At 47.3% G+C, this 121896-nt stretch overlaps 3 protein-coding genes and 1 pseudogene across 5 annotated transcripts; 1 reads left to right on the forward strand and 3 right to left on the reverse strand.

Moving 5' to 3' along the window:
• Positions 1–13281: 13281 nt before the first annotated feature.
• LOC135898247 (uncharacterized) lies at positions 13282–14319 on the reverse strand (annotated as a pseudogene).
• Positions 14320–27946: 13627 nt separating this feature from the next.
• Positions 27947–41171, reverse strand: RpS9 (ribosomal protein S9). 2 transcript variants are annotated; one of them, XM_065427106.2, is made up of 4 exons: positions 41023–41171; positions 39903–40127; positions 36658–36844; positions 27947–28179 (listed from the first exon to the last, which is right to left on the reverse strand). In XM_065427106.2, exons 2-4 carry the CDS (start codon positions 40117–40119, stop codon positions 28005–28007), a joined length of 579 nt encoding a protein of 192 aa, XP_065283178.1. In that variant the 5' UTR covers positions 40120–40127; positions 41023–41171; the 3' UTR covers positions 27947–28004. The 2 variants fall into 2 exon arrangements, with proteins under 2 accessions (XP_065283178.1, XP_065283179.1); XM_065427107.2 differs by lacking the exon at positions 41023–41171 and adding an exon at positions 40811–41007.
• A 137-nt stretch (positions 41172–41308) lies between these two features.
• LOC135898259 (p21-activated protein kinase-interacting protein 1-like) lies at positions 41309–42844 on the forward strand. Its single transcript, XM_065427105.2, has one exon. It carries the CDS (start codon positions 41345–41347, stop codon positions 42812–42814), a length of 1470 nt encoding a protein of 489 aa, XP_065283177.2. The 5' UTR covers positions 41309–41344; the 3' UTR covers positions 42815–42844.
• A 3132-nt stretch (positions 42845–45976) lies between these two features.
• LOC135898258 (pentatricopeptide repeat-containing protein 1, mitochondrial) lies at positions 45977–121344 on the reverse strand. 2 transcript variants are annotated; one of them, XM_065427104.2, is made up of 10 exons: positions 120381–121344; positions 117456–117593; positions 105649–105858; positions 102935–103045; positions 79354–79606; positions 73311–73497; positions 72639–72867; positions 52704–52824; positions 46728–46912; positions 45977–46364 (listed from the first exon to the last, which is right to left on the reverse strand). In XM_065427104.2, exons 1-10 carry the CDS (start codon positions 120819–120821, stop codon positions 46161–46163), a joined length of 2079 nt encoding a protein of 692 aa, XP_065283176.2. In that variant the 5' UTR covers positions 120822–121344; the 3' UTR covers positions 45977–46160. The 2 variants fall into 2 exon arrangements, with proteins under 2 accessions (XP_065283176.2, XP_070380571.1); XM_070524470.1 differs by having other exon boundaries at positions 46728–46916; positions 52708–52824; positions 120381–121335.
• Between the last annotated feature and the right edge of the window lie 552 nt (positions 121345–121896).

The raw sequence follows: 121896 nt of genomic DNA on the forward strand, positions 1-121896 counted from the left end.
GGAGCGTATTTAACTGATCGCCAACAAGCAGTCCGAGTGGCAGATACTATTTCAGGAAATCGTCAGGTGTATTCGGGCGTGCCGCAGGGTTCCGTACTAGGGCCACTACTTTTTCTGCTATACATTGATGACATCTCAGCGGTTGTCCAATCACCTGTAAGAATTAAGCTTTTCGCAGATGATTGCCTAATTTATTGTCCGGTAACATGCAGGGAAGATCAATTTAAACTCAACCAGTGCCTTCAAAACTTAAGCTCGTGGTGTCAAAAATGGGGTATGGAAATTAATTTAACAAAAACCACTTACACACACATAACAAAAAGAAAGGAAGTGTTCTCGTTCACGTATAATATTGCTGATAATGTACTGGTAAAAGTATGTAGCTTCAAATATTTGGGTATAACCATAACAGACAAATTGAACTGGCGTCCTCATGTTGAAAATATTTGTCAATCAACATTCAGGAAGTTGTGCTACTTGCAAAGAAAATTACGCCATGCGACGAAAGAAGTCAAGTTGATTGCTTACAAGACATATATCCGACCGAGCCTAGAATACGCTGGTGCTGTGTGGAGCCCACATCAAAAGGTTTTGAAACATAAACTAGAACGAATTCAAAGAATGTCAGCTCGCTTTATCTGCTCTAAATATCGACGACGTGACTCGGTAACTGAAATGTTAAAAATATGTAACTTGGAACCACTGGAATTAAGAAGGCAGAAGCAGCGATTGAAATTGCTTTTTCAAATACTACACGCAGATGTGAAAATAAACAAGGATGATTATCTGACGATCTTTCACAAAAGGCTACCACGAACAACACGCAGTACATTCGTGCAACCAATATCAGCTCGAACAGACTTATTCCGCTTTTCTTTCTTTCCTGACGCTATTAAAATGTGGAATGAATTACCGAATGATGTGGTACAAAAAAATGCTATGAGTGATTTTGAGGTTGGCCTTGACAAGTATTTCGCTCACACTGTATAGCTTATATTTGTTCCTTGCATGTAGCTGTGTGTTCTTTTTCTACAAATGTTCTATGTATTACAAATGTTCTACTACAAATGATCTTCAATATTTGTTCTATGTATTACTGACCCTCCCTGTAACGACCCTCAAGTGAGGGTTAACAGTATGACTAAAATAAATAAATAAATAAATAAATAAGCTCAGAATAATTTTCTCGGAAAATAAAAAAATGGTAAGTCTATAGCCCATGGAAATTATTGTTTCGGGCTGGTCCGATAAACTGCTTTTAAAGTGCTGGTTCTTCGCGTGGATCACTCCGCACACACCTGCACACGCCGATTTGCACGATAAAACGGTGAATATGGTCAGAATAATTTTCTCGGAAAATAAAAAAATGGTAAGTCTAGCCCATGGAAATTACTGTTTCGGCCTGGTCCAATAAACTGCCTTTGAAGTGCTGGTTCTTCGCGTGGATCACTCTGCACACGCCTCCTGATGCGCATTTGTGCGAGAAAACGGTGAATAAGCTCAGAATAATTTTATCGGAAAATAAAAAAATGGTAAGTCTATAGCCCATGGAAATTATTGTTTCGGGCTGGTCCGATAAACTGCTTTTAAAGTGCTGGTTCTTCGCGTGGATCACTCCGCACACACCTGCAGACGCCGATTTGCACGATAAAACGGTGAATAAGCTCCGAATAATTTTCTCGGAAAATAAAAAAATGGTAAGTCTATAGCCCATGGAAATTACTGTTTCGGGCTGGTCCAATAAACTGCTTTTAAAGTGCTGGTTCTTCGCGTGGATCACTCCGCACACGCCTCCTGATGCCGATTTGTTCGATAAGACGGTGAATAGGCTCAGAATAATTTTCTCGGAAAATAAAAAAATGGAAATTACTGTTTCGGGCTGGTCCAATAAACTGCCTTTACAGTGCTGCTTCTACGCGCGGATCACTCCGCATACACCTGCAGACGCCGATTTGTGCGAGAAAACAGTGAATAAGCTCAGAATAATTTTCATGGAAAATAAAAAAATGGTAAGTCTATAGCCCATGGAAATTATTGTTTCGGACTGGTCCAATAAACTGCTTTTAAAGTGCTGGTTCTTCGCGTGGATCACTCTGCACACACCTGCAGACGCCCATTTGCACGATAAAACGGTGAATAATCTCAGAATAATTTTCTCGGAAAATAAAAAAAAATGGTAAGTCTATAGCCCATGGAAATTACTGTTTCGGGCTGGTCCAATAAACTGCTTTTGAAGTGCTGGTTCTTCGCGTGGATCACTCCGCACACACCTGCAGACGCCGATTTGCACGATAAAGCAGTGAATAAGCTCAGAATAATTTTCTCGGAAAATAAAAAAATTGTAAGTCTATAGCCCATGGAAATTACTGTTTCGGGTTGGTCCAATCTATTGCTTTTAAAGTGCTGGTTCTTCGCGTGGATCACTCCGCATACACCTGCAGACGCCCATTTGCACGATAAAACGGTGAATAAGCTCAGAATAATTTTCTCGGAAAATAAAAAAATGGTAAGTCTATAGCCCATGGAAATTACTGTTTCGGGCTGGTCCAATAAACTGCTTTTGAAGTGCTGGTCCTTCGCGTGGATCACTCCGCACACACCTGCAGACGCCGATTTGCACGATAAAACAGTGAATAAGCTCAGAATAATTTTCTCGGAAAATAAAAAAATGGTAATTTGAAAAGTTAGATGATGAAATCGAAAAGGTGGTGATTTTTACCAAAACGGTCGATCATGTCGAAAGCGCTGATAATTAGATCTCCGAGAGTGCAAAAGCACGAACCCTGTCAAACATTCCTCAGACATTGTTGAACACAGGCAGTGGTGACTGGGAGTATTATATTTTAATGAGCCTGTAAAGATTGGTATAGAATTTTTCGTCACAGTGTGGACCTGTGACCTGATCCTGTGCTTGGGCGCATGTTTGGCTCTGTTTTCTCCCATTTGGACCACCAGAGTTTTAGTTCTCCTGTTGCTGCCCTCTCAGCCACATTCTGACTAAAGGCTTGGATGAGCTTTCTCGCACTCTCCTCCATGATATCTTAATATCACTGATGTCATTAAAGCTTTCAATCATTGTCCTGTGGCGTACAAAGTGTTCGTAAGCTGCGCTAATATAAAATCAATGAAAGTTATAAACGCACTTCTTTGGTAATAATCTTCAGAGCTGATGGCTGGCATGTTTGCTTTGTGTAGTTGGCGAGTACCAATCCGTGGACTGGACATTACTACATCAAGTTTGGTGGCCAAATCTACCTCTTTGGGAAAAATGTTAGCAAAGGACTCATCAGCCTCTCCGTGTTTTTTTTTTTTTGTTGTTGTTGATGTTGTTGTTTCCTAAACTATGTCGACGTTGTACATTGCCACGCTGATGTCTGTGTCCTTTGCCTGCAGCTTTCTGGACAGTGGCATTGTCATTGCTAGTAGCTAGGTACTCAGCGATGTGTAGACTAACAAGAAACGATGGTGATAGCAATGCATGTAATAAGTTGTTTGCTTGAGCTGACATTCCCAAATTTCCTTTTATTTAAGTTTCTTCCAGTGTAGCAATCACCACTTCAAACAAATCCACAAAAGAAAGGAGAGCATCGTGCATTTTTACCCAGCAATTTCACACAAAAATTGAGGAGCTGCTTCCTCTGCGACTGCTTGAAAGGAACAAAGCAAAATAACAAGTGCAGCGACAACGATGTCATCAATTTGCAACCACATAAACGAGATGATATTTGATGGTTCACAAATTTATCGTCGGCTCCTGTCTCACCCACTTGCAAGCAGTTCTGTTGCGAGGCATGATCTGGCTCTGCATTAGCTCCAAGTGCAAGACCTGATCCTGTAAGAAATTTCTTGCTGCATGAAAGCAGTGCTTTTCGACAATAAGAGAAAATAAATCGTACAGGGGCATCGTTCCAATGTACCAATTCAAATGTTTACCTGGATTGAGGGACTCAATTCCTTTAAGAGCATGCTTTGGCATTGGAGTGAAGAATGAGCCGATAGTTTTCTGTGACATGGTTTAAGGTAAACCCGGCTCAAACCCGAAACAATAGCTGAGGCACGCTTAAGTTCCCTCCTGCAACACCAGCACTGATTGCTCCCACGGGCAAATTCGAATGTCGTCGAGTCGAGGGTCTCCTCTCTCCCTGTCGGAGTGAAGGCGCACCAGTTTGCCTTGCCTCACGTTTGAGGGGTGGTTACGTCTCCTAGCATGGGAATCGACCCTCTTGACAGAAGGCGGAAAGAAAACGTGCTGAAACTAATACATGCAATTTAAAGTAACTGAACTCGTATGGACAAATTTAAATAAATCAAGCCTCTCAACTACCTCTCAAGCCGTAGAGATCACAGCTGTAAAATTAGAGAAACTAAATGTTGTACAAATTACATTAAATTCTCTTTATTCGCAAAAACAATACCTGAATGGAACACTTTATCAGCAGAGGTGGTCACACCTGATGGTGTTCACTTTGCTCAACTTATCAATAATTTGTAATTAATAGAGTTATTCTTGCACTGTGCTGTTCTCATGGCTTAATTGTATAGCACATTCTGAATTTGCAAATGCCTCATTTTTCATAGTCAACTGTTTCATCTCCAACTGTTTGCTTATTTGGATTGTTTTTATTATTTGTACTCGCTCTCCTGCTGTAATGCTTTGGCGCTGCACGATATTTTCTAAATAAATAAAACAATTGAAGAATCGACATTTGGGCAAGTTGATACTGGTTTGACATCTTGAAGGGGCAGCGCAAAACGACGAAGACAAAAAGCAGGAAAGGTACGGAACAGAGCTGTCCCATGTCTTTCCTCCTTTTTATCTTATGTTGTTTTGCGCAGCCCCTTCAAGATAAATAAACAATCCTTAGTTAAAGTTACATTCAAATTTATTATTAACACTCTAGGTGGATTTCGGCGTCATCAGCCTCAAAGTAGCCGTAAGTTTCTTCATAATGTTCAAGTGCACTAAGATCGCAGGAAGTTTACTGTGGGTGTGAAAGAAAGTGTGCACATGTGAGCCAGGATAGTAGCTTGCCCTGTATGATGTATTATGTATTCCCGCATGTCGAATGCTTGAGTTCGTGTATTCAAACGGAATAGATTGTGGGAAGGGGGACAGAGGTAAGCCTGCGATAACCTGACTTTAGGAGGATGTTCTCCTGTTCAAGCCCAGCCGTGGCTCTCCGCACAGCTGAGCACACACACACAGCCCACAGTCTCGTCTTGCAGGTAATCCGTGGCAGAGGTTGGGGTTCCTGGGTAAGCCAAGATCACTGCTTGCTTCACGTGCGCTGTCCTTCCGCACACCTGGAGTATTGGAGGTGGCGTAATCTCAAGTGTCAGACATGCATAGAAGCGAGAAGCGACCTGTTGTAGAGTTAATTACCCAAGGCATGCATTCTTCATCACGCCAGCCTTGTGACAGCAAGTGTTTGCAGTCATTGAGTGAAATATGCTTTTCTTTTCTTGTGCGTGCATGACACCGTGCTAATTAATAAATGAGTAAGCAAACTTTTACTGCAATTAGTAATACGAGGGATGTTCTGAAAGCAAGTTTCGTCATTTTTTTTTAAATTGAAAATGATGCACCAGGTGAAACAAACAGTCACCATAAGAATCCACGGCCATTGCTGGTTCAATGACTGAAGAAGCGCCAGCAGAGGAGGAATGACGCGTGCATAGAGCACCTAAGAAGAGACAGTAGCAGCAGACCAGTGTGCACAAGGTTATCCAAGTACAATTGACGATGGCAGACAGATGTGTGTTGACAACGTGGTCGCCAATGAAGTGCATGCTGTTATCTAGCAGCTGGTATAAATGGGCACATGGTACTAATGTGTCCGTCATCCATGAATGCCTACAGATCATGTATGGTGAAGAGGTCATGTCTCAGGCCTTGCATTGCAAAGCACAGTTATACTAGAGTGGTTTCTTCAAACTGATTGCACGCTGTAACAAATGCCTCACTGTCAGTAGAGGCTATGTGGAAAAATAATGCAAGGTGTATAGCTCATGATGCCATGGTGCACTTTCTTTTTTGACAATGAAGTTTTCATGTGAAAATAAATGACAAAAATTACTTTCAGAACGTCTCTTGTACTACAAACATGCTACTAGAAGAACACGCTATTGGGTGAGTTGGTACATCTCGAAAAAATAATTAGAGCACAATTCGGCACACTCACATACACGCACACAACCACATATGCAAACTGAGTGCATAGTTATCAATAATTTGCTATCACTACCAATGCTTCGCTTTTTGTGCGAAACTGTGAATTTTTTATTCTCCTATTTCTCCACAGACTGTAAAATGCAGAACAAGGTCCGGGAGTCGTAGACTGAAATAGGACTTCCTCTGCATAGCAAATGATACAGTATTTAACGTAACTATTAGCAGAAATTAGAGAATGACGAGTTAGTACATATAGAAACATGTACAGAAGTTGACAATACAGAATAGTGAACCTAAACGTAAAAACAAGAAGGGAGTACAAAGAAATAAAACCTTGTGTAACTAATACACACAAGCAGGAGCTTAAATACATTAATGCAAATTCACAAAAACACAGCTTAAACGCATCTTGAAATTGAAATTATACTTACTACAAAAGAAATGTGATAAAACAAATTATTATGCAAAATAGAAGTGAGGCGTGCAGACAGGACACAAGAGTAGAGAAGAGGACTACTCTTGTGTCCTGTCTGCACGCCTCACTTCTATTTTGCATAATGAATCCTTACCAACTAGCTCAGCTATGTGTCGTTCTAAACAAATTATCATTTTTATTTGGATGCACATAAGCAAGAATGGTTTAGTTTATTTGTTAAATTTTAGTAATACATAGCGGGTAGTTGCTTCGTCGTACCGCACACTTGGTACAAAAAATTTCGGCAGACGGGGGAGGGTGGCACGTGCCCTATGTGCCCCCCTCCCCCTCCCTGGCTACGCCCCTGCAAGCGACTGATCTAAGTTTTGTGACATCTCTGTCACTGTGTTTGTAAAAATTGACAACTATGCAAGCAGTTCGTCACAACACAACAGTTGCTGTTCCCTTTGAAGCGTCCCCTTTGGAACGGGGTGGTGGGTGGCGCCACCAAGCTCTTGCTATTATACTGCCTAATGTCCTACCTAGATTTACAAAAAAAAAAAAAGAAACGCGAGGAATTCCCAGAACCAAATTTTCTGATCCCCTATTGCGAACTTTGCTTTTGTACGTCTCTGTGTTTTGTTGTTCCCCTACTTTTCTTCCACCAATCTTCCAATCGCCTCTTACTAATCTCTATTCTGGACATGTTTACTTTCCCCCTGCTCTCACTGAACCCCAAGGGCTTCAAGAAGGCCAGTGGCGCCTAAAATCGACTGCTGGGCAGATATCTTCACATTCAAATAAAACATGCTCCATCGTTTTCCTAGCTTTGCCACAGCAAGCACATGCTTCTTTCCTTTAGTATCTAGCTTTATAAGTGTGTGTTCTAAGGCATCCTGATCTTGCTTCGAAAAGTAAGGAGCTTCCCTTTGAGTTATCATAAACTGTTTCTTTCCTGATTTCATTTTTTCCTCTTAAGTAGTTACTCATAGCAGGTTTCCTTTTCATTGCCGCCACCCATGAGATTATCTCAGCCTCTCTGATTTTCCACTTGACGTTCTTTGTTGCCATGTTACTTACTATACCGATCATGTACTTGCTGGTAAGCTTCCTAGTTCTTTTCCTCCACTGTGAATCATTGTTTTTTCTGTACAAAAACCTGAACACTCTCCCAGCCCATTTACTTTCTTCCATATTCCTCAGTCGTTCTTCATAATCAATTTTACTGTGAGTTTCCGTCACTTCAAAACTAGTCCAGCCCATATCACCATGCACAACTTCATTTGTAGTCTTCCTGTGAGCGCCCAGTGCGAAGGGTCCCACTGACCTTTGGTTGCCATCAAGTCCTGATTGTACCCCTGATTTCAAGCAAACAACCGCATTTCCAAATGTAAGTCCTGGAATCATTACACCTTTCCACATACCCCGAAGCACCTCGTACCTATTATATCCCCATAGCTCTCCGTGTTTCATTATGGCCATATTTCTCTTCCCCTTTACTGTTATTGTTTTTTCCTGTGTTTCCATATATCTATTGCCTTCGTTTATCCGTATACCAAGGTATCTATATTGTCGCTGGTCACAAAGCACAGGGGCTTTATTGCGGCAAGTAGCAGTATCGCGTTGTACTTGAAAAAGACGTGCACGATGCCAGCCAGCACAAAATAACGTGTTTGTATTTTCTTTATCGTGCTCGTACTCTTGCATGGCCTTGTCTCTGTTTTTGTCGTCGCCAGTGTGTAGTTGGCACAAATAGTGACGTGGCATTACCCTCCCTCCAGAGCGAGCATCGTCTTAATGCTCATCAAATGGTAGTCGTTAGACTCTATAAACTGCTTGTCGGTGTCCACATCATTCAGAAAGATACGGCTTCATGCGCACCACGTGCACTACCGCAGTCAGCTGTTGACGGCACTTGGAGCAGCATGAACCGTCGCCTACAACCTCGTAGTTCACGTCGCAGAACCTTGTATGGTCCGAAGTATTGGCGTAGAAGTTTCTCCGAGAGACCTCGGTGTCATACCGGATACCAAACCCAGACCCTTTCCCTGGGTGTATAAGCGACGAATGGCTGGCAAAGATTGTATCGCCGGGCATCATGTTCTCGCTGTGTAGTTATTCTGACGTGCGCGAGCTGTTGTGCTTCCTCGGCGCACTCAGTGAATTCTGCAGCGCCTGTGTCTGAATCATTGCAGTCACGAGGCAGCAGCAAAAATATAACGAAATCACTAATGATAGGAGCTACGCATGAGCCAATGGATACCCCCGAATTTGTATATACAGACCCCCTTTCCCTGAAACAAAGGTAGATTTCAAGTAATATTTTTTATTTCAAGTTATATTTTTTACCAGTGACATTCATGCCAAAGGTGTTGATGAAATTTTAACATTATTCAGGCAGCACGGCATGGGCCTTGATTTTACTTTCAAAGTTCCTAAGGACCATCCACTGCAGTTTCTTGACCTGGGAATAATTTTTGGTAAAAATCATGTGTGCTGGAAATATGGTCCCAAATCGGTTAAGCCCATTTTGAACTATAAATCTGGTCATTCTATAGTAGTGAAGCGGGCTATAGCGAAGACTATCCTAAATGCTGCATTAAAAAAGTCGTGTTTTCATATGACGAAGGCTGCTTTTTCTGATCAGGTAAATCGTTTACTGGACACTGGTTACCCCAAAGCGATCATTTCATCTGTGAGTGAAAGTATGGTTTGCGGCGTCAAGAGCATAAATGACCAAGGTATTCAAACTAAATTAGAAGAAAAAAGAAAAAAACGCAGTTGTACCGTATGTACACAAGCTAGCGCATGGGCTTAAGAACGTTGGTTCAAGATACAACAATGATGTTCATTTTTCTGCGAAACATAAGATAGGTCGCATATGCCCGTTACTTGATAATTTGCTGAAGGAAAAGCAAATGAAGGGAAAATGCACTGTCAAACATGTGAACAGGTACATCACTTGTGCTGAGCAGGTTGTGCATGCCATTCCATTATCTTGTGGTCGAGAGTATGTGGGACAAACGAAGCGATGTGTGAATGTTCGACTTCGGGAGCATGAGTTATCTCTTCAAGGGGTTGCGCCACTTCATCTCCCGGAGCATTGCAAGTTGTGCGGTTGTCGCCCTGAATTAAAAAAAAAACTAGTGTCATTTTTAAACACGTAAGCCAATTGACAAAAGAAATCGCCGAAGCTCAGCATACTATAAAGATTAAGCACAAAGCATGGTTCAGTGAACCTTCTATCACTCTTCATGACAAGGAACTGCATTACCTATGTCAATTTTGATTATGCGTCGGTTTGTCACAGTTGCCTCGATGCATCTCTGTATCTTGTGCATGTCATGGTTATCAAATGGCACCTATATATATGCTAGACATATCTTCAATAAAATATCAGTTGAGAGTCGGCGCCGCATCGTCGTTTTATACTTCCTGTTGTCCGTGTCTTGGGTGCGCTGTTACAAGCCTTACCATGAATCCCAACCAACTGGCCCAACTTGCCGTTCTGGTGTAAGCCCATTCGTTTGTGGGTGATAGGCTGTCGTCTTACTATGCGCTGTGCCACTAAGCGTGACCACAATGCACAACAGCTCAGCTGTGAATGCAGTTCCTTTGTCGGTTATGACACCCGCCGGAGCACCGTGTCTCAGGACAATGTTCTCAATAAAGAATCGAGCCGCTTCAGCTGCAGTGCCGCTCAGAATCGCCTTGGTTTCTGTGTATCGGGTGAGATAGTCCGTCGCAACTATGACCCATCTGTTGTCACTGTCAGATATTGGAGTTCCTTACTGCCTCTAAACCCCTCTACCCTTACTGCCTCTACCCTTACTGCCTCTAAATTTACCTGTTTTTTCTTGACCGATTTTACTCTTTCTCTGTTCAAATTGAGGTGAACCCTAGACCTCACTAACCTATGTATGATCACTGTGCTTTACCCTACCTATAACTTCTACATCTTGCACTATGCTGGCATCAGCAGAAAGTATGACGTCGATTTCATTCCTTGTTTGACCATTACGGCTTTTCCAGGTCCAGTTTCTGTTGCTACGTTTCCTGAAAAAGGTGTTCATTATTCTCAGGTTATTGCTTCCTCAGCTTATTGCTGCGAATTCTACCAGCATCTCTCCTCTAGCGTTTCTAGAATCGATGCCGTAGCTGCCAATTGCCTGTTCACCCACCTGCTTTTCCCCACTTTTGCATTGAAGTCACCCATTACTACTGTATGCTGAGTTTGCACTTTTCTCATCGCTAATTCAACATCTTCATAAAACTGATCTACTTCCTCATCGTCGTGACTGGATGTTGGAGCGTAGGCTTGTACTACCTTTAATCTATACCTCTTATTAAGTTTGATTACGACTACCGCTACCCTCTCGTTAATGCTGTAGAATTCATCAATGTTGCCCGCTATGTTCTTATGGATTAGGAATCCTACCCCGTATTGCTTCTTATCAGGGAGACCTCTATAGCAGAGGACATGGCCATTATTCAGCGATGTGTAAGCCTCACCAGTTCTTCTAATCTCACTAAGGCCGATAACATCCCAAACAATGTCTGATAGTTCCTCAAGGAGTCCTGCTAAGGTAGCCTCACTTGAGAGGGTTAGGCTGCTAAACGTTGCAATGGTCAGTTTCCATTGGCGGCCTGTCCGGATCCAGAGATTCTTAGCACCCTCTGCTGCGTTACAGGTCTGACCACTGCCTTGGTCAGGCGCTCCGCAGCTGCTGGGGACTGAGGGCCATTGGTTGGACTGAGGGCCATTGGTTAATTGAAGATATCATCAGGGAAGTTGTGGCCGAATACTGCACCAGGGAGGCCAATTCCTGTTCTGGTGAGGGAGTGTCTTTGTTCAGCTTAGCGGGCCTTCCTAATTTAGTTGTACGTGGATTAGTATAGCCCCACTCACTCTCAGCATCTTTCGCTGGTGTCAGGCATCACTCCAAGCCTGCAGATGTAGTGCAATGGAACTGTTTGTTTTAGGGTGCTTAAACAGCATGGTAAATATATATTGCTACTCTTCATAAAATTGATGTCTGTCTAACTACAATGCATGTCAACAGCTTATAAGTATTATTAAGATCACAAATGAGAACATTTGTGTGCTCATTTATACACTAGGAGAGATCACACTGCTGGTTTCACAAGCAAATGCATGAAAGACATGAAGCTATTAGATATGATGCATTCTTTTTCTGCATGAATGTGATGCACCGCTTCACTATTGCAAAAATAAATTTCCTCAGGTAAATCAAACTGAACAGCAAGAACATTTGCAACCAACAGGCACGAAATATGGGTGAATTATTATGCGTGCAACTGATAAATACATTAAATTCAGTACTTCAGCTTCAGTTTATCAAAGGGGTATTCGGTTTTGTGGACAAAACAAGTTGCCGGTGGACTCGAAAAAAATATATATATATTGATAAGGCTACTCAGTCACCCACGGCTACGGCTACAACGAGATGCAAAATATGACACGCATTCCGATATCACTTTCTCTTTTGTGAATGTGCATATATTGATGGCCTCGCAATTGAAAGCCTATTTTGGAAACAGCAACAGAGGGTCCTGACTGCCCATGTGTAATGCAGCATCTAGTTCGTTAACTTGTCTCCGCTTGTAAGTTAACGAGATGAATATATTACATAGCGATTGAAGCAGCGATGTTAAACGACTCACCGGTATTGCCGTCCCCAGTTGCAGCAGGATCCGGCTCCCATTTCGATGTAGACATATTCCACATGGCTCACTACTGAAACTTATCTTTCGGGCTTCCACCCCAAGTTAAATAAAGCGAGGTATCGAAGTGCAATAAACTTGTATTAGCACAAAATAAGCAACCGATGTACGAACCAAAGACTCCGTACCTGCCGTGCAAGCGAACATACCGGTCAAAACTTTAAATCCATGCCAGAGGTCACGTGGGAGGTCGATGATGGACAGCTACGGACAGTGCTCTGTCCTGTGCTCTTTACTCGCTCGTCCTAAAGCCCCTTAAACTTCGTAAAGTAGTGCTACGCTTTGAAGAATGCCGCCTCCTCCTCGCACGCTCTGGTCGAGGCCAACGCCGCGTCGCTATTGGCCTAATAGTATCACGTTGGCTATTGCACCTTGCTTCATCGCCATTTTTGCTCGAGAAGCGTCTACGGAGTGGCAAGGAGCGCATGTTGCCGCCATTGCTACGCTCGAGCAGTGTAGGTGGCGCTGCGATCGAGGAGGGAGCATGAGAGGAGGAACTGGGAGGAGTGAAGGTGGAGAAGGAGAGTGTTGCTACTTTACGAAGCTTAAAGGGCTTTAGCTCGTCCTGTGTTACGCTGCTCCTGTTTTTATTCTAAAGATGAACCAACCAGCCCCATTGAACACATTGCTAACGCTATTTTGCATATATAATAGCAAAAAACGACAAAGTTGGTAATAAAGAGTACAATGTAAAATTAGGAATAATAATTTTGTACTCTTTGTCATGTAATAAAAACGCTTCGTTTATTGTTGAAGAAAGTCTGTAGGTTAAAATTGCGCTTACGGCACCTCTAGCAGGAGATGATGCGCTTACGGGGAAACCTTTTCAATTGGTGTACTATGGATGGATGGATAGATGGAGGCTCAACCCTTTGAATCGGGCGGCGGTGGCGCGTGCTGCCTAGCCTTGAATGATACTATATGCATGCATATCTATGTATTTACGCCTTTACTTTTGCGTTGATATTATCCACCAATGAGATAGCCTCCGTTTAGTTATTTCTACCTGTTCAAAGTCGATTTTACCTTCACTGTCCTTAAAACCCAAAGCTTTGAATAGTTCACCGTTACATTCAACTGCAGGGTGAAATCGTTTACTAGAAAGTATCAAGTGTTCAGCAGTTTCCTCCTTCTCTCCACACTCCCCACACTACAAGTCTACCTCTTGGTATCTGCCTTGGTACGTTTTAGTCCGCAGTACACCTGTCCTGGCCTCAAACAACAATGAACTTCCCTTAGAGTTATTGTAAATATTTTCTTTGGCTAGTTCTTGCTTAAATGCCCTGCATGTCTCTAATGCTGATTTGGTTTGCATCTCCGTTTTCCACATACCCCTCTCTGTCTCCTTAACCTTTTTTTTGACAGATGATTCCTTACCTGTCCCCCCACTGCTGCACAAGTATTTGCTTGACAATTTTCTAGTTTGCTTCCTCCACATTGTGTCAACATTCCTCGTGTATAAGTAACTGAAAACCTTCCTAGCCCACCGCATTTCCCCCATTTTTCTCAATTGCTCGTCAGATGCTATCTTGCTACTAGCCTTTCTGCCCTCAAAAGAAGACCATCCCACAACCCCCTGCACCCCAAGATTTGGTGTCTTGCCATGTGCTCCCAGAGTGAGCCTACCCACACCACGTCGCCTAGTTTCCAACTGTGCCCGGGTCTCTGCTCTCATACATAAAACTGCATTGGCAAAAGTCAGGCCCGGAACCATTACCCCCTTCCATATCCCTCGTACTACCTCGTACTTATTGTAATTCCACAGTGCCCTACTCTTGATAATTGCTGCACTTCTGTTACCTTTAGTCGTTACATATTTTTCGTACTCTGTCAGATACTCAATTCTACTATTTATCCACACCCCAAGATACTTGTACTTATCGACTATTTCAAGCGGGGCCTCCTGTATCCTATGCTCACCGCAAATGTTATCATTAAAAATCATGACTGCTGATTTTTCTTTGCTAAATTTCAAGCCTAATCTGTCTCCTTCTGTACCACTTATGTCCATCAATCCCTGCAGATCTTCTGTATTTTCAGCCATTAATACTATATCATCTGCATACATAAGTCCTGGCAATGACTGTTCAATCAATTTTCCTTGTTTGAAAAATTATAGGTTGAAGCAGAGTCCGCTTTGCTGTATTTTGGCCTCTAATCCTTGTAGGTACAGCATAAACGACAGAGGTGACAGTTGACACCCCTGCCTAAGCCCTCGCCGAATCATTACAGGCTCCGAAACCTGCTTTTACCATTGTATAATCACCTGGTTACATTTATAGCTATCCTTTAAGAAATTGGTTATTCCATCCTGCACTCCTAAAGTTTCCAGAATACTCCACAAGCCCTGTTGAAATAGTCATAGGCTCCCTTGATGTCCAAAAAAAGCCAACCATAGGGGTCTGTGTTACTTTTTAGCTATTTCAATGTACTGTGTCAGTGCGAACAGATTGTATTCTAGCCTCCTGTGCTTCCGGAACCCATTTCGTAGCTCTCCAAGCACTCCTTCGTTCCTTACCCACGCCTGCAGTTTGTCCTTTATAATCTGCATAACCACCTTGTAAACCACAGGCATCACTGTTATAGGCCGGTAGTTATTTATGTCAGCTTTGCCCCCCTTTCCCTTATATATCATTCTCATCCTACTTAGCCTCTATTCATCAGGTACTTTACCATGCATTAACATTTTGTTCACCACCTTACTCAATGCTTTCTTAGATTTCGGGCCCAATTTCTTTATTAACATAATTGGAATACCATCCGGGCCTGCCGATGTGCTACTTGGTACCCTCTTCTCGGCCCTTTCCCGCTCTCTTTGTCCAAGCGAAAGCAGTGGATTGACTGGGCTATCCCTCTCCGACATATACTGCATGTAACAGTTCTCTGTTCTGTAAATTTTTCCCTCATCATGGTTCCTATATGCTCCATTGCCTCCTCTCCTTCTAACCGAGTACATTGAGCTGTTACTATATACCTCTGCTCTAGGCTTCTCCTATTACCCAAGGAGTTCAGATGTTGGCAGAAATTCCCAACTACCTGTTTATCTTTTTTATTGCTTACTTCTGACAGCCATTGGGACCCTTTTGTCTTAATTTTCTCGTTGATCAAATAGGATGCTTCCCTTCTCCATTTTTCCATAGTTTCCCTGTAGTTTTCCCATAATCTCTCTACCTGTGCTTCAGGTTCTCCCTTACTTTAGGAATACCTGTGTTCCCTAAAGGCTTTCTGATGTTTCTTTATGGCCTTCTTAACCTCTTCATCCCACCAGCTCTTGAGTTTTCATATCCCTTGCCCTGTTCACCTGACTCGCACCTTACCTAGCTCAAGCTCAAATAGACTCGTTGACTTTGGGTAAGTCGAATCAGTTTCAGTACCCTTTGATATTTCCTCCTCAATTTGTTTCGCTGCTATTTACACTTGCTCTTCTGAGTAAAAAATCCCATCTGGCTGTTCCTCATGCCTCGTTCCTGCTTTAGTTTCCCTCTTAAAACTCAACTTGATACGTTTGTGGTCGCTACCTATACTTCTGGAGCTCTGTTCATCTATATTCATGGCTCCTAATCTACTGTACATCCTATGTGGCATTAACGCATAATCTATTGTCGAGTGTCGACTCCCTACCTCCCATGTTATGATCCCGTCACACTTCTCGGTAGAGTTGCAGACAACTAAGTTATGCCTCTCACACATATCCAGCAGCATGATGTTACCTGCGACGTCTGTGTACCCATCCATATCTTCAACATGCGCATTCATGTCTCCTAAAACAATTATCTCACATCCTTTTCCTAGCTCATTGATGTCCGCTGCTATACAGTTTAACATTTTTTTGCTTTCCTCTTTAGCATTTGATCCTGTCCAAAGGTATACAAAGCCTAGAAGTATTTCCTCCCCTCCTACTTTTCCTTTTAGCCATAAATACTCCTTGCATTCCTATTTGACCCTTTGCCAATTTGTATTTTTATGAATGAGTGCTCCGATTCCCCCGCCCTTTCTGCTACCCTGTACTTTGTTGCAGTATTCGCATGCATAATCAGGGTTATAGAGCGGTTGTTCTATGTCCCTAAGATGTGTCTCTACAAACCCATAAACCATTAAGTTCTCCTGCCTTAGTTGCTCTTCGATTTCCTCCCATTTTAGCCTATTTCTGCCACTTTGCATGTTAAGAAACCTTATGTCTGACTTAATTTGGCTCTGGTGCTTACTTCTGTTGCCTCTCCTACAGTACCGATGCTTGCTTGTTTGTAGCTCCTGCCTCAAATCGTCCACGCCTACACTGGTTCCTTCAGGGCTCTGGGCCCCCCTAAAAAACCTGTTGCCTGGCAACCCATCCTGCCCCCTATCCTCTCGCCAATGGCACCACTGTAGTGAATGCCATCCTGTACAAAAGGCTGGGGGCACCCTACACGTCCCTGTTGACCTCCATCACGCTGTGCCCGAGTCGTCGGCTCAGGCTCCTAATGACCCGATTGGACTCAACCACCCTCCTTTCTATCTGGTCAGTCTGGCCCTGGACCTCTGGGATAGTGCATATGGTCATATGCACCCTCCCAGAGGCCTCTAAGCTTAAAGAGCCCAGTCTCAATGTGCCTCTCAAGGTCCTGGCTTCTCCCCTTAAGCACGTCATTGAGCCAAGCTTTCGCCCTCCGTGCTGTCCCCTACCACTTCCCGCGCCTTGGTCATCGCTTCAGCCATGCCCTTCCCCGCTTGCGCCTCCACCTGCACTCGCCCGTCCGCCTTCACTCTCGCCATCACGCCTTCTTCAGCCCTCCCCAAGTTGGAGTCCCCTATCACCAGGACCCTTCTGCGTGCGAACCGTTCGCCGCCAGCATGTGTCCGCTGCCCCTCCTCGCGCCCGCTGGCGCCCCTGTCGCTGCAGCGCTATTGCCCGCGCGGCACCAGCGCCGAATGCTCCCCTAGCGGACCGATGGAAGTTTCGAGGGTCGTCGCTGCGCTGGCGCGCGCCCGTGTTCTGTACGGCGGGAGCGCTCGTGCGCGTGGTTTTCGCGATGCCGAGTGCGACCTCATCAGCCAGGAAAGGTAGCACGTAATACTGATGTGTTGTCGATTGCCACAGCAGCCTCGAAAACACGAAAGGCCCTACGCAGCCCGTGAAGTTCTACAGATTTCCTGGGAAGTGGTACGAGAAGGACAGACGACAAGCATGGATAACTGCAGTGCGCGGCCGAGTCAAGTAAGTCTCATACTTTCGCATTCGCGTGTAATATCTTGAAAGCGGCATAGTCATATGCCTGTTTTCAGTGCACGGCCGTTTGTTTAGTCGTGTCGCGTTGTTGAATTGTGGTGGCATCCGCCGTTTGTTAGCGGTAAATGCATGCGTGTTGCGCCACTAAGCTCTACGACGCGTGCTCGATTCCCAGCCACGGCGGCCACATTTCGAAAGGGGCAAAATGCAAGAACACCCTTGTTACCGCGTGCTTTGATTTTTGTGCACGTTAAAGAACCCCCAGAGGTTAAAATTATTCTCGAGACTCCCCATTACAGCGGGCCTCATAATGATTTCATGGTTTTGGCATGGTTTTGGCACTTAGAATCCCCGAATTTATTTGATTGCACTGTGGCTTCCCTCGCGATCGGCATGGACGAGCTCAAGAGAATTATTTCCCTTTTCCAAACGCTGCAACTTAAATTACTAGTTGTGCAGGTAACGAAAGGGGCCGCGCGCTACTTTTGTGTGGTAGCAGACCGTATTTAATGCAAGCCACGGTCGTCGCGTGCGTCGGGAAGCGGCAGATCGGAAATCAGCCGCTCGAGACGTGCGCGTTATGTTTGTTGTTTGCCCATGCTTTCTAAGCATCGAAGTGTGCAAGTATCATAACTTGTAGTGGTACCACTCTTGTAGAATAATATATGCACACAATCACAGGAACGTTACCTTTGCAAACATATTATTGGGAGTAATTTAATCCCCACAACAAATAGGCACACATACTGTTTCATTCATATGCGATGCAGGTGGAAGCGGCACCAAACAGACCAATGGCAATCACAAGTCTTCTCAGCACCACCGGGACATGTGATTTCGTACTGCAGTGACACAGCTCTTGAGCAGCAGCAAGACACGTGTGAAACAGACTCCAGAACATGCCTTTGTGAAGTGATGGAACCGTCAAGAAGCAGCCCAATGGATCTGCAGTCATCAAGTAGTATGACAACAGAAGTTCCTGCTGCCAGTGTGACTTATGTTGTAATTGAAATAAAAGTGGCTAAATTTCTGAACATGATGCGTACCTCTAACTCGACGTCGTCTACGATCTTGTCGGACACCTGTGACACGCACTTGGCTTTCACTCTCACATCACCGTCCACAATTTGTTCAACGCCGTACACGTTCGGAAGCAGACGCTCCCCTATCGCGAGGTTGCCGCCACGAAAAAAAAAATGGCTGTGGCTTAGGTAAGGTTAAGCCCAGGATGCGAAGCATACTAGCCTTTATTTTAGTTGTTGAACCACTGTTTAGCCTGGTGAACTGCTGTTGCTTGGCTATATTTGGTTCGGCTAGACGAAGAAACAACTCATGCATTACTTCTTCGCCTTCAAGAGTGGAACGCGACAGCGTTCCCGTCGACCCGCCAAGGGGTGTAAGACAATGGGCTACAGGGCAGCGACTACGCGCCCCGCATTGGACGCGGTGAGCGTCGAGCAAAGCAGCGTTCGGCGCGGCAACGAAATGTGCGCCTGAGCAAGAGACGCACGCCTTAGAAACAGCGCGTTTCTAAGGCAACACGGAGACCGCTAGGTGGCGTCGACTAGAGCGGTCAGCTCAGGATGGGCTCCCATCTCTTTTCGTTTTCTGAAAGTTATCTTGTGCTGTGACCTGAACTTCGAGGACTTCACGAGGTTCGGCAAGCTGTGAGGACACTGCGGACATCAAACTTTCCGGTGAGCACCTCGCCAAACCTTTGTGACGGGCCAAAACGTGTGTGAAGTGTGAACGCTAACGGCGACGGTGAAGCGGCGGCCGCTGGTACGCGGAACGCGTCGGCGACGCGGCCGCGACAGATGGCGACGCTTACGCCGACTCCAGCTACGGAAGCGCCGAGAACGCCGACGACAACGTTTAATGAGGCAGCAGGCCCCGAGCAAACACCCAACGCGCAACTCACCTCCTCGGACGTGGACCGGGATGAGATGGAATACCAAGAAACCGCTAATGAGGATTGCATGGTCCTCCGGAGTACCGAAGCAACTGGCGGACCCCATGGACGCCAAGACGACGACGGAGATTGGCAAACGGTTTTGACCGTGCGCCAAAAGAAGGCGCTCGCACGAGCGGGCAAAAAGGCCACATTTTCCGAGGGTGGCTACGAATCATCGGGCCCATCGTTCAAGCCCCCGGTACAACCGGCGAATAAAAAGAAATTCAAGACAAGGCGGCTTCCACCACTGCCTAAGGACGACATTAAAGTGATCGTGCGCCCTCACCAAGGTCTCCCTATCAGGGAACTTACGGCGCCACAGATCGCAGAAGCAGTTATAAACGCCTGCCAAGGAAAAGTGAATGGAAACCAGTTCCTGCTGAGATTGAAGCCAGGATCAAACATTTTTATTATCTCAACCCCTACAGAAGAGGTGGCGAATATTGCAAGAAGAATTACAGGCCTCACCTTAAATGGTCGACTGCACGCAGTGAGTGCGTACGCAGCAGTAGGCGAAGACACAAAGAAAGGAGTGATACATGGCATCGCTCCTCACACAAGCCCTGAAACCCTTCTAGCCAACCTGCGTATTCGTACGCAAGGCGTCGACATACTAAGAGCTAGGATGTTGGGTGAAACGAAAACAGCGGTAATTACCTTCTTTGGCCCCATCGTACCGCGATACGTCTACTATATGGGAGGGGAGCTTCCCTGCTTCCCATACAAGAATACCATACAATTCTGCAAGACTTGCAAGCAAACGGGTCACAGAACGGACGTCTGCCCGAATCCCCACCTGCCGGTATGTCACAACTGCGGCACTCGGGAGCCACAACCAGACCACGACTGCAACCCTGTTTGCGCTACCTGCGGAGAAAAGCATCTCACGGGATCCAAGGAGTGTAAACGTCGTTTCAAGCTACCACCACAGCGACCGCAGCCAAAATCACCAAACCGGATGGCCGTCAAAACGCCGGGCAAGGCGATCAAGTCATCGTCGCCGAAACGGAGATGGTCTGACACAGACGATACGGACGATGACGATTGGCCTCCACTGCGGACTCAAGGGGACATTCCAACGTCGCAACCCCAAATTCGAAAATCAAGATCACAAGAACGACAGAAGAATCCAGACCAAGGGCTATCTGACCACTCCGCCTCCAGACGCCACCGAATGTCCTCTAGATCCCCTACCCCATCCAGGACTTCAGTGGCAACGGGAGACTCGACCCAGCATAAGGTGAGCTGGGCGGGGATGGCACAAAAAGGGGCTCCAATAACCGCCAACCCTGAGTACCAAAGAATCGTTTCTGAAAATCGTCAGCTTAAAAAAACAGTAGAAGAACTTAAAATAGAGATGGCAACGCTGAAGGCACAATTTCAGAATACCAAAATTGGGCAAGCTAAACCAGCACAAGGGGATAAACCTGCCGCCCAACAGACAACAATTAGCAACATTGAAAGAATGATGAATCAGGTAGTAGAACAAATTCAGGCTCTGCAAACGTTTCAACAGCAGTTATTTGCTGAGGTGCAGAACCACAAAGTTTATGTAGACGAACAAATGTCTAAACTGCAGCAAACATCACGCAAAAGAGCCAGCAGTAACCCCGGAACACCGACGGCGAGAAAGGTAAAAAACGGGGCTGTTTCCGATTCGACGGATACCGAAATCGTACCTAACCATGGCCAGTAAAACAACCCGAACCACGGACACCGCTGAGATATGGCAATGGAACTGCCGCTCTTTTCAGAAAAGAGCGGCAGCGCTACAAGCTTATTTAGACGCCGCCATTATTCAACCGGACGTCATCTGTCTTCAGGAAGTTGGAAAGGGAGTAGTTAAGCTTAGAGACTACTACACCTTTCAAAATCCCATGTATCCTAGAGTGGCGACGCTGGTGCACAAGAATATCGCGGCCAGTGAACACTATTATCCCCAATGCTCAACGGAGCACCAATTGATCGAATTACACACTACAAAAAGGAGTAAAACCAAAACGTTTATTGGCAACGTGTACAGCCCACCGAAAGAACGGCAGACTGCGTTTCCCGAGATGCTTGAATGGGCGCTTGGACATCTGGAAAAAAAAGACAGGTTTATTTTAGTCGGGGATTTTAATGCTCCCCACACCAATTGGGGTTATAGGACAAATACAAAAAAGGGCAGAAACCTAGTAGAAGCAGTAGACAAATATAACATGCAACTAGAGACCTTACCCCTCGCCCCCACGAGACTTGGAAATAGCGTCTGCGGAGACACGTACCCAGACCTCACCTTTACATTTAACGTAAAAGAGGGACAGTGGAGGAACCTGGATGAAAATCTGGGAAGTGACCATTATATTATTAGTTACTCCACTACGACTCCCAAATTAAGAAAGCCTTTCAGAAACGCGAAACTTACAGACTGGACTGCATATCGACATTACCCGACCCCTCAGCATCCAATAGATTCAATAGAAGAATGGGTAGACGAAATGATGCAGGCATACCAAACTAACACAAAGCACGTCGCGCTAAGCGAAAAAACACCGGTAGTGGATCCCCACCTCGTCCATATGTGGGAAGGCAGGCGAAGTCTTACTAAACGATGGAAGAGACAGCGCTTAAACAGAAAGCTCAGAGCTAGAATAGAACAACTGACAGAACAAGCAAATGAGTATGCTAGGCAACTACAAGCGAACAACTGGATACAATTTTGTGACTCGTTACGGGGAACGCTCTCAACAACCAAAACATGGGCAATTTTACGGAGCATGCTTGATCCATACAATACAAAAACAGTCACTACTAGAGCATTACGCACATTGGTAGGAGAGTTTAAGGGGGATGACGCATCGTTGATCCAAACCCTGGCAGACAGATACATCGGGACAGGAGGAGATAACATCGATAAGAGAGAGTACAAAGGCATGGATAATCCCAAGCTTGATGCACCCATAACGAAACAAGAAGTATATGCCGCCGCTCTAGCATTAAAACGTAACTCAGCCCCAGGCGAGGACGGCATCACGAATGCTATGTTAAGAAATATGAGTGATCAGCAACTGGAACGCCTAACCCGGTACTTCAATGAGAAAATCTGGGAAACGGGAAAGCTTCCTAATCAATGGAAAGAAGCGACCATCATATTAATACCTAAACCGGGGAAAGCAAGAACATTTCAGAATCTCAGGCCAGTATCGCTAACCTCCTGCTTAGGCAAACTTTTCGAAAAGGTCCTTCATATCAGGCTTACCAGCTATATTGAAGGGCACGAACTTCTCTCGCACAACATGTACGGCTTCAGACAACATCTTTCTACACAAGACATATTCGTAAGGCTACGAGATGACGTGCTGCAAAATGTACCTACAGGGGGAGAGAACATCATAGCAGCGCTTGACTTAAAAAGCGCTTTTGATACGATCTCCCATACCCTCATACTTGAAGAGCTCGAAAGAATGGGCTGTGGAATTAGGATCCACAATTACATCCGCTCTTTCCTTACTGAACGTAAAGCCACAATAGGTATGGAAAATATTCGATCTTCCAAACTCCCAATGCCTAACAGAGGCACACCACAGGGTGCCATCCTCTCACCACTTCTATTTAATGTCGCAATGAACCGCTTGGCACGACAACTAGAGAAAATTAACGACCTCAACTTCGCGTTTTACGCAGACGACATCACGTTATGGGCCTGCAAAGGCTCGTTAGGGCAAAAAGAACAAACTATCCAGGAGGCTATCGACTCGGTGAAGGACTTCGCAGAACAAAACGGTATGCAATGCGCTCCGGAAAAATCTGAGTTTATCCGAATCCACGGGCGTAACTACAGACACAAACCGAACATCCACCTAACTATGGGTGACCAGACGTTACCAGAAAGAAATATGATCAGAATACTAGGACTATGGTTACAAAGCAACAAAAGAGCCACTCACACCATTGCGACTCTAAAATCAAGCACGAGGAGCATCGCTAGACTAATTAGCAGAATTACAAAGAAAGGTAAAGGGCTCCACGAAAACGAAACCATAACACTAGTCCAGGCTTTTATTCTTAGCAAAATAACATACGGACTACCATATCAAGAGCTAACCCCGTCGGAAATCAAAGAAATCGACCTACTAATACGTGGCGCGTATAAGGCAGCGCTTGGGCTTCCTAAGAATGCGGCAAACGAGAGGGTGCAAGCTCTAGGCATATACAACACATTTGAAGAGTTAAGAGCAGCCGTTCTCATGACACAAAGAGAACGACTATGCCTCACAAGCACAGGTAAAAACGTTCTGTCGCGTTTAGGTTACCCATTGCGACCGCAGTATTCCAGGGAACAAACGACCGCAATGCCGGATCCAATACGCGAGCGCATAGTGGTCTCCCCAATCCCACGCAACATGAACAAAACTTATCACACAGCGAGAAGACAAGCGAGAGCTAAACATCTTCAGAAAACCTTCGGCAGTAATCAAGATGTAATGTATACTGATGCAGCTAGATTTAGCAAAGGACATGTAATAGTGGCAGTTCAACCCACACGCCAGGGAACGCTTCACACATCAGCCTCGATACGTACTAGGTGCACTGCTACAGCGGAAGCAGCGGCGATTGCTCTCGCTATCGCATACAAGGAAAAGCAAAGCAGCTCAGCTTTAATAATGTCCGATTCACAAGTGGCATGCAGAATGTACCTACAAGGCAACATACCACAAGTCGCCCTTAAGATCATAGGCGACACATTGAAAGAAGATCATGCAATATTATGGTGTCCTGGCCACGAGGGTATCTCGGGAAACGAACAGGCACACACTCTAGCTCGAGGCCTTACTAACCGAGCTGGAGATACGCACAACGATGAAAAAGACGATCGTCTATTGGTCCGCGATATACTGGAGCACCAGCGAAGAACCCGGCAACAGTACGCCCCACCCCACAAACTACTCAATGTAGAGGAGGCGCAGAAATATAGAAGAATACAGACGGATACCTACCCACATTTGGGTAGATACCATAAAATAAACCCAACCTTGTACACTAACTCTTGCCCGTGGTGCGGGTCATGGCCTTCATTGCCTCACGTAACATGGGAGTGCGCCAAAAGACCTCATGCCATTAATTCACCTTTGGTACTCACCTTGCTAAGGGAGCCCTGGGAGGCCATCCTCGCTCTTGCTGACCTCGAGGCCCAGAAAGGCCTCTTGGACCAAGCTGGGCGGGTCGCGATGGCCACTGGAGTCTTGGAATAGGGACCCACCCTGCACCGCTCCCTTCCACCATTTTTTTTTTTGCCTCATCAATAAATGTTTATTCCTCCTCCTCCTCTAAGGCAACACCGCATTCACTAGAGGCGCTTTTGTACCGCTTTGAAGCGTTGTACTCGTGGCTCAGTGGTAGCGTCTCCGTCCCACACTCCGGAGACCCTGGTTCGATTCCCACCCAGCCCGTCTTGCAAGAGTTGAGCCAAAGCCACTTCTCCTCTGTCGTGACGTCACGGTGTCACGTGATTTCATGGTCACCGCCGCGCCTGAGGAGCTGGGTTGAGCCCTCGTAATATGCTTCGCATAAAAATGGCTGTGGCTTATTAGGTAAGGTTAAGCCCAGGATGCGAAGCATACTAGCCTTTATTTTAGTTGTTGAACCACTGTTTAGCCTGGTGAACTGCTGTTGCTTGGCTATATTTGGTTCGGCTAGACGAAGAAACAACTCATGCATTACTGCTTCGCCTTCAAGAGTGGAACGCGACAGCGTTCCCGTCGACCCGCCAAGGGGTGTAAGACAATGGGCTACAGGGCAGCGACTACGCGCCCCGCATTGGACGCGGTGAGCGTCGAGCAAAGCAGCGTTCGGCGCGGCAACGAAATGTGCGCCTGAGCAAGAGGCGCACGCCTTAGAAACAGCTCGTTTCTAAGGCAACACCGCATTCACTAGAGACGCTTTTGTACCGCTTTGAAGCATCGTACTCGTGGCTCAGTGGTAGCGTCTCCGTCCCACACTCCGGAGACCCTGGTTCGATTCCCACCCAGCTCGTCTTGCAAGAGTTGAGCCAAAGCCACTTCTCCTCTGTCGTGACGTCACGGTGTCACATGGTTTCATGGCGACACCGCCGCGCCTGAGGAGCTGGGTTGAGCTCTCGTAATATGCTTTGCATAAAAGCTGTCGGCGTCGGCGACCTTCTTGAAACCGCACGGCAATCATTGCATCGCTGTTGAGCAAGCAGGCGATCTGCCGCCGTCGAAAACGGAGAGCCGTGAGAACGAGCAGCGAAGAAAAGCGCGGACGGCACAACGTAAACGAAGCGGAGACTACGCCACGACGCGACCGCGCTGCTTGGCGTTTCCACATTGGGGCACTGTCAGGAGGCGGCGCAGTAGCGCCGCCTGGCCATGCTTTTCTCGTCTATACGCTTCGTTGCTGCTACTGCGTATGGTTGAGCTCCATGCCACCAGGTGGCTGCACCATGCAGACCGTTCACATTTGCCCTTCTGCTCATCTCGGCTCATCCCGCTACAGCACAGTCAAGTGGCCAGACCTTGTCACCTTGCGCTTACGTTTGCCCTAATACGGGACTCGCGAAACGCTGTTGCGTTAGTAATCTTCCGGTGTAAAGTGACGGCCACAAACGCACAAATCCTGGCGCCGATCGGATAGCTGCAGTCCGATGCGCAGCAGCCAGTTCGCTCGTACGCTGCCTTGCAGAGGGACACGATGTCGCAGCTTGACATATTGCCAGTCGCTACGTTTGCAGTCCACAAGGCAACAAAGTCGAATCATAGTGCTCGCGAAAAGACAGACCAACTCTGACCGCGGAGCTCTCGTCAAAATGGAGTACGTTGTAACACAAGCAGACGACACTTGCTGTGTGCCGGAAGTGCTTAAGTGTACTGAAAAATTGTTCTTGTGCATTCTCTTTATAAAAACAAATTAACATTCCAACTATTACGATCATTTGTTTACCATAAAGTTGGAAAAATTATCGATCACGCGCCCTGGTCAGCCAATCGGATAGCTCGCCCCACTGACGTCATATGGGTGATTTCGGTCATATGGGTAGGGGCGGCTTAAAATTCCGCCGAGCTGTGCGCTGCGATCGGCAGCGATGTGCATTTTTAAAACCTTATAAATTACACGCTTTATGCAGAGCACTTAGATGTGTCAATTAATGATCAGAAGGACCTACTCTAACGACTCAGTACGTTTGTAGAAAATCGTCAAAAGCATTTCAGGGTCCCTTTAAGAGGAAGCTTTAGCTCAGGCCGAACTCCGACTTGAGCTGCCGCTCTCAAAATTCTGAGGAATAACTTTTGTAAAGAATGAAAGACGAGGTATGAGCAACTGTGGTGGTAGAAGACTGGTTGGGTATGCATGGTTCGGAATTTGGTTCGAAATTCTTTTTTGCCGAGGCGACGCCCGACTTTCTGCGACACGGGGCCCTTAACGCCATCGAGTTAAAAACCACTCCTAAAGCAAGCTCACCACGCGTAGAACGCCTAAGTGAAAATGAGGGGAAAGAATGGTGAAACAAGATATACAATATAGACTGCTTGCAAAGGTTAACTTGCATGGTGTAACACTCAGTAACACAGCTTTGTTGTTTGCCCATCTTCACGGATTGAAAGGGGGCAACCTTTTATTAAAATTCCTCAAATGTAAGCCGACCCTAGAGCTTGGTATATTAAAAAAAAAATGGCTGTGGCTTAGGTAAGGTTAAGCCCAGGATGCGAAGCATACTAGCCTTTATTTTAGTTGTTGAACCACTGTTTAGCCTGGTGAACTGCTGTTGCTTGGCTATATTTGGTTCGGCTAGACGAAGAAACAACTCGTGCATTACTGCTTCGCCTTCAAGAGTGGAACGCGACAGCGTTCTCGTCGACCCGCCAAGGGGTGTAAGGCAATGGGCTACAGGGCAGCGACTACACGCCCCGCATTGGACGCGGTGAGCGTCGAGCAAAGCAGCGTTCGGCGCGGCAACGAAATGTGCGCCTGAGCAAGAGACGCACGCCTTAGAAACAGCGCGTTTCTAAGGCAACACCGCATTCACTAGAGGCGCTTTTGTACCGCTTTGAAGCGTTGTACTCGTGGCTCAGTGGTAGCGTCTCCGTCCCACACTCCGGAGACCCTGGTTCGATTCCCACCCAGCCCGTCTTGCAAGAGTTGAGCCAAAGCCACTTCTCCTCTGTCGTGACGTCACGGTGTCACGTGATTTCATGGTCACCGCCGCGCCTGAGGAGCTGGGTTGAGCTCTCGTAATATGCTTCGCATAAAAAAAAACGATTGGCCTAGATTTGAATAAATACAGTAGTCATCTTGTTATCACTGAGTGGCTCACGAAGTGGTTAGGCCTTCATCAATTGGCTTAGAATGCCAACATGGAATGACCCCAGGCATTTGAGCCATTAAGCTTCTGGCACTTCAAAAGGATTTAGCATGGTGGAAGGGTATGCAATAATACACCAAGCAGCACAGCAGTGCAAACAAGCAACAGTTGTTGTTTATTTGCATGTGGAGAGGAGTAAGGGCACACAGTCTAGTCATCGTCCTCTTCCTCCTGTGCGGTGCCTCCCTGTGCCTTGCGCATATTCTTCCTCTTGACACGTCCTGGGCGGCCACCGCCGAAGGGAGACTTGAGCGAGAAGTCAATGTGCTTCTCGGAGTCAAGGCGCACCACAAAGGAGGGCACATTCACCACTTGCTTGCGGACCCTGCAGCCAATGCAGAGGCAAGGTTAATCAACAATGGAGGCACTTGCAAGTTAGCAGGCTGGCTGATTGGGCAATTTGATGATCTATACTGAGTGTACAGCGTGGAGGTTTAAACGTAGGTGAGAAAATTGACAGATTTGGACATATGAGTGTTTGTTTAGAGGATGCGCGGTTTTCTCATAAAAACACCGATGCCAGTATTGAAACTGTTGGCAGCCGAACGAGACGGCTGTTTACACTGCTGTATCAAGGGGCCTCTGCTTGCTGCTCATTTAGGATACGAGGCAAACGGTTCACATCAAAAGCTAAATAATGAGCCAGCATAAAAATACATGAAACTATACCCATGTACACAGTCACATTTAATTTAGGGGAGTGCCGGTGACTGCAACTGGCCACTTTCAAGAATGGCAACTTACCAATGTTGATAGCATGCTGTGTCGTCGCTTCAAGCTTTTTTTGTGCGTTGCACACAATGAGAAATGGTTTATTTCAAATCTGTATAGTCAAAACTGAATTACAGAAGCAGTTTCTAATGGCTTAACCCTTTCCTTACTACGTCTATTCAGATTGATCACCGGTGATCGATGCTTTAGATTGCTGATTTCGACCTGTTGGAACAGTTTCTTATCTACGTAAGACCATCCAGTAGTTAGTACAGGCACTGCACTTTCAGAATCGGTTTAAATTTTCATGCTCCAGTGATGCGATTTTTGACGGACCTTTTTGCGAACTAATGTGCGTATGCTGTAACGAAAAGAGGCGTGACTATCACCTTCTGCCGCGCTCGAGAAAAAAAAAAAAAGCATGTCAGTCCCGATTACGCCGCCGCACTAGCATCAAGTTTTGTAATCAAATGACTCCAAGCAAGTCAAGAATTAAATTATATAACTGGCTTTGCCGTCCGACAGTGCTGAGCGGTGATAATTAACTGAAAATGACGCAATTTGTTCGGTAATGAGCTTTGGTTTAGAGTCCGAGTCCTTTTATTCCACCAAAGTGTTTTTTTGAAGGTCCACCGCATGTCCAACATGTGCACCTGGCATTTTTAACGAGTTGCCAAAAGTTTAGGTTTCGCTTCTCTCGCAAAATCCTGGCAAGGGGATTTTACAAGAGTAAGACTGATCTCACTGCACAGTTATCAAAGTCACTCCTATTGCGTCGTCCCACGCAGCTGCGACGCAAGAAAAGCGTCATGCTCGTAACTATGCTGCACCCACACTTCAATTTAGCGATGAGGACTTGAGTTATGTTCATTAAGATGACAGCAAAGCAGATTCAAGCTCTGACAGCGACAATGTTTTGGTTCGGCATTGGACATCCGCAGCTGTTCACAGGAGAGTTTCCTTCACGGCCTTGAGCGGCCACCTTCCTTCTGCGCGCTATCTGCCTACCTTTTTGAACTGCCTGAGAGCTCTACTGATTATCTTCAGTGTGCATACTTCACTTGGTTATGATGTGCAGCCATCGGCAGAAAAGAAACTTCCGTTCACGCCAAGAAAGCAGACTGTCTGCCCTGCACTACGTATCAGCGCAAGACAGCTTACAATAGTGTGGATTTCTTTAGACTTCTTCTGTGCAGAGATTATAAAGAAAATATGCAAAAATGCAAACAGATATGCTATCATGCATAATCTTGTAGTTGCCCAACTACACCGAGAGCAATTGGTTCTGGAAGAGGAGCTTGACTATAGACGAACTGGTGATGTACATTCCTTGGACTTCTCATCAGACCATCCACAGAAGATGCCGCAAAGGCAGAACTGCAAATGTGTTATGAGGACCGCAAGGTTGAACGAAAACCAGACATAGTATGGGAAAAGTGCCGAGTACACCTATGCCTCCCCAAATCCAGGAACTGCTTCACTGCATGCCACAAGCGATGAACTGGTCTTAGTTCCTTTTTTGTGTCCAAAGTACGGCGGCGCACTGAGCATTTAATTTTTCAGACACTATTCCTGGGTTACTTATCTTTGAAATGTATATTCTGAATTTCCTTTGATGCTAATGTTTTTGTAGATATGTATTTTTAGAGCGCAGATCTTTGTTCCCCGTTCCCGTGTCTCGCGTCACCGTCAGCCTCGCCGTAACCAAGGTCATCCTGCGCGTGGTCCTGCTGCCACCTCTAGCGTGCGGCGCGAGTCTTGCTCTCCCCTTGTCCTCCAAAGCGGGATCACGTGTTCTCGCCTATTCTCTCGCCCCCTTCCTACGCACAGCGCCATTGCGGTGACTCTCGCCGCTACCGTCCACTCCGCCCTCGCCATCCCTTCCCCCGCTGTCGCGGCAGCGGCGCTCCTTGCCATCCTGTGCATGATCTACGGCTCTCAGCTGTGTCTCTCACTTCCCCGTTTGCGGCGCGCGTTACTCAGTGGCATTTGCCGCCTCTGGCTGTCCTTCTCCCACCTCCACTCTTGCCCTATACCTCCCCTTATCTAGCGCAGTGCCATTGCGGTGACTCAAAAGGCAGTTATAGCATTTCATCCCCTTACTTGTACTTCCCACCCTAACCTCCTGCGGCCACACTGAGGCATGTCTGTGAGTGAACGAGTGTGTGACCTCTACTCAATACCCTTGTTCTCCACCCGTTTCCCCATCCCACCTCAGAAGAAGCATAAAGTAGCAGATGACAATGCGTGCTGCCCAATCCGAAACGCAGAACCGCCTCCGTTCGAAACTGCGTGTTCTGTTTGCGGTTGCCTGTTGTTGAAGTAAGGCAGCAGCTGCACTCAAAAATCGCATCACCAAGAAGCGTAATTGTCAGCCAATATTTTTTAAATTGTTTTTATTAACTGGCTGCAAAAATGGCACACTCACAAGTTTTTATGCTTTACCTAATAACCTCTTTTTTATTCTGTTTGGCAATGTATATTTTTGGAAAGAATACTTCATAATGCATAATACAGTTGAACCTCTATGTAGCGAATTCCTGGATTTTACGAAATTTTTCAATTCCCCAACACATCCCCCATTGAAGGCCATATATAGGCGACCTTCATGTAACGAATTCGCGGCGCAGATCATCGAGCTGTATCTTGTAATGTTTTGCCCAAAATTCGACCGCGCAGTGCGCAACTTTAATGAACATTGTTTAAGTAAGGTTTCATATCGAAAGGTAAAGTAGACCGCGAGCAGAACGCTTGCAATCGCAGCAAACAAGCAAATCTCGGTGATGATGATGTTGAGCACCTCTCCGTGGCAAGCGTAGCAACCTTTAAGCTTTCATTTTGTAGCTTGACCCTAGGTGGCACTACTATGACAAATTTTTTGTGGTGTTTTGCGGCGCACTTATGATAAGCCTTCTTCGTCAGCGTGTTGATGTGCGTGTGCAGGTGGGTGTTTACGGTGTCGGTTCGTTGCGATGAGTTCCGCTGTGAAGAAACGAAAAGTTTTGTCGCTTGAAGATAAGCTCTTGATTTTGAATGCGGTTACCGCCGGCGAAAAAAAAGAAGGATGTCACTGCCCGCTTCAATATACCAGCCAGCTCCCTGTCAACCATTCTTGCTGCAGAACAAAGCATCCACACTGCGATGGAGTCGGGCACAAGTGCCAAGAAGAAAAGAATGAAGACGTCGACCTATGCTGATGTGGACAACGAGCCGAGCCGCACATTGTCACTAAAGGGAGAAGACTGCCACGGTGGAAAGCAAAGTAAACTCCGCGTGACGGTTTTGCTTTGCGCCAACACTGATGGCAGCGACGAGCGAATCCCATTGGTTATTGGCCGCAATGGCCGGCCCAGATGTTTTAAAGGAACAAGGCGGATGCCAGTAAAATATGTGGCAAACTCCAAAGCGTGGATGTCGCGGGCAATGTTTTCCGACTGGCTGAAGGAGCTCAACCAAGATGTCAAACGACAAGGCCGCAGCACTTGTTTGCTGCTTGACAACTGCTCCGCGCACCCTGTGGAAGGCCTACAGCTTTTGAACGTCGAGCTGCAGTATTTGCCGCCTAACTGCACTTCTCTCATACAACCCTTAGACAAAGGGATTAATAACAGCTTTAAATGCTGCTACTGCCATCGATTGATACAAAAGATGCTCCTGGACATCCGCTTTGAACGGCCGACGAAAGTGGATCCAAGCAATCCATATGCTTGCTGCGTCGTGGCAAGGGGTCGGATCACAAGTGATCGCCAATTGCTTTGCCAAGGCTCAGGTAAATCAGGCCATTCAAGCTACAGTCCCTGAAGACGAACCTTCAAGCCCACCCGAGGTCGCAGAAGCGTGGGATGAACTACGCATGAACGGTGGGGTGCCCGATGGTGTCGAAAAGACGAACCTTCAAGCCCACCCGAGGTCGCAGACGCGTGGGATGAACTACGCATGAACGGTGGGGTGCCTGATGGTGTCGAACTGTGCGATTTTTTGTTCGTGGACAACGGCGCCGTGTCTACGGAAGAGATGACTGATGCGGCACTTGTGGAAACAGTTAAAGATAGCCTTGAAGGTGACGGTCCGTCAGAGCCTGACACGTCTTGTGCGGTGCCTACCGCGAGGGAACTGATGGACGCGGTGGATGTTTTGCGCCGTTTCGTCGGCTTGCAGGACGATGAAGCAGCCCTGGATGCTTTAGTTTTTTTGGAGCGCAGAGTAGTGGCTTCGATCGGGCAAAAACAAGCAAAAATTACGCAGTTTTTCTCCATTAAATAAATTCTTTGAATGGCGAGTTCACTTCAATTGATATCTGTTGCATTTCTATTTCGTTTTGGCATGATCCTTACCAGTCTTAACCCGAAACTGCATGTAACGAAAACCTGAATATAACGAAAAATTACGAACTTTTTTCAATTTCGTGATATTTAGGTTTGACTGTATGCTATGCTGCAATGTGTGCTGGGATATTATTTGTAGCAGTAAATAATTTTTTTCCCGGGACGTACAAGAACGACCATTTTCTTGTGGTAACGAAAGAGTTAATAAGCTTCAGGTCAGTTGCTCAGGTCTGCCAGCAGTGAACTCACAGCTCTGGCGACTGTGATAGGCTTAAGGTACGGACACACTAGCGGCAAGACGCGCGCGGCACACCGCCGGTGGCAAGAACGCCGCGCGGCAGAGAGGCCACATCAGTTGTGCGCGTGGCGGCCGCCGCGGAGTCACACGACAGCGCTGATCTCGCGGTTGTCGCGCGCTTTTTCCTTGCTCGGTTGGCAGACAGCGCGCTGATCGCGTTGATTCCTGCAATGGCAGATGCAGACGACGATGTTCTGACGACGATGAGCGTTTTGGTCATTGTGCGTTCTCTGCTGTTGCGACGGCGGCGCGCGCAAAAGGCACGCAGACGAAGCACTAGTGCTGTTTGTCGCGGCTGGCTCGGAGCGCTTGGTCATCGATCGTGGTTCCGCCGCCGCCGCTGGAAGTTAACTTCGGCAGTAGCCAAGAGGTGACGCTTCGGAGAAAGCCCGGACGTCTCTCATTGGTTCGCGGCAGGCGGCAAGCCGCCGAAAATGGCTCCTCGGCCCATCCTCTGCGCGGCAGACCAAACCGGTTCTGCGGCAGGTTGTGCGGCACGCCGCCGGCGGCGTGCCGCGCGCGTTTTGCCGCTAGTGTGTCCGTACCTTTAAAGGGACACTAAAGGCAAACACTAAGTCGATGTGGACTCTTTAAATACCATTCCAGAAACCTCGCAACGCTTGTTTCCCGCCAAGAAAATACTTTGTTTATGAGAAAATTAAACCTGATAGGTCCGAATGCCTTTTGCGAAATTCAAATCTCCCGTCACCCAGCCAGGGGAGTGGTGACATTGCATACGCCATCACCAACCTTTGCTGTCTGAGTAAAACGTCGCCTAACAGATGGTGCTACCGAGCCAAGAGAGAGTGGTGGATTCGTCGCCGCAGCTGCTTTTTGGTCAAGTGGCGCAGACCGTTCCAGCATCCCGCAACATCACATGGAAGTTGAATTCTCTGCTACTTGCAGTTTGTGAATGTTTCGCGAGCCAGCAAAACCAGCGCAACACTAAATGATAACAAAACTAGTGAAATATTGAGTGAAAACGAAACCTTTCGACCACCCATGTCGTCTTCACGGGTGATTTCAATCAGTTCCTTTTTCTCAAAGATGAAGCAGAACTGGACAAGTAGCATTCTATTTCGTCTTACAATACAAGGATGTTTTTTGCAACGAATGGTTGAGTACTAGTGACAGAATTTAACTGAGGACTGCTCTCATCATCAGCAAGTGCTTGAATGTCACGGGGGAGTCTCTAAACTTGTCCTGCATTTATCTCAATTTCTCGATTATTAAGCCTCTGTTCGCAATACTGACGCCTTAGATATTCTAGAGCACTATTCTGTCACTTCAGCTTGACTTCATATTTGCCTTCCGTGTCCCTTTAACAACGGCTGAACGTGATCGACATCGGCTCAAACTGTGTGTGCAGATGGTAAGGGATGAAGGTCGTGCAGCCAACAACGCATTTCTATGGGCCTGTGGGCCCAAAATTTCCTTAATTGATTATAAAATTGGCCCCTGCTGGATAATTTGATGCGTTGAACACGCATCTCTCGTCGAAAATGCTTATTTCCAACCCACCCTACGAAGATTTTCAATCGTAGCTCACAGTGTATGATTACGGTATTTACCCGATTCTAAACATGCTTTTGATTTTAAAAAAATTGGGCCGAAAATTGCCTGCACGGTGCATCTGGGCACGAAACCAATAATGCCTTAGCAACGGTTGCAGCTTTGCCACATAACACAGATGTTTTGCAGCGATGCTGACTTTAAAACCACATTGGGCACAGGGGAGCGTGCATTTGATTCAAGGGCGCATTAAAATCTGTCAAATTCTGCCAGAAGAATCAGTGGCGGGGTCATGGTGTTTTTCCTGTATACTGTTTAATTCGACTAGTTAAATAATTCTATCGATTTCGTCGGTCCCGCTAGGGTCGTTAATGCAATTCAACACTACTATGCTTCATATATTTGCACACACTTATAAAGAGTGTATAGCTGTGACTGATACGGGGGACAGGAAAAGTTAGCTTAAGGTGTTCGGTGAGCACCTACAGCACTTGGGTCACGAGAGGTGCTTATGACAAAAGCATTGGGGCAACGTTATGTAACAATTCCTTTTGTGTTTCCTCATTAGCTTCGACACTGCTCAGACAGCCTCGGAGCCAGAGGAAATGTGAAAAGAATTGTGAAAATAATCTTTACCTAACAGGACCACTAATTAACCCTTTATAATTTATTAAATTTTGGGGTTGTATGTTCTAAAACCACACCGTAGTGAGGGACTCCGGGTTAATTTGGTCACCTGGGGTTTTTGTAATGTGTACCTACTGCAGGTATACAGAAGAAAAATAAAAGCTGCTGGAACAAAACAGTAATTGCGTCAGCAACTCCATTTACACAATTCATGTAAATTTTGGCGCAGCGAGTCAATGGCTCTTCCTGAAATTACTTAACGCTGACACACTGCATGCTGAAGTACAGGCTATTCAAGAAGCCGATGTGGTCGAAATTCACATAATGCAGCTTCAGTACAAAAAGCCTCGTCAATTACTATTATGACAACAGCAAGCTCTATTGCAGGTCTCACTTTCAAGCAATAATTATTAGTGCCAGCTGAAACATGTCTTACTTTTCCAGTGCCTCGAAACAATAAAAGCAGAAACCACCAGAAAAGGCTGCAGATTTTTGTCACAAATTTCCCAGCACGATCAATTATTTTACATGCAATGCTCTTGAAACACACAGCCACTTCAGAAGTTCTCGCACAACATGGTTGCATACTGCATCCGTTTTAAAGCACGCAAATGTCTACCTGTCTGATATAACATGCACCCATTTTGCAGCACAGACCTAAACAGCAGTACCCCAACTTCTAAGGGGTATATACAACATAAAAATAATAATGAAGCGAAAGATGCAGAAAGGTTGTTAGTGGTCAGTTTGCTCAAGTTTTGCATTTGTAGTAACAAGGAACAATATAGGTATGATTAACCACTGAGTGGTGCATTTTGTCTAAATTAAGGTGATTGCAATAAGGTGTTCAGGTTTTGCTACATTACATTCTGGGGTTTTCTTTGCCCAAATCACAATACAATTATGGGGCACGCCACAATTAGGGACTCCACATAAATTCTGAACCTGGTGTTCAATGTGCACCCAATGTATGGCACACGGGTGTTATTGCATTTCACCATAGAACTGTCGCTGCCAAGGCCAGGATTTGGTATCATGCTGTCGGGTTTAGCAGCGCACCACCAAAGCCGCTAGGCCACCACAGTGGGTATGTTTTTTATTGTGTATGTCCTCCAGCAGAAATGCAAATGAGGCTTCGAAGCTATTTTTAGGAGCCCTGTTCCATGTAAGCTTTCTGCATCTGTACCTTTTACTTCATCACCACAGCAAGACGTCTGCAAGTGCGCTGCTTCTGGTTATGTGCCATTATCTTGGCCTGTGTCAACGCATTGCTCAAAGGGGCTCCCCGCACCTTCTCGCAGTGAATAAACAGCAGTGGAAAAACACCCACCGAATGTGCCTCTGCCGGATGAGCACACGGGCATGGTGGATGCTCTTGGCGAGGCCGTGTTTGAAGACCTGCGTCTGCAGGCGGCGCTCCAGGAAGTCCTCAATGCGCAAACCCAACACGTAATCGAGCTTCATCTTGCTCTCCTCCAGCACGCCCACACGTACTAGTCGACGAAGCAACGCATTGCCTGCACAGTGGGAAAACCGTCCCAAACAATGTGTCAAGCACAGACGATGATGGTAACCAGTGCATTGTTTTGCAATGTATCAGGTGCAGAGTACTAGTCAATACTTGCTGCCAGTATCCCCTTTCACCTTGATGCCGTCATATCCAAGCATGGATGTGTGCATGGCACTGCATATTAAGGCAATGCTGCAGTCAGCACTTGTGCTTTGCAAATGTCTTGGTGGTCTACAAAAAGCATTTAGCATGGGATTTGGACACCACCTATCGCCTGTCTATGGAAGTGTCACTCCACTGATGCATGTTTTTAGTCCAAAGAGATTGTTTGCTAGCAAACAAGTTGCGAGACATCTGCGAGTCACAAGTGTGGGCAGGCCCGACCAAAGTTGTTTTCCTTAACTTGTCTCACTTATTGACGAATTCCTTGTCATTTCCTGGTTTCCCTGGTCGCTAGACACCCTGACAAATAACAGCCTTGAATAGATCAACCCACATCTCACTTAAATTCAATTACTATTGTGAATACCTAGCATGGTGCGCGTGCTTGTTGCATGGTACACAGGCATTTTTTTTACTTCACCCCTATCGAAATGTGGCTGCCGCCACAGGGACAAACGAAATTTCATTTGATTTATTGACCTTAAAGACTCCACAAAGAAACACTAAAGATTGTGCCAGCAAGTACTAACGGCTTGTTAATGCGAAAGCATTATATGTCCCATTACGTGAAAATCCGCCGTTGTCAGCAGGGGCGTGACGAGTAAAAACATGTCAAAAATGCTCGGATGGACATTAAATTTGTTAGGCAGGTTTCCGTAAACAAAGTCAATTAATGGAATTGAAAATTTGGTACATTTAGGTCTGTGTGGGAATCGAACCCGGGTCTCCAGTGCGCGAGACAAGCAAGCGTCCCTGATGCCACAGATGGTTGACTAAAGCTGTGCCTAGTGCGTGCGTCATTGCACACGTCACTGCCTCCCATGTGTCACTTGCTCTTCGGATTTTATTAGTGCTGTGTCTACTGTCCACGGCGATGAACTCTCAACGTCAAATCACGTGTGTAAAATGAGGTGTGCCTAGGGTGTGCGTCCTTGCACATGTCAAGCCGCTGCCTCCCGCGCGTCACTTGCTCTTCGGATTTTATCGGTGCTGCATCCACTGGGACGCACTCTGAAGTGTCTGCCTTAGCAGCATCTGTGAAAGGTGGTCGCACACGACAGCATGCCGCAGAAGACAAAGCAAGGGAGCACAAAAAAGGAACGCCGTGCAAAGTTTACAATGTGCACGACGACATATGGATGAATAACTAAGCGAAAACATTTGCCTAAAGAATGCTCCCGCATTCCCACACGTAAGCAGTCTTAAGCATCTCTTCTTGGAGCGCAATAGATTAGAACAGTGAATACCAGGCATAAAAGTTCTGCGCTAAAAAGTAAAACCGGAAATATATTTAAAAATGCAGTACGACAAACATATGCAACGTCACGTATTACCTGTTATATCGATCGGCTGCCTCTCATAATTAATGTGCTGTTTATTTGCTAATAGTACTCGAAAACCAGATACAGCTGCTGAACGACTCTACAAATAACCGAATCTGACTTGGGCAGTGCGAAATGAAAGACGGAAGGAAAGAGCAGGCTATCAACTCAGGATTTGATGAAGAAACAGATTTGTATAGACGCACTGAAAAGCACATGTGGTCAAGCTACAGCTTTCTGGCTCCTACGTCACTTGGTGGTGGGCATTCAGGTAATCTAACTCAGCATCATGCAGCGCAATGGATGGCCTCACGACACACGTTTCACCCAATTTGCTTAGAAAAAATGCCTCTACTTCTCGTGCCACCTTGATTGATTCTCAAGAGCACCCTTGTTTCAGCAAACATAGGTGTGCAGCAGCATTCCTTAGATAAGTTTGAGCATGGCTATCCCCTCAAAGAAGCTCTGTAGTCCATTACTCAGTTATTTAGATGACCCAACTGCCAGACGTAACACTTCCCCCAACATAACAGAACATTATACACACCTTCACCGCACTCAACCAAACTTTCGCGGTGCTTGATCCTGCAACCACGAATACTTTGGCTTTCACCTTCTACCTTCTCGTCCACTGCCACGCATAGCTTCCCAAGCTTGTTCGCAGAAAAAACTGTTACACCTGTATTAAGCCCCCAGCTTTTTAGGCAATGGGACGCCCCATGAAGATATGGAATGCTGACAATCGGCTTCTTTTTATTCCTGTCTGGCTCCAAACTTCTCGGTTCTGCCTTTACCTCTTGTACAGCTGTCTTTTCATTAAATCCTCAGTTGATAGTCTACACTGTGTCTTCGTCTTCTTTCCCTCTGTCTATGTTAGTTCGCATTGCCTAAGTCAAGGATGCATTACGAACTTGCCCAGCAAACCACCCTTCTGAACTACTGCTGCAGCAGCGTTCCCACAGAGTACAACGTCAAACAGGGCACAGTTAGCTTGTTTTTGTGCCGCATTTAATGTCCCGTTCACGTAAGCTACAGCCACAATGTTGTGATTAATATGCTAATGATGCTCCACAATGAGCCTTCGTCGATGAAGTGCACACTGGTAATCCGAATAGGTGAGACAAACGGTTTGCCGATCTTGACGTGTATATCACACCACTGCTATTTAGACATGCATCCATCAGAAAGGAACAAAGATGTATTTCATCTTTTGTCAGTAGATTAGTGCACTGAAGCACGAAGCATATCTTGTTGCTTTTTTTTACATGGCATAGATACAAGGTGTCAACACGACAGCAATCTGCCTGTGCACATTCAGTCATACAGACACACCGTGTGGATAATCCTTGAATAATTTCTCTGAATGGCTGCTCCGCCGAGTGACTGCATCCATTGCATGTAAACGTTGGACAATGGATATATACAGTGACGCTTGTAAAAGATTCGCCTTTGCAGAAGACAACTCACTAACCGACATTATTAAACAACCAATAATTCCCATGCTGCACATATGAGTGCCCCATTCTAATATTAGCAATGCTCTGTGATTGCAAGTCGTAACAATGGACCCTGCACACCCACCTTCGAAGAGCCGCTTGGGGTCCTTGTCGTCGAGCGTGAGCAGCTCTCGGGCCGCTTTGCGGATCTTGGCGAGCGTGTACTTGACTCGCCACACCTCGCGCTTGTTCCGCAGCCCGTACTCGCCGATGAGCTTGAGCTCCTGGTCGAGACGCTCCTTCTCGAAAGGACGCCGGGGCGTGACATACGTTTTACTGTGCACCGTCGGGATGCGACCCATGGTTTAACCTGCGCACGGGGACTCGCCGTCAACGTCAGATCAAGCATGAAAGGCTCACGAACACTGCGACGGCGCTGCTGCACGCGCCGTCGGTATAACGTGAAACGCGAACGGAGTTCCCGTGCTCTCACGCGATTTCTACGCGCAAGATGCTGTCGAACATGACCGAGACTACATTTCAAGCTGTAGCACGGCAATATCCTACTAGCACGGCAATATCCTACACACCAACACGCTGTAAACGTCTTACCACGATCGATTATCCAACAGACCGATATCGATCAGTGACACAATCTAGTTTACTGAACAAAAGCGCTGAATTCTGACAGCCGTTCATTTAGTTAGTCGCTGGCCTGGTGACCCGATGTTCCCCGGTAACATTCCCCACAAAACGGCTAATTTATTACGCACAGAAAACAAATGTTTGTTAACACAGTCGCCCGCAAATCGTTAGGCAATGTTAGGTACTGATCGCTCGATAGGTACGAGTGCAAGACAATACGGTAACACGAACGTGTTTGCCCGCTCCGGCCACGACGCTCTGCAAACGAATGCCTACTATCCGTAAAACAACCTACTGTCTCAAGTTATAACTTATAACTGGGTGAGTACATGCTTTAGACAACAAAGAATGGTGTACGCGAAATGACAATGTTCATGCGCATGCATTTTTAGAGGAAATTGTTGCTACCTTTCTCCAACAGCGTGTCAAAGAAACCGGGATCAGGCGAACAGTCAGGCTTAAGCCACTGACGCAGTGTGCTCGCTACAACAGCGCAGAGAAATATTCTAGGCGTGCTAAAAGGGACAGCTACTTGACTTTCATACTTATGAACCATTCAAGAACAAGTATAGTGTTTGGGAACGTGCTAAAAGAAGCTAAAATCAGTGCATAACGCTTACCGATGTACCACCGCCACGTGTGGTAAGGAATGGCGGATACGAAAAGGAGGAGACCGCGAGAAGATTTTACCGCCCGTGGTGGCAACGCCGTAGAGTGCGCTAGTGACGGCTGCATACACTGTAGTTATCGCATTGAGTTATCCAAGCAACAGCTTTAACGTAAATCCTTTTGAAACAATAAATATATTGCTTCTAAAGATTTTAAAGCGCCAAGTAACATTAAAATTGATAGTAACTTGAGCACTACGACTATGTGTTTCGGCCGTGTTTTATTTACATTAAGTCAAAGCAATCCGTAGCCCATCCTACTCTCTTTTAAAACATGGCAGCGCCTGAAGAAGCTGAAAACGTGTTTGACGTGATACTCGGGACATATGAAGAGTTTCTTCTCGGATACGCCCTTCAGAAAGGCAAAGATGGACAATTCAGACTGCAGCAGTTCTTCACGAACCACTCGCATCTCGGATCAGTTCGTTGCGTGGCTGCAGGCGGCAAGTTCGTCGCGTCCGGCAGTGTCGACGAGACGATCCGACTGTTCAACATGCGAAGTCGCAGCGAAATGGGCTCGCTCATGCAGCACGAAGGTACGATAAATAGCCTGCAGTTCTACAAGTCGAGCCACTTGTTCAGCGCCAGCGACGACATGACCGTTTGCGTCTGGTGCACGGGAAGCTGGCAGTGCTTGAAGACATTGCGGGGTCACAAGGCCGAGGTGCTCTCACTTGCCGTCCACCCGAGTGGAAAGCTACTGCTTTCCGTCTCCAAGGACAAGACTCTGCGGACGTGGAACCTGGTGAAGGGACGCAACGCGTACATCACCAACATCAAGGCCGTCGCCGAATTCGTGCAGTGGTCGCCGGACGGCGCCTACTTCGTCGTCGGCGTTGGCAACGCACTCGACGTCTACAGCACGGAGAAAGCCGGCAAGGTGCACTCGATCGACTTCGGCAAGCGCGTTGGCACCGCTGCGTTCGTCTCAGACGACGTCGTCATGCTTTCTGGCGAAGGCGGAAATATAGAGGTGCACAACGTCAGGCGCAAGTGCGTCTACCAAATGTTCGCGGCACACGCGAATCGAGTCAAGGCGATGCAGATCGTGAAAGTGCCACCGGACGACGCCACGTTCTTGGTGACTGCTGGTAGCGATGGGTCGGTCAGGGTGTGGAACGTCGACCAGGACAACTTGGACGCCAATCCAAGCCTGCTGTGCGAGGTGCGGTGCGGGTGCAGGATCACGTGTATGGCGGTGCACTCCGTCCACGACGAGGACAGCCGGCCGCGAAAGGCGAAGCGAAGGAAGAAAAACAAGAATGAAGTTTGCGCGATGGGGGACAACGAACGAGTAGGTGAAGATGCTAGTTGCAACACTGAACAGGTAGTAAACAGCGAGGACTTTCAAAGTACCAAGCGCTTTGGTGAAAGCAGTCGTACGTCAGCTCAGCAGGCTAAAAATGTTTCTTTCTCTGAAGAAATCGAAATAGGACAACATGAAGCTGAAAGTGGCGCAGGGGATGACGACGTTAACTTGGACGCTAGCGGCAACTTTGAGAATGAAGCTGATGATAATGCTCGAGCAGCCGAGCAAACAACTCAACTTCACGATCACACAAAGCAGCCGATACGAAAACGCAAAAAGAAGGCTGCAAAGCAGGACGTCATGCATGCTACCAAGCAGATGAAAGTGTCTCCCAACAATGATTCCTCTCAAAAGGAGCAGGTTGTTGACACACCGCATTCTAAGAATGCACGCAAGAGGAAAAAGAAAGGCAGGAAATGTAATAAACAGGAATAAACTGCTGCTGTAGGTCTTTTTCATTTCGTATGCATCTTGTGCTTGTTGTGTGTGTCATAAGTTAGATTTAGCAGTGGCGACTGCTCGATAATGTTGTAAATTGATAACGTAAAACCGATGGAGTTTAATGACCCAAAGCAATGTAGCAAAGAGTCTCCCACAATATTTCAGCATGCACTAGAAACCTCGGTACAAAAGTTCTTTTGCATCCTGCCTTCTTTGGATGGTGGTCGCAAACAGGAATCAAGTGAGCTACCCTGCACCCGGTAACAGAACATTGTTGCCAATGGTGATGTATTTGCGAGTTGAACTTTCTTTTTGGGTATGTTCCATTGGACAGTTCAATTTAAATGTTTGACACATTATTCTAGAAAACCCTGCAAGCAGTGTCTTGCACAGTATTAATGACTATAGTTAGCTGCAAGTGTTATTGAATTAGGTTTCCCACACTACTCCTAGGCATATTTGTGTTCTAACCACGTTATCAATGCACACTGTGTCAGAAGAAGAGCCAGTATGGTTGTTTAAAAAAAAGGAGCCCTTAAAAGGTTTGTCATCATAAACCTATTTTTATGTATTCTGCAGGATGAAGGCCTCTCTCAGTGATCTAATGGAAATATGGTAATAGTGGCTAAATGTTTCCTTTGCCTCAATTGAGATAACAGATTCGTATATATGCTGCCTAAAAGTGGTACGCTTTTCTTGGACTGGGAATCATTGGGCAGAAGTTATCTGCCCCTTGCATTTGCAAAAGAAGTGGTGCCTTTGTGCAACAACTATGGCTCCCTTGCAGCAGATATTTCTTCAGTTGGGTTGCCATGTGGTATAACATTAAAATTTAATTGCATGTGTACATGGAGGCCTGTTTCATGCAGATAATGCAAGTCACTTATGAAATGTAGTGGCTGTGAGCCATCATTCATAGTCTTCAGGTTGGCCAGTGCAGAACTTCATATACCTAAGTACATTTTTGCAGCCCGTTTTTGTCCCACGACACGTCCAAAGTAGATGGCAGACATCCGCTGCAGAAGCAAAACACTTTTTGCTTAAAGTGCGGCCAGAAACTGAGCAAAGACATCATATGGATGCTGCATTTTCTGCTGCTTCCAATTAGTGTGTTTTGCGAGCCATAAAAACCAGTGAACCAGTATGCAATACCAAAACTAGCAAAACATGAGTGCGCGGACGGGATGGGGTCATGCGAAAATGAAAACTTTTGACCACCGGCATCATTGTCAAGGGTAAAGTCAATAAGTTATTCTTTCAAAGAATAGAATAGAAATGGACAAGTAGCATTTTCTTCCCTCTCATACGTATTGGAAGAAAAAAAACGTAAGAAAAGAACATTCTAACCAGCGCAATGTACAATTCGAAATCACTAAAAAATGTGGCAGACTCAACTGTAGATATCTACACAAAGAAGCTTTGGACAAAACCTTGCACCACGAGACGCCAAGCTGGTGGAGCAGCTCCTGACACCCGTTGTCGTTACTGCGGCCTTTCCAAGCTTGTGTTTTCAATCCTCGAATCCTATTCAGCAGCTTCTTTGAGAGGGGCATTTTGGTGGGACGTCCTGACATTCCCACTTGGCGAGAATCATTACGGCATACGATGCCGTAAGTGTATTAAGATGACAGTGAGAGACCAAAACAAAAATTTAGCTATGCCACACATGCTGTGAAACGATAGGTGAAGAGGCTTATCACAATAAGGTTAGTGGCGATACGCTGTGAATGCGATGTTCTACGACCCAGGAGACTTGCTGGTACTGGAAGAGAAAACCGAGTGCATGTCGATATTTTCACATGACATGAGCGAGCGAGTACTGTGAGGAAGCTGCAATTGTGGGTGCTTACTGCTCTCATTTGCGTGTGCCTTGTGCCTTTTCTTGTTCACATGGGATATAGCAGCCAGAAAACGTAGCATACGATAGCCATTTGGTGATGTACCAACCGTCGGTGCCAAAAGATCACGTTTTCCGGGGACATAGTTGGTAAAAGAAAACTGTAACTCTATTGGGTAATTTAACATGTTCTCGATCACGAATGCTGGCACCAGGTAAACAGTACAAAATGGGGTCTATCTGTGAGATTTTACTGTATTATAATGCATTACGACGTCATCAGGATAGTAATAATGTCCTGGTTGAGTCTCAAATGGTGTCCTACATTTACCTCCATTTCTCACTTACTATTATCAATAATATCGATGCCTTAGATCAAGGGTAGCCAAATTACGGCTCGCAATCTGCATGCAGCTTCTCGCAGGTCCAAGTGCAACTTGCGACTATCTGGCCATCTGTACTCCGTCCTTGAAATTTCTGCCAACCAGCTTCATTTGTCTTCTAGAAGAGACGCGCGCACAAGTAGCCAAACTTCAAGGTTCACGATTGAAGAAGCAGAATAAGCACTCGCTTCCCGAGTGGCATTCACCGTGACCACCAGCTATTTTGGACAAAATAAAATTCTGCCACAGTCCCCTTTTTTATTGTGGCTTGTGACTAAATTTTTTTATGGCTCTTTCAATATGCCTGTCTGGCCACCCCAGCCTTTGGATGTTTTCTAGCATTCATCTATCACTTTAGGTTTGTGTCATATTAGCACAGTATATTCATATAAGTATGCGTGTCAATATTTGATTTTAGCGTCCCTCCGAATAGTCCATTTTTAAGTTGAATAGCAAGGACTATTCGATTCATATAGGTGGTGTCCAAAACCCAAAATCTATGACATGTTCCTGGCTCCCAAAAATGCATCCGGTGCCTTCAACGAGCAAAAGCAAAGCTTTTAAGACCTGCATTTTAAATCCAGAGTGCGCAAGCCTATGAGGCGTGAAGTTGGATACCACCTATTAGAAATTTAAGAAATTTTGAATATTCACACACCCCTTGTGAAAAAGAGTGACTACGATTTCCAGGGATTTTATTTTTATTAGTAACCATGCAAACAAGCAACTGTCTTGCATAGAGCACAAGAACATGACAAATATTTCAGTTTCATTACCCAGCTCTATAATGCGAACAAAGTTGAAACATAGGTTCACTATAGTCACAACCCCCCTGAAGTTGCAAAGAGATTGAGTCACACTAGCCTTCTACACTTTGTTTGAAGAGCAGTGCAGCTTTGTGTTGTAGGCACAAAATGATGTAACCAGCAAAACGAGTACAGGAACTCCTTTTATTTTTCACTGAAGTCATTTGATGGCCAAGGACATATGTCCAACTGAAAAAGGGCTTCAGTGACAACACCAACAACTTCACGAGCCTCAATAATTGTTCACAGAACACCCACATCAACGCAATATGGAGCAAACGTAGCACTTGGCCCTAAATGTTGCATCGAACGTGTTATGTCTGCTCTGTTGCGAGGGCCAGTGCTGCAGCTTTTAGCTCGGTGGCCGACTTCCTAAGGTTTTCCGGCTCGTACTGCTCCCATGGATGTCGGGGCTGGTCCACCCGTACCTCCTTGAGCCACTCTTCGTACGTCAGGCAGAATTGCCGGAAGCCACTCTCCACGGCTGGATTCAAGAAGTTCACTTCCTTTCCCCTCTCCTGAAGAGAAAGAAAAGGCAACATTGCGTTATTATGGTAGCAGCAGTTGTAATGGAGAGTTCCACGAAACATCTGGTCAGGATGTTTTTACATCTGTCGGTGACCTGTTTTGCTAATCAGGTAGTAGTTAGTGTTTTTCACATGTTACTTGATGCACTTTATTGGGTTGCTTTCTACAGTGTTTTAAATGTTCTTAGTTTATTCATTCCTCTGGTTCTGTCTGCCACATGTGTTAACTATATTGTTTATTCAGATTATGCCTGCTCCATTTTGTAGTGCTATACTGGCATCCGGAAGACATCTAAATAAATAACTGAACAAATAAACAGATGACCTTTTCTCAACATAGCAGTAGCGACTGACCTTCCTGAGCAGTGCCCTCCTGGTCCTGCCACTGGCCTTGCTGATAGCCCGGAGGGCAGCTGCACTGACCAGGATGTCCTCACGCTTGGCGTAGCCCATCAGGTCCAGCAGAAACCAGAAGTTCCCCTTGAAGCAGGCATTGCACACCAGCGTGCCCCAGGTCTCCTCATTCACTGTCAAGCCAGCTTCCTATGTGGCCAAGAGGCATGCCACAAGAAAAAACAGAAAAAAGTGGCATGGGTAGATTAGGAATGGTAAAGATGTAAATGAAAGGCAGATGTAAGACACACACAGGCACTCCGTTATGTCTTTCTTATGTTAGTATCCTTTGCAGTGGTCTATCATTTCTAGTGTTAACCAACCAGTCCAAGCTTCCATCTTGGTCAAGTGCGGATTAGGTCCTATTTCATTTCTTTGTTTTGTGTTTTTTAGCACTCTATTTTGCAGTTGCCTGTGCTGTTAGCTTGAAGTACCAAGATAAACAGCATCACCCATTTTTCTGCATCGAGGAACACATATTATCACTATCCAGCTCAATAACAAGCACAATCATCAGAAACAAGCTTAATAAGTGAGCAGATGTGTCAACACACATTTATACAGTATAACCTCGTTGTACGTTCCCGTTACATAAGCTTTCCCAGCGCCAACATTCGCAATCGAGAACACGAAAAATGACCCAATAGAATTATGCTCATTCTTTACTGGTTCATACATTCCCGGAAAACACGATTTTTCGGCACCAATGTTCAGTACGTCACCAAACTGCAATCGTATTACACATATATTTTTTCTAGCCAATAGATCCCATGTAAACAAGAAAATACGCGAGGCACGCGCGATCGAGAACAGTATATAGCTGCCCGCCGCTCAAGCTTCACTGAAATACTCGCCCGCCTGTCACTGGCGTGCACTCCGTTTCTCATCTCGGTACCAGCAAATCTTCTCCGGGGTCATCGCACACGGCATTCACAGTTATCACCTCCAATCCTTTTGCGATAAGGATCTTTGCCTATCTGTTTCACAGCACATGCATGGTGCCATCGGAAGCGTAGTGCACGCTTTTAATAGGTGATAACTGAAATGCGCTGCCCTTCCCTGCTGCAGAATGCAATCGTACACGTTTTCTGGCCGCTAGAGTCCATGTGAACAAGGCACATGCGATCGAAAGTATATAGCAGTTTCACAGCAAATGATGGCGTGCAGTTGCTTATTCCGCTACCAGCAAATCTCCGCCCGGGTCGTCGCACGCCGCATTCATAGCTATCGCGGCCAAACCTATTGCGATAAGCTTCTTCACCTATCTATTTATAGCGCGTGGCACGTAGTTCCATTGGTAGCGTACTGCACGATTTTAGTAGGTGATAATCCAAATGAGCCGCCATTACCTGCTGCAGGCGGCGTGATGTGGGCCTCACATTGCGCTTCAGTGGCATCCGGTGTCACCTCAGTTTTTTCACTTCGGTTTCTCGTCGCCCTCTTAAAACACCACGCAATAGGAAAACAACAAAACGGGTCTCGGGCCGCCGGAGCACCACCAGCTCAATGCATGCCGGCATTTCATGCCGCAATGATCCGCACGCCGCTTTGCATTACATAGATCGCAACTATAGTAGAGTCTGTCAACGTTTACTAGTTATTCAGATTGTACGTTTTCCCGGTTAGTACGTTTTTCTTGCATTTTTTTTTTCAACACGTATGAACGAGGTTTTGCTGTATATACCACATTAATTATGATGTTGTGTGTAAACTCAGGTAAAAGTCTATTTACCATATGCATTTACACTGTTAGTGCAAATGCGACCAAGATAGTGGTTGACTAGCAAATGGCACCATTTTGTCCTCACAATACTCACTGCAGCAACACTGAGGCAGCCTTTATCTGTGGCTATGCTGTATCAATATAACAGACTCTGCATCTGCGACCCCTTGAAACGCAACACATTTGGACCCAGGAACATATATAGAAAGTTTTACTTTCCATCATATGCAACAAATTGTGACAGCTGTACTTCTTTTTTTTTAAGCTATAGACCCTTTTCGCAGACTAGTTTTCTCTAAATGAAAAAGATGTCCCTTTCTGGTGGCGTGCCACACATTGCCTCAAGTGAAAGTGCATGAATGCGAAACAATTACCGCTTCAACACTGCTACTGTGCAATCAGCCGTCATAAACGCAACTGGGTGATCGCTGACACACTGCTCAATTCATGCTGCGAAATGTGTAATGGTACAGGGAAAAAGAGTGCAATAGTTGACTGCAAAAGTAATCACTGGCATATTAAGGAATAGAACAAATTTGTTTTCATGGACCTCTGCTGCACATGGACTGCCTGCATCGACAGCCCTTCGCAATGCACGACTTTCCTCGACAATAAAAAATTCACTCATATGCCAGCATTGTATCGCTAGCCTCCAAAGAAAGGACTTCAATCCCAGAACGTCAGCAAGAGTGAGTACCACTCGTTACACAGCGACAACAGCAGAAGTGCCACTTCCTGACATAATAAGCACAACCTGCTGTACAAAACATAACGGAAAATAAACAGTATGAGAGCTGGGTTCAGGCTACGGACTTTTGCTGGTACAAAGCAAACATTTTCCAACTATTCACTTTTCTCCCTGCATCCTTCCTTCAAGTCAGGCCTCACACAATGCTTAGCTGCATTGCCTTCACTTTTCACTTGTTTAATAAAGAATATCTAAAAAAGTCACTTATTAACCCCATGCTTAAGAGAACTGTTCGTCCTGTACTATAGTCCTGTTGAATTGCTGTCAATGTTGCTCACATTTTTTTGTATACTTATCTAGTTATATTCGTCTGGGACCCTTAATCAATATTCTTGGGTCATAGAAGATGTTCACGTGTATGTTATATACACTGAAAATTGAAATAAACATAAAACTTAAACTTCTCCTTGGTGTCTATTTCTATGCTTTGCTTCTTTGATGCAAAAGCATTTTTCCTCATAGGTCTCCAGATGCTTCCCATCAAACGTTTGTAGACAATACAGCTGATATCAATAGCGTTATATACTTGAATCAGTGCAGCCTTGGTGCACTACAAGTTATTCAAACATGTCTGAAAAAAAGGCTCATCAGCCAGATTACACTCACATACTTTGATTCTGAAACAAGAGAAACTTTTCTGTTTGTCTTCCCTGTATGTACTGTCTTTACACTGAAACAAGGGAAGCAAAACAACAACAACAACAACAACAAAAAAAAAACGGGGCAGGAGCCATTGGAGGATGATAGTCAAAGTGACAGCTTCCCGTTAGACTTGCTGAAATACACCGTTGGAGTCACTTTTTGGTTAACTCTATCTGTTATGGCATGTGTGAGTGCTGTGACATCGCATTACCTCCAGGATCAGCCCATGTTTTGAACCACATAAGGTATTTTGCTAGAACACATATTGCAAACTGGTATCAGGATTGCCTTAAATGCCAAGACTCAGAGATTGCCCCAGTTAACTCAGCCATCCTCACAGAATGAGGGGAGGAGCCAAAAAAAAAAAAGCATCGCTTCGAAAATGTGTTCTTTCTACACATCACATCATTCTACTCTACCACATCGCACAAGTAATATATACCGTATTTACTTAAGTAAGGTCTGCACCCTCACCTCATAGCACGTAGAACACTTCTGAAAGGAAAAGTTACACTAAACATCATGTGCACATTCACATGCTGGTTAATTTTGTGCAAGCTGTTACTAGATGGAACTAGTTACTGTCCTGCTGAAAACGGTATCATCATTGTAACATTAGACGCCACCACTGAATAACGATCACACAACATAGATCCAGTGTGTTTCAGCCATACTGAGTGTTCTAAGGCAGGTTCTTAAGCTGCATCATGGAGAAAAAAACAAAATAGGAGAGGCCTCGATGTCATGTTACTCGTCATGCCCTTGATGCCACTCTATCGGCATCGCACTCCAGCATCTACACAATAGTAGCCGCATTGCATTCTCTTCTGTGACAAATCGAGCACGTGGTTCCGGCTGACAGCTTTTCTAGTGCTGTGTCAGAAAGGCTTTTGTTCATCTACTTTGACCCATCCTATGTAGAGACGTCCCAAATGTGTCGAAGATGATGCACCACCAGAAATGATCGCTGGACATAATGCCCCTGAATACAACTTGCCTTTCATTTTCATGTTCCATCGCAGCTTACAGCACTTATAGTCATTTCAAGAAAGCATTTGGCAAGCAGACAGATCTTGCATGGTTAAGTGACCGTGCTGGTGAAATGTAGCCTGTGCAGCTTTATCAAGTAAAGTTTACATGCTTTTTATGCATTGGCTGGCCAGCATCACACTTTCCTGATGCGTTGCAGTGCATGCTTATCCCCGAAAGCTGGGACAGGGAAAATGTGTTCTGCCTTGCTCTGCATGAAGCTGTGTATTGCACAGCCATAGCTTGTGTTCGAGCACGTGTTACCACCCGACGTCCATGCAACGCATCGACAATCTTGCAACAGGCAAATCACGTGCACAATGGGAAAGCACATCGAGAGAGACACCAATCAACTTGCAAATGTTGAGCGAGTGATGCGCCTAGGCACAACAGAGTGAACAGCAGTCATGCACGATTCTGGGACTTTCTCCATACTGGCATCACTACCGCTCACCGCCGGGTACACGTCTGCTTAGGCTTAGGCTATTTAAATGCTGTTTATAAGAAAATTGGATTATTTCCAGGGCTGCGACTTTGCCAAGATTACTTGCATAGTATATACTATGCATTTAAAGCCAATTTAGCACAAATGAAATTTTGTTGCAGTTGGCCTTCAAGAGGACACTGCTATGTACGTGCAGATTTTGAATGTGCAGTGCGACATTTCGTTCGAGACTGTCTTCAAAAGTGTCAAGGTGGTCCAAATCTCAAACAGTATTTGATGGCACAGAGGACGATCAGCTTTGGGAGAGCACTGATGAGGCAAACTCGTCAAACAACAATGATGACTGAATAAAAATTTTCATAGTTGCCCGCTAGTAGTTGTGTTATCGTGCATAACAGCCTCAATTCAGGTTGTGGGGAGCACCTGCCCCCATTTCCTCCCGCGTACTCGCATCGTCCCGGTGGCACGTAGCCGACGGGTTAAGCCGGCGTAGACAAGGGAGAGAGGCACTACGTGCCCTCCCTTTCTCCGTCGCTCTTGTGACGCACGTACCACCCTCCCCCCACGTGGCTCACGGGAAAGGGAAACTTATCCGGTGGGCGAGGAGGACTTCCCCTCGCAAAAAGGTAAAAAGGCATAAAGGCGCACCACCGGGGGAGACTCTCTCGCTTGGGATGCCGGACACCTGGACTGCCTGGACAAAAGCACCTGCCGCAACCCATGAGTGATCTTGTTTGTCTGACCCACCCAGGCAACGAGGCAAGCCTATTTACTACTATTACTGAGAGGGCGTCCCTATGCGAGTGTTCGTTATTGCTAATAGCAATAAACGTTATTACTGTTGATGCCGCTGGTTGCCTTATTCGTTCGAACCCGGCGTAGCTGCGATTCCCGCGCTACGGGTTGGGAGTACCACGAAGCAACTGCATGGGGCTAGATACGGAGCTCGCCTTCAGCCCTAGCCGCACGCAGAGTGGAAGCCCCGCAAGGTGGAGGTTTCAGTGAGTAGCCATATGCCTGCTTTGTCTAAGGCCTGCAGCCTGTAAAGTACTGGGAAACAATTCTAACAGAAACCATCTCAGGCCGGATGTTGACGATAATGCAATGAGCATTTAGGCAATGCAGTGACGCACCGTAATGCCACCACTGAAATGCATCATTTATAAGGCACGTTCTACACATATCCAGTGACCCAAGTTGGTGTCCAAGGTTCTTTGAAGAGCAGCACGTACTCAGTGACTCAAGTTGGCATGAAATGAAAGCGATTAGATACCAGCACAGATAGATGCTGGAAAGTGCGTGAAGTATCCTCAGAACGCTATTTGCATTAAGGAAGTGTGCAGTCAGAACTTGCCTGCATTGTCTTGAGGAACTCACTTCCCTCCTTCTTGGTATGCACAGTCAGTGCGAGGACGCCAAAAGTGACCACATCAGGGTAGAGACTGCGAGCTGTTATCATGGACAAGACGTCCTATAAAGGAAAAAGAGGGTCACAATAAGATTCCTCATCACTACCCACACACACCCCCTGAAATATTGTGCAAAGGAAAGTTGGCATTCACCTAAAAGTAGCATTTAGCGTTGCCTAAACACAACCTGCAGTTGGCAAGAGAAATTGTCGAGGCCCATGATAGTATTAAAAGATAGGCCAGTCTGAGTGTTAATGCTCCTTAATTGTGCTTTCATCACATAAAATTGTATTTCATTACTTCCTGCATTCTGATGTTTCTTTCTTTTTTGCTTTCTATAGTGTCTCCTTTTAAACAGTAAGCATATGTTCCTTGGACAGCAGCGCAGCTTTCCACTGTGTCCAAATGACACATTTGACCGTCTTGCTCCCTCATTTTTTTTTTTTTCAAAGCATGCATGCATTACATACGTGAACTGTAAGTCAGCAATACACAATGCTGGAAGTCAGTGCAGTGTCTGCACTTTTGTCTCCCGTGCCCTTGTCCTCTGCACTGCGGTCCTTTGTTCTTATATTTTACCCACTGCTGCGGTTCAGTGGCTATGGCGTGCTGCTTCTAAGTACAAGGTGGTGGGTTCAATTCTTGACCATCACCGCCGCACTCCACCATGAAAAAGCAAAATTGTTTCTTTGATCTAGGTGCACATTAAAAAACCCTAGGTGATGGCACCTTCTGCTTTGTTATAGCACAGGCAGAATGACAGGGACATGGAAAGGCACATAAGGCAAACACAAACTGCTAACTTTCAACAACAGATTTATTTCCAGTTCCCAAAGGGATACTTGCACACCTCAAAACTCCACAAGACATGTGCACATTGCTCAGTAAACATAAACAAAGCCAGGAAAATCACACGCAGGCACTTTTGTGGCCACATTGATTATTAGAAGGGTATTCATTCAGCGTAAATAAAGATAACCAAGCTCTTTTATTGATAAAGAAATTGATGGCTAACTGATGCATGTGTCGCCAAATGCTGCTTCGTTCCAAGCTCCATAATCATGCAAGTCTTTCTGCACTTGCTTCTACTAATGACGACAGTTTTTTTTGATCTGGGTTGGCAGTTGCATATTTGGCAATGGTGGGCAAGAAAAATGTCAGCTGGAACATTCCTTACTTCTTTTTTTTAATGTGCTCCTGTAATCTACCAACAAGAAACCACAGGAAAAAGGTTTGAAGTAGGTGGATGGTACAGGAACCACCATTAAAGAAAGAAATATTGCCGTCAGCCCCTACATACATAGTTTATTCCACAGATTAAAAAATATTCATGGAAGGAGTGACATAAAAGTCATTTTTTGGCATGTAATAAGTTCGTAAGCCTGTGCAGAAGCACAAGGTCAGAAAGAATCACTGGCACTGCATATAAAAAGAAAGCATAAAAGCTAATTCATTTAATGCACCACAAGTGTTCTATACCACTTTCGTCTCACTTGTGGAAAGTCCTACATTGGTCGATCCAGTAGATGTATAAATGATAGGTTATGGGCACATGTTAACAAACTAAAGAACATAGCAGCAGATGGCCTTCTTGCCCTCAATTGTTAAAGATGCAACTGCCAACCAATATCAAAAGAAACTGTTATCATGAGTAGAAGCAAGCGTGAAATGACATACTCGAGGCCATGCACAGCAGATGCAGCTAAGTGCAACTGCCGTCAGTAGACGAGCAGTGTAAAGATGAAATTATTTTTTTTCTGTCTTTTGAAATAGCAGACATATGTGTGTTTAAGTTATTTAACTCAAAATGATCAATTAAGTAATAATGAAAATGTTCTAGCGATCACAAAATCAGCCAATAGATGGTGAGTCCGGCTGCTTGCGATGGCACTGTATGACTACAGTGTGGAAGTGAGAGCAAGCAACTTTTATCTGTTTTCAACACGACATTGTCCATTCCCTGCTGCATGCAGTGCAATATTTGTCTCACATGTTCACAGAAGCTTCTTGTACAAATCGGCAACATTTTCTTACTATGTTCAGAAAGTGTTTCACTTCCCCTTTAAGGTCCATGACTTAATCAATCAGACTTAAGCTGCAAACTTTTCTTTCCAAGGAACCTGTATGAGTTTCCATTGTATCTTCACATGCTACTTTCAAGTGCCAGAAGTGACTCCAGCACTGGCAAATTGATCTGTCTGCCTTCTCATTAATCCATTAATGGTTTAATCGTAACTAATTTTTCTATTTGTAAATCCTCGGTTGCGGTGACATGAGCAACATCAGGCGCACATCGGCAGCAATGTACCGGCATGCATCGGTACAGCATTAGCACCGAGGCCTAGGCTACTGGCGTCGGTGTGGATTTCTGTAGTAGTGTTCTCGTCGAAGTGCGTAAGTACCAGTGTCGACTGCATGTGTGGTATGAGTTCTTGAAATGCGTTGGCCTGCGACATTACCTACTTGAACTCAACATCACATTTAGTTAGACAGGTTAGCAGCTCAGCAATGCGTGAAAAGGCCTTAACAAAGCACCTATAGTAGGCCCACATCCCAAGGAATCTACACACACCTTTCTTATCAATGGGCTGCTGGAACTTTGCGATGGCAGCTGTCTTATGTGGGTCAGGGTGGACTCCAGATTTGCTGATGACGTAGCCCAGGGACAGAAGCTCGTTGTAAGAGAAACGGCACTTTCCGGCTTCAGAGTGAGCCCTGATGACTTGATGGCATCTAGTACTGTCGCAAGCCACTGAAGGTGATTGTCGAAATTTCCAGAGAAGATGACAAAGACATCTAAGTAAACAAGACAGGTCTGCCACTTCAATCCTGCTAATACCGTGTCCATCACGTACTGGAACGTTGCAGGCGCTGATCACAGTTCGAATGGTATGACCTTGAAACTCGTAGAGGCCGCCTGGCGTGATGAAGGAGGTCTTTTTGCGATCCCTCTCGTCGACTTCTATTTGCTAGTAGCCAGTTTTGAGATCCATCGACGCGAAGTATTTGATGTTGCATAGCCGATCCAACGCGTTGTCTATACGAGGGAGGGGGTATACATCCTTCTTCGTGATTTTGTTCAGTCCACGATAATCAATGCACAAAATGTAGTGCTCCGTGCTTTTTCTTCACCAAGGCTGCAGGAGATGCCCAAGGGCTTTTTGACGGCGGGATGATGTTGTCACGCAGCATTTCGTCGACTTGCTGCCTTATAGCTTCACATTTTCGCGTCAAAACTCGGTAATGGCTCTGGCAGAGTGGTGGAGCACACTCTTTGGTTGTGCGATGGTTTGCAACTGGTGTTTGTCGAATCCTCGATAACGTCGAAAAGCAAACTTCGTATCATCAGAGAAGACTTCTGAGCTGTTGCTGCTTACTCATGGGGGAGACTCGAGAGACTCGAATTTATATCGAAGTCTGGTTTGGGAACTATGGTCATCGGGTAGATGCAGCAGAACCCGAAAGGACAAATGCATTGCTGGCTTCCACAATTTCCTCGATGACGTATGCAACTGTGCCCTCGTTGATGTGCTTCAACTCCTGGCTGAAGTTTGTCAGCATCTCTTTTGTCTTCCCTCCATGCAGTCGAGCAACCTCTCTTGCGATGCAAATTTCACGGTCAAGCAGTAGACGTTGGTCATCCTTGATGATACCTTCTATATGTGCTGGTGTTTTGGTGCTAACGAAAATGACAATGCTGGAGTGAGGCGGGACGCTGACTTGTTCCTCAAGTACACTCAAGGCATGGTGACTACAAGTGCTCTCCGGTGGTATCGGTTGATCTTCGCATAGCGTTATTATTGACTTTGACTTCAGGTCAATGATTGCACCGTGTCGGTTCAGGAAGTCCATGCCGAGAATGACATGGCATAAGCACTTGGTGGCTGGTGGGCCTTTCCAGGGTTTTTTCAATCGTTGATGCCTCTGTCGAAAACTCCGCTACGATCTTCGGCAAGTTGCCAATCAGTCCGGCGAAAAGTTCTCACTTGACACCCCACATCAGGAAGTGGACTTTTTTCTCCTCCGACATTTCTGGGTCGGCGTGCTGGAAAAGACAGGTCATCTCCTCTGTGAAGATCACGATGGTCTCATTGGGCAGCTGCACTCAGGCTTCTAGTAGAGCTTGGGCTCGCGCTTTGAGCATGACACTCATGAATGCCAGGAGGCCACTTCAGAACATGTCCCATGTCGTTAAGGTGGTTTCTCGATTCTCTAACCACGTCCTGGCATCTTCCAATACGAAAAATTTGGGCCAGCATCACAGACTTAACGTTGCGACGACTGATGAAACAGCAGAGCTGTTTGCCCTCCTTTCACCCACCTAAGCTTAAACTTAGCTTAAGCTCAGCTTAACCGCTATGCCCCCAATCCCAGACTGCCATGTGCCAGGCGGCTAATGTTCACGAAGGGCAGACATGGTGCAATCAAACGCTCTTCGATGTCGTTGAGCTTAGGCAGATGCGACGGTATCGGATGATAGCAGTAGCCATTCGTCTTGCTTAGCTGGGGAAACTTCCCGCCAAGCAAAGAGTCCTCGCAAGCCTTGCACACGGACATGTCAGCCACAGAAGGTTCCTCGAGAAACACCTTTCGCAGAATTTTGAGGGCACTGTCGCGCTGCTCTTCATTACGCACACTGCCTACCTTGCTTAAATTCACATTGAACCACAATCTAACACAAACCGCACAACTCTGTCCAAACTCAACGTTCAGAAAGTCTCGCCTGAATCATCTGTCTGCACCAGAAATACCCATCCTCTCTCTTCGCTTGAAGCTCTCCATGACGCGCAAGCAGGATCGGACGCCCTTCGCAGCCAAGCCGCTTGACGTCGTTCATCCCGATGTGTGGTGTCGTATTGCCCTTTTGCTTCTGCTTCCCTGGCCCACAACTCGGGATCGTCAGCCATTTTCCAGCGCCTAGATTCGGCAGCATTAGCCTCATACGGTCAAACCCACTTATAACGATAACAGTTTTAACAATATATCGGTTATAACAATGAAAAGCTGCTGCACCGTCAACTTTTGTAGGTTTTCTATAAGGAAATAACCCGCTTACCACAATGTTCCCATGCTGCATTATCGGTTATAACGATGAAGTCTGGTTGCTGGATGTCCGTGCCAAAAGGTAATGGAATGCGAAATCCTTGAGAAGAAAAAGGAAAAAGTGAAATGTGAGCCGCTGCACGATTGCCCGCCACCCCAACTGCCACCGCACGCTTCTCTCTATGAGAGATGCACGCCAGCCCCACATGCATCTCGCCCATTACCCTTCCACCTCTTAGAACATGTATGGGCTGCGCCCATAGCTCTGCACCATGCGAAACACGCATGGACTACGCCAACTGCACTGACAACACTGCCGGCACTGCTCCCAGGTTGCTTGCTGGGTCCTCACAGTTGGTTCTTTGTTCTACGGCCCTCATACTGGGCAATTCTGCTAGCAGATTAGGTTGCTCGTCCTTGTCTGTGTTCACTACGTCGAAGTCGTTCCCGGCCGTGTTGTTTCTCAGCCTCACTTGACTTGCCGCCGAAATGGAAGATGGCTGATCTGCCTGCTGCCCATCGGCAATGATCATCGGTAAAAAGAAAGTGCACTGCTATCAATTAGGAAACGAAGTGCTTCTAACCTACGAGGCCACATGTCGCAAACATGCTTGCATCGACGGTGACAGTGACAGCCACGATGGCAAAGCTGATACGGTAGGGCAGGCTGTCTCAACGTTGTCCCCGTGGGAGGTCCTATAGATGATTCAGTCCCTAATGGGCTTGTTTTCATGAGGGACCTTCCATTTCACTATGTGGAGCACCTGGATGCCTTGGAGAAGAATGTCGGCAAACTTCACGTAAAGCAAGCAAGTCTGACGGACATGCAGTTTTCTCGTGCAAGCCAGTGGGAAGTAGGTGGCTAGATGCTTGTGGCAGTCACGTCCGAGCGTTTCTTCTGGATTTCTCAAATAGAGATGCTGCTGTAGCAACCCTCCTGCATTTTTTAAAGGGTGCCTTTTGAGGCCACCAAAGCAATGCCTCAGTGGAGCTCGTATGTCAATTGCACTTGCTGCCCGTGACCCCTTTTTGCAGTTATGGCAGTGCCATTCTTGATCGCCAACAGTCATGGCTTGTTAACAACATGCGATTGGAGCGGGCAGGAAGCAAAGTTAAACAATTAAATGAGTCAACACAATCAGAAGCCGGATGGAGGATGGTGGTGGGGAGGAGAACTGGCCTTCCCGCCATTACAGTTTTCTCAGAACAGCTACGCCATCCCCCATTTTGATTTTTTTTTCATGCAACCTGGTTAGAAAAATTATTGGTTATAGCAACAGAACTTTCATGGCACTTGAACATTGTTATATAGTGGGTTTGACCATAAAAGATATTTCGGTTTTACTCCGAAGCAAAATAATAAATTATGCTTCGGTTACGTTATTGTTCTGGCCAAAAATATAATTTTTTATCGTTCCGTTCCGTTCCGACATACTGCTTCAACTCCAAACTCATTGACTTCAACAGCAGCAGGCTCTCACAAGGAGACACAGCCATTCTTCTAAGGACCACATTTATTGTGGATGCACGGAACAGTGTATATACATACACACACACAGATGCCACCAATTTTAGTGTAGGACTAGCACAGAAAACTCTCCCCAAATCTGCAAAGTTCAAAGGTAATGTAGTTAGCACATCCTACTGCCACAGGGGCAAATGGCCCCTGTGGCAGTGGCAAGTGAAGCTTTGTTTTTCCATTGAGGTTGAATCTGAGGATGAGAAGGTGGCCTGACGATGATGGCACAACAAAAGGGGTGCTACAAGAACGACAGACACACTAGTGGACACAGCAAAACTAACTTCAGAGCTCGAACTGCTGTCACAGTATATCACAGTAAAATGCTGCTTACACATCATATTCGAGCATTAAAAGCCAGCAGTAAACATGGAAGCACAATTAAACTTGTTGGCCCGAATGTACAGGTCACTATAGGGGTCATGCACATGACGTCATCCGCTAGGAGCACTAGTGGCGTCCGCCATAACTGCGGCCGCGAGTTCGCGCTGCCTACGCGAGCAGGCCTGCATTGCCAAGCATCTACCAGTACGCACAAACCGTCCAAGGTCCTTTTCAAAGTGTTTTTCTGACTTGGCAATTGAGCAGTACGTCGTACATCACTGATGTGCTTATTAAGTGTGTACGTGCATGGGTTGAGTGAACCAGAAAAATCATGCTATGAAAACAGACAGGGCATCTACCAAGTTGACATTTCCAAATTCCCTGAGTTTTCCAGGTTTTTCTTGAGTACCTTTGAAAATTACCTGAATGACACAGAACTTTGTTTTATGTCAAGACGGGCTGACACCATGTCGCCCGTTGCTGTCACTCTCTGTAATAAGCATGTTAAAAAATTAAAAATGACTTATTCCAGTTTGAATAGTAAAAATTAGTGTTTATTTTATTTAAAAAAAGAAAACAGAAGGGAGGGGTTAGTAAAATGCACAGCAAATAAATTATCTTAAAAAAAAATGGTAGAGCCCATTGCAAGTCGAGTCGAATAATTTCAAATATGAATAAAAAGGGATACACACAGAAGCAAACATTTTCTTATATGAGCTATTTAAAATGAGCTTGCTATCAACTGATAGCAAGCTCATTGGTATGAGGCCCGAACTTTCTCACAACTGAGTTTCTCTCTCACAAGTGAGCAGCTAGAAAGTCAACCTCAACTGTCCTGACATACGCTCAGCCTGCGCACAATGCCTCAGTGCTGCATTTCACTGCTCTAAAGAGTTTATTTTGGTTTGGATGAAGGACACCTGCATCTCAACGCCAGCCAACACTTTGTTTTTTGAGCTCAAGCTCTTGCAAGGAAGCGGCAGCACACTTCCTTTGCTGTTCATTCCTCAATGCGTCAGTCCTTTCTGTTCTTGTCCTCCTAGCTACCGCCATCCGATTTCTTGGACTCCCTAGGGGTAGCAAAAACGTCTGAAAAAATGAATGTTTGTCTGTTGCAGCCCTTAACTCTTTTCATACCGTGTCCAGTGGGCATCATTAGCTCACTAACTATTATTTGAAACACTGGTTTCAAGACTTTCCACACTGCTCACGGATACACTTCGCTATCAGACGTGAAAGAAGAGAACTATTCTTTTGTTTTCTAAGCAGTTTGCATCTTTCCTCCGGGCGGTGATTTTTTCATGCGCTACGAAGTTTTCACATTCGTCAGAGTAGAAAGCAAAAGTGGCTGCTCGCTATCGATGGTTTGAAACACCACTTTCGAGATCTTCCACGCCGCTCACGGACAGTCTGCGCCATGGGACGTGAAGGAGGAGAACTATATTTTTGTTTTCTAAGCAGTTCGCTTGTTCCCAACAAGGTGTTAATTTTTGAACGCATTTCAAAGTTTGGTGATTGCCAAAGCAGAAAGCAAGAATAGCCGCCTCCGGCTATTCAAAAGACCGCAGATCTTGCAATTCCGCTGTGTTTACAGCTGATTTCATCCATAATTCTAGCAGCAGTGAGTCTGAGGATGCTACCCTTTCATCGAACTTTGACTCTGAGGGCGACGACGAGGCAAGCCATCCCAGAATATCGGCGGCCGCTGCCTGGCAAGCCACAACTGTAGTGCTTCTGTAGTGGAATACCTGTTCAATTAAAAGTTTTGATTTTTTCGGAGATAGTGCCTATTAGACGGCAATACATTTTGTATGTCTTATAATTTTTGTTACATATTTTCCTTAGTATATACAGGCATGCCTTTACAATTTTGTTCAGTTTTATCCCACAATCTTGAGTTTGACAATTTATATCTTTTTTTATGACACACATCTCGTTAATAAAACTTTTATGCATGAAAAGTGCATTCATTCAACCTGTTGTTTATGTGTTACATGAAATATTGAGTGCAATAATTCCTTCAGAAAAAAAAAATATCTGGCGTAACCTGCAACAGTTACCTATTTTCCCCATGGTAGGGAAAGAGGTAAGGGCTCAAATCGCCACAGGCACCACTGAAAAAGCTCTGAAGGCCTGCCAGTACAATTATTAGGCATATTGGTGCTCGTACTGTGAGAGGAGATGACAGGTTCACGAGTGTATAATTAAGCAATAAGTAGAACCTTGTTGATGCGTTCTCGTTACATACGTTTTCGTTGCACCAACGCTCGCAATAGAGAACAGAAAAAATGACCCAATAGAGTCATGCTCATTTTCTTGCCGGCTCATACGTTCCTTGGAAACACGATTTTTGGGCACCAATGTTCAGCACGTCTCCAAACTGCGATCGTACGATACGTTTTCTGGCCACTAGATCCCATCTAAACAAGAAAATGCGCGAGGCGTGTGCGATCGAGAACAGTGTATACCTAGCTGCCCACTGCAGCAGCTTCACCGCAATACTCGCCTGCCCGTTACGTCAAAACGCCGGCGCCCAGTGGCGTAGCTAGGTCGTCTGGCACCCGGGGACCATAGGTCTTCTGTCACCCCCCACCGGCTGTAGTCGAGGAAGGCAAGGATATCAACAAGTTCCGGGTGTCTTCAGACGTATATGACCCCCCCCCCCTCCCCCCGCTGGCCCCATGCACCCGGGGCCCACGCCCACGGCCCCCCGGCCCCCCCTGTTGCTACGCCACTGCTGGCGCCAATTCAGTTTTTCATTTCGGTACCAGCAAATCTTCTCCGGGGTCATCACATGCAGCTGAGAAAAGGTTTATTGGCGGCTCCTAATGTAACGGCACAGCAACCGGGAATGGCGAAGCAGCCTGAAGCACTGTCCAAACGGACGCCAGCGATCAACAGCGCGAGCCGAGACGAGCCGCGCGTTGGCGACGCGGCTGTGCCGCGAGGCGCGTCTTCTTCTTCACAATCTCCCCCCGGACAAAAAGAGCCATCCTGGCGCCTTAAGAATCGGGAGGCAGAGGGTCGTGGTAGGGCTTGAGACGCGAGACGTGGACAATGTCGCGTCCACGCCGGCGCAAGTCTTCAGGTGGTGACAGGGGCTCAATGAGAAAATTCACCGGGGATGTTTGCTCCAAGACTCGGTAAGGCCCTTCGAATTTTGGGACGAGTTTCGAGGAAAGCCCCGGCGTTTGAAAAGGGACCGACAACCACACAAGAACGCCTGGAGCGTAGGTCGTGCTTGGATGCGTGTCGAGGCGGTTTTCTTTCTGGCGCTGCTGTTGCTATGCCGTAAAGGAGCGCGCTAGCTGGCGGCATTCTTCGGCTTGTCGGGCGACGTCGGAAACAGGTAGACACTCGGAGGCGTCAGGACGGTATGGAAGGAGCGTGTCGATGGTATGCGTAGGCTCGCGGCCATACAGGAGGAAGAAAGGTGAAAATCCCGTAGTGGCCTGGATCGCGGTGTTGTACGCGAACGTGATGAATGGAAGGATGCGGTCCCAGTTACCATGATCAGATGCCACGTACATAGAGAGCATATCACCAAGTGTGCGGTTAAATCGCTCTGTGAGCCCGTTAGTCTGTGGATGGTATGCCGTGCTTGTCCGATGAATAATATGGCATTCCGAAAGCAAACTTTCGACGACTTCGGAGAGGAATAAGGCGCGACCTCGATCGCTGAGGAGTTCCCGAGGTGCGCCGTGTCGAAGCACGAAGCGATGTAGGACGAAAGAGGCTACATCCCGCGCTGTAGCACTTGGTAAAGCAGCAGTTTCGGCGTAGCGAGTCAAATGATCAATAGCAACGACGATCCACCGATTGCCGTCAGGTGTCATAGGAAGCGGGCCGTATAGGTCGATGCCGACGCGATCGAAGGGTGTGGCAGGGCACGGGAGCGGCTGCAAGGCACCAGATGGGCGTAAAGGCGGCGATTTGCGGCGTTGACAGTCAAGACAGCACCGAACAAACTTGTGTACAAAATTGTACATGCCGCGCCAGTAGTAGCGGTGGCGAATTCGTTCGTACGTCTTGAAGACTCCGGCATGGCCACACTGCGGATCGTTGTGGAAAGCGGCACATATTTGAGACCTTAAGCTGCGGGGAACCACCAGAAGCCACCGACGACCTTCAGGAGTGTAATTGCGTCGGTGCAGCAGCTGGTCACGAATGGCAAAATGAACTGCTTGGCGTCGGAGGGTTCGGGATACAGGGATGGTCGACGATCCAGAAAGATAGTCGAAAAGAGAAGCGACCCACGGGTCACGACGTTGTGCGGTTGCAAAGGAGTCCATGTCGAGAGATGACACGGAATGCGCGGAAGTTGTTGCGCAGGCCGAGTCTGGAGGTAAAGGTGAACGAGACAAGGCATCTGCGTCAGAGTGAGTGCGTCCACTGCGGTAGACGACGCGAATATCGTACTCCTGGATGCGTAGTGCCCAACGGGCTAGGCGGCCAGTGGGATCTTTCAAGTTGGCGAGCCAACAAAGCGCATGGTGATCTGTGACCAAGTCGAATGGGCGCCCGTACAGATATGGTCGGAACTTGCCAAGTGCCCATACTAAAGCCAAGCACTCTTTTTCGGTCACGCTATAATTGGCCTCAGGCTTCGTCAGTGTGCGACTCGCATAGGCGACTACATATTCGGGGTAGCCCGCCTTTCGTTGGGCGAGTACGGCGCCGAGACCGATCCCGCTGGCATCTGTATGTACTTCAGTTGCAGCTGACGGGTCGAAATGGCGAAGAATAGGTGGGGAGATGAGAAGACGACGCAGCGTAGCAAAGGCGGAGTCACATGCAGGGGACCAGCAGGAGAGGGCGGCGTCACCGCGTAGAAGCTGAGTCAATGGCGCCATGATCGATGCGAAATTTCGAACAAAGCGCCGGAAATATGAGCATAGGCCCACGAAGCTTCGAAGTTCTTTGATGGTCTCAGGCTTCGGAAACTCAGCGACTGCTCGAAGTTTTGCAGGATCGGGTAGAACGCCGTGCTTGGACACAACGTGGCCTAAAATGGTGAGCTCTCGCGCGGCGAAGCGGCACTTCTTGAGGTTGAGTTGAAGGCCAGCGTTCGTTAGACAGGTCAAAACTTGTCTGAGGCGGAGCAGGTGAGTAAGAAAATCAGGCGAGAAAACCACGACATCGTCGAGGTAACACAGACATATAGACCACTTGAGGCCACGCAGCGTGTTGTCCATGAGTCGTTCAAAGGTGGCAGGGGCGTTACAAAGCCCGAAAAACATCACCTTAAATTTATATAAACCGTCAGGCGTAATGAACGCGGTTTTCTGGCGATCGGCCGCAGCCATGGGGACCTGCCAGTACCCTGAACGCAAGTCAAGGGACGAGAAAAATTCTGCGCCCTGAAGACTGTCGAGAGCGTCATCGATGCGCGGCAAAGGATAGACGTCTTTGCGCGTTACCTTATTTAACCGACGGTAGTCGACGCAAAAGCGAATAGACCCGTCCTTCTTGCGAACGAGAACGACAGGAGATGCCCAGGGACTGTGCGAAGGTTGAATAACATCACGGCGCAGCATATCTTCGACTTGGGTGGTAATGACACGACGCTCTTCGGCAGAGACGCGATATGGTCGTTGACGTAACGGCTGATGTGAACCGGTGTCAATGTAGTGCTGCACTTCCGACGTGCGGCCCAGGTGAGTTTGTGAAACGTCGAAGGAACCTCTAAATTTGTGCAGGAGATCAAGAAGGTCGGCGCGTTCGGCAGGTGTGAGGGTATCGGCGATGGCATGCGAGAACGCAACCCTGGACGTTTCCTCAAGCGCGGACATCGAAGATGCTTGGCCGGGGTCGACGTCAAAAGAGTCTCCAGGGACGTCAACCAAAGACGAAGAGTCGAGGAGTTCCACGAAGCCAAGGCATTCACCAACGAGCAACGTAATAGGCGCACAGAGGGGATTGTAAAAGTAGATATTGCTGCAGCCGCCAGCCATGTCAAGCGTCGCGAAGGGCAGTGGGAGAGATTTACGGCTCATGAAGACGTCGGACGGCGTGAAGAGGACCGTTGCGTCAGCGATGGCATCGCAAAAGACGGGGACGAGGGCGAAGGAGCCAGGTGGAATATCTGTGTCCTCGCGCACGGTAAGTTTAGAAGGGCGGTCGCAATCTTCGGCCAAGGGTGCGTCACAAGGGGAAAATTCAACTTCGGCGCGTGCGCAGTCGATCACGGCTTTATGACTGGATAAGAAGTCCCATCCGAGGATGACGTCATGCGAGCAGGTGGGAAGAACAACACACTCGACGATGTAAACAATGCCGTGAATAAGCACACGTACAGTACAGGCTGCGTGCGGAGTGACGGGCTGCGCGCTTGCCGTACGAAGCGACAGTCCAGAAAGCGGCGTGGTCACCTTGCGCAGCGAACGGCACAGTTTGGCGGCTATCACAGAAACGGCTGCGCCGGTATCCACAAGAGCGAATGCTGGAACACCTTCTACACAAATTTCGACCACGTTAGCAGGAGAGGCGCGAGGACTTTGACAGTTCGAATGGGGCGCAGTTCTTGCCTCTTGAACTGCGACGTTCAGTTTTCCTGGTCAGGTGGTGCGGGTCGCCGACGCATTGGGGAGAGCGAGCGTCGGCGAGGGGATGGCGAGCGACGCGAAGGAAATTCTGGGATGTCAGCACGAGCATACGGTTGGGGGGAAGGAGCGGCGTATTGGCGAAATGGCTGGCTGCCGTACTGGAAGGGCCGCGAGGCGTCGCCGAACGCTTGAGGACGACAGCGGCAATATCGGGCGACGTGACCGGGAGTGCAGCAAGAATAACAGATGGGTCGATTGTCAGGTGTCCGCCAAGGATTAGCTCGCGGTGCGGTCCAAGATGTAGCATGGGCTTCCGGTGGCAGCGGTTGGGACTGGGTCGTGAAAGACGCCGGTGGAGGCCTGCGTACCGCCTGGGCGTACGTAAGAGGCGCGGCCACAGGCAGGACTGGCTGCGCATAGGTGCGAGGCGTGGCGACAGGCTGCACTGCCCGCGTAGAGTTGAGAGTCACGGCTGCAGGCGGCTGATGTGGTGCGGAAGGCACAACTTGGGCGACCTCTTCGGAAATGAGGGTGCGGAGCGTGTTTGGAAGACGGGAGGTGGGCTCCTGAGTGAAGGGGACTAAAGAAAGTTGGCGGGCAACTTCCTCACGCACAAAGTCCTTGACCCGCTGAAAGAATGAGGATGGGTCGTACATGGTGTCAAGGCTCGCCAACAAGTCGTCGCTTCCCAAAGGACGCCGAGTCGAAGCGCGTTGCTTCCTTAACTCATCGTAACTTTGGCACAGGCTGACAACTTCAGACACAGTGCGCGGATTCCTGGCTAGGAGCATCTGGAATGCGCCGTCATCGATGCCTTTCAGTATATGGCGAATTCGCTCAGCTTCGGGCATTGCGGCGTTGACACGTTTACAAAGATCCATGACGTCTTCTATGTAGCTTGTGAATGATTCCGCCGTCTGCTGTGCTCGGGCGCGCAAGCGCTGTTCGGCACGGAGCTTGCGAACAGCGGGTCGGCCGAACACTTCCGTAAAGGTTGTCTTGAAGACTGACCATGTGGGCACGTCACTTTTGTGGTTGTGAAACCACAGTTGGGCAACACCAGCCAGATAAAAGATGACGTGAGTTAACTTGGCGGGATCATCCCACTTGTTGTGTGCGCTCACCCGTTCATACGACGCAAACCAGTCTTCTACGTGTTCGTCGTCTGCACCGCTGAAGACCTTGGGGTCCCGTTGTCGTGGAACGCCGGTGCAGGTGACGGACTGTGGCGGCGGTGCCGTTTGGGAGGAGCTGTCGGTCATGGCGGGTGGGAGCGTTCGGGATCTCAGCTCCAGGGTTTCAAGCGGCGGGGTTTGAGTCCCAGCACCTCCACCAATTGAGAAAAGGTTTATTGGCGGCTCCTAATGTAACGGCACAGCAACCGGGAATGGCGAAGCAGCCCGAAGCACTGTCCAAACGGACGCCAGCGATCAACAGCGCGAGCCGAGACGAGCCGCGCGTTGGCGATGCGGCTGTGCCGCGAGGCGCGTCTTCTTCTTCACACAGCATTCACATTCACATTCACACACAGCATTCGGTGCGGGCTCCGCTGTTCACCCGACAAATCCGAAGTTATCCGCATACAGGGACACCACTGCAAATCACCAGGCAACCCGAGCATCCTCCTACAAGGGGTCCCCATCTGGGAAGTACCACTCATGCGGATCCTGGGTCTCTGGCTGCAGAGCAACGGAAAGGCCAACCCCACGCTCCAACTGCTCAAGACTGCAACACAGCAGATCTCTAAGATGATCCGCCGGGTGGCCAGAAAGAGAAAAGGCATGCAGGAGGAAGACACTCCGTCTGGTACAGGCAGTGGTCATCAGCCGCCTCCCCTACAGGCTACTCTACCTCACCCTGCTCCAAGCAGACCTCAACAAAATCAATGCGATGATACGTGTAGCCTACAAGAATGCCCTTGGTTTTCCACCGTACACATCCACTGTGAGCTTGGAAGCTTTGGGAATACACAACACTTTCGAAGAAATTCAAGAGGCAGTCCTCCTGTCCCAGAGAGAACGCCTCCTTTCCACAGCGAAAGGCCGACACATCCTCAACCACATCGGCTACCCGGCGGACATTGACACCATCCAGTCGACCACGAACATTCCTATACCATACCAGGCCAGAGTACACGTGGCCCCGCTCCCAAAAAACATGTCTCAAACTCACATTGAAGGCAGAAGTAATGCCCATGTGGACCACCTCAAACGTACAGTGGGGCGGAGCCCGAAGACGGTCTACGTTGACGCTGCCCTATATCAGGGTACATCGAATGCAGCAGCAGCCATGGTGGTGGACTCTTCTTACACAGAAGTCTCCAGTATCTCCATTCCACACTGTACAGTCACAGAAGTGGAAGCTGCAGTGATCGTGCTGGCTGTTCAATACGCGGACGCAACTAACCGAGAACTACAAGTAGTCACCGACTCGTCGGCTACCATAGTCACCGTCGGCTCCTTCAAGCAGGCAGAATACCTCAAAAATTAGCTAGATTCATGACTAATCCATTAGCTACAGATTCCTCACTCAAACACTCAATTACGTGCGCCCCAGGGCACTCGGGGCTGGAGGTAACGAGGTCGCGGACAGGCTAGCTCGAGGTCCCGCAACCAAGCGGTCACAGTCTTCAATTCCACAACCACCCTCCCTGTCCCCGTGGCTTACGGTGCGAGACTTCAACACCTCCGCAAACAACGACAGCTTTACCCCCCAACCACACAAGGGGCTAAATGCACAGGAAGCGCAGGACTGGAGACAGCTCCAGACCAACACCTTCCCAAACTTACACAAATACAGCATCTTTTCAGAACACTACAATGACGCATGCCCTTGGTGTAACGAACAGCGCACTGCCCACCACGTCACGTGGGGGTGTACAGGCCCCAAACCGCCAGGCATACAAACACAACAACAGTGGCGGCGGCAGCAGCAGCAGCAGTCTGTACTATATCCACTGCAGGACAACGACCTCTCCCTACGATCTCCAATTACCCCTCTCCTGCGCCAACCGAATCCAACTAGCGTCCGCGAATTTCCTAATTTCATCGCTCCACCTAGTCTTCTGCCGTCCTCGACCGCGTTTCCCTTCTCTTGGTGTCTATTCTGTAACCCTAATGGTCCAACGGTTATCTAACCGGTGCATTTTATGACCTGCCCAGCTCTATTTTTTTCTCCTGATGTCAATTAGAATATCGTCTATACCTGTTTGCTGTCTGATTCATATCGCTCCCTTTCTGTTTCTTAACGTTATGCCTAGAAATCTTCGTTCCATCGCTCTTTGCGTGGTCCTTAACTTGTTCTCAAGCTTCTTTGTCAGTCTCCAAGGCTCTGCCCCATATGCCAGCCCTGGTGAAATGCACTGATTGTACTCCTTTCTTTTCAATGATAACGGTAAGCTCCCAGTCAGGAGCTCACGATGTCTGCTGTATGTCACCCAACCCATTTTTATTCTTCTATGAATTTCCTTCTCATGATCAGGGTTCCCTGTGGTTTAGTTGACCTAGGTAAACATACTCTTTCAGAAATTCTAGGGACTGACTGGCAATCCTGAACTCTTGTTCCTTTGCCCGGCTATTCATCATCTTAGTTCTTCTGCATATTAATCTTCATCCCCACTCTTACACTCTCTCTGTTAAGGCAAGTATTAAGTCAAGCTAAAGTGATAGATAAGTGCTTAAGAATTTCTGAGACATCAATATTATCGCGAACAGACCCTTAAAGGGACACTAAAGGCAAATACTTAGCCGACGTGGACTGCTTAAATACCATTCCAGAAACCTTGCAATGCTTGTTTTGTGCCAAGAAAAGACTTACTTGTGCTTATGAGAAAATTGTATCTGAAGGCTCCGAATAGCTATTTCGAAATTAAAATCTCCCGCCACCCAACTAAGGGAGTGGTGACGTTGCATATGCCATCGCTGCCCTTTGCTGCCATCTGTGAGCAAAATGGCGGATTCACAGCTGCAGCTTCTTTTTGGTCAAGTGCCGTAGACAGTTCGGGTTCTTCTAGCTCGGCCATCCTGCAACTTTACATGGAAGTTGAATTATCTGCTACTTGCAGTTTCTGCGAGTTTCGCGAGCCAGAAAAAGCAGCGCAGCACTACACGATCAGGAAATTATTGAAATGCAGAAGCTTGGACAGCGCGGAGTCGAGCTAAACCGAAACATTTCGACCGCCCACGTCGTTGTCAATGGTAACTTCACTTAGGATTTTTTTTTTTTCTAAACATGAAATGGAACTGGACAAGTAGCATTTTATTTCATCTGATAATACAATATGAGGATGTTTCTTTAAACAAGTAGTTGAGTACTAGTGACAGAATTTGACTGAAGAGTGCTTTCGTCATCGGGCAAGTGCTTGAATGTCCCAGGGGAGTCTCTAATCATTTACCTCAATTCCTCGATTATTAAGTCTCTGTTCACAATAATATTGATGCCTTAAGATTCTCGAGCACTAATCTATCACTTTATTTTGACGTAGTATTTTCCTTTAGTGTCCCTTTAATAACTGAGAAATTGAGGTAAATGCAGGACATGCTTAGAGACTCCCCCGAAGCATTCAATTACTTGCCCGACGATGAAAGCACTCTTCGGTTAAATTCTGTCAATAATACTCACCTACTTGTTTAAAAAAACATCCTCGTATTGTATTATCAGATGAAATAAAATGCTACTTGTCCAGTTCCATTTCATGTTTAGAAAAAAAATCCTAAGTGAAGTTACCATTGACAACGACACGGGCGGTCGAAATGTTTCGTTTTAGCTCGACTCCGCGCTGCCCACGCTTTCACGTTTCAGTACTTTAGTGATCGCGTAGTGCTGCGCTGGTTTTGCTGGGTCGCGAAACTTGCACAACTGCAAGTAGCACAGAATTCAACTTCCATGTAATGTTGCGGGATGCCCGAACAGTCTAAGCCACTTGACCAAGAAGCAGTTGCACTGGCGAATCCACCACTGTGCCTTGGCTCGGTGTCGCCGTCTGTCGGGTGCCATTTTACTCACCGACTGTAGCAAACGGTAGTGATGGTGTATGCAACGTCGCCAATCCCTCGGTTGGGTGACAGGAGAGTTGAATTTTGAATAAGGTATTCGGACCCTTCAGGTGCAATTTTCTCCTAAACTAAGTCTTTTCTTGGCACGAAACAAGCGTTCCAAGGTTTGTGGAATTGTATTTAAACAGTCCATGTCGACTTAGTATTTGCCTTTAGTGTTCCTTTAATGGCGAATGCCGAAGCAGCTAGGCCTAGCGTTGTTGCAGCGGTGGCTACGGCTGCCAGCCGATTTGCGTGCGAGAGTGCCAGTTCGAGGCGGTGAGATCAAAATGGCGGCGATGGCGGCTTTGATTAAGGCTGTCCCAGTCCTGCGGTCATGGCAGAAAGTATGGAAAATTTGAAGGCGAAGGGTTCTAGCATCCGAAATTTCAGACATTCTTATACATGAACTCTGTTTGAATTATCGGGCATCTCCCAAAAATTGGGCGTCCGGAAAATCGGTCGTTGACTGTACACTGGCGAACTCCTCCAGCCGATGACATGGAATCAAAGACGATTCGTCACGATTCCTCGCTGTTACTCCAGCCAGCCTTTTCGCGACTTTCGCTGCCTTTCAATAAAATTACGGCTAATTTTCCCTGATAGAAGCACAAATTACTTTAGTTTTCCCTGAGTATTTCCAGACTATTCAAAATTCCTAAGAATTACCGGTTTTCTCGGTTTCCCAGGCCCAAAGTTAGGATCAGATGGTCACGCGAGAGAGACAGCTGGTATTTTCCCGATGTTCCGCGACCGACGCAACTGTAAACATGGCCCCGGCGACTCTGTTACCACCTCGCATATCAAGCTCAGTGCGTACCCCCTATACACATCTTTAAATGCCAATAAATTTTGTCCATTGAAAATTAATTTCACCACATTTCTTGCATCTTCAGAATTATGAAAAGCTTGCAGCTACAGAACAGACCAAAAATTTTCAATGTTCAGTGAGATTTTTCAAGCAATCATATTGCGGATTCCATGCTAGTACTCTTTCGAGGAACTTGAAATATGAGAACATGAACTATTTCATGCCCAGCATGCTTGGAAAGCAGCTATGCGGCCATCTGTAAAATATGCCTGATGTAAAAACTTCTTGCAATGTCAAAAACAAAGCAAGAAGTGAACCCACAACACGAATACAAACTTACTAAAGCATTTTACATACATTATCCGAATTGCAGCAGAGGTTCCATAAGAAGTGTTCCAAGATGTGTGCGAGACATTTTAAATGTTATTTTCATCAGTGCTTTTATTTTTGATGTACCACCTGGGCATGCACATTTGTGCACACTGTGCCTGAAAGGGATAAATGAACTTTTACGTTTATCTAGTGAACAAGCAAAAGCTGTTAACGTCCATCTGCACATTTTGGTACGGTGAAGTTGGTGATGGTGATAGTAGTGACTGACCTTGGCTGTTTCCTTTTCCAAGCGAAAAGCCCTGCGCTTGATGAGCATGTTGAAGAAATCGACATCCAGCTTGACACCAATCTTGTCGGCTTCAGCAATCAGCTCTATTTCAGCATCACGGTTGTTGGGAATGCAGTCCAGCAGCAGCGTGATGGTCTTGGCATCTGGACACACTGACATGTCTCGAAAGTGGTCCATCATCCCCTTCACTCCACCAATCATTAGGAGTCTGGTACATTGGAGAATGCAGGAGCCCATCATTACATGGCTATATCTGTTACACTTCAGTGCGCATAAATCCGAAACAGCATTTAACAAAATACCTGGTTTTTGCATAAAAATCATCAAGTTTCGAGTGCATCTTACTCTCATGCATATTGGACGATGGTGGGCTGCATTCTATTATTATGCTTTGCTGTCAGGTCCCAAAAAACAGTGATGCGTGCCTCATTTGAGGCATCAGGCACAATAATCGTGCAAACACCCTTTCTCTGACAGACATCATTTTTAGAATTTTTCATCTATGCGTTACATTACTAGTATTCAAGAACATAAAACTGCACTGCATTCTTGATGTGCTTAGTTAGATACATAACTGTTAACAAGCGAGGCAACATAAAAAAAAAAAGGTGAGGAGAAATCATACTCTATCAAAGTACCAAGAAGATTCACCTGTGGTAAGGTTCAGTGACCTTTCCTAGTCCCACAATTTCGCCAGTGTGCTTGAAGCTTGGCGAGAGCAGGTTCGGCAAAGTGGCCAGACTTGCTGAGGTTGCTGTCTTTTCAGAGCTACCAGACGGCAACTCTTCCACTTCTTTGGTATCAAAAACTCGTTCTGAGGCATCCTTTTCTGTTTGAGCTATAAGAAGTTTGAGATGCCCTTGTGAGAACTCCGAGACTCCCCAGGGAAATGAGAAACATAGGAAAGCAACTCATGTCCACAGCCTGCGTGTGGGGCAGGAAAGTAATGGCCTGGCTCCGAGTCAAATAGATATTATCGCTATGGTGTAATGGAATAGGGCAGTGTGTCATCTGGCGGCGAAAATGTGCCTCTTTTTGTGATGATGGGTGGGGGTGCTGGAGCACGTCACGCCAGCCTATTGCAGTGCCATCTGTCGCTGAAGCTTAAAGTCATTGCTGGCAAGAGGAAAAATAATGGTACAACAGAGGGCCTCCGGGAATCACAGTTATGACTGTTGCGGAGGTCATGCATGTAGGTACGAAGCTCGCCGATTGCTTGCTGTGGTTTTTCCTGCCATGTTTGCACATTCTTTATGTGCACAGAAAGTGCTGGATTTGTAAATATCTTTGATGTGCGTGTATGTGTGTGCGTACATACACACACACACGCACACACACGTTTTCTTCAGTGAAACCTGGCGACCCCTTTTCTGGCTGATACAACACGAAAGAAATCCCATGCAACCCACCAGGCACAGTGCAGGTGCTCCTTCCAGGCTTCTTATCGTCAGGTGTTTTTAAATACTAAATACATGTGTGTGCTTACCGAATGGAACGAGTAAATGCGTGTTTGTTTGTCTTCTGTGACCGAAACACTGAGCAGATGATCAGGAACACTGCATGATCTGTGGTTGGAAACATGCAAGCTTAGATGCTGTTATTGATGTATCCTAACAGTTTGTAGTGTTTATTTTTTGTGAGTTATATTAATTTCTATTGTTTTGAGAGCAATTTAGTTCATGAATGCAGAAAGGTTTACAAAACATGTTTAAATTTCGTGTGCTAGGCACGCCGGTCGATTGCAGCGCCCTACTGGTGGCATCATCGCAGAAGCGTCCTCCGTTCTCCCATTGTTTTGCTGTATGGACGATACACTGCCCTATTCCAGTACACCATATTGTCGCTAACCATTTGCGAACATCGAGCAAGAGGCAGTGGTCTAAAATGAGACTTCATCTTGAATCACTCTCATTAGACAACAGCTCAAACCATTTTGAACGTTATTTGTTGAATTTCAGAGACACAGACTGTTGGAAGGAAGAATTTTTATTAAGGGCCCAATGGCTTTTACAATAATTCAGAGAAATTGGCAAGTTCCCCAAATATTAAAGTGCAAAGTTTACAAATCCATAACTCTGCAAAGAAAGAGATATCACAGGTCTGTAAGCTGCATCTGTTGGAGCATCTGAAGCTGGCAAATATGATAACTGAGTTTACGGATCCCAGGAAATTACAGTAGAATCTCGTTAATTCGAACTCCATGGAGACTAAAAATTTATTTGAATAAAATGGAGTTCAAACTAAAGAGAGCGCTGTCAAATATAGTGCCCGATCGATTGCGTGACACAGCATGCAAAACCAAAAAAGTCACTGGGCTTGCATTGAAAAAGTCTTCTCTCTCTTCTATTAGTGGACTATGACATGTGCGTGAGGAAGCCTAGCTTCCTTATAAAGTCCAAGCGTGGTCCAAGTGCAATAAGATAGAACCTTGCCCGCTGTTTGCTGTGGGTGCAAGGGAAAATATGTGAGGGTGAGGCGAGAAGGATGGTGGCTTGACGCACACTGTCCTCCTGCATGTTCAGTGTTGGAGATTCAATCAAGCATGCACTACGAGCAGGGAGCGTGCTCAATGGAAGTCAGCCACAGGTGAGCACATGGAGCGCTAGGGTGTGGGGAGGCAGGTGAAGGTGTGGTGACACAACCAAGCACATGCTCGGAGGCCCCTTCCTGCTTCTTTTAAGCTGTATGGGAAAGGAGGGCACCTCAGTTTGATCTCCGCTTCCCTTACAGTACACAACATTAGGGTAGCTAGCGACGCATCGAACATTGGCCTTTGGCATGGCTTTGTCCGAAAAATGGCCCATGGGTGCGAGACATCTTGTTCGAAATAACCGCAACAACATTTTTTTAGTTCAAATTCGTGGGAGTTCTTCTTTATTCAAATACAAAGGTATTTGCCGGGACCAACAGTGCAGTTCGAAGTATCCGTCAATCAGAATCAAGAGATTTCAAATTATCAGGATTTGACTGTATTATAATGTTTATGAGGGCCTTGCGAAAATCCTACACATAAATTATTCATACATTTCAGAGAGGTGTATAAAAGTACATCAATTTTGTCTGCTTCCAATGTCTCGTGGAAGCAGGTTATTGAATTGTGATACAGTCAAACTTACTTATAATGATACTGGTTTTAACAATATATATCGGATATAAGAATGAGCCTCCAATGGCACGTAAACTTTTGTAAGTGTTTTATAGCAAAATAAACTGTTTATTGCAATGCTCCCATGCTACATTATCAGTTATAGCAATTAAGTCTGGCTACTGGCTGTGAGCGCTGAAAGAAAAAAAGAAAAATCCTCGTGAAGAAAAAGAAAAAGATGCCACAATGCTACCCCTACATCTGTGCCACGCACACTTCTCTCCCATCTCGCCTCCACTTCTCCGATGCTAGTACGATTGACCGGGGGTGGAAGAAGGAAAACAGGAGAGGGGCACGCAAGGCTGGCGATGCATAGGGCGATGTGACAGAAGCATGCCCTGTTGGGGTACAGGGCACTAAAAAAGGGAGTGGCAAAGGTGTGCAACACGCAGGTAAATGCGGTGTCTCACATTCTTTTTTGTTTCGCCAGGATTTTGTGCTCTTCCAGTGCACACTGTTAGATACGGGACCTTTTTCTGAGCCCCCTTCGACTTCACCATACCACATTGGATCGCGCCACATCTAAGTAAGGAATGCAGAAGCAGATCTACCCCGTTCCCGAGGCGGGGCATGTGCAAACGAGTTGGCGTCCCCCACCACGTGCGCCGCAGGTGGAGCTATTCACTGCTTGACTCTTCCCAAAAGTGAAGCGAGAGCCTGGCACTGTTCCAGGGAGAAAGCCCTCGGACAATAGGGGCCCAAGGGGTGACCCTCTCCGCCTTGGTCACGGCGCTTGCAAGTCAGGATGGCAAGACCGCAGAGAGAAGTAAGCACTCGGACAATGGGGGACCAAGTAGCGACTCTCTTCGCCAGGTGTGACACCATCGCACAGGCGCCTACCATTGGCCGAACATGACGTGTCTTCGAGACACCGAAGGGCTTAAAAGACAGACCGGGAGCAGCAAGAGAGCATTCCTAGAGGATTCCTTGACTCATCTCTTTCGAGCTCCTTGCCGCGGGCCGCAGCGTCCGAGTTGCTGCCAGCCCGTAATGACTTTAAGACTGTTAATTGACTCTCACTGTAATTAATGTTAATAAACCTCGCAAGTTTTTCATCCCGAAGTCCTCCTCAACTCTTACAACACACCCAGTTGCCATATTTAGTTGTTATAACTGATAATGTGGCATCGTAACATTGTAGTAAATGGCTTATTTCGCCATAGAACAGACACAAGTTCACGATGTATTGACTACTTATTGTTACATTCGAGTATTGTTAAAATTGGTAATGCTGTAAGTGGGTTCGACGGTACTTTTGTCTTTCTAATTAAAATGTATTGGATATTTGTCCCCTCTACTTTTTTCGTGCAACCTGGGTATAAAATTTATTGGTTACTTGAATGTCGTTATCAGTATGTTTGACTCTGTCACCTTTAATTCCTATGCTACAAAAATGTGAGCTTGATGTCCTTTTTTTTAATTTTGCAATTTTTAACAATTTTTGTAAGGTAACTGATCTGAATCAAAAGTACACTCCCTACAATTAGTAGATCTTAGTGCTTTCTTTTAAGTGCAAAAAACCTACTTTTTGTTTTACGTACAACAAACCTAATTAAATTCTGTCCAATGAATTTATTTTGTTATTTATTTCAGAATTACTGCCAGAAGGCCTTAGATAGGAGTGCGACGTATATAGTAAAAGAGCAAAATTGCATAATGGAAAAAAGAACCAGCTTAACAATACATGAATCAAGTAAAAGAATACATAATAGAAGAAAAAAAGAATCAGCCGAACATGACGTCAATATAAAAAAATCAGACATAATCAGCTCACTCAGGGAGTTGGGCTGTGGCCAATAAAGTGGGTCGAGTGACCTGCACATCGGTACACTGTTCATACAGTAAATGAGCACATATATATGAAACCAAATGCACGAAAATAATGAGCACTATAGGAACACAACAGGTGAACAGGTTAAAAACTGTGGTTCAAATTGATTCAAACACTAGAAAATCGGTCATTCCGCATTCCGTTAAAGGAATACAAATGAAACAAGTATAGAACAAGTATATAGAAGAACAGTGAGAATAAAAGCAGACATATTAAACCACACGGACGAAAAACGCTAAGCACAGCATGCGAGCCGATTAAAGACGGCGCCTCAATTTTGATAAAAGACCATCGACAGTTGGGCATTCCGCAGTTTCAGCAGGAAGTGCATTTCACTCACTGACTGTTCTAGGAAAGAAAGAATTCTCAAAGGCACCGGTTGTACAAGTACATTCTTTCACTATATTGAAATGATTTCTGTGCGTAATCTGCCGAATAGCAGGTTCAATATATAGGCTATTGTTTGTTTCCAGTTTATTATATGTATTATTCCCAGCTTATTACTATATCAACAATACCTCATAGATAAATTGGAATCCACCCAAAATCATGCTGCCCGGTTTATAACGGCTAATTACACTAATTACAGTTGTCAATCTAGCATTACCCAAATTAAATGTGACGTTTCCCTTCCTGTCTTGGATTCCCACCACTCTGTTGCCCTTCTATGCCTCTTTCATAAATACTACTATAACTCGTAATCCAGCCATTTGTCGCTTGCAATTCCATCTCGCACATCTATTCGACTTCATAATAATTTCAGTTTCAGGAACATTTCTGGCCGCATGCAGTCATTCAATAACTCTGCATTACCGCGCACCATCGCACTACGGAATAGCCTTCCAAATGATATTGTCTCCTTAAAAGATCCTGCCAAATTTCGTGAGCATTTGGAGCTTCACATGTTCGCTTGGCTATGTTTTATGACTTTGTATTGTACTCGCCTTTGTATTGTTTTTTGACTTTGTTTTTGTGTTGTACTGTATTCCCTTGACTTGGTATTTTTTTTTTCAATGTTTACCACTGTTCCTTTATTTCCAATGTACAAATTTATATGTTTCTCCTACTATGTAATTCCATTTTTGGCTTAATTATTGTCATTTTTCTGTAACCTCCCAACCCCTAACCAATGCTCCTCCGAGCCTGTAGGGTAAACTAAATAAATAAATAAATTATGGTACAGAAGACGCATATACTTGAGTAGTTCATGAAAGCGTCATAACTGTAAAGGATCTAACTTGACTTTTTGTACGAGGTACGAGGTGTAGGAATGCTGAGCTAAATAAGTTCTTTCCCATGTATCCAGATAGGAGCTGCTGAGGTAAAGCTTCCTCTTTGCATTCTAGAATGTCCCTCCACTCGACATACCACCCCATTTCCAGAATGTCCAGGGCTGTGCTGCCTTGCACTCAAGTGGCCAATGCATTTTAGGAAGCAAGTCATCATAAACCATTGGTATTTATTCAAAAGCAATGAAATGTGTTTTCAAACACCTTTCTATCATGGGAGTATTCCTGAGTGTTATGGACGAGTGAAGAGAAGGCTGCTCATTGTAACACAGGAGGCTGTGAGAGCACAAGATGTAAAGCAGTAGACAGGCTTCAGCCTGTAAAAACAATGCCCACAATATTCTTTAAATTTGTGTGCATCATGCGACATATGCTTCTACGCTGTATGATGATAATACTAGCTTCTCTCATAAACGCTGTCGTACTCACCGTATCTAGCAGCTCCGGTTGGGCCTTCACTTGTGGCATCAGACAGGAGTGCCTCTATGCGAAGCATACTGTCGGCCTTGGCATTGCCCTTCTTCTTGCTGATCCGTTTGGCCTTGCCAGGTTGGAGAGATTCTAGCAGCAGCTCCTGAAACATCTCTGGCGGTCCAGCACCACATTCACGGACCGTGCGCAAAAAAAGGTTGTAGCAGTAGACCGAGGGTCGGATCTTCTTCCATAGCATGGTTCGCATCACCTGAAATAACAATACATAGCACTTCTGACACAATGGTACAGCTTGGTTCTGCAACGTGGCTGTTTCGGTGTGTTGGTAAGACTAAAGCCCCTCGATCCATGCGCCACCGCCACTTATTTAAGTAGCGACAACCTTTGATGGGTGCCGCCTTTTCCCCCTCACACCAAATCCGGTTCCGGCATTTCCGGTTTCAAAATTTCCGCTTCTGGCATTTCCACTTCATGGAGTTGCGCTGCAGGAATTTCCGCTTTGACGATGGTGAGACGTCCGCACATGCTTAGCAGCTGGCGCTAATCTGAGTAGCTCACTCAAGCCCATGGCGTAAGATCTTACACATGCTCAAGCCACTCCATCAAGTTTCATCTGTGTCATCCGCGTACACATCTGCTCACATCACAACACTAACACAATTTGCAGTGCACATCTGCTTGCGTCACCCACACAATTCACCGTACACCTTTGCATGCGCGCATACACACACTATTCACTGCACACCTCTGCTCATATCACACAAGAAAAGCACACTTGTTTTGACCACATCACTGAATGCCCTCCATGCAAATTCGAACATGTTATACTTCATAGCTTCACGTCGCCACAGTTCTTCACGTAGTGCACTCACTTGGGCCGCTCATTACCTTCAATCGGCTGTACGAGACAAGGTTCGAACTCAGAATCCACAGCATAAACTCTATGCGCCTGCCGTACTAATTGGCGTCGCAAACTCCTTCACTAATGTCCCTCCATACGTGCTGGCTGATGTGGCTTTATGCTTCAGCACAAAAGTGCAGTGGAATACATGCCCGATGCGCAATGCTGTGCTTGCAGTTTCTAGAGCTGTGGCGGTCACCATAAGAAGAATGCAAAGGGGACAAGCTGTTGAATTCTGCTGAAGTAGTAGTTGGCGGTCGTCGTTTTCCAAATGCACAAAAAACGACAGTGGTCTCCAAGCACCCAGGCACAACCTTCCACCGTACGATGCCCTTCATGGCACAAACCATCGCAGGTTGACGCGAAGCAGCGAACACGACCAGATTGCCGATTGCAATAGGCGGTGGTTCTTGGATGGAATCGCAAAAACAGTTTGAACAGCAGCTGGTGCAATTACAGCCTCTCCATCGACGTGAAAGTAAACAACGCTAAAAAACATAGCGTCACTTCCACTCAGAACAGGAAGCTGAAGCTACGTAAGTTCCGCTTGACGCTGGAAGCTAAGGGGGTGAGTGGGAGAGGAGCGTGGAGGAGGACGGTAGGTTGGCAATACTTGACCTGGTCAGCGGAAACGTGTATGGAGGGGGCTTTAGGTAAGACATGACTAAATCCTTAAAGCGCACTACCATGCGAGGACGGTGAAAGAAGACGGGCAACACACAAGCACTAACTTGCAATTAAAACAACTTGTTCACTTTTATTTCTAGCTATGCAGAGCTTACTTGTACTAAAAAAAAAAAAAGTAAAGTGTTATTTGAGTAAACTGTTTAGTGTAGCAATTAATAATTGAACTGCTAAGCTATTCACAACTGCAAACTCGCTCTAGTTTATCAACAATGCTACCTAGTATGAGCTTTTTAAAACATTTTCTGCACTGAAATCAGAATTTCGAGGGATTGAAATCACATGACAGATTAGGTAGTGTGAGGTTAACACTTGATTTAGAAGTTACTGGGTCCCAATAATTGTTTCATTCAATTGAAAACACTTGAACATCCCTGCCAAAAGCATTCTATTTATTCAAGAGCAAGAGATGCAATTCTACCTGTGCACACACTTATTGTACACAGCTAATCCAGTAAGTGTGCCTTTTGTTTCTTGATGAGGACGGCAAACCTCCTGACAGGTCAATTGTGTTTGTCACCTGGCTTACTCATATCCTCCCTTTCCCCCAAAAGATTAAACTCTTAAGAGGAAGCTTTAGCTCGAGTGCTCCTATCTAAATACATGTAAAAGGAGAATTCGTTTTTCTTGGCAACCACTGCACCAAATTAGACAAGGTTTGTTGCATTTACAAGACAAACTTAAAATCTAGTGACTGTTGGTTTCGAATTTTTGAATTTGGTTATCAATTTTTTATTAAAAATTGGCAAAAATCGAAGATTTTCAAAAAACGAAACTATCAAGTTTACAGCTCTGTAACTCAACCACTAAATATGATAATACAATTCTGTGAATGGCATCTAATAGTACATCTAAAGCGGACAAAATTGATATGTTACACATGAATATAAAAAAAATTTAATCATAGGGAAATACAACTTTTGCAAAACCGTTGTAACCAACGTAACAAACTCACGCAAGATGTAAAATTACATATTGAATTTGTCCGCTTTGAATGATCTAATGGATGCCGTTTACAGAACCGCAATATCTGTTCTTCATGCAGAACTATGAATTTGTAAACTTTGTGCTTCTATTTTTTTTCAAACGATCAAATATTTGAAAATCGTTTTAGGAAATTCAAGCCCTAAATCGAAATTCCGCTTCCAACAGTCACTAGAATTTAAGGTTCTCTTTCAAATGCAACAAATTTCATCAAAATCGGTCCAGGGGTTATCTCATAAAAACGTTTTTGCGTTTTACATGTATTTGAATAGGCCGCGTCGGAGTTGGGCCCGAGCTAAAGCTTCCTCTTAAACTGGCATATGTGTACAGCGCAAAAGACGAGGACTGAAGGGAGAACACAACACAGGCTCGTCCTCGTCCTAGTCTTTTGCGCTGTGCACACATGTCGATATTGGATCACCAACTCGCCCAAGCTTCCACCTTATCACGTTAAACTGGGCAAGATACTCAATTCCCTCCACTGTTTAGAGGCTCTCCATGCATTAGGCCCTATGAATATGCAATATAATTTTCCATTATGTACCAAAAAATGCTACATTTATCAGACTCCCTGATATACCCAGTTTAGAATGTCATCGCTAAAATTTGCCTCAAGGAGTGCACTTTGGTGATAGGTGGATTTTACCGCCCACCAATAACAAAAGTGCTTTCTTTAAAATGCTAAATGAATTTTTATATGACCGTGTTGCCCTCACCAAAAACATTTTGATTGCTGGAGGTTTACATGTACCTTCTATTGATTGGAGCAGTGAAAATCAAGAGCCTCTCGATACTATTGCTGAAAAGTGAACTGATTTAGTTATCTTTCATGAGCTTCCCCAATTAGTCAAAGAACTTACATGTGTTCACAAGACAGCGAAATCCATCCTAGATCTTTTACTTGTCGTTAGCAGTATACTCTGGAAAGAACTCCTAGTTCCCACTCTCGAGGATATATCAGACCACAAGCTAATAACTCTAACACTTAACTCTTTCATTACCACAAGAAATGTGCTCATTTTCAGTGCTTCTATATATTAACATTTCATTACAGGACATAGTAGTTGGAACATATACTGCAATATATAGCCTGATCACTGGGGTTTTGGATGGATCTATAGCAGTAATAATTGTAATAATAATTGTAATAATTGTAATAATTGCTCAAATAAGTTTTGAGAATCTTTATGTGAAACTTCAAAGAAGCATCTCAATGAGCGTGAAAAACTAATAATGTGCTATTTTTTATATAAGTTCCAAGAGTGAAAAAACCTGAAACACACAAAATATGCACCTGGCTCCTAGATCCCAACTTCTGTAAATTACACAAAGCAAAAAAGTATTGTTACAGAGATTTATTGGTGCCGATACTTGCCATAGAGATTTCCATGCTACTATGTGGAAAAGCAGTAGCTTCGCTAATGTGAAAACGCACAAGTTCCAATTATACAGAGAGCATTTGTTTTTACTCCTTGCAGCAGGCACATGGTTCCTGTTTTACTGCATTCTTTAGGCTTGCCAAGCAATGATTGTCAGGTGAAGGAACATGCAGTAGCCTTCCCCCCCCCCCCCCCCCATACATGATTGTTGTGTTTGATTGGCTTTCCTGGGCAAGCAAGGTGGTCTAGTGTGCATTCAGCTGGTGCTGGAGCCTCCACATGCATTGTTCAGTTCCTGTACAGTTCTGTACAGTAAAGTGGAATTTTGCACAATACTGCACAGTAATAAATAAGGGCACTTGCTTTCGCTGTTGCTAAACTTGGACACAAAGAAAACCCTGAGAGTTGACGCATACCCAACACTTTTCTTGTTAGGCATGCTGAATGGCACACGAAGTACTTAGTATGTCCGATATTTAGAGAGTCGTTATCCCAAGTTAAATAACCAGTAGAATGGAGGTACAGTAAGATCATTCCTCTCCTAAAGGTGGCAACTCACGTCAGATAACCTTGTACAATGCGATCTCATCGCTGTGCACATTGCTGTGCACGTGACATGCCATATGCTGGGTGTGTAGTGCGTGGCTCAGTCTATGCTGTTGCGGGTCGTGCATCTGGCTCGTAGCAAGTGCAACATGGTGTCATAAGTGGTCACGGTGCACGCATGACGAAGCGCTTGGTTTTCATTAACAACAAAGCCCCTCCCGCCAGCAAGTGCAAAGGCGCACCTTCAACCATCATCTACGAAGCCTAATTCTCAAGCCAGCAACTCCATAGTTGCCCTCGTCTGCCTTGCCAGCACATTTTTGGCCTCACCAATGCTCGACCACGCCAGCCGGCCTACTAATGTAAGTAAATTGCCTAAATGTCAGTCGCCGCACTTAGCAGATATCACGTTTTTGGAGAAGGCCACTTTGCATACTGGGGACATATTCTCGGACAATCCCTTTCAGCGATACTATCGTCTGTCACAATCCGCGCGAGTTCATGAAGGAGGGAGGGGCGCTCAAGGCACTCGCCGTCAGAGTGACGCTCCGCGGCGTGGTGGTAATGAACGATGACTGATTGCCAAGCAGCTGTGCTCGTCAGTGTTTGGTGCGGTGACCAATGTTGCCCATCAAGCCTGTCGAAAATTGTGCCTAGGGGGCGTCACATGCTTGTCACACCCCTTACCCCCAGTTTGTTTGTTCACTACAAACAAAATATGTCCAAGCAAACATAAGTTGACGCATGGTCAAGGCTCTGCCGCCATCTCAGCTGGGCTGACGGCGCCTGTTAGCCAGGTGAGTCACGGTCCGGCGGCCTCTGCGGTTGAGTACTTCGCCTGGGCACTGGTGTTGACGGGCCGAGTATGGCAACACCGGGTGCTGCCTGAGCCAGCCGCACTCTGTCCAGAGGGTCCGCAGTGCCTGGCCTTGAGAGTGGTGCCGGACTTGACACTGGCCTAACAGGCACCACACCACGGGCAATGCTTGCCGCCTTCAAGGTGGGCGGTGCTTCGCTGGAAGCGACTGTTGTTGCCACTCTTCCTCCTGCCGGCTTGACTTCTGAAGCGGCAGTAGAAGGTGCTAGCTAAGTCCCGAGGTGAGACCTAACATGGTCGGTGTGCCGGTGTCACGTGGTCCCGTCTGGCATGCGGACAAGCAGCGATGAGGCGCTGGCAGGAGACACCACCTGTCCGGCGGACCAGGGGGGGCCAGGACAAAAGTTCCTGGCGAAGACTAGAGCTCCCGACTCCGGCAAAGGGCCGGGACGGCACCCTCGGTCAGCAGCCAGCTTCTGCTTTAGCTGCTTCAGGCGCGCGGTGAAACGGAGGTCTGGCTGCAAGACGTCCAAGGGTGTTTTAACCATCTGGCCCAGCAGAAGCTCACAGGAGGTGTGGCCACTGACACTCTGGGGCGTGGTCCTGTACTGGAACAGTACCCGGGCTACCTGCGCCCGGTAATCCCCAGCCTCGCTCTTCTTGAGCTTGTCCTTGATGGTCTGCACCAGCGGCTCGGCTGCACCATTTGAAGCAGGTGTCTTGGCCTTGTTACTTTGTGGGCGCATGTGTTAGCACTGTTACAATATTCAAAACATGAACGACCAGGAAGTAATGGCCTTTGAAAGGCCTCCCAAAGTCTACATGCAGGCGGCATCAGGATCTCTGTGGGAATGGCCAGGGGGTGATTTCCACATGACGTGAGGTCCGTTGATGCTCCTGGCAGACTTGGCAGCTCTACACCATGTGAACGATGTTCTGGTCCAGGCCAGGCCATCAAACATGGGACCGGGCCACCATTTTGGTCTTTTCCACGCCAGGATGACCCGCGTGCAGCAAATGCAGGACCCTGGACCGGAGACATTGTGGGATCTCCACATTAGAACCCTGCAGTAGGCAGCCCTACTGCAGGCTAAGCTCAGTGACCTTGTGGCTATAGGCCTGTTGAACCAACTCCTCCCCACGGGACACTGCCTTGACCGCCTGAGACAGGACTGGGTCCTGGCCGGTCGCCTGCAACACTGCAGATCTGGAGAGATGTCAGGGTATGCATGCTCCAGCATGAACACTTCAGCAGGTTCTGAAACAGCAGCAGGGTAGGCACCTCTGGCAGGGGCAAGTGGCTTAGTGCATCAGCAGGTCCGAGGTCCTTTCCCAGATGGCAGACCAGCTGGTAGCTACGCCGGCCTGGGAAATGACATATATCAGGTACTCAACACTGGGGGCCAGCAAAACACACTTTTCCAGCTTGAGCTTGCGACCAGCGTCCTGCAGTCATGCCAGGACGTTGTGCACGTTCTGCAGGTGGTCCCTGTCATCGGTACCAGTAACCAGGATGTCGTCCAAATACATTGCCACGTGCCTCATGCCCCTTAATAGGTTGTCCATCTCCCTCTGAAAAATGGCTTTAAACCCGTTATTGCATACCAGTAGGAACAGGTTTCCCCACATTTATTTTATTTATTCTGTGACACCTGGAGACCATCGACAAAATAGAGGCTGAGGCCACGCCAGATGGTAAGCGCGTGTACTGGAAGAGCCCCAAAGTTGACGATATTGTGACGTACTTCCGGGAGGCTTTTGGGAGATGCTGGTAAGCATCTGAGGTTAAGCTTCGTGAACTTCTGTCTTCCAGACAACGCCGACCAGAGATCTTCGATCCGGGGTAGCGGGTACCTCTCAACGGTAGTGATAGGCTTGATGGTAACCTTGAAATCTCCGCAAATCCTGACACTGCCGTCTCACTTGAGGAGAGGTACGATGGGGGCAGCCCATTCATATGTCTCAACAGGCACCAGGATGCCCTCTCGCTGCAAACGTTGCAGCTCCTGGGTGACTCCGTCCTTCAGGATAAACGGCAATGGGCAAGGCTTGAAAAAATGAGGTCAGGCTCCCTCAGGTACATAGATGCCAGCCAACATGCCAGCAAATGTGTAACAAGCATGTGACGCCCCTCAGGCACAATCTTCGTTGGCCCGCCAGGCTCGGTAGCCTGCCAGGCTCAGTAGGCAACATTGGTCACAATACCGCAATAAACACTGACGAGCACAGCTGCTCGGTGGTCAGTCATCGTTCATCACTACCCCACTGCGGAGCGTCTGTTTAACAGAGGGTGCCTCAAGCCCTCCCTTGTCCACAAACCCAGACGGATCGTGACACTGGTGACGAGAATCCACGGAGCGTCCCACGCCGCCGCGAGCGGCGAAACACCGCCCGCTGTTGCTGCTGCCATGCCAGAACAGAAGGCTCAAGTCGTTCGAGGGAGATGGGTCCACCTGGCCAATTTACGAGGAAGAAGTCCGTTTGTTTTTCCAGGCAAACGACACACCCGAGGCCAAACAGCAGGACCAGCACCTTCAGTCTCCTGTTCGACCTTCTCAAGCCAGCTACGCTGCATGTTAAGACGCTGGGTGAGCTGCTCGCCATACCGCGCTCGCATTTCAACCCAGCACTGCCCACACTAATGAAATGTTTCCGCTTGTGGGATTCTCCTCCGTGTGCTCTTGGGACAAAGGAACGGCAACACAGTAGGGCAAACAATCACAAGGGCATTTATTGCACCTTTCATAGATCAATGCCTGCTAGCCGAGTTGCTATACACAAAACATTCCGGTGGGCGCGTGACGAATCTAGAAGTCCGACTCACCGCGACCGGATAACGAGCGAATATGTTCACCCCATGCTGGATCCCAACGCCTGGTAATTCGCGCATACGGTCACGCGAACAGTGGCGCGCTCGAAGGCGGCCCCGCGAGACGGTCTTGCCGAAGCATGGATCGGCGCACGTGCGGGACGTCCGCCACGTTCGCCAGTCCCCCGCTCAAGAGAGCGAGCCTTCCTTTCCCGCGCCCTGCCTGTAGGCGGCATCAGCAGCGCAACACTCGCGCCATCTCTCGTACGGCGCTTCAACCACTCCAACCGCCACGGGCGCCAGGCCACTTGGCGGGCGAAGCCGCCTTGCAGGAGACGAGCTATGCGGGAAAACTAGATCTCTGGGGAGGCGTGAGAGTCACGCATCCCCACACGCTTCAACAACCGGAGCCGCCGGGAAGGAGAGACCCTCGGGCAGTTCGTTGCTGCGCTACTAGGGTTAGCGAGTGCCTGCGCCTTAGGGGACCAACTGGACTCGCTGCTCCGGGACCGTTTTGTCTGCGGCATCAACAACACCGCCATGCAGACGTGACTCCTGGAGCTTCTCGACCCCTCGCTGGACGATGCCATGAAGGCAGCGCTGGCAATGGAAGCTGCCGCCAAGGATGCCAGCGAGATTGCCCGTGTGACTGGCTCACCGTCGGCAGAAGCGGCGGTCAACAAGTTGGCGACAAAGGCCAGTACCTGCGGTCGCTGTGGTGGTGCCCACTCCCCCTCAGAGTGCCAGTCCTCTATAGCACAATGCTTCACGTGCAGGAAAACGGGGCACCTGGCACGGGTATGCCGAAGGGGGAGGACGAACAGCAAACAGCAGCAGCAGCCTGGTTCATGCCCAGGTACCACACAAGCCAACGGCCAGGGTAGCTGTCGCAAGGGGTACGCGGCGGGGCGTGCGGCAGCAGGCTCAAGTTCTTCCGCGGCCAGGCTTAACGTCGTGGAGGTTTTCGACATGTGGCATACAGGCCTTGTACCGTCGTCTGTGCCACCGTACATGCTGACCCTCGAAATCTGTGGACACCCCATTTCCATGGAGCTGGACACAGGGGCCAACGTGTCGGTCATGGCCGGGAAACTGTTCAAGCGTATGTTCCCCAGTGTGTCCGTCGAGGCTTCGGGCGTGATGCTGCGCAGCTACTCCAGGCAGCTCTCCCAGGTCCAGCCAGGAGGCTGTCAGGAGGCTGGGGATCTTTCACAACATGCAGGCTGGCTTCCTGGTACTACAGCAGATGAACGCCCAGTGCGAGAATCCAGTTTCGGCCCAGTAGCATCGACAACGACCCCTTGGTTAAGTAAAGGGGAAGGATTGCCTCCCTGTCGCCAAGGAGAACGCTGACCTGGGATGGCTGTCCGGAGTAGCTGCGCAGCATGACACCCAAAGCCTCGATGGACACCCTGGAGAAGGTATACTTGAAGAGTTTCCGGACCATGACCGACACGCTGGCGCCCGTGTCCAGCGCCATGAAAATGGGGTGCCCGCAGACTTCAATGGTCAGCATGTACGGCGGCACAGACAAGAGAACAAGGCCTGTGTGCCACATGTTGAAAATCGGCGGGTCCTCGGCCACGGTGTGGAGCCTCGCCGCAGGGGAACTCGAGCCTGCTGCCGCAAGTCTCCGCCGCGTACCCTTACGACGGCTACCTTGGCTGCGAGCTTGTGTGGGACCTGGGTTTGAACCAGGCTGCTGCTGCTGCTGTCCGCTGTTCATCCTCCCCCTTCGGCATATACCTATGTGCCAGGTGCCCCGCTTTCCCGCACGTGAAGCATTGTGCTTGAGAGAACAGGCACTGTGAGGGGGAGTGGGCACCACCACAGCGACTACAGGTACTGCCCTTTGTCGCCAACTTGATGACAGCCGCTTATGATAATGTCACCCATGAAGCCATCCTTAGCATGTTAGAAGCTGTTGGACTTGGTGGTAAGATGTATATGTGGATGTGCAGCTACTTACAGAAGAGACCATTCTACGTGGACACAGAAAATGGCCCGACATCTGAGCATTACGGTAGCCGAGGAGTCCCTCAAGGCGGAGTGCTTAGCCCGACTCTTTTCAATCTCACCCTCTGTTGATTAGTTGACAACCTGCCAAGCACCATACGACTTTCCGTCTATGCGGATGACATCTGCATTTGGGCATCGAGTGTGACATGACTTCAGCTTCGCGCTTGGCTTCGGAAGGCTGCCACAATGACATCTTGGTACCTTCGTGAACAAGGACTTTAAATTTCATGCGGGAAGTGCGCAATGGTGGCATTCACAAGGAAGCGAATGTCCGCTAACGGCATATCTATTAACGGGCAACTTATACCACACAGCAGAAGTCACAGGTTCTTGGTAGCCGTAATTGACAGACCTATCTTGGACTCCGCACGTGAATTCCGTGAAAAAGCAGCTGACTGCTATCCGTCACCTGTTCAGGTTTCTTGCAGGAAAAAGTTGGGGAGTATCTATACCCGCTATGTTACAGCTGTACATGGCGCTGTTCGTTGGATTCCTGCGATACAGCCTGCCTGCAATATCCAACACCTTCAAGACTAACCTGCGTACGATTCAGAGTATTCAAGCCCAAGCCCTTAAGATATGTCTTGGCTTACCACGCAGTGCATCAATGGCTGAAACCATTGCCCTTGCACAGGATTACCCAATCACGACGCACATTACCGTTAAGACAATGCGTATGCATCTCAGGCATTGTGCTAGGACCCCTTCCCACCACTTGGCGAGCCTCACTGCTGCAAGGCCCTGCTCGACATTTAGCAGTATTGTCAGTGCACATTGTGCGTCGTTTACTTCAGGGTACGCACCTGCGGCCAAGCCAGCGTTTCCTCCGTGGTGTTTGAGCCGTCCACAAGTACATATCATGATTCCAGGACTACAGAAGAAGACAGATCTACCAGCCCCTGCTCTAAAACAGCTGAGCTTACTTCTTTTGCATGAAAAGTACGGCAACCACGTGCACATCTATACCGATGGATCGACTACGTCGTGCAGTTCTGGTGGTGCCGTGGTTATACCAACGCGAGGAATGACACTGCGCTTCAAGACATCGCATGTCACGACCTCAACGGCGGCAGAACTAATGGCCCTGCGTTGAGCAGTGGAATTCATTGAATCTGAAAGACCTAGAAAATGGGCTGTGTTCTGTGATTCAAAACCGGCATTACAGTGCACACAGTCAGTTCTCCGACACGGATGCCATGACCAAGTGACATACGAAATCGCGAAACTTTACCATCACGTCCAACAAAAAGGTCACGAGGTCGTTTTTCAATGGGTACCTGGCCATTGTGGAATCAGTGGCAATGATTCTGCCGATAACGCTGCTCGCACAGCACACCAAAAAGAGCACAGCATTCCAATTCCGCTTTCGAGGACAGACACTGCAAGGCAGCTTCGACACCTGGCACGCAGTCTCACACTGACCGAGTGGAACTCGCCAAGCTTACGACTTACACGACTGCACCGACTAAACCCCTCCCTGCAGCTCCGACCTCCACTCGGACTTCCTCGACGTGAAGCTACGCTTCTCTGTCGCCTTTGGTTAGGAGTTGCCTTCACAAGGGCGTACTTTACATTAATTGGAGTAACTGACAGCGCAGCATGCGAGGTCTGTGGCATCGAAGAAAACATCGACCACCTGCTGTGCCACTGTCCACGTACACCCCTGAGAGAGAAGAACTTGCCAAAGCTTTCCAAAAACTGGACAATCGGCCGCTTTCTGTGCAGGTGCTGTTGGAACACCGCCCCCATCGCCCGTTGGCCCATAAAGCGGTGAAGGCGCTTTTGTGCTTGTTAAGGACGACGGGCTTGTGCGACCATCTGTGACTATTAATGCAATTTCTGTAAAGCCACACACGTCAGCGAACTCACCGCAATTTCCTTCTTTCCTTCCCTCCTCTCTCCCTGTTATCCTTGTTTTCCCCTTTCCCATTCCCCCGGTGTAGGGTAGCCAACTAGACGTTATTCTGGTTAACTTTCTACTTTCTACTTTCTATTCTGGTTGCTTTCTACTTTTCTCTTTCCCTCCTCCTTGTTGACAGCCACTTCCGCCGACAGTGAGCCGGTCACTGTTGTTTGGACAGCAGTTTTAGATCAACTTGCTCAACTAACGTTGTTCATTCAGAATTGCCTGCATCATGGCTAATTCTCTGCAGCAGCTGTCACAGGATGGAATTCTACAGTGGAATTGTCGGGGCCCAAACTCCAAGTTAGGAGAAATTAAAACCAAGCTTCAATACAATAAGCTACATGTATGGGCACTGCTTATTCAAGAGCATAATAAGCTATGCTCCCTATCCAATTTTAATGGGTATCATAACCCATCTATTAGAGATAGACGTGCTACTACAATGGCTTCAGCTCTGGGAAAAGCTGCAGTTTATATATCATCGCATATTGCTCACACAGTGATTGACCTGGAGCCATGGTGTAGTGGTAATCAAGAAGTTGTCGGGGTCCTGACATGACCAGTGAAGACTCCTGTCATTCTAGTGTCATTCTACGCCAGACCGCAGCGCACACGTTTGAACTTGGGGTGGATAGCCGATCTCCGGTCTACGTACCTGGGAATTCCTATTCTCGTGGGTGGAGACTTCATTGCCCCACATACAGAATGGGGGTACAACTCTCGAAGAGGATACCAAGTTAAAAACATCATGAGCGATGCCACTTTTACACTGCTGAACCATCACGCTGTGGCTACCTGTGCTGTACCCGCAGTATCTAGAACAAACGCTCCAGACCTCACGTGGTGGTTGGGTCCTGGAATGCCGCAGTGGAGGGTGGAACCAGATACATGGGGCAGTGATCATATGCCAATAAAGATTGGTTTGCACAGAACTTGCATAAAGAAAATTCGACAAGTAACAGTCACGCATTGGAATAAGTTTCGGGAATCATCGATTGATAAAGTACCCACAGAGCCCTCAGAAATTCTTCCCGCTTTGCAAGAACTGCTACGGAGGAACACCACTGTAACCAAAGTTGACGAGGAACAACCTCAACCGTACCTCACCCTTTTGCAACTTTGGGCAAAGCGACGTCAGGCAGAATTGTGTGCGCCGAGGAATCCCGATGCATCAGGTAGTCGTGCACGTGCTAACCATACAGCGGCGAAGGTGCGTCAGCACGAAAAGCAACTTTCTCGACGACAATGGTATGAGTGGTGCGAGAATCTTGGATCGGGTATTGGAAACAGAGCCCTTTGGCGTACGTTCCGGTCAATGGAACGTGGTCATAAGCAACCTGACCCTGCAGCGAGCGTTAGGTTAGCGATGAAGAGTTCGCCACATCGATTTGCAGAACACGCTGCTAGAGCGTTTTTCCCGAAATACGATCAAGCGTCACCTATAAACTGCCCCGAAATTGATGAGTCTGACACAACCTCCAAATCCGAAATATCCAGCCCTTTCAGCATGGCCGAACTAATAGCGACGATTGAAACTTCGAAGCAACGAACAACACCTGGTCCCGATGGTATTCCTTATGAGGTTTTCAAGAACATGGAAGGAGCAGCTCTCGACGCACTTCTTCAGGCTATTAATAAAGTATGGGAGACTGGAAACGTTCCATCTGATTGGAAGCATTCAATTGTTGTCGCGATTCCGGAACCAGGAAAGTCTCCAAATAGCCTGCAGTCTTTACGCCCAATTTCACTAACCTCAACTGTCTGCAAACTCGCTGAAAAGATGCTGGCCACACGAGTTTCCTGGTGGCTTGAACGCCAAATCCTGCTCAAATTGGATTCCGTGCTTACTTGGGAACTGAAGACGGACTTTCTATGTTATCAGACGATGTTTTACAGGTTTCTCCACACAGTCACGGTGTGCGCACGGTAGTAGCAACAGGCATAACGAAAGCTTATGACAATATAGACCATGAAATTATCATATCCAACCTCATCGACCTGGGACTTCCACTGCGGGTGATAAGATTAATCTACTCATTCCTTCAGAATCACACATTTGCGATTAGAGTAGATGGAAGGCAAGAAGGATACTTCACATCGAACAGAGAAGTCCCACAAGGTTCGGTTCTGGCTCCTCTTCTCTTCAACGTTGCTCTAATACCTCTAGCCTGGCAACTACATCGGATTCCAGATGTGAGGTTTTTAATCTATGCGGATGACGTCACTTTGTGGTCCGTGCATAAAGATATATCTAGACAAACTCAACAGCTTCAAGAAGCCCTTGATGTGCTGAACAACTACGCTCGGAAAGCAGGGTTGGACATTTCTGCCCAAAAATCAAGCTATGTTGTGGTGGCCAACAAGAAAGGACGCACAAGAATCACGCAGCACCCCTTTGCATTTAGACTCGGCGCAGTGACAATCCCTGAGGCTTCTGAGGTTCGCATACTGGGTCTCGGTATTCACCAATCTGGCAGTGGTGCACACTGGCTCCGTAAAACCAGACAGAGTTTGACAAAAACACTTCACCTTATTCGTCGCATTGCAGCAAAAGCAGCTGGAGCTCGTACTGACGTAGCTCGACGGTTGGTGCGTGCAGTCTTGCAGCCACGAATTTTATATCAAGCACAATTTCAACGGCTGACTTTGGCACAGCTGGCACAGTTGGAGACGATTAATCGATGCTATGCGCACAATCACAGCACTGCCCCGCATCACTCCGATACCAACCTTACAGGAACATGCCCAGCTCAACACAATTGCAGAGCTAATTTTGCAACGTGAAAAAGCACGTGAAATAAAAAAGCAACTTATTCCGGCTGTCACTGCGTTGCACGCTCATTTTCACCGTGGCTCTCGAATTGACAATCAGCCCTATCCAATGCCTCCCTGGGAATTCACCAGCATCACGACTAATAAGCAAACGAAGTTACGACGCAGCGATACAACAGGTATTATTGACGAACACAACATCGTCGATGCATCATGCGTTAACATCTGCAAAGTCTATACGGATGCTGCCAATCTCCCAGATGGCGGAAGGACATCATTCCTGAGTACTACACAAAATTTCATCAGCGGCCACCAGCGCTATTTATCTACGGAAGCCAGCGCTCTAGTAATGGAACTTCAAGCCATCCACGACGCTGTGCAAGATGCCACATCTAAGCTGCCTACCATCAAGCAACTAGATATCTTCACTGATTCTTTAGCGGCTATTCAGGAATTCAAGAAGGTTGATAAGGCGATAAAAATCTGCGAGACAATACACACTATGAATAGTAAGACAGCTACTTGCGTCAAGGTACACTGGATTCAAGGCCATTCAGCGAACCCTCACAACATTGCTGCTGACCAGCAGGCACACTGCCCTCCTAATCCTGATTCTCCACCTATTCCCCTCCCACCCCAACCCCGTAACTCGCTGCAAGCCCGTAAAAATGTTCTCCGGCAGGACACACGCGCTCTTATCCCACCGTGTGTCTGCTCCCTCCCCTTCACCTTACTAGGGCGGTGGAAGTTGTGCTTAGGAGGCTTCGGGCCGGGGTGGCCCTTACACCGGCTGTTGTCTCAAGGTGGAACTGGTTGCATTTAGCACTGGGTGCTACGTGTCCATAATGCTCCATTCCTGTGGTGGAATCAGATGCATACCACCTAATATGGACATGTACGGGTTTATAATCGGATTGCTCGCGTCTCTTACTGCAAGCCGGCCTCCGCTACAGTGTGACAACCAGCTATAACCGCTGAATACATGACAACAGATTCCACAAAACACTGCTTCAATTCATACACAACACAGGCCTCACAGCACACATATAATACACATATACGCTCCAAGAATTATGCCTTAAGGGCAAGCCTTTATCGCAATAAAAAAAGAAAGTGCAATCTCGCTGACGTCCTTGGCCGCAGCTTCCATCGCCAGCACTGCCTTCACAGCATCTTACAGCGAGGGGTTAGGTAGCTCCAGGTGTCACGCCTGCATGGCGGGGTTGTTTATGCCGCAGACGAAACTGTCCGGGAGCAGCGAGTCGAGCTGGTCCCCAAAGGTGCAGGCACTCGCTAGCCCTCGTAGCTCAGCAACGAACTGCCGAAGAGTCTCTCCTTCCCAGCGGCTTCGGTTACTGAAGCGGAAACACTCCATTAGTGTGGACAGTGCCAGGCTGAAATGTGAGTGCAGCATGGTGAGCAGCTCACTCAGCGTCTTAACATGCGGTGTGGCAGCTTGAGGAGGTAGAGCAGGAGATCGAAGATGCAGGTCCCGCAGCTGGCCAAAAAAATGTACTGCTTTTTGGCCTCGGGCGTGTCGTTTGCCTGGAAGAACACGTGGACTTGCTCCTTGTAGACTGGCCAGGCAGACCCATCTCCCTCGAACGGTTCGAACCTCCTGTACAGCAACATGGCGGCAGGAACGGGGGCGGTGTTTCACCGCTCCCAGAAGCATGGGTTGATCTGTGGGCACTCGTCACCAGCGTCATAATCCGTCCGGGTTCATGAACAGGGGGGGGGGGGGGGGGGCTCAAAGCACCCGCCGTCAAAGTGACACTCCGCAGTGTGGCGGTGATGAACGATGACTGACCGCCAAGCAGCTCTGCTCATGAGTGCTTATTTGGTGCGGTGACCAATGTTGCCCCCAAAGCATGGCGGGCCAACGAAGATTATACCTAGGGGGCGTCACATGCTTGTCACAAGCCTAATCCTCCAGCCAGCAATTGCATAGTTGCCCTTGTCTGCCTTACCAACACATCCTTTGGCTTCCCCAATGCTCGACCTCGCCAGCTAGCCTACAACATGCAAGTCAATTGCCTAGATGTCACAGTCGCCGCACTTAGCAGCTATCATGTCATTGGAGAAGGCCGCTCCGCATACTGGGGACATATTCTCGGACAATCACTTTCAACAATCTTATCGTCTTGGTGTGACGTAGTACTCCAGCAGCTAATCAGATCATCTGGTTTTGCTCAACCAGCCAACCTGTGTGCGCCTGACGGCCAAAGCGACAGTACTGCCAAAAGTTATCCTCCCAGAATACGTTCCCAGATTCATTGCAATCAGCTGCTACGCCCGCACCTGTGACCGCATTATGGGCCAGTCATTCCTTGCGCCAGCCTGATTGGTTTAACTTCAAAAACGCCGGTTCCTGGTCGACCTGGTTAAACCTTTTCAAGTAATACACATTTACTTTAGGCCTTCACCATGCACTGGGAGATATTCAAGTTTGGACTCTACTGTACTACATGAGCTCTGAAGCTCGCCCATTCTTGAAACTTTTGGCCTTGACATATCTCTGAACAACTACTTTATCGTATGCAAATAAATTCACAACACATTTCAGCCATCCCATCAATAAAGATTACGAGTTGGCACAGTTTCATCAACGAGCCCAGCAACCGGGTGAAACCGTGGACAGCTACTATGCAGAGCTCTGTAAACTGCAAAAAAAGGTGCAACTACCCTTCCACTCAAGTCGAAGAATGTCTTGTCCACGACCGCTTCATGGTGGGACTGTGGGATTCCTCAATCACCGATGATAAGTTCTGCACAAACCCTTAGCTCAGCCTCAAGGAGGCATATATTCAAGCAAGCCAAGCGGAAGACGCCGAAAAACAGAAGAGTACGCTTGAAGCACATGCAACGGTGCAAGGTGCACCGAATCTCAAAGCAGCCAAGCACCATCAGTACCAGCCGAGACGTGACAGACACGTCGAGGTGACGCCAGCAAGGCAGAAAGCCACTAGCAAGAATTCGTGTGATTTCTGTGGTCATGCCCCACATTCTCGCTCCGAGTGCCCAGCGCGCAACTCGCAGTGCAACTATTGCAAGAAAAAAGGCCCTTTTGGTGATGCTAGTTGGGAACACTATGATCTGCTGACAGTAGACCAATTCCTGGGCCTTCTGGGAGATGCGAAAATATTCAGCACATTGGACGCGTCTGGGTTTTATCAAGTCAAGCTTGTGGAAGAATCGCAAGAGTTCATAACCTTCAGCATGCCATTTGGGTGTTAATGCTTTCATCGGATGCCCTTCAGCATTACGTCAGCACCAGAATTTTTTCAGAAGCAAATGCCAACATTTTTAGAAGGTCTGGAAGGCACGGTCTGCAAGAATAATGATGTCCTTGTTTTTGGCCGCTCTTTAGAAGAACATGACATTCGCCTTAAAGGAGTCCTCACAAAGCTTTCTCAAGCTAGGATCGGCTTGAATGAGGAAAAATGCTGTTTTCACCAGACAGAAGTTTCTTTCCTTGGGGCTGTTAGATATGGCGCCGTTTCCTGAGGCTACTTCGAGTTCCCCAGACCACATCGAATCGCAGCACAGCTAATTGAGGAATGCAGAAGCAGGAAAGCACATTCCAGAGGAGCGCACAAGCCCACAAGTTCACGTGCCAACACGGTCGTACGCCGCTGGGATTAGAAGGGGTCCTCGGACAATAGAGCCCAATCGTCCCCCTTCGCCTTTGAAGAAGACATTTGCTACCGCTGCGGGGCCATAGCACCGGGAGCAGGTGGGCCTCGTACAATGGAGCATGAGCGCCCCCGCCTTCTCCACCTTAGAAGAAGTGGATTGCCAGTCAGCGAGACAAGACCGCAGAGAGCCGCCGGGTGTGACACCGCGACACGGGCGCCAACGATTGGCCGAAAATGGCGTCATCTGAGCGGACTCTCCCATTGGTCAAACATGACGTGACTTCCAGTGCTCGAAGGGTTTATAAGAAGCATTCCAGAAAGACCAGAGCATTCCCTGATTCCCTGATTCACCTCTCTCGAACTTCTTGCCGCGGGCCGCAGCGTCCGAGTTGCTGCCGGCCCATAATGACTGTACGAATGTTACTTGACTCTCACCTCCTTGTAAATAATGTAGAATAAATCCTCCCAAGTTTGGTTTTCATCCCGAAGTCCGTCCTTCAACCCCTACAGGGCTAACATATTGCCGCAAGGCATCCCCAACAAGCTCAAGGCAGTGAAAGACATGAGTCAGCCCACAGATGTAGCTGGTGTGTGGCAGCTTTTATGCATGGTAAATAACCTGGGTCACTTTCTCCCACATGCATCGAAAGCCACAGCCTTGATCAGAGCTCTGCTTGGCAAGAAAGCTGTCAGGCTTCTTCAGTGTGCTAGAGATAGGTGGTGACGTCGAGATTCTCTTTGTCTGTGACTTGTGGCAGCATGACGTCAAAAGCGGTCCTCGCATTCCTTCAGTAAACCAGCCTGAACGGCATGATTTACATTGTTTCTTCCATTGCCATGTTATAAGTGAAGGTTACGTATGGCAGGGCGGCATCCCACGTCTTGTGCTCGACATCAACATACATTGCTAGCATGTCGACAAAGTTCTTGTTCAGCCACTCTGTAAGACCATTCATCTGTAGGTGGTAGGCAGTTGTCCTCCTGTGGCTTGTCTGGATGTATTGAGAATGGCTTGGGTGAGCTCCGCTGTAAAGGCCATTCCTCTGTTGGTGATGACTTCTGGGGCACCACGTCACAGCAGGATGTTCTCGACAAAGAATTTCACCACTTCGGCTGCATTACCTTTCGGCAGAGCTTTCATTTCAGCAAAGCGGATGAGGTAGTCCGTCACCACGACTATCCACTTATTTCTGGATGTTGACGTGGGAAAGGGTCCAAACAAATCCATTCCTATTTTCTGAAACAGTCGGCAAGGAGGCTCGATTGGCTGTAGTAATCCTGCTGGCCAGGATTACTACCTAGCTTACAGCCAGGTGTCTTGGATCACTGGCAGTCACGGCATGTCTTTATGTGACGGGTGACGTCGGCACTCAGACGCGGCCAATAGCACTTCTCTTGTGATCTTGCTAGCCTACGGGAAAACCCGAGCTGCCTGGCGGTCTGATTGTCGTGCAGGGTGTGCAGAACTTCTGGCCGGAGTGCTGCGGGCACAACAAGTTACAACAAATCTGTGCTGCACAGACTGGGTAGGAGTTTTTTTATGAGGGCGTCTTTGTGTAAAGAAAACGAAGACAGTCCACGCCGAAATACAGTCAAAACCCGCGATAACGAAATCCCGCAACCACCAAATTCTCGCGATAGCGAAATATTTTCATATCCCCGGTGAACGCCCATAAGATTCAATGCATTTCGTACCTCTCGGCAACGAAATGTCATACTACAATCTCGCATCCACGAAATTTGCCGGAGCGTAACCCCGCATATTACCTACTCGCGTAGGGCTAGCAGGCTCTAAAATATGCTTAAATGCGTTGTTTTGCACAAAAATTGCGTAAAATGTCAACACATTACACTTACATGGGCACCGCCATTGTTCTTTACAAAAACAACCAAGCGCTGGAAGCGATCTCGTGCGCTGGAAACACGTCATGGCCGCCACCTTGTCTGTTGATCGCCCGTTTGAACTGGCACGCATGTTGCTACTGACATGTGAGGACGGTTTTGCACACCTACTAGGCGAGATTGTACATTGTTGTTGGAAACGCGCATTCAGTTTTGCCTTCCTCGTGGCTGACAGCTCGGCGCAGCCTAGGTCAATCGCATGAGGCGGAACTGAACGAAAAATGAACGCGCATTTCAAATGATCGCCGATCGCGGCAATGTGCTGCGAAATGTGCACCTCGGTGAGAAAAATGCAGCAAAAACAAGGAAACCCATGTCCCACCGACATTTATGGCGTTTGAGATGGTGGTCGCAGCATATAGTGCTACGCATTGGGCCGTGATTGAGCGATCGTCCGGGAATACGCATCCCTTGCAGCAAGAATGCTGGTTTTGGTGCCACCCGACAGCCATCGCCTGCGGATTTGGCGCCGGATGTAGATTTGCTCTAAGGGGCCATAATCACCATTGTTTGCCTTCGGGTACACGAGATACGATCACTTTTGCTTCGGCACTGGACGCGTCGGCACCTACGGGCGACTGCGCGTGCTGGAGAAATGCTCCTGCATGCGCTGTTGCTCTGCGTCCGGTGCCGAGTTATGCAAAATCTCGCAGAAATGGTAGTATCTTCGAAAGTAACTGACCAAGAATACTGCTCCACGGCAGTGATGCCACTGCTGACCAATGCATGTGGCGCACTTTGTACTGTCGGCAATGCGGTTCTATATCCTCGAGCAAAGCTTGCCAAAGTAAGGTAACAGAATTTCGACAGTAAGGTTTTGTTCTGCGATGCATTGCCTATCTGTGCTGTCTCTTTTCGCAACAACAAAATTCCCGCGAAAGCGAATTTTTTCGTGTTCCTTGCCGATTTCGTTATTGCGAGGTTCAACTGTACTCTAGGAATAACGTCGGTCTTGCCTTCTATGTAGACTCTGCAAGGCTTCGTCACTCTGGGTCTGTTCGTTGCTGTTCAGCAAAGTCGTCTGCAGCTATTGTTCCTAGGAAGGCATCGTCGTACAGTTCGCCTCGCGGTGGCAGGTCAATAGGGACGTGCGACAGGCTTATACAGGACAGGACTTATACATCACGGTGATGTTGAGTTCCTGGAGTCTGAGACTTCATCGTGCTAGGCGACCTGAAGGATCCTTTAAGTTTGCCAGCCAAAACAGGGCATTTGCCACATTGCAATGCCTGCCGTATATGTAAGGCCAAAATTTTGCCAGAGCCCAAATGATCACGAGGCACTTTTTCTCCAGCGTAGAATAATTCGCTTTTGCTTTAGACAGTAACCGGCTAGCATAACCTATTACACTTTCAACTCCATCCTTCCTTTGAATGAGCACGACACCAAGGCATACGCTACTTGTGTTGGTGTGGATTTCCATCTCAGTGCCTTCGTCGAAGTACGAAAGCAGGAGTGGTGACTGCAGCCGTCTCAGCTCCTGAAATGTATCTTCCTGCCGTGTTCCTGAAAATGTGTCTTCCTGCAATTCTTGAAATGTTTCTTACAAAGCACCTGTAATAGGCACACAGGCCAAGGAATCTGCACACTGCCTTCTTGTTGACAGGCCGCAGGAACTTCGTGATGGCAGCTGTCTTCTGTGGGTTGGGACGGACTCCAGACTTGCTGATGTCATGGCCTATCTGTAAGCTCTCCACACTCTTCAGTTTACACCCTTTGGCTTGCCCCTTCTGCCACACAAAAATAATTGTCATCTGCCTTGATGCGTTTCCTTTCTTTATCGCTGCGAGCCCGGAACTTTCCAGTAACGAACGGCACGCGCGTTATCAGCATAGAACAGTTTACACCCTTTGGAGTGCCTCTTCTGATAACGCGCGTGCCGTTCGTCACTGGAAAGTTCCGGGCTTGCAGCGATAAAGAAAGGAAACGCATCAAGGCAGATGACGATTATTTTTGTGTGGCAGAAGGGGCAAGCCAAAGGGTGTAAACTGTTCTTAGAGTGCATAAGCAAAACGGCAATTTTCAGGCTTCAGGGTGAGTCCAGATGACCTGATCATTCTGTCTGAAGCCACCTCAGGTGATCTTTGAAATTTGTAGCGACTGCAACTTCATCCAAATAGACGAGGCAAGTCTGCCACTTCAGTCCTGCCAAGACTGTGTCCATCACATGCTGGAATATTGCAGGCGCAGAGCAAAGTCCAAATGGCATCACCTTGAACTCGAAGAGGCCGTCCAGCATGATGAAGGCGGCCTTCTCCTGATCCCTGTCATCCACTTCTATTTGCCAGTAGCCAGTCTTGAGATCCATCGACAAGAAGTATATAGCGTTGCAGAGCCAATCTAATGCGTCATGTATTCATGGCAAAGGGCATACATCCTTCTTTGTGGTCTTGTTCTGTCGATGATAATTGATGCAGAAATGTCCTTTTCTTCACCAAGACTAAAGGAGATGCACACAGGCTTCTTGACGGCTGTATGATGTTGTGCAGCACTTTGTCAACTTGTTGCCTTGTAGCTCCACATTCTCACATGGATACTCGGTAAGGGATCTGGCAGAGTGGTCGAGTGCACTGTTCTGTTATTATGTGATGCTTTGTAACCGGTGCTTTTTAACTGGTGTTATATGATGTTTTGTAACCAGAGACACAATGCCTTCAAGAACTGGTTCATGGGGAAGGCCCTGAAGCAACCCTCTGTCAACAGCTAACACGGGCAAGTCCAGAGAAAAGGCATGCAACTGCACAAGAAAGAGTGACTACACCCAGAAGAACAAGGACGCTTTTACCTAGAGCATTCAACTGCCACACAGGCCCAGTATAAATGACTCGGTGTGGGCCACAAATCGTACCTCCTGGTAGGCTGGACTTGTAAAGACGTTAGGGCTCAGATATGTTCTTAAGGGGGGGGCGATGTAGAGAGTGCAGCCCCTCAACCAGCACAGGCGTCTAGCAGCCCTGTGCTGAGAGCTGTGTATAAATTAGTTGATGTGCCGTATGCCGTATACGGGGTGAGTTGTTTTCGGCTCAGTCTGCGCTGCTGTAGGTTGTGCAACTGGCTCGCAGCAAGTGCAACACGGCCCATGTACAATAAACCTCTTTTCCACAAGAACAGGTTATGAGAGGCTAAAGTACTTTTTTTTTTTAATATTAGCACAGGCATGGTTCATTCTAAAGCTCTTATAATATTACAGTGCATTGTACACAGGAACTCCTTATGCTTACTTTAAGTCCCAGTGAAAATCCAGCTTCCTTGTCAGTGATGCAGGCCATCAGAAGAAATGCAAAGGTCTCGGTGGTAATCGCATGCTTGGCATCGGCCATTTCATCCATCACCTGAAAAATTAGGGGCTCTGATCAATCTGCTTTTTGTGGCTACACTCTAAAGCCAATAAGGAAGAAAGTCACTCTTTAACAGCTTAAACCAGCTCTTTCAATCAGCACTGCGCATTGCTTGTGCCGCTCAAAGGGAAGGAAATTTCTTGTCCCACATGTGAAATTTGGAGTAGCCATGTCCACTGACTTGCCAACATTTTTGCATCCCATGAGCTTTAGCAGTTATGTTAAACATTAAGGCCTGTTCATTAAGGCCTGTTCATGTTTGAATATAGACTTGCATGCTTCTACAAAAAGTCAATAGCTCGAAATGACCTCTTTCTATTTAGAATAGCAATACTGACCCTCATAAAACACTATACGAAACTCAAAAATGCGACAGATTTGTCTTACCTTTACTTAGACGGTTTCACTACGTTGACATATTTACGTAAATGCTTGGACACTAAACTATATGAGAACTTAAACACTGTGCCTTTTTCTGCACTCTGACATTTATTTGTCAGTTAGCTCATCTATATTATTTCTCAAACCACCATATTGTACCTACTGTTATTGAACAAATGTTTTTGTCAAAGGCAATGCACTGCTGTGCAAGTGCTTAACGATTATATACTTCGATTTTTTTTTCTTTATTCTCTTTTTCTTCTTTGTTTTCTTATTTTTGGGGTGGGGGGAAGCTTACTGACCGGAACACGCATGCATTTCGCTTTCCGAATGTTGGCTTTGCCTCCTACATCAGCAAGTAGGCAATGTTCAATTGGCGCTCCCGCCTTGCCGAGCGTACGACCACTAATGAAAGCGCGGCGAATCATGAGAATGCAAGCGAACGTTCAGAAAGCAAGATGCTTGTGCGATCTCGCCTCTGTGCTGAATTGTAATTTATTATATTTTTGTATAATCATGTGTTCTCTTGGACCAAACTCTTCAATATAGAACAGAGAATTTATTGTATTGGGCTTATTGTGCTATGTTTTGCCTCTTACTTGATTTATTCTTCTCACAATTGTCAGTACTGCTTTGTGGTTTCAAGAGCTTCGTCAACCGGTCGTCTAAAAAGCTTTCTCCTCTCAACCCCCCACTTCTGTTTGAAACTGAAATAAAATAAACTTTGATTCATTTCAATTTAGCACTGGAATGTTTAAGAGACCTGCTTATGATATCTGTGGCTGTAAGGAGAGTGTGCATGGAACAGGCCAAACAGAAAGACACAAACAATGCACTGTTACTCTATTCGGTCTTTTAACATCACACCAACAAGCCCAATTGAGTATCCTTTTAAGAGAAGACAATATGGCAATTTCTTTGTTAATTTTTTTCACGCTTCTCCATATTTCTGTGCCCATTCAAAATGTTTCGCTAGTGTTTCCTTCTATGCTCTCTCAAAACCTTTTATACCCTTACTTTTGTACAGGGTGGCCAGCCAGCCAGACCTTATGCTCGGTAATCTCTATGCTTTGTTAATTTTACAGCAAAACTGTGCAAAGGGAGTTCAACAATCATTTTGTCGCAGTGGCGACAATGTGTAGCAGCACAGTTTGAATCAAGGACGCACAGACTGTTGTACAGAGCGGAGCCGGCGGAGCATACAGGAACATGCATCGGACATAATGGAGAGTATACAAGTGCTACTAAATTTGGATATAGTGAAGCACTAGAAAGACTCGGGTATAGCAGAGTGCTTGCAAAGTTTTGGCTAGATTTTGAGTAGTTTCTTAAAGTGTGCACAAGACCTAAAGTATCGCAAAGCAGGAATCCACTCGATAAAGTGAAATGTCTAGATACACATAGTGTGTAGCATTTAACAGTGCTAAGATGGAGCATCATACAGGAGCATGTGTCAAATATAGCAGTGAGTGTAGGAGTGCTAAGCAGAAGCCCAGTAAAATGCATGAAAATACCTCAGATATAGTAAAGCACTTGCATTAGATAAAACCAAGCAGTTGCAAAAACTGAACTGTACTGTATTTCATACACAGAAAGCAGTGCTACAAAAATGCTGAACAGACTTTCTATACATGCTTGAATTTGCTACCAAAACATAATGCATGAAAGATATACGTAGGCATGCATCATGTAATTCAATGTAACATTAAGTATCATACTTTCATGTGCAATTATTACATGGGAAGAGTCGCAGATCTGTACCTAGTTTTTACCAGACAAGTGGAGCGATACATTTCTGTAATCAGCAGCCACAACGTACCACTTGAGCTTTCAACCAAAACATTGTATGTCGCATATTGGAAGTACAAAGGCGTTCAATAGATGATTTGACGTAGCCTTTTGTTCAAAAAGTTTACTTTTGACATATGATCACATGGTTATTTTGTAAAAAAGGTGATAAAACAACTGCACTGCAAGGCATGTTAAGTGCAACTTCTATGAACGCAACGCACTTGCATAGTTTTCAATGTAGCTCGCCAAGTACAAAACAGAGTATAGATTTTGGGTAGTTGAAACCCTAGCATTTCGGGAGGGTGTGAAAACTCCCTTGCGCAGCTTTGCAGTATTTGATGTATTAGTTGCTAGGTTTTCCCACATCTGCGAAGGTTTTTCAATTTTGTCAAATATTGAAGGCGTTATTAACTTATTGTACTCACCCTAAAGGCCATGTCAAGGTCTCCACACTTGCCAAATGCCTTGATCATGGCATGGTAGGTGAGGTTGCTGGGAACCCAATTTTTCAACTTGATCTGCTCATAAAGATTGTGAGCTTTCTCTAGGCCCATTTCAGGATAAGGACTCTCCGCACATGAATTGAACAGTCCTGTTAGAGTAGCTGGCGTTGGCTCAAGGCCACGATCACGCATCTGAAACAATGTAAATTGACCGGAAACTGAAATCAAGAATTTCTTCACTACAAAAGTAAAGAATGGCAGAAAGCTCAGTGAGTCTGCAAGGATTCATGGTTTGAAAAGATAGCCACAGTAAAGATGTTCCTCTTTGTTCCTCTATGTCCAATTTTTCTACCCTAACCTTACCAAACCATAAAAATAAAAACTGTGCTGCTGTAAAATGAATCCAGTTTTGATTGAACTACAGCTTATGAGCTAGAAATAGTTCTTAATACATAGTTTAAAATTGGTTGCCTGATAATTAGGTAGCCACAATTTGCAACAACCATGTAATATTCAAAAACAACCTTAATCTTATATATTAACATTAACTGGATTTGTCCAACTTGTAGATTTCTGCACAGCTCTTTTTGTTTGCCAGTGTTTCCACATAAACTTCAAACTGCAAATTAATTTGTCTTCCCCTTGCCACCTGCTGGCCTCCTTAACTTAGCTGGTGAGTGAATGCCCAAAAAATGTGATGTTGTCGGGTACAATCCACATACCGGGTACAATCCACATAGCAAGACTGATTCATTTCTCTTCAAATGCAAAACTTTGCTTCTGTAAAACACATGTGGGTTTTCTTAGTAGCTTGGTGATATCGCTTGGAAGGTGGTCGCTTTCAGAGCAAACAACACAAAAATTTGGAACAACTATGTTTAATGTGCAAAGTCCACAAAGACAGTTACTTTCCCTTAATGAGATTTTGGCCTCAGTCTGGTCAACATTGCCATAATGGGTGCCACAATGAATAAATTTAGTGTAGTAGACACAATTCAGCACCCCGCATTGCAAGTTATGATGCCATTCTCAAAGCAGTACTTAAAAAAAATTAGCTTCAACTTCCTTTTTTTTTTCTTTAAGAATGGCTGCTGCACCAGTAATCAGAGTCTGAAGCATTAGGTGCTTAGTGTGCAATAATATGTCATCATACTTCAATGCAATTACTTCAACGCACTGCGGTGACTATAGCAACTAAGCCCAAGGCTAAGCATGAGGTTGCGAGTTCAATTCCTGGCAGCAGTGGCCGCATTTAGATGGGAGCAGAATGCAAAAAAAATTCTACGGAACCCATCTCACGGCGACTGCCTACGGTAATGCGTTTAGCATTCAATCAATATAGCAACGCAAGGTATTGCCACCATCAAAACGAGTTATGTATCATGCATGTACTGCAGTGGGATCCCTCTTTTGCACTCCCCTAAAAACACTCAGCGCCATCTAATGCCACCGCCGTGCAGCCTGCGTGTGGGATCTGAAATTCATGGTGCACCGGTGCATGCAAACACTGATAAACATGTCACGTGCCAACCAGGCTCCTCTCTCGCACTTCTCTCTGAACACGCTGCGCCATCTAGTGGCACTGCCACGAAATCTGCGTGTGGCCTCAGAGACGAGAAGCAGGGTGTGCTGGTGCCTGCGAATGTTGATAATTGTTCCCTCTCTTGCTGCACACTCAGTGGCACATACTCAGTGACCCAGGTTGGCAACAGATTCATTGAAGAGCAGCACATGCCCAATGCACTCATGGCGCAGCTTGCTAAAGCATTGGCATGAAAGGCATTCGTTGAAAGCGGCACATACCCTGTACATTTGTGGCATAGCCATCTAATGCACCGGGTTGCAGTCATTGAGGCACCCTTGTGGCATGAGTGTGATTCTGCTTAGCATCAAAGAAATTTAAGGAATCTTTTTCGTCATTGTAGAGCAGCACATTCTCAGTGGCACATACCTAGTTACCCAAGTTGGCATCAAAGGTGTTCACAGAAGAGCGACATACGACTACTGGCACACAACCAGTGACCCAAAGTGGCATCAAAGAGGTTCGTTGAAGACTAGCACAGGCCGAGTGCACCATGTCAGTGTCAGAATGTTTTTTTCAAACAGCAGTACCTACCCAGTTCCGCACCTACAGCAACCCATTTTGGCATGAAAGGTTTTTTTTTAATTCACTGCATACACACAATAAACAATACTGTTTGGACCCATAGCTTTGGCGGCTAGTTTGGGATCCAATAACAAAATAGACATAAAAAGAACAGCGTACCTATTGTACGAGATAACTTAAACACACATTATTAAAGCATTTTTACAGGGAAAATACAGGAAAAACAAAAGACTATGTCATGCCAACAGGGGATACAAATAGAAAGACCCTGTGAGCATTCATGAAAGAAGTTTTATAAACATTGTACAAAGTCTTGGTTAGTCTTTACACTGTGTGGGAGTGTGTTCCATATTAAAGCACTGTTGAACTCCACGAGTCTCTGTCTATATTGTCACGTGGTAGTGACGGTGAAGAAAGAAGCAATAACACAGTAGCAATACTGTGAACGAGAAAACTAACTTTTATTGGGCGAACCTGTGCCCACAAAAATAGGCTACACTTATAGCACAACGATAGCGGCGAACACGGTCGGCGATCGTCGGAAAAACTGATCAGCGGGTCAAGCGCGTCGGCTTTTATAGATCAGTCGTCGAATGTTCCAGATTACCTGATGGGACCCGCGTGTCTTCCACAAAGTTCTACACCATTCATGTCACGCGATGAAATCTGATAACACAAGGTTCGGCGACAACAGACACGCGGATAGAAGCATCGATAACTTTCCAGAAACTTCGGATACATGCAAGCGCGTCCCGCGCTGCGCGATAAGATTTGTTAGGCGGTGAAACCTGGTCGGCCGATAAATATAAATACACGTGTCAATACCCCCCTCTTAAAAAGCATCGTCCCGATGCTACAAAGAGAGCGAAACACAAAGGGACACTTATTAAACATAAGTAACAAAACAACGAAAAGAAATAAAGTCCAAAGGTCAGTTACGCGAAGTCCCAAAGTTCGTCAACGCTGGTGGTACGGCTTGAGCCGCACAACGTGGACAATTTCAGGTCGTGAGCGGCGCCGCTGTGACAGCGAAATGCCGTCTGGCACGACCTCGTAGTCCAGTGCACCAATACGTCGGATGATCTTGTACGGTCCAAAATAGCGACGCAAAAGCTTCTCGCTCAGTCCTCGTCGGCGTATAGGGGTCCATACCCAAACACGGTCGCCGGGCTGGTACTCGACGAAGCGTCGTCGGAGATTGTAGTGTCGGCTGTCGGTCCTCTGCTGGTTCTTGATTCGCAGGCGGGCGAGCTGTCGGGCTTCTTCGGCGCGCTGGAGATAGGTAGCGACGTCAAGATTCTCTTCGTCCGTTACGTGCGGCAGCATGGCGTCGAGCGTCGTCGTCGGGTTCCTGCCGTAAACCAACTTGAACGGCGTGATCTGTGTTGTTTCTTGCACCGCCGTGTTATAAGCGAATGTTACGTACGGCAGGACGGCATCCCAGGTCTTGTGTTCGACGTCGACGTACATCGCTAGCATGTCGGCGAGGGTCTTATTCAGCCGCTCCGTAAGACCATTCGTCTGCGGGTGGTAAGCCGTTGTCCTCCTGTGCCTTGTCTGACTGTATTTCAGAATGGCTTGGGTGAGCTCCGCTGTAAAGGCCGTTCCTCGGTCGGTGATGAGGACTTCTGGGGCGCCATGTCGCAGCAGGATGTTTTCGATAAAGAATTTCGCCACTTCGGCTGCGCTACCTTTCGGCAGTGCTTTTGTTTCAGCGAAGCGGGTGAGGTAGTCCGTCGCCACGACGATCCACTTATTTCCTGTTATTGACGTCGGAAAGGGTCCCAGCAAGTCCATCCCGATCTGCTGGAATGGTCGGCAAGGAGGCTCGATTGGCTGTAGTAATCCGGCTGGCCTTGTCGGCGGTGTCTTGCGTCGCTGACAGTCTCGGCATGTTCTGACATAACGGGCGACGTCGGCGGTCAGGCACGGCCAATAATACTTTTCTTGTATCCTTGATAGTGTCCGGGAAAATCCGAGGTGTCCAGCGGTCGGATCGTCATGTAGGGCATGCAATACTTCTGGACGAAGTCCTGACGGGACAACAAGAAGGTAATTGGCGCGGACTGGCGAGAAGTTCTTCTTCACGAGTAGACTGTCTTGAAGCGTGAAGGAAGATAATCCGCGCTTAAATGCCCTGGGGACAACGTCGGTGTGCCCTTCCAAATAATCGACGAGGCCTTTAAGTTCCGGGTCCGCTCGTTGTTGTTCGGCGAAGTCTTCCGCGCTTATTATTCCAAGGAAGGCGTCGTCATCCTCGTCATCTTGCGGCGGCGGGTCAATGGGGGCGCGGGATAGGCAATCGGCGTCTGAGTGTTTTCGTCCGGACTTGTATGTTACGGTGATGTCGTATTCTTGTAGTCTGAGGCTCCACCGTGCCAGCCGTCCTGAGGGATCCTTTAAATTTGCTAGCCAACACAAGGCGTGATGGTCGCTGACGACTTTGAATGGCCTGCCATATAGGTAAGGGCGAAATTTCGCTGTAGCCCAAACGATGGCGAGGCATTCCTTTTCGGTTGTAGAATAATTGCCTTCCGCTTTTGACAACGACCGGCTAGCGTAAGCTATCACGTGTTCATGTCCATCTTTTCTCTGGACCAGGACGGCGCCGAGGCCTAGGCTACTGGCGTCAGTGTGGATTTCGGTATCGGCGTGTTCGTCGAAGTGCGCAAGTACGGGCGGCGACTGCATGCGTCGTTTGAGTTCTTGAAATGCCTCGGCCTGCGGCGTTTCCCACTTGAACTCGACGTCGCATTTAGTTAGCTGCGTCAGCGGCTCAGCGATGCGTGAAAAGTCCTTGACAAAGCGCCTATAGTAGGCACACATGCCAAGGAATCTGCGCACTGCCTTCTTGTCGATTGGCTGCGGGAACTTTGCGATGGCAGCTGTCTTCTGCGGGTCGGGGCGTACTCCAGATTTGCTGATGATATGGCCTAGGAATAGAAGCTTATCTTATCGCGCAGCGCGGGACGCGCTTGCATGTATCCGAAGTTTCTGGAAAGTTATCGATGCTTCTATCCGCGTGTCTGTTGTCGCCGAACCTTGTGTTATCAGATTTCATCGCGTGACATGAATGGTGTAGAACTTTGTGGAAGACACGCGGGTCCCATCAGGTAATCTGGAACATTCGACGACTGATCTATAAAAGCCGACGCGCTTGACCCGCTGATCAGTTTTTCCGACGATCGCCGACCGTGTTCGCCGCTATCGTTGTGCTATAAGTGTAGCCTATTTTTGTGGGCACAGGTTCGCCCAATAAAAGTTAGTTTTCTCGTTCACAGTATTGCTACTGTGTTATTGCTTCTTTCTTCACCGTCACTACCACGTGACATCTCGTGAACACTGTTGCAGGATAACGAAGGTGGCAGGGTAAGTCCGGTCATGAATGGTAATTCTTGCCGTGCAGATTCCAGTCGGCGTAATGAGGTGCCCTCCAGCGGTCCGAATTTGGGGGCCCTCCCATGCAGTCTTAACCTTCTTCAACTGGGCGGCGATGCGTCCACTCATTACGGAGTAATCGGCCCCTGTGTCGACTAAGGCAGTGACTGCGTGGCCGTCGAGAAGCACGTCAAGGTCGGTGGTTCTTTGTCTGGCGTTGCAGTTAGGTCGTGGCGTCGGATCACGGCTGCGTCGTGTTGAACTGAAGCTGGAACGTCGCTTCGTCAAGTCGTCTTTCGTCGGTGTAGTCTTGGCTTCCTGACTTCGTCGGGACGGCGACGTGTCGTCATTAGGTCGTCGAGACGGTTTCTTCGTCGTCTTCGTCGGCGGCGGAGGATCTTCGTCAGTTCGACGAACAGCAACCGCACCTCCATCGGTTGCTGCTTTTAGTTTTCCGGATATGGGCTCGCAGAGCGGCCCCGGGCTGGGCCGGTGTACGGTCGGCGCTGCGGCGACAGGTAGCGGCCTGGTGAAGGCGAACGGGACGGTCGTCGAGGGCTCCACTGAGTGGCGGCGAGGTAGTCGGCGATGTCACGTGGGCGCTCTCCAAGCTGTGGACGCGGCGCGTTGACGGCGAAACCTCGCAGTCCCATCTCTCGGTACGGGCATCGTCGGTAGACGTGACCTGCTTCTCCGCAGTGGTAGCAGAGCGGGCGGTGGTCAGGAGCACGCCAAACGTCTGTCTTCCTCGGGTAGCTGCGCTGGGCGACGGGTGGGCGTGCTGGCGGCGGCGGTGGTGGTCGACGGAATTGCGGCGTTACGGGGTCCTGGCGCGGTCGTGGAAGGGGACCTTGACGGCGGGCGACGGCGGCGTAGCTCATCGCTTGCGGCTGAGGCTGCGGCGGTTCTGGTTGCACTTGAGGAACTCCAAGCGATCGGTGCACCTCTTCTTTTACGATGTCGGCGATCGAGGCCACTTGAGGCTGCGACGAAGGCAAGACCCTCCGCAGTTCCTCGCGCACAATGGCCCTGATGGTCTCGCGCAGATCGTCCGTGGCCAGCGATTGAATTCCTGCGTAGTGGGTAGAGCCTGTACGGCGGTTGAATTGCCGGTTCCGCATTTCGAGTGTCTTCTCGATGTTCGTCGCCTCAGAAAGAAACTCTTCGACGGTCTTCGGTGGGCTTCTTACCATCCCGGCGAAAAGTTCCTCCTTTACCCCACGCATCAGTAGGCGGACTTTCTTCTCCTCGGCCATATCCGGGTCGGCGTGGCGGAACAAACGGCTCATTTCTTCTGTAAAAATGGCAACGTTCTCGTTTGGTAGCTGCACTCGGGCGTCCAGCATAGCTTCAGCCCTTTCCTTGCGCACGACGCTTGTAAAGGTGCGTAGGAAGCCGCTACGGAACAGGTCCCACGTTGTCAAGGTCGATTCCCTGTTCTCAAACCAAGTTCTGGCGGTGTCTTCTAAGGCGAAGTAGACATGCCGCAGCTTCTCGTCGGAGTCCCAGTTGTTGAATGTTGCGATTCGTTCGTAGGTCTCCAGCCATGATTCCGGGTCTTCAGTCGCTGCTCCATGGAAGGTTGGTGGGTCCCGAGGTTGTTGTAGGATAACAGGGGACGCCGGGGCAGCCATTGGCGTTGTCTTGACCACGATCTTCTTTGTCGTCTCAGGTAGAAGTCCGTGCTCTGGGGGCAGTCCTTGCAGTCTGCGGCTAGCACGCTGGTCTTCGGCGATGTTGGTTCTGTCCTCGGGCTTCGGGCTTGGGTCGCGACTTTGCGGGGGCGTTCGGTACATGAACGCACAAGCACCTCCACCAGATGTCACGTGGTAGTGACGGTGAAGAAAGAAGCAATAACACAGTAGCAATACTGTGAACGAGAAAACTAACTTTTATTGGGCGAACCTGTGCCCACAAAAATAGGCTACACTTATAGCACAACGATAGCGGCGAACACGGTCGGCGATCGTCGGAAAAACTGATCAGCGGGTCAAGCGCGTCGGCTTTTATAGATCAGTCGTCGAATGTTCCAGATTACCTGATGGGACCCGCGTGTCCTCCACAAAGTTCTACACCATTCATGTCACGCGATGAAATCTGATAACACAAGGTTCGGCGACAACAGACACGCGGATAGAAGCATCGATAACTTTCCAGAAACTTCGGATACATGCAAGCGCGTCCCGCGCTGCGCGATAAGATTTGTTAGGCGGTGAAACCTGGTCGGCCGATAAATATAAATACACGTGTCAATATACACTGTGACATGGTGGTAAGTTAATACAGTTGTTAGTAGCTGCCCTTGTGCTTTGTGCCAAAAAACTAAATATTGTGATGGGTAGCAGATTATTAAAACATATTACTGCATTAACTGCCTGACCAACTTTCGCTTTACATGCCTCACTGAACAGCAGAACACTAAGCAATCGAAACAGAGGTTTACTTGCATCAGTATGTTTAGAAAAGGTTAACTATTCGTAGTGCCCATTTTTGAAGACTGACGACAGGTTCTACATAGGTTTTGCATGTACTACCCCATGACTCTAAACTATAATAAAGGTGACTCTGTATAAATGCAAACTAAGCTATCCGTAAAACTTGAAGGTCAAGACATTGATGGGCTTTTAACAGTACACGACAACCATACGCCAATTTGGAACATACGTTACCAATTTGATATTTCCAATGCATATCCGATTCAAACTAAACTCCCAGATACTTATAGCAGCATACTCTGTTCAACCGGACATAATTAAAAAATAAATTGAAGAGCGGCGACAACTTAAGTCACTGAGTATGTGGCAATAGGTACCCATTGCCACATACTCAGTGACCCAAGTTGGTCCAATGGATGGTTTCAAATTCTCTGTAGTGGTCACCACATATCAGCTGACCAGTACTGCCCTTTGTTCAGGAGCTATAGGGCGCATGAAGAATAAAACACTTAGCATTTGGTTATGAAAGGGTGTGCTTGTCGTCTCACATACTCCACTCCTTCGTGGCCTGCCAGCGCGGCCTGACAGGAACGCCACACGACATGGTATCAGAAGTGGGGTCCGTTTGAAAAACTTCCATCTCTGAATGGCCGTCAGCAACAGGATGCCCCTTGAAGAAAGCAACCAATCGATTCAGTGGCAAGGCCTTGCTCTTCAGCCACCGGACACGTTTGAGTTCTCTAACCCCGCAAGTTGGTACTCGTGGAAGTCTCACTTCGAAGATAATGCCGCTGCAGCTTCTGGACTACAGAAAGCTTCGCAAGACGTCTAAGTTTGTACACTACATTACTGCATGGGCCCAGATGCTCGTCTGCTCCTGGAAACTCTTTCACTCGACGCAGACTCGTTAGCATCCTACGACGCTGTTGTCAACCGCTTCACCGAGCACTTCGTGCACCCTGCTAATGAACTCTACGAGTCCTCTGGCTTTCATAAGTGCGTCCAACGACCTGGCAAAACATCGGCATGCTTTACGCCGAACTCTGCAAGTTAGTAAAAAAATGCAACTACCCATCATAGGTGGTGGAAGAATGCTTGGTTCGTGACAGGTTCGTTGTCAGCTTACAGGATACGCTTCTCTCAGACCAGCTGTGCCACTCCCCGAAGCTCTCTCTCAAGGAAGCTTGGACACAAGCTCATCAGTCCAAGGACGCTGATAAGGAACGCTCACTCGCGCAGGCTACTTCGCAAGCCGCAGTCAACATTGATGCTGCAAAAGCTCGAAAGTTGTGGGGACTGCGTAGCCCATTTCGTTGCAGCGCCATAGCGCAGCACGTTTTGGGCATAGGAGCCGAGCGCGGCGAGGTCGCTTTCGAACTTCGCGCGTGCGGTCCACCGCTTTCCCTCTCTCTCATTCCTCCGAGGGCGCCGAACGGCAGCGGGGCCGTAAAACACTTGCTGCCGTCCGCCCCCGAACGGTCCAGGGGCTCACCCGATTGGTCTGTTTGGGCGGGAACCCGCGTTCCCTCTCCCCTGGCGACTCAAGTCGACCGAGGAGCGGCAACGCGGGGAGAAGCTCTCGGACAGCGAAACGGTGCGTACTGACTTCCCATTCTCCCGGTCATCCCTTTGGTTGGCCGGTCTCACCGAAGGTCCTTGACCCGAGGCGGTTGCGTACCTATTCGCTGCTCCTGTTCTGAAGGCTACGCCAAAGAGACGCGGCTCACTTGACGTGCGCGGTCGTACTGCGCCGAGTCGCCCTTGGAGGCTACCCCGAGCTGAAAGAACGTTGCCCTGGTAGCACGGTCGTTGGGAGCCATCCTCACGTATAGCGGCGTGCTACCGCGTTTTGAGATAGCTGAGTGTCACCCCTTGACTTGCGGGAGCTTCGGCTCATGAGCCCCGCGCCGAAACGGGTGTATACAGATATCCTGAACGCCAAGGTGGTCGTACAATAAACGCCTTCCTTGTACTCTGGGCCTTCTCCTTGCGGCGCTCTGTTTCGCTCCCATAGGAGACCGAACGAGCGTCCGCTTCGGGCACACGCTACACACGCGGCTGAGCTGATCGTCCCCCTGAGGGGCTCGGATCCTCGGACCCGCGCGGTGGTCTAGGTGACTCCCGGCGGAGCAGCGCTATATAGGCGGAGACCACAAAGTTTACTTCGCAACAGCGTCTGAACACTAAAGCTGCTCGCTCAATGGACACGAAGTCAAAACGCTGCCACCGCGAAGCTGTGGTTTGTCCCTTCTGCGATCACACATTTCACGCACGTTCAGAGTGCCCAGCACGGAACTCAGTCTGCAATTGTTGCAGCAAGAAAGGTCATTTCGCTGAAGTCTGTTGTTCCAGAAAGACAGACGAGTCCCAAAGACAGACAAGCAACTTCGTCCACACTGGCCAGTAACAGAGGAGGTAGCAGTCAGAGATCAACCTTACAAGAAAAAGCCTGCTCAGGACTTCGACCGACATCATCGGGCCAGAGATCTGCCATCACTGCAAGCGGGCAAAGAGGTCTGGATTAGGCCAGATCAGGTTTGTGCCACACACTCTTAAAACGGTTGCACCCTTTGGGGTGTAAATTTGTCCCACAACAATAATCGTCATCTGCCTTGCTTGCGTTTCCTTTCCTGAAAACTCCGCGCTCGCTACTTTCTTGCCGAGAATGCTGCGTCATACTGATAACGCGCATGCCGTTCGTGACTGGGACGTGCCGGGCTCGCCGCGTTAGAGGAAGGAAACGCGGGGAAGACGGATGACGATTATTGTTGTGGGACAAGATAAGCCCCAAAGGGTGTAAATTTTTCTAAGAGTGCAGTATTGAGCCGTGCCCAACACCCAAGGTCGTCTGTAGTTGAAACAGAGCATGGAACTATCCTCCAGCAAAATCGCAGACATCTAGTACCCTTCCTACTAATGTCAACAGGGCGCACATTGCTTCAACCTCACCATCCAATACAAGTGGCGGCAACACCTGAGCGACCCCCTCTGACAACAGCGCCTGCTCCTTCACTTGATGCTGTTGATAGCGTTGACTGCACCAGTAGCGGCCATCGTGGCGTTCCACCCGACCATTGGAACTTGTGACTTGACGGCGGAGATGTAGTGGTCGCTAAATATCAGCTGACCAGTGCTGCCCTCTGGGCAAAACTGGGCTATGGAGTGCGTGAAGAATAAAACACTTGGCATTTGGTTCTGAAAGGGTGTGCTTGTCGTCTCGCATGCTCCACTCCTTCGTGGCCTGCCAGCGCGGCCTGACAGGAATGACGCGACACCTTCTTCTCTCAACACAGCAGCACGCTGCGCTAACCATTCGACCACAGACTACCCAGTGACCCAGGTGGGTGGGTAAACAGTTAGATAGAAACATACATAGGTACATACACAATCCCTGGAAAGTGTGTGAAGTACCAAAAAAATGCTAATGCATTAAAAACATTTGTGTACCATGCTTTTGGTATACATGGAAGCACCTCGGGTGGCCAAATTAATTCGAAATCCTCCACTACAGCGTCCTTATACTCAGATTGTGGTTTCGACACAAAACCCATGGATGCAATTTTTTTTTTTTACTTCAATGTGAATGCCACTTCCAGCAAGGATTTGTGGTTTCTAAACAATGTCACAGTGAACCTGGTTGGTAGTGTGATACCAGAGACCACTGGCACATCATTCAACCCAGCACAGCGACCTCACGCCACACCGTGCTGCTCAAAGCTGAATGCATTAGGCTTCTCTTGCTCTGCCATGGTGGTATTTCCTTTCTGGCCCACTCACTCCTTATTTGGTTTTCTTTTTAGCTCTTGCATTACTACAGAACTTCTGTGATTGAACTCACATAACTGTGTGGACCAGGAAGTTGCACATACCATTTTGTACAGTTTGAACGCCATCTTGGTGTACCCAACTCGGCCACAGCCACCAATCAGCAATGTGAACATGACGTGAGTTGGCTTAACTTCGTATGCCTTCTGTTTTTCGAAAAACAAGTTGAGTGCCTCCTTGATCTGCAAGAAACATTTCGTAATGAAAAATTAAAGCCATGCAGTCACCAAGATTTTGATTGTTTTGTGCAGTAGATTACCATTATGAACTCAGGCCAAATTTTTGGATATAAGGAACAATGCTTCAACGTTTGCTTTGTTTCTGAGAGAGCCAAAGTAAAAAAAAAAAAGATGTGCTTAACATGAACTGTGAATTCAGGTAATCTGAACTTCCACAGCTGCCACTGATATTTTATTTATTTATTTATTTACACGTACCTTACAAACCTTCAAGAAGGCATTGTAGGGGAAAATACGGTAACATATTAGTATGGAATTCGGAACAAAGAAGCATCAGTATAATGAAAGGAATATTCCTGCAACATGAAAAATTAGTACATTAGCAAATATAATATGTAGAGCAATAACAATAACCAGTAAACACAATAACATAATAGTATAATAACATTATAAATGTTTTTACGTGTATGCAGTAGTAAGTTTAGTAAAAAATTAAGATCACTGAAATTCTTTTATTAACTTGCAGAAAATGCAGGAAAGAAATTAAAAGAAGGCAAGACATGTTAGGCGGTCCCGCTTAACTCATCAAGAGGCTTGGACTCGTAGAGTTGCAGGAAGCAGCCTTACTAGCTACATAAGAGAGAAGCAAGGTGTGTTTCTGTGCACATAAAACAAATAGGCCAGCCTTGATGACATGGAGGGCTGACCTGACAAAAATTGAGGTCCCTCTGCAAGTTAGGCGAGGATAGAAGCCACAAGAACCAGCTTCACACGAAATATCTGACAATGCCCTGAATTATCGGGTGAATCTTTTGAAAAAGCATGAGGGTACTAATAAATTTTAAAGCAAGATAGGTGAAATGTCATCCTCTATGACAGTGCACAGATTTGCATAGCACTGGTAAGCGACTATTAACAGCAATATAATAATGCATAAAGCAGTATTTTGTGTCATGCAATACCTATTTATACCTGCTTTTTGGGTTTCATGCTGTTTATTATTCTGTGTCATGGATATTTGAGTGCACCAGGAACAGCAGATTTAGAATTATGTGGAACATTTCTGTTAAAAACGAAGTTGTGATAAGACAAGCAGATTATCGCAGTCCCTTTCAGTTTGTCTTAATAGAGTACAGTCAACTCCCGTTCAATTAATTAGACTCCTGTGGGACTGCAAGCTTGATCGAATTAACAGCAGCAGAATGAACCAATTTGAATCATTTTTGTTAGTCATAGTTTTTAATGTCCTTCTGCTTCTTGTTCTTGAAGCACAACTCAACCAGCATGTGGAAACGAGTGCCAACATTTTTAAATATTGGCTTAGCATTGAATTGAAAAGCAAAGCTCTGAAGGTTCTGAAAAGTAAAGTAAAACAGTTTAACGTCTAGGGAGGCAGTAACACTGTATGCTGAATTTCTCGTTTTGAAGCCTTACCCCTGTATTCTCAAACATTCCCTGACTCAATGCTATTCCTCCACTCTACCAAGTTGAGCAGAGCGCTGCCCTTCGGCTAAAGATGGCCCTACATTTGTCAAGAATCACCATGGGGTGTTAGTGAACAGCAGTGATCACTTCTTTCCACGAGAGTTGCTTCCACCCACATTCTCGAGTCAAGGTTGAGCGTTGAGTGGAACGTTCCAGAATACAGGGGTTAGTAACTGCTGCACACTTGAGGGGACATTGGTGGGAGCTAAATTAACCGAAGCAGCACATTTTTAAGTTCAAGCTAAACAAGCTTTTCTTCCACGGCAATGTATGGTTTCTTACCAGGAGTGTGTCCAAATTAAGCGAAAAGTCAGTTTAACAGAGGTCGAATTAACGAGAGTCGACTGCTACATTTAGAATGATGTGAATTCAATGACCAAGTATGAAAGACCACGCAGGGCAGACTAATGCCAAAAAAATATTTGGAGGACGCGTAAGCTTCACCTTTAAGAGTGGAACACGATAGCACTCAAAGGCACCTGACTGCTTTTCATGCTTCCCGGCAACTGCAGCTTATGCAACCGTAACGTTTACGGGGAAACGCTGGTCGCAAACGCCATGCATGAAGGCAAGCTTTCTGGTAGAAACGCGGCCTCTTGCGTGCGCCAACCTCCTGTTATTGTTTTGCACTTGTAATATTTCAGTATGAGAAGAGATAACATAAAGGATATTCGCTGTCAGTGGGGTTTTTTTTCTTTTTCATTACATTTGTTTGTGGGCTGCCGTTCTCAAAATTCCGAGGAATAACGTTGTAAACAATGAAAGACAAGGTATGAGCAACTATGGTAGTAGAAGAGTGATTGGGTATGCGTGATTCGGAATTTGTTTCGAAATTCTTTTTGCCGAAGCGACGTCCAGCGCCCATTTTACTGCGACACGGGGCCCTTAACGCTAACACGTCACAAATTAAGCAACTGGCTTTGTTCTTGGCTGCAATTTTGTCTAACCTGGTGCAGTCGACAACAGCGTGCGACCACAGCATCGGTGCACGGACGATGCCCACGACGCACGCACAGAGGCTTGTGAAAGGGATGTCATTGTATCTGAGGACTGTGTATGTACTACAGCAGCATCAAATTTCATGACTTCGGTCACACACAATATGACATGCGACCAGATTCATTTGCCAGATGAGAGATCGTTAAAAAGCCAGCTTCGTGTACAGGAATTTACATTATGCTCCGCAACATAATTTGTCATTCCTACTACTTGAAACAGAAAGCCTGGTAACATCTGTTGTCGCTACATCTTAGCTCTTCACTCTCTGCTGACGCCAATCCACCGTCCACAATTTAAATGAACTACCTTTCTATCGAGCACCAGCTTTTTGATGTCGTTCTCGTACACCTCGTCTGACACGCGCTTGAGCTTCGTGTACTCTGCGGGATCGTCGTCGTCATCGTCGGGCAAAAGTTCGGCTCCATGTCGAGAAGCTGCATCACCCGAAAGTGTACCGAACGTGTCCGGGTCTTGACCTTCGAAGATCGGAAACTCCCGGCTAGTGTTTTGAGTCAGAGTTGCCGCGCGGGCTCTTCGCTTTTCCGCACCGGACTTTGGGGGCGCCGCATTCTCCTGGCCACTAACGTCAGCGGTCGGAGAGCGATGAGTTTCGCGGACCGCCTCTGTAGCCGTCGCTACGAAAAATCGTCGGGGCGCGGAGTATGGTGCTAGGTTCGGCTCGAAAGTAAACCAGCTTCTCCTGACAAGAGCAGAGCACATGCGAGCACATGGTCGTGATGCGAACATTTTCGCTATGTCGACAGCTAATTACTCACGACCCTGCAATCCAGTCAGCTGTCGCGCATATGTATAATGTCTCCTATTAATGTTTCACTATGTCCTCTCACTTTCAAGACCAAATTGCGACGTAAACAACTATTCCAGATCAAGGAAACTACACTCGTGAGCGCAGACATGGGTGCACGGTGCGATAGCGATTGGCGTGGCCTCAGAGGGCGAAAAAATGGACCGAGCGGCGCTGCTAAAAATACAGGTATACTGCGACACGGGGCCCTTGACGCTATCACGTCAAAAATTAAGTAACAGGCTTTGTTCATGGCTGCAATTTTGTCTAAAACCTGGTGCAGTCGACAACAGCGCCCCATAGAATAAGCGCGCGACCACAGCATCGGTACAGGTGCAGGGCATGGTGCAGGGCGTGCGAGTCAGGGAAGCAGCATAGAGAAAGCAGTCCAAAAAGTGGAAGGGACTCGGAAGCGGAAGAAACTGGAAGCGGGTAGCACTGCAGGTGAAAGTCGACGATTTGGTCAAGGTGGAGGCGGCCCCCGTGGCCGAGCTTGGGGAAGAGAGGGAAAGGAGCGCCGAGCTGGAAAGGCGGCTCGATGCGCTTGAGGCGCGGGCAGCGGAGAATGGTCAGGACATCAAGCCGGTGGCAAAAGCTCAGAAAGTAGGGTAGACCCTACAGGCGAAGTGGGAGGCAGAGCAAGCGGTTGTCGGCTCGCCGCCGGTGAATCGGCGTAGTTATAGCGAAGCAGCGCAACACGCCCCGAGCGCTGCAGCCACAGGGGCGCCAGCGGGCGCGAGGAGGGGCAGCGGACACATGCTGGCGGCGAACGGTTCGCACGCAGAAGGGTCCTGGTGATAGGGGACTCCAACTTGGGGAGGGCTGAAGAAGGCGTGATGGCGAGAGTGAAGGCAGACGGGCGAGTGCAGGTGGAGGCGCAAGCGGGGAAGGGCGGCTGAAGCGATGACCAAGGCGCGGGAAGTGGTAGGGGACAGCACGGAGGGCGACAGCTTGGCTCAATGACGTGCTTAAGGGGAGAAGCCAGGACCTTGAGAGGCACATTGAGACTGGGCTCTT

The sequence above is a fragment of the Dermacentor albipictus genome, chromosome 8, assembly GCF_038994185.2.
Source record: "Dermacentor albipictus isolate Rhodes 1998 colony chromosome 8, USDA_Dalb.pri_finalv2, whole genome shotgun sequence".
NCBI lineage: Eukaryota > Metazoa > Arthropoda > Arachnida > Ixodida > Ixodidae > Dermacentor > Dermacentor albipictus.

Excerpts from the sequence above, each read along its gene's own strand:
- LOC135898259 (XM_065427105.2), top strand. The coding sequence starts at position 41,345 with ATGGCAGCGCCTGAAGAAGCTGAAAACGTGTTTGACGTGATACTCGGG.
- LOC135898258 (XM_065427104.2), bottom strand. The coding sequence starts at position 120,821 with ATGTTCGCATCACGACCATGTGCTCGCATGTGCTCTGCTCTTGTCAGG. Across the intron at positions 79,607-102,934 it reads GATTTTCACTGGGACTTAAA|GTGATGCGAACCATGCTATG; the intron begins GTAAGCATAAGG and ends TTGTTATTTCAG. Across the intron at positions 46,913-52,703 it reads CCTCAAGACAATGCAGGCAA|CTGGCTTGACAGTGAATGAG; the intron begins GTTCTGACTGCA and ends CCACATAGGAAG.
- RpS9 (XM_065427106.2), bottom strand. The coding sequence starts at position 40,119 with ATGGGTCGCATCCCGACGGTGCACAGTAAAACGTATGTCACGCCCCGG. Across the intron at positions 36,845-39,902 it reads CCCCAAGCGGCTCTTCGAAG|GCAATGCGTTGCTTCGTCGA; the intron begins GTGGGTGTGCAG and ends CCCACTGTGCAG. Across the intron at positions 28,180-36,657 it reads ATCCGGCAGAGGCACATTCG|GGTCCGCAAGCAAGTGGTGA; the intron begins GTGGGTGTTTTT and ends CATTGGCTGCAG.